The following is a 142,849-nucleotide window of genomic DNA, read 5'->3' as shown; positions in this document are numbered from 1 at the left end:
GAACCATAAGACTGGAAACCACTATCTTCAGAAATCGACAGCTTTCAGTATGAGACAAAAATCCACCAACATCCATTCAGTCCAACATATATTTAACACAGGGGATTGATTTTCTCCTGTGAAAAAGACCCACACCTTGCATTTTTCAGAAGCCAACAGGAATTCTGAACAAAAAGTCCCAGGCTAAAACTTTTCAGATCACATTTGCTGCTTCTCTATATGAATTACTGAATTTCACTTAACTTCCTATTCACATGTAAGATTTACACACAGCTCATATTCTAGGGGGAAAAGGAAAAATGCCAGTTCTGAAAATTTCTAAAGGTCCTTTTCTCTGGCAATAGGAATTGAAGGAGAACAGACAACACCTTGCCTTTTCAGGCAACAGGAGAGTAAACTAGCATATTTACTTTTATAATTTTAAATCTGTACCAGATTAAATCATACAGCACTCAAAGTCACCACTCACTTCTCTTCTCTGGGGTCACAACCTTCTTAGTAGGATCTGTTGCAATAGTTCCAGGGTTAATTAATGATTTTGCACTAAAAGAGGGTAGATTCTGACTAGATATAGGGAAGAAATCTTTCACAATGATCATGATGAAACAATGGCACAGGCTTCCCAGAGAGGTGGTGGATGCCCCATCCCTGGAGACATTCAGGGTCAGTTTGGATGGATCTGAGCAATCTGATCTAGGGGAAGAGGTCCCTGCTGTTGGACTGGATGGACTTTGAAGGTCCCTTACTAACCAAAACCTTCTAGAATAACACTTTTGTAGAAAGGTGGAGAAACTGCAGATTTTTAGACAGATTAAAAAGCAGACTTGGATTCCTTCAATAACTGCTCTTTCTCCTCCATTTCCCTAATGATCTTACATCCCTCCAGCCACAAAGAGAATGTTCATGTGAGGATTCCCCAGGGTATAGGATATATTTTTAGTTTAGTGACAAACATTTTTGCAAAATTGTTCTTTTTTTCTCAAAGGGTAAAAGGTCAGGGATTAATTACTTTGACTGCTGCATTGGACCCTTATGGTTACATTTTCAAAGCTATGCTTGTGTTGGCAACATAAATCCTGTTATTGTTACAGGATTAGTGTGCAAAACTCTCCAAATGCAGCTTTGAAAATGGAGCCAAGGAATATCATTTGTTTGTACTTTCTGGAATTAATGTAGGCTCTGATTATTGGCCAGTCATTCAACAGCACTGTTGTATGTGCATCTTCTGATGTTCTGTCTCTAAATACTCACTCAGACTTGTCTGGATTTCTTTAGTAGTTGGATATTATCAAATAAAAGAAATGACAAGATATCAGTTACAACCTGCCTCTTCATTTGCCAGTGATAAATACACTTTGTCTTGACTCTGCTAATACTATTCCTTGGCTTTTCCTTTTTTTTAATGTCTCTTAAGAATAAAGAAAAAAGTGAAAATAATTAGTATCATGATTTTTTTTATTTAGTTCCACTAGAAACTTCAAGCCTATGCTGCAGTGATGGAATAAATATGGTACTGACATTGCCAATTCCCCAGTTCCTTGAGTCTGATTAAACTTTTTCTGCTGTTCTGAAGTAAAACAGGTTTTGTATCTTGTTACATTATACCATTGCTTCACGTAAGAACCAGTTTTCTCCTTCTGTTACTGTGCAGCATCTATTGCAATCATAGTAATTTCAAACTATAAATGCTTAAAATTTTGCTATGCCTGTGCTATCAACTTTTAAATGAGAACAAGTTTTCTAACCATGGTTTTAACCATTGAAATCATTAATAATGGTCTTGACATGAAAATAGAGGAAAAGATTTTTTTCTTATAAAAGAGAGAACATCTAGTTTCTGTAGGTGGATTACACTGAGGCACAACGTGCACTGCCTCTCCAGCACTACTCAAGCAGCTCCAGACATGCCTGGTGATGCATCACCAGACTCCTGGCACACTCTGAGGAAGCCTAGAAATTGGTACCACAGAAGCAGGCATTTTCAGGTTTCTAATTTCGGCCTTAAGTGCCCTTATTTTGCATATGTCACACTACAGGCTCATACACTTACCTTGATTCGGTTTTTATTCCTGACATTGTCATTCTTTTTTCCTGTTTACACAATAAAGTAGGAAGCTGGATGCTGTTGCTATTCCCTGCATCAGCAGGGTGAGAGGGACTCATTAGGAGAGTAATTCTGTTCCCTGTGGTGAATCCTTCTTCTGAATTGCCCTCTGGGTGGTAGAAATCTCTTCCTCCTAACAATTTTGGAGTGTTCTAGGAAGGCTAATCAACCAGCACAGGCACTTGCCTTGAAGTGCCTTGAATGAGGCTGTAAGAGAAGCACCCACATTACTAAATAACACCATCCTTGCATGGGTCAAAGAGTAATATCTGTCTTTTATAAAAAGAGGGAAATTGTGGTAGTTGTTTTATCAGTTATTGGCATGCTCACATCTAATACAGAGCTGACATGCAGTCAATATAAGAACACATTTATCCCATGAACCACATTTCAACTATTTCAGGAATAAATCTTTCACTTGACCTTTGCTTTCATCTTCAGCTTTTGTAAAAATTTTTTAGGATTTAAACATAATCCAGCTAGAAAGAACAGAGCTTATTTCTGCAGTAAGTAATGATAATTTCTCTTGCGTTGGTGTGGTACAAATACAGACAGCATTCAAAAATCTTACAGCCACTTGTGTAATAAAGTTCTTTTTCAGTGTGATTTAACATCAAATAGTTTTAAAGAACCCATTTACAAAATTTGAATTTCAAATGCTCATTTCACTGTCAAAAATGTTGCATTATGTTCAGACAGCTGAACTATAAATCCTCCTAATTTTTAAACTGTACTGGCCAAAGAACTCTGTCATTCACTAGATAAAGATAGTGACTACTTCATTTAAAATGAATCCTAGGAGATGACATGCTGTGGAGGGAATATTTTTGAGTGTGCCTGAGCCAGAAATAGTTACCTAAAGGAAATAGCATTGAGAGGTAGTAGATATTAAAGAGGGAAAATGCCTGCATGATGATGACTGTAGGAGATGGCCATTCAGGATTTCCACAAAACAATATTTCTTACATAGTCTTGGCTACAATCCAAGACTTTATATATATGTGTATATATATATATATATATGTATATATAAAAAATGCACAGCCCGTCCTGGGCTACATAATTTAAAACATAAATTTAAAATTCTTACATATATTAATCCAACAGCTGTGGGCCACTTACTGTGAGAGTCCACTGTTATATGTTAGAGGAAATAATATTATTTACAATATTATATTGTTTATTTTATTATTTTACAGTATTATTGTTTAAATATCTTTGTCTTGCAATGTATAGAAAAATGATGGTGTAAATCAGGATCTTATGTCTCATTTGGCAAGAAACAGACATTTTTACAGGTTTTAATTCTCTGAGGACAAAGTAATAACTCAGTTCCAATTTTTGCACATGCCTGTTACACACAATATTTAAAAAAAATCAATGGGAATGTTCACATGAATAGATTTTAGGCATATTCATAAAATTGGAAGAACTATGGCCTTAATATGTACATGGATTAAAGTAGTTCTACAACCAAGTCAAGGAGAACAGTCTGTAGTGACTACACGTGTAGGGTACACAAACACCTATCTGCACGTGAGTTATCACTTCTAAAAGCAACTTAATTCACAACAGCAAGACGGAGGGAATGGTATGAGATGTTCTCCCAGTGCATGGCTAAGGCAGGAACAAAAAGCTGAGTTCAAATACAGCCTGGAAACAAGTGGAAAATGCTTTCAGTTATATTTTGGCTTTATCCAGAACAGCTCTGCTGACATTCAGAATGCACCCACAAATTTGAAGGTATGGGCTGCCTCCCATCAGTTGTTCAGATGCATTTCAGCCCAGAATGCAGCAATCAGGTCAAGAGAAGTTTAGAATTTATTACAGAGAAGATTGCTGCTGTGGGACACCTCTGGCATCAAGCCCTGAGCACAGCCCCCTGTAACTGCTGCTCTACACAACCTCCATTGTTCTCTCAGGTTTCACAGCTGCAAAGGTTGCTTCCTCTTCCAGAAGGCAAGAGCTCTCCTGCAGCTCTCCTCCCTGCAAAGCTGCACAGCAGCTCCACGACAGGAAGGATTTTGCTCTTCCTGTCTCGTTTTGGGGAGGGAGGGGTGCTGGCCTTGCTCATATCACCCTGCCCAGACCCAATTAACTTGGCTTGAATAGCCCAGCGGGTCTCAGGTGGCCAGGACTTGATAAGGCATTTCCTCTCCCTGTGCTGGTCTGGATAAAAGTTATTCAAAGGACACACCTTCTAAGTGATATAACTTTTATTTATTCAAAAAACAACTTCTGCCTTATAGATAAGAGTCTGAAGATAGGCCAAGAATATATGAATTGAATATTTTAAAGTCTTGTTTAACTGACTGCATTTCTCAGAGACACCCTTGTTGGTTCCTAACAGGAGCCTTTACCTAACAATTTCCTTTCCTCGAGGATAAACATGTTTCCTAAACTCTTTAGTACCTTGATCCCTTTCTACATTGGAATTCCCCTGTGTCCCCCAGCAGGAATCACCTGCAATTCCCAGCTGATGACAGTCTGGATGGCAGGGTATTTATGACATAAGAAAAAAAAAACAGTTTAAACAAATCTCTGGCGTTTAAAAAGGAACCTATCCATGCTTAAGATTGCAGGGCTGGTGTCTCAACACCCTGCTATGGCATAGTGCCATCTCGTGGGCTACAGCTGCTCCTGGCAGAAAGCAGAGGAGACATGGATGATGGAAAGGGAGATGGAGACAGAACAGGTGTTCCAGGAAAGAAACCATACCCCTTTTCATCTGCTCTGCTCCCGATGTAACAGAGCATTCAAAGCAACCTACAGGCATCTGATTACATCATTACCATTGCATACATTTATCCTTGAGCGCCTTTGTGTATTTTCAAGCAACATGGATGTGAAATTGGGGTGCGACCACTGGAGAAATCTCAGACATAAAACATGTGAAGAGTATGCCCAAAACCTGAAGTTTAATCATGAGTAACTCTAAACAACAAACACAGTAAAAAGAAGCCTGTTGCAGCAGCCCTCTTGTTAAGAGGGCAGAAATGAGCCCAGACACAGACTCCTTGTTTATCACAGCATGAAAAGGGCCCTGGTTTATTCCTCTTTACAGCTCAGCCATCCTGACTCCAACCATTCCCTGACTCTGCCTGCAGCAAGCTCCTGCTGGAGGTTTCCCCTGCAGCCTCTGACTGCTGCTTATTTCCTGCTGAACTCTGACTGCAGGGATTGGTGTGCAGACTGTGACTGCAGCTTTTACCCAGCTAGACTGTGACTGCAGGGATTGGTGTGCAGACCCTGACTGCAGCTTTTACCCAGCTAGACTGTGACTGCAGGGATTGGTTTGCAGACTGTGACTGCAGCTTTTACCCAGCTAGACTGTGACTGCAGGTTCCAACAACAGGCTATGACTGCACACCCAGAGTGACTTCACAGCAGTAATTCTCTCTCCCCACGATCCTTCTTTTTCATGATTCTCTCATTCCCTCTTCCTCAAAGTTCCTCCATGATTTCCCCCTCACAGCTCACCCACTCCCTTTTATCACATTGATCTTTACTGGCTACAGCTGTGACCCATCAGGGGTGAGGCTGTATTGGGTCATTCACACTGCTCTTCCTGATCACAATCAAGGTCACCTGTATTCCCTTCCCCTACAACACCCTTCCAAAATAAAAAAGATCTGAGATTAATATAGTCCTTCTATATAATTACTATAATCTCTTACTGTTTGTGCACAATTGTTCATATTTAATGCAGTTAAAAATAATTTGTTTACCCACAAAACATCTATGTAAACTAGTGTCATGGGTTGGCACTGGCCAGATGTTAATGCACCCATGAATATATGTTTTTTCTCTAACAACTCCTGTGGGATGTGATCAGGAACAGAGCAGAGCAGGCTTAAATCTTGAAAACAAAAAAAAAACCCACCAAAACTTTATTAATTACATAAGAACAGGGACAGAAATACTCTTAAACACACACAGAGGCAGAAATAAAAACTTCTTAGAACATTTCTTCTCCCAGTTTCTACCTCCCCACCCATCACTCTTCACAGACCAACCTTTGGGTTTTAGATCAAACAATCACCACTCAAAACCAAACTAATCTTCAGTTCAGCAAGGGAGAGAGGAGTCTCTCTGGCACCACAGACTGTTCTCCAGAACACACAGGTTTACTCCTTATGTGTTCCCATGTCACCCGTGGCACCGCCCAGAGAGGTCTGCCAGGGTGACTCTCTCTTTTTCCTATGTCCAGCGCTCTCACCGCTGTATCATAGGCCAAAACTGCATACAGGGCTTTTTAAGGATGCTGCATGCCGAGCTCTCCCCTTTTTACCCAGGGGCCGGGGTTCCAGGAGCAGGTCTGCCCTGAGGGCAGAGGGCGCCACCTCACCCTCCCCCTCTTTTTTCTGCTCGCTCCATTCTTCAAGTGCCAGTCACTGTAGCAAGAGCAAGGGCAGCTGTATCCACCCAAAAATGCAGTTTATGTTCAAAAGAGACTTAAGTTCAGTCCATGGCTGACATTATGCAAGAGAAGTCCAGCTCAAAAGGCTACTCCTCTCATTCTTCCATCGGGTTCCTTCCAATCATGCTTTATCCTCTCAGTCCCAGGCCGCTTCCCTCTCTCCGAAACCACCAGTCATGAGAATCAATGTCTAAGAAAAGTTTCTTTCTACCAAGCAAGGGTTAACAGTTTTTTCTCGGCAGGGTGCTGCAGGCTCAGGCACTCCCAGGCTCCGCAAACCCCCACGTGGCTGGGCACCTTCTCCCGGAGTTTGGGGGGAAGAGGGGGTGAGCACACACAGAAGGCACTTCCACAGTTTTCCACCCCTCCATCCTGGACGGAGCAGTTCAGTTCCAGTCCTGTCCCTTCTCTTCTCCCCCCCGGGGCTCAGGCTTACCTGAGCCGACCACGTGTTTCCCCTCCCCCACCCAGCCTCGTGGCTGGGCAGGTGAAGGAAGCCTGAGACATCTCTCTGCTGAAACCGGGATCTGAAAAGAGGCCGAACCCCCCAGACTCCTGCTTTTAACTCTTTGTGTCCTCAGAGGCATGTCCAAACCTCCGAGTGACCAATCCAGGTGCCAGCAGAAAAGCTGATTACTGATTGGACTGCCTACATCCCCCTGGAAAAAATTCACCTCCCCCCCAACCACGACAACTAGGTACCAGAAAAACTTGGATTTTTTTTTTTTTTGATTTCACAGATTTTGTGGCCTGAGAAAGACAATATATCGTTGGTTTGTTTCTGATGAAGTGATGTCCAAATGACCCTATTCCACTCCAGTGGGAAGTGAAACAATTTTGATTTATAACGATTTAAGTTCACAAACTTTCATTGGAAATGTAATCTGACATGCTTCTGAATTACCACTCTGGTTGTGCACAGATATTATTTTGTCAGTACAGGATGCTTTTAATTACTATACTTCCCAAAATAAATGCATCCCTCATCAGCAACTAAACAACTAAAACAACACCCAATCTGAATTTAACCTTTTATAATAAAGTAATAAAATATTATCCAGATTAAGAACTACCTTGTTTTCTTAGGTAGATCACAATTTCCTTCCCTGCTTTGCTTTTTTTTTTTTTTTGGTTCTGACATGAGTTGAAACTCTTTTGCTACAGGAAATGTATCTGCCTTGGTTAGATGAGGATTTGGCAGCAAACTCTGCACTGCTATGGTCTGTCAGATGACACCAGGGCTTAAAACTTTTCACATTCCTTTAGTTACACACTGTAGCACAGCTCTTTTCAACTTCTCACACCTGAATTTCTAAAAGGCCTTGGGTTTGCTTTCTGCCTGATGCTGAATGAGCACAAAACTGGCACTTTATTTAGTGGGGAAAACTCAGTTGTTTTTAGAGTAGAAAAAAATTATCCTGGCTTACTTCCATCACTGATGCATGTGTTAAAATAAAATTTACTTTCTTGAGAGGTGCCCACAGTCCCCATAAAATGCAGGAAATTTAGGCATTCAAACCAGCAAGCTTAACAGACTGACACCCAGGCTACCAGTAAAAGATGCCTCAAAAAAAAAAGAAAAAAAAAGGAAAAAAAAAAGGAGTGGATCTAATATACACCCCCCAGCATGAGTTAGGAGCTCACCCTTATCCAGCAGTCTTAGCTACTGGCTCTCCTCCAGAACAGCTATGTCCCATTAGCCTCTCCTCATTAAAAAAACAAAAAAAACCAAAAAAAAAACCCAAAAAAAAAAAAAAAAAAAAAAAAAAAACCAAAAAAAAACCACCACCACCAACAACAACCAACCAAAAAAAAAAACCACAACCACAAACAAACAAAAACCAGGACAGAAAATTCACACTGTTTCCCAGTTTGCAATACTTAGTAACTTTGCTTTTGTTTGAATTCCTGCTCTGAATTAATTGAAGCCTCGATTTTTGCTCTGTCATGGTTGATGTGAATGAATTACCTGTTTCTTAGGATACATCATCAATGTTTTTTCCTCTCCCTTTGGTTCCAAATATAGAGAACAAGAGATTCAGATCCTCAGCTCCAGGAAAAAGCCCTGACTAGCATATTCTGGGGAGACACATAGAAAAACTTGACACTTATTTTTCCTATTGCTCTTTTGCACTGATGGATCTAGAGCCAGTTGTCATTAAAAAAAAACCAAAATCACACAAACAAAACAAACAAAATGCAAAAAACCCCACCGATAAATCCACTGACCTTCATGTAGTATTTCCAAGCTTCCTTAATCTGTGAGTATGACATTATTTCAAGCTGGTTTGTGAACATCTTTTATAAATAAACCATTTAATTTCTGACAAACATACAGACTTGAGAAAGTTGTTTTCTCTTTTTTTAAGAATGGAAAGACTTGCCTGTCAAACTCAATAAGATTTTAAATTGCTAATCCACTCTTGGAACCTATAGCTGACACTGACAGAATGTTTTATGATGTGATCTCTCACACCTACTTCCAGCTAAGGTTAATAAAGTCCTCACCTCCCCTTTGGCCTCCAGATCTTATTCCAGCAGGAAATCACACCTTAAAGTAACTGATCCTGCCAAATACTTCATCCGTTTCCACTAAGAGGGAAAGTGGAAGGCATGTTCCATCATAGATCGTGCCAAATGTGTTGAAGTGAAAGAGGAAAAAAAAATGAGATGTGTTCATATTGTTCATCTACACCTGTATCTTCTAATGCTATAATGAATATCCTTTATTTTTAGATAATACACATGTAAGAAGTTGGTCTTATCTGAAGTTTTCAGGAGTTTCAATATGTTTATTCCTGTATTACTGCAGCCAAATTCCATTAAGACCTATATTTTAAAATATCATCCTAATACATATGATGAAATACTTTACACAGATAAATTTCTGGGCATTACTGCTCAGTACAGTACAGTGCAAAGTGCATTACTCTGAAATACACCTAATTCCAGAAATATTAACCTAATTATTATAGTGGGTTTAAAAAGCCATGTAGTGGAGGAAAAAAAAGGCCAAATTGGAGAAAGATTATACAACAGATGAGTGAAAGTTGTTGAGGGCTCTCTTCTCATCAGGCCAGACCCAGTGAGAGGACTGTATTCAATGCCGTGTGGGACTGCCAATTTCAAGCATGGGATGAGAATGCAGCCATGTGCTCAGTCACAGTTTTGCATTATCTGGAAAGCAACATCAAACCTGTGTTTTGTAGGCTTTTTTTCCTTTTTCAACCAGTAACATTGCCCAGATATAATTAATTTCTTGTTCTACTCTGTGAGTTATTATTCTAGATTTCCAAGGGGAAAGAAGTGGGATTTTTCTCTACAGGGTTGCTCTAAGAAAACACCTGCATTTAGAGTAAGAAATTTTACAGAGCTATGAGATATTGTCCAGGGTGCAAGTGGAAATATTAAGAGTTATATCCCATCCATGACTGAAATTAATGTATTTAAAATTTCTGTTTCACTTTTGCACATATGGAATATGTTAAATATAATTCTCAATGCCTGTAGACTTCCTTAAAGCCTGAGATAAATTTACTGTTAGAAGAAAGTGCTGTGTAGTCACACAGAAGTCATTACTTTTAGTCTTATTCCACATTTTAGCCTGAAATCTAGGGAGCATTTTTGTTACCACCACAGAGGATCTGACATGAAGAAAGCATCTCAAATTGTAATCTCATAACCTCTAACTGACTTCTATGCACACCTGAAAATCACAGCTGAGTCATAGTACCCAGATTTTTTTCAGGGCAACATATTTTAGTGACAATTTAGAAAACATAAACATAATTTAGTAACAAAATTAGAAAATATTTGCTAGTTTCATAGAACTTCAGAAAGGATAGGAAAAGATAGGGCAAAGAATAATCACGTCTTACCAATGACAGTTGTCCATAGGTAATTTTTCAGATTTGAGATAAGAACACATTATGGGATTTTGATAGATTAATGTGTTATTTCGAATAAGTACTGGCAGATAAGACACAATTTGGCTGTTCCACGAAGGTAATTCTGCCTGAGGAGTCTTCACTGTTCCACAGATTTCCCCCCACAATGAAATGTTAGATGTTTTGATTGGCTTTTGATCCAAGAAGAAATTTGGGGTTGGTCTAGACCTTCAACCTCTGAAACAAATGATGCTGTTCACATGCTTAAAGCTCCTTCAGACCAGCTACATGAAATATTGCATATTTTCCTTCAATGCGATCACAACTGATTTCTGACGATTACTATGAAGCACAATGTGAAAAATAGATATTTCTATAGACATAAAGTTATTATTTGCTGTGACTGAATTTAAGCCTGATATCTTTGGCTCATACACAGGACATGTGTTACTTTGTCTTTTCCATTCAGACCACAACTCTTCCTGCTCTGACTTAGAAGCAAATACAGTTGGGCATTGTCACATAGATTCTGCCTACAGGTTTCAGAGTAATCTGCAGGATAATTTGCAAAATATATAATTTTTTATTACTGAAGCCTATGGATAATTTTTCAAAAAAATTTAGTCTGTTTTGTTTTGGTTTTTTTCTGATTGTCACTGACTGAGATTATTTTTCCTTGGTTACCATTGATTTTACAGAAATCTTAAATTCTTTGACTTTAAAATTATTTTCTGTTGCATTGCCATGAAAATAGATTATGCTATTATTCTTTTGTATATAATATATTCTAATTATCTTCCTCATTTGCATGCTTAAACCTGTAGTGTACTAACATTTGTTCTGTTTTCATACTCCAGTTTCTATACCAACAGTGTTTTAAAGTCCAAGACTGTTCTTTGTAATATCCAATTACAACCGCCTTAGAGCCAGGAACTGAAGTACTTTATATTTAATAGGTTCAGAATTCCTGTTTGAGCTCCATCCATGAAACAAAAGTGTACACATGTGTTTGTGACCATGACAGAACAAGAGATCCTGTGAATTTTTAGTGTTCGCTTTAGTGTCTAAGTTCTCTGGTAATTACCATTGGCTTTCTCTTGGTCTTTATAAAGGAGCCTTGCTTCACAGGGTATGGAAAAGCAGCAAACACAAGCAGGACACTAAATTCATCTCCGGGCTCTGCTGACATCAGAAACCACTCAATCTTTGCTCAAGAGACTCTTCATGTATTTATAACCCTGTCATTTGCAGTTTCTTTCCATTTACTCTCTACATGGGTGACCTACCAAACGTATGCACAGCAGCCAGTATGCATCCCTTACTCACTGACTGCGAGCTGCCTGATGTCAGCACCCACACTCCAGTCAGGCTTGAAAATACCCTGGACAAAAATATTTACCATGGAGCAAAAATGAGAGGAGCTGCCTTCTAAAATCCAGAGAAACAAATCTATTGGAGAGAGAGCCTGACAAGATACAAGACTTCAAAGATGAGAAGAACATTTGGGGTTTGCACAGACACTGATGGTTTTCTTAATTATTTCCCTCGCTTATGTAAAAACAGAATGATGTTTTAATCTTATCCAGAGAAGAATCCATTAGTATTCATATTGAATAAAATGTTGTTTTTAAATGAGTTTGACAGAACAGTTTCTCTTAACTTGTTTCAAAGTAAGCTAGGCCTTAGAGCAGGAATAAATCAAATGCCACTGGACCTTTTTTGTAGTCTGTTAGGAATAAGATTTTTCTAGATTGTTCACTATACCAAAACACTCTTTAGTTAAAATGATCCCACTCCCATTTCATTGCAGCCAGCTCTTCTGCTTCAAAGTTAGTTTAGTTCCTTTGGTTTCTGCTTGTACCCTCTTTGACACAAAGTTGCCCACAAAAAAGATGATTAAAGGGAACCCAAAAGTCCTCCAGCTTTGTTAAGAGATTAATTCAAGGGAAGGCCAGGAGCCAGCAGCTGCAGCACCATGCAGGAGCAAGCTTCCAAACTGAAATAATTAACAACTGGTTTATGACTGTGTTATGCTGTCTCTTCAGTCTGTGCTTCATTCATAAATAGATGGACAGGGAATATTCTTGAAGAATTTTTTTCAAAATTAATTTCTAACCTCATAACCAAATAGTAACTGGACAAATCTCTGTGAAAATACAATTGAAACAAATATCTGGATGTAAGTGTAAGGAATACAGAACAAACATCATAAACCCTGAATAGACTTAAAAGTTGTTTCAGAATTTGAAAAATTTTGTAATGACATTTGACAATCCTTATTAAATTGGCCACTATTGTGCACAGGAAAAGATTTAAAAGATTAGGACTGCTTGGTTTAGAAAAAGAGGAAAGAAAATCTGGCCTCAGAAATATAAACATCATATTTTATTTTTATTCATAAGGCAAGAACAAATGGACAATCATAATCATGACAAACTAACATAAGCCTGTAAGCTTTGGGCTGACCTGTAAACTCACTTCTGTGATCATTATTTTCTCTGAAAAGCTTCTAATTTTGTTTATTCTTTCCTTCTGCATTTTTCCACTTTGTAGTAAAAACAAACACAATAGTGAAGCCTTTTCATTCAGCAAGAACATATTAATGAGAAGTATGCCAAAAGCAGAAATTTTAATAATTAATTTGTGTTCACTCTGGAAAAGGAGGTTGCCTACAAACCCCAGAAAACTGCTCCTCCTTGTTTGCAGTTGTTGTGAAAGGGCAAAATTGAGGTAGGCAGTGGATCTCATGACTTCTGGAACTGCTGGAGAGCTTTGAAAGAGAAACTGGATTTTTCCTTTTGCTAGAAAGAGTACACATTTTTCCACACTGATGTCTCTGTAACAACCAATCATCTGAGGTCAGGATTAAGGGTGTACTACAAAACCCGCTAAACTGCAAGGAAAATCCATGGGCTCAGTAAATTTTGTGAACTCTCATAGGAAGAGTTTGGTATGCAGGTGCTTATTAATCTTGTTTTGTTTAGCTAAATAACTATGGCTTATTTGAAAATAATATTCTAAATCTGTAAATTCCACAGATTTACTTGCAACCTCCCCACTGAGGGGGTTTATTGATCAGCTCCATCACAGAACATGGTAAAATGCAGGCCCTGCATTTACAGAAGAATACTGCAATATTAATATTCCTCAGACAGAAAGAATGGAAGTTGTCAGAGTTCAAAAGTGGGCTCTGCTATGGCCTCAAGAAGAGCTGTAATACCTTTTGAGTTCTCTTCCCATCTCCAGTAAAGAGCTCAGAATAAATCAGAAATACATCATGTTATCCCTTGTCTTCTAGAGGAAAATTGTTCCCTATATATTTAATGGAACAAATACAACTGAAACAATATACTGGACACCTTTGGAAAGATTTGAAGCTGTTGTAATGTAATGTACTGAGGAGCTGAGTCTTTTTGGTTCTTGTAAATGAGATATTCATAATTAACACCTGAAAAAAAAAAGCCCAACAGTGGCAAATGCAAATAAAATAAAATAACCAACTGATACTCTGGTTGTAAGAAAGGATAGGACAAAGGTATTATTATAATGACAGTTTTTGAGGCCTGATCAAGCACACAGTATTAAAATAAACACCCAGCTCTAAGGAAACCTACGTTATACTCCAACTAGAAATATGCTGAAATTCACAGCTTACAGAGAAAGGAAAACTCATTCAGTGGTTCTGTGTTACTCAGCTCTTTACCCTTACAGAGGAAAGTGAATCCCTAAGATATCAGCCAACTCTGTAAAGCAGGAGCCATACAAAACCTGCTGGAATGGGGTTGAGATGAGCTGAATACTTTCTGCATTCATTTTCTACAGATACCTTATTTTAACTCAAATCTCATGGAGCCTAAATATAGGACTCACTCTCAGGTGTGGGAAGTTCTTAGGTTACCAAATAAGGTATAAATTTAAGATGGTCCTGAATAAAAACAAAAAATAAATCCAAACCTGAAAGCAGAATTTCTGTAGCAGAAAAGACTGAGTTGCATTATATCCTCAAAACATTCTCTATTTCTATAATAATCACTGCAGCAGGAAAGAATTGTGATATTCTAACTTTTAACTCTATTACTAAATCCAGACCTGTTGTTGAAGACAAGCTGCTGGAGTTTACAACCACAGCAACCTCAGCAGTGGCCATTTTAGATTGAAAATAATGAAGATCTGAAATGTGCAAAACCCTGGAAAGGATTATAAAGGCAACTGTTGTACCACAGCATGCAGTATTTATTATACAGTTATTTCACCATGCACAAAGTAACTCAGACACACTTCTGAAACTTTCTAGGGTAAAATTTATTCATGTAGATAGAAAAAATAAAGCATTTTTAAAAAAACTAGATTCAGGCTGGTGTTACAAAAGGCATTCTCTATTTATGCCTCCCCAGCCTATGCACTAACTGAAGCAGGGCACCCCAGGCAAATTATAGGCTATCATGTAATTGTACACTGTATCATAATGTATTCACTCTAGAAGGCAAAATTAAAGATACATTTACTTTCATGGGAGGAAAAAAGCCAGTAATGATGGTGAACACTTTAGAAGACTGTGTTTGCTAAGAACAGAGAATTAAAAGGCTTTTAGCAAATGGACTTTTTCTAACTGGTAGAAGTATTCCATTGATATTCTCCACACTTACAACCCCAACTGTGGTAGCAATAATGGAAGTGATGTTAGAATTAGGGTTCAAGGCACTGAGGCTCAAATTGCTGTCATCATCAAGGGGAAATGCTGCAACTAATCACAGATTCTCAAACAGTCAGTTGGCCTGATTTAGTCTGATGACCCATCAAGACTGGATATTGAACTTAAGCAGGATTTTCTGGACATAGTTTGTGTATAAATTCTTAACATGACTTCTGGAACACCCTATTCAGATCTTGTCCTCTTTACATTCCAATTTTTAATTACTTTTTGTACTAACTTATGCCATTTGACAAAAAACATATTGAATAATCAAAAGGTGTAACTTCATGGAGGTTTGCTTTAGTATAAACCTAAGCATGAGATCTAAGAGGACAACTCACAAGAACTAGTATTCACAATGTCCCCAGCTGTCTCAGGTTCCCAATGAAAATAAGCTAAAACTTTCTACTCAGCAGGTTTCTGTTCCTTGTTCTAGTAGGTAATTGATTTAAATGCTAATAAATAATAATACACTTTCATCTTTTTCCTGTTGCTGGAATAACAAATCAACTCCCCATATTATTCAAAGGATACTTTACAGGTATGTATCTACTTACCAGCAAAGGCTGGGACTGTTCCAATTCTACATTTCAGTTCATGATTATTTCCAGTAGTAGCATCAACTACACGTCTTAATAAACTAAATTGTACAAAATTGGCATTTACCCTTGAAAATATGCAATTCCCGTGTGCAGCCACTGGATGGACTTAGGGAACCAGTGAAACCTTTTGACTGTAGACAAGATGCACAATTAAGTGAGCAACTGGCAAGTAATTTCCCTTCTGGCCAGAGAAGCTTTCTGCAAAAGAGGGTTTGAGCCTAAAAAGCAAGGTCCAAGCAGGAAATTTAGCTTTTTCTTTTCAATTGAGTATTTGTTTTTCAATACATTCGGTTTAAGAACAACTAAGGTGTCAAAATGAACCAGAGTGATAAGAAAATTGGTTGTAGAACATACAGGTCAGTTCCAAATGTGATTATTTGGCATTAAAGTTTTAGGGTAAAAGAACTAAAAACTGAAAAGAAGCTAGGAGGTTTTTGATAGCTCAGTTTGCAAACAGAAGATCATAGTTATTTAAAATACTGCCTAATTTTTAAAATTTATGCTACTTTAAAATGCTCATGTTCTTTAAGAATAAGCTAGAACAGTATTTACTTTAGCTCCCTTACCATTTTCAGGAATAGGAATCTACTACTCTGCATAGTAAGTGTAAAACAAGCCCTGTATCAAGAGTATGGTCATCCATGAATATAAAAACTTTATTTCCTTTTTTTACTGCAGGTATTAAAATTACTCCTGAGTATTTTGTGTGTATTATATTTAACTGTACTACAATTAATTTAATGCACTTTTCTAGAGCAGTTACTATATCAGTGTATTACAACAGTGATAAAATACAAACGTGATTCCATTCACTGTGTTCTGTTGTGCAGGTAAGAGCAGTAGTAGGTATCAGCTGTAGCAGGAAAACTCAGTAAATTCACCTCCAAGGAGCAAATGGGGTTGCTGTGGGGAGAACTAAGTGAAGCTGGGGAATGAAAGTATAAATGTATGAGCTCAGGAGATGAAGAGCTGTTGCACAAACCTCCCCATACCTGCAGTTCTCAGTCTGGGCAGTGACAATGACAAGCATGGCCCCTTCACTCCCTCTCTGCAGACACACTCAGCTACAGGATCTGAAAGGGGATTATGCAGTTTTGTCATTTTGTCTGTCTGCCCTCACCCTATTCATCCTGAACAATTTAGAGTGGCACAAATCTAACTCCACATGCCTGGATTTCTTTTGTCTTTGTGGTGTGAAGGTCCTATACAGAGAGTGTGCAGTGAGTGAATGTCCTCTGACTCTTTAATTGCATGGGACAGTCTTACTGGGTACCTACTATAGCCAGCATGAATGAGAGACAGTGAGAAAAAAGCTTGGGCAAGGCAGGCTGGGTCAGGCTCAGTGCTGCTGTCTATTGCTTTCAGTCCTCTTCTGGAACCAGGCATGAAAGGGGAATGCAGACATTTGTCAACAACCCCCTCCCAGCCTAATTAATTTCTTCACTGGGTGTAACAGCAACTCTGTGGATAATAAAACACCTGCAGAGAAATCTCTCTGGATCTCACTGGTGTTGCTGCTTTTTACATATTCTTTAAATTCCTGTTATTTTTTAGAAAACAGGGCCCAAAGAAACTAACTGAGCAGCCACATTTAAAGTTATGTGTGCACTTTAACACCATTCTAAGTCAGGACCTGATATCCACGAATTAATTGCCTACAATGATCAGACAAATCATGGAACAGGATGGAATGACACCTCTTATGCTTAAAATAATCATGGTGCCCATCACTGGACACAAAATGCATGCAGTGTGTCCCTGGCATGCCAGGACTCCTGAATGCCATATGCTGGCCTGACCTCAGATGGGGGAATACCATCTGGCATAAAAGCCCCACAGTTGGCACTGCAGACTGCAGGCTCCAGGCTCCTCTCTCTCCCATCCCACTTCTCACCCTACTCCTCTTGACAATTACAGAAACAGCAATCCTGCAGGAATGAAGTCAGGCTACAGGAATATTGAATGCCTGAGTCAGATACTAGGAATGGGGCTGGAAATTCCAGAGCAGCTTGATATATTTCATCACCTAAAAGCAAAATTGTGACAAATCAGGTTCTTCTGTACCACTCACTAGGCAATGAGATCCCTTCCCTGTTTTCCCTGCCACACACAGTGGCATGTCACAGGTATGCACTTCCCTGCTACAATCTTCCCAGGAAAAATCATCCCTCAGCCAGGAATGCTTTCCCCTGTGAAGCCCCTGAGCACAACTTGCTATTCTTGGCTTGTTCTGACCTCCTTTAATTTCTTGACCTTGTTCTGGAACTAGGTGTTGGTCCACTTTTAACCACACCAGACCAACCAAGCAGCAACCTTCCCATACAGGTGTTGATTTGGAAAGCCTTTGCTAAGCTGCTCCACTGGGAACCTTCCACCATACAGAGATTAGGTCACAGACTTCCTTCCAGGGCAGGTGGCACCAGGAGCTGCCAGCTCCAAGCTAGGACAGTGAACTGGGTGGGGCAGCATTCAAATATGACAGGGAGATGTAGACAGAGCCTATGGAATTAGTGGTATCACTAATCTAGCCACCTACATAAGCAGATCAAGTGAATCATCTGCCTTACTGGTTTATCAAGCCTCCGGCACACACATGATACTGGGTATATAATGGGGAACTGGCTCACATGAATTAGATTTTTAAAGTGCTTCTAAATTACATGTTACAATTCAAGTTGCTTAGACACACAAGCTCAGTTTGGGAGTCGTCCTCCTTCAGACTGAAAATCACAGCATGAACCACTGAATACCAAATTGTTTATTCCCATGAACAGAATATTTGTCTAAAATTCCAAAACCAAAGAATTGCAGAATAATCTCATTATTCTACTACTATGACAATTTTTTTCAATCTACTCCAGTTAGGAAATATGTGGTAAGTACCTATACCTATAATGCTGCTTTTATGTAGAGTTCAGTCAGGCAATTAGCTGTTAGGTTCACAAATGACAAAGCTGATGCAAAGCTCAGAATCTTTTTACTGACAGATTGTCTGGTAAATTGGTTTATTTGTGTTGGATGCGCCACTAAAATTGTTCAAATTAGTAACCAATCAGTCCCTGTTACTGTACACCTGAAAGTGTAATAGCAAACCTGTCCTGTTACAGCCAAGTGACAAATATCAGAAGAACAAATGACAAAGATCAGTTGCCAAGGCTGTCTGGTTTTTCTGTGCTGAGGCCTGTGGATTCCCACCTGTTCTGTGCAATGCCACTGCGTATATTAAGTCACAGCACAGGCTAAGCACAGCTTGGAACACTGCAAGTGTGGATGACATATGACATTCAATATGAATTCCTCTCAATTAACATTGTGTGCTTTCTTTGACACACACAAAAAAATTAGTAGCATATTCTTAAAATTTAGAGATTTGGCTTCGATTTCTCTTTGGCTGTTTGTGTGTGCCATTGTGAGGAAATAAAGAGATAACAGTGCTCACAGTGCTCAAACAGACATTTGAAATGTCTAAACCTCATGCCAAATTATTTTTTGAAAATCCAAAGTGCTTACATACACTCATGCTGATAGGTATTTCTTATCTCCTGACATTTCAGATTAGCTTTTTAAAGGTACAAAGGCTACCAGACATGTTTCTGTGTTCTGTAACACATTTCTACACAGTTCAGACTTTAATCTCTTACACCACACACACATATAGGCTTTTCTCACTGAAAGCAAATTCCCACGCAAATGTGAAGGAAAAAGAAGAAATATGAAAGGAAAAATAATAATTTGCAACTCCTGAAAAACAGATGAAAAAAACTGATAAACCTTCTATCCTGGAGAACAGCTCCTTTTATTTATGCATAATCAAATTCCAAAGGCAGTTGATCGGATTTGTCTCCCCTCTATCAAATGCGTACCCAGAGCTGACCAATTTAGTTCATAGGCACAACAAAGCAATCCCAATCCAGGGTAACCCTACCCTTATTTTGCTGTTCCTCAGTGACTCCTTGTCCTATGTCCTTGCCATCCATGCCTGACTTTGACTCTCACTGCTTTACAATGAGGTACGTCTTTTTATGAATTGGTTCTTTATTTAAACTCGTGAAAATCAGGTGTGGAAATGTGTCACACAGTGTATTTCCCTTAGAAATGAAAGTCTCACAGTGCATGCTGATGTGCAGATTGCATGCTGTAAATCCACCCTCATTAGCCAGCCAATCCAACCCTACTACGGGAATGGATTCCTTGCAAAGGAGTGGGCAGGACAATGCAAGGTACTAATTTCATGTACCAATATGCATTGGTATGTGCCCATATGAATTCTAATTTCATGTACCAGGATGCATTTCCTTTTCTGCTATTCAGAGCCTCTGGATGAGCTCAGAGCTAATGACGACTCTGAAAATCAGTGGAATGTTTATAGGTACATTTGAGACAAATATTGATGGAAATGGAGGTCACAATAACATAGGGAAAATGTATATTCAAGTGTATGGTAATTAAAGAGGAATAAAGTGGTTTAGCATAAATTGTAAAACTCAGTACAAAGAGAACAGAGAAGTGTACTGTGACCTTTTTTTGTAAGATGCTGTTCTTGCATTAAGTGACTTCTAAATATAGCAGCATTCTGTAGCCAGACTACTTAGATAAACTGGAGTGGCAATGCTATTTCATCTAAAAATAGAGAAACACTTCTCCCTCAAAATACCTAGAGCCTGTACCTGTGGTCTCACAGGCAGCTGAAGGCAGTCTGTTTGCAGAGTCATGGAAAGCAGCTGTCCTGTCCTGTCCTCCATCTCTGTTTATAATGATCTGCCCATGGTGATAACACTCCAGTTTACAAAATGGTATTAAGCCTTGGTCAGAGGCAGGAAATTTGGCCTAATTTCTTCCTTGGCCAAATGCAGTTAAACACAAACCTCTCTGAGGTGTGCTCTGATCATCAGGCTAACATCTGCTCTTGGATGAGGGCTGGAGCAAAGGGGATGGTCAGGCACTGGTAGTACTTGAAGTTGTGCTACCTGAATTGAAAACAGGATTCCAAGCTCATTGGGAAAGATGGAAAGCATGACACTAATCCTTTAATGTAAAAAGAAACAAAGAAGGAACTTATCCTCATGACATGATGCCCAACTGTAGGCATGGGAAACACAGCTCTACAGATGAACAAGGGGAAAAAAAAGATTTAGCTTTCTTACATGTGAGCTGCTAATAACTGTCAACTAAAATCAAAACAAAAATCCCAACCCAAACCACAGATTTGTCCCTTAAAATTTTAAGTCTGGGGGGTTTCATACATCCAGGTGGAACCTGCATGTTTATTATTAATTTAATTTGCTTTATCAAGTGTTATATTATTTATTTAATTTACTTCACATCCATTTACTTTATCGACACTGCAGTTCCTACTGCAAGGCAGCACTCGTACAGAAGCCCCAGTTTCCACCTCTGCAAAGTTATGTGAATAATGATGAACAATGATAGGTATTTCTAAAATGTAGCATATATTGTTATCCACACAAATAGGATTTGTTACCCAGTGCACCATCCAATAATTACACACTCGAAAGAGACATTGATTATTTATTTCAGAGTTGCACAAGCCTGGGTGCTCAGTGGTATTCCACAAATAAGGCACACCAACTACCAAAACTCTTTCACAATTTACACATTTTAGCAAACAAGGGGATTAGTGTTCATTGGTTACGAGGAACATAGTTCTCTTATTAATTAGTATTCTATCTTCTACTGGTTAATGATTCTCTCACTTCTAATGCTAATTAGTCTGCATGCTCAGTCTTTCTCTTTCTTTGAGTCCGTGTGTTCCTTGTATTGGTGGTCTATGAGATGGTGGCCACAGATCTACCCCTACCAGAATTTCCTTTGACCCAGTTGGAGCTGATTACAGCACAATTGCTCAGTTGGATTTATTAGTTCCTTCCTTATTTTGGGGGTTCTGCCAAATCCTCGTAACCCCTAAATTCTGCATTCTTTGTGTCCTTCCTCCCAGGCTTGGTTAACCTCCCCCTAAGCTGAGATCACTGAAGCATGTCCAAGCCCTAAACCTTAACAAGGCAATTCTACAACAGGTAATTTGTCTTTCTAACACCTGGACATCACTTAGATCTTGTTAGCTGCTACCTGCTTCACAGATTAAATCTTCTTTCTTGCTGTTTAGGCTTGATGGTATACAAAGATCAAACATATAAGAACACCCTTTCTTAAGGAAATTTTATACATTCCACATTTTGCAACTATCAGCTGTCAGACTTTTTGAAAAGGTACAGACATCGCCATTCCTATTTTTGGCTTCCTCTTCCCTGAATTGTACAAAAGAGTAATGAGGCTACAGAGCAATTTCTACTTTTTTCCCTTCCTTTGGGCTGCAATGATTGCCTTTCATTTTCAAGATGCTTCCAATTGTTAATACCTAGGGAAAGAGAATTGCTGTTACAAAGATTGTAAACAAGGAGACTGCTTGAAACCCTGTTTCGTGGGCCTTATGACATTTTTCCAAAGACATCATGCACAGAACTTTCATCCTGACCCTCAAAAGCAGTCAAAGCCACCTGAAGACTCTCAGATTGGACTGTCCTGTTAAACCAGTATCGCTGCTGCCCTTCACCAAAGAGCTTTTTCATGAGCTGACATTCAGTCAGCTGAATTTTCAGTCCAAAGACCTGCCATGTCCTCCCATATTCACAGGAGCTCTCACACCAAGGCAGAACATCTCACTTAGATGAACTCCCAAGTGCAATTCAACACAGAGGATACAGAAGGAAAGAGCAAGTATTAGCCACAAACTCTGCTGGCCCCCAGCAAGACAATCACAAACTGCCCATTCTAGTTGAAGTCTCAGAGCTTTGTTTGCTTTTCTTCTGGATCATGAAGAGCAGTTGCAATATGTTATTTCTAATCCATTTTCAGGGCATGGAGTAGGAAGGTATTTAAACAGGGAGACAAGGCTGTATGAGCTGCTCTTTGAAGCTGGCTATAAAAAAGGAGTTGCAGCTGCCATAATAAAGTAACACTTGTATTCCTACCTGTAAAATGTCTGGAATTCAGTCTAATTTGAACTTTGCAGAATGTCTGCATATGTGGGTCAGTTCACAAGGCAGGACACTGAAAGTTGTTTGCTGTATCTGAGAGATGTATTACAGATCAAAGAGAAAGAAATAGAATGTTCAGGTGGCTGCTGGTGGCTGGGAAGTGCTGGCTGAGAGGGTATTAGTGAGTGACACTGCAGCACCTCAGAACACAAGGAAGTGTTTTCTAAAATAATCTGTTTTAAGCTGGGCAGGAGGAAGGAAAGGGAACTGTTTGCTTTTCAATCTGCTGCTCTTGCAAGGATCTCATTCTGCTTGTTCACTTTTAACTGTGATCTACTTCAGAGTAGAGAAAGAGTAAATATAATCAGCTATAGATGGGACTCCTGCAGCTCAGAAACCTGCAATTGCCTGCAGCACAGCTAAAGGCAGAGAAAATTTAGCTGAGATGTGAGATTTTATGATTGCATTAGCAAATATCGAAGTGCCACTGAAGACACAGGCTACATAAATGGGCTGGAATGGAACTATTCACAGCTGATTGCAGGAGCAGCAGAGGGGAGGAGCACAGGTACAAATTACAGCAAACCCAGCTCTGCTGATGCATGGAGGGCTGTAGCCTTGCCAGGGCAGCAGGTGATTATTCCCCTTCCCCACCCCATTTTGTACAGGGGGAGAAACAGATCGTAGGTATCCACGATGGCATACCTCCAGCTGGGCTTCTTTAAATTCAAACTATGTCTGATAGCAAAATTAGAACTCCTGATTTTTCATAGGCAAGTATAATTTTTAAATGTTCTTGCACTGAACAATGCTTTTACAAAAAAAAAATATTTTTTTAATATGAAATCAAAGAAGAGTATGAAAGGGTGCCATAATGAAGCATTTAATCTAAGAACTCTAGTTGTGCTTCATTTTCCAAGATTAATTATCAAAAACTTCTAGGATCCTGATAGAAGAAACAAAACTCTTTTTTTTAATACTAGATCAAAATTTCTTTCTTAATAATTCTTTTCCTTAAAAGAAGAGTGTTTTTTTTTTCTTCTTCTCATATGCGCAGCCTTTAATTAGTCCGTTAGACAAAAGCAGTATTAGCTAGACTCTGTCACAATTACCCACATTTGGTAGCTAATTACTCCTTGAATAGTCTTAAGGCTACCAGCAATTTTAGTACAATTGGCAGCCTGGGGCCCCCAGGAGCTGTTCCAGCAGCCAAGAATAGCTGGAACAAGGGGGCGGGCCAGCCGTGACCCTTTCTCCTCAGTCACAACCTAACATATCCACTATGCCAAAGGCAAGAGTAACACAGAAATGAAAATATTCCCAAGTGGTTAAATGTGCTCTCTTTATAGCCTTTTTAAACTAATGGAGTGGCATAAAGGGACTACGGGGAAATAGAAAATAGGACCTTTTAAATGCTACAGCATTGGCAGGACTACTAATGATTTTTCAATTTTGCAATGTTCCATTAAAACAACAGTACTAAACACTTATATGGGATCAAATTCTGACACGAGACTTTTATTCTAGAGCAATTTTATTCACTGATGCCTCATATGGCAACAATTTACATCATTGCAATATGGGTGTCAAGACAATTAAAAATGCTGACTTGATTTAGTAACATTTCATATGCATTTTACACAGGTAGAAATGACTTCACAAGGGACACAGCAATGTCTGTGATTTCAGTAAAATTATTCCTGCTGTACACTTGTGTGACATCAGTGGAAGACTAAAATTAACATAAAAATTTAAATGAGGACCTCAGTTTTAAATACACTGCTAATTCAGATTCTGTTCCACAACTGTGAAGAGCATTGCTCTGCAAATTCAGCAGCAGTGTGCTTGTAAAGAGCCAGGAATTCCTTTTTAAAAAACTTTGCAGAATTATGAGGCATCCCTTTCCACTTCATTCTTTAAATTTAACCTTTAGTTTACTGCTGTTGATGAGCAAATTGTTATGAGTACATGGATGTGGCAGCATTGCAGAGGCTAAGTAAGATGGACACAAGAGCAATAGCTCAGCTCAGCTGTCAGCAGCATCAGGGCTGTAAGTTTGGGGAGACATTGCCTTTGGCAGCAGGATTGACTTAAGGTACTTCCAACAAATGTTCCTTCCTTGCTGCCTGTCCTGTTCTCTCAAGGGCCATATGACTTTTATCAACACAGCTGTCTGTAAGGCTGTCCTGTGAATCAGGCACAGGGAACTTAACAGGTATTAGAGAATTCTTTTTTTTAAAAAAATAGCATTGTTAGTCAGTTTAACCTGAATCAGCCTCATGATTCAGTTCCCAAACATAAACACATACAGCTGTGTTGGCACAGCTGAAAGGGTTTCAGGAACAAGAAGCTGGCAGCTGACCTGGGTCCTGGCAATGCCTGGGAAAGGGCTGCTGCTGGCAAAAGCATGCATGGAACAACACATTCACTGCTGTCCCTCTTGGCACTGCTCACCTGCATGTGCACAGGCTGCTTACAGGGCTGTGGTCACACCTTGAAGTACTGCAAGAAGTTGAGGCAGCAGTAATACTCTACCAGTGTTTGTGAGGGAATTTTCCTGCCTTTCTGGGAGCAGACCAGGGGTTGGAGAAACACCATTTTCTTAACATGTGACCAGCCAAAGGGAAAACAAAATAAGTCATATCAAATTTGGGTTCCACCAAAGTGCAAACCTTGACCCTTTTGACTACTCTTAGCAAAAGGTGCTCCTTAGCTCAGCTGCTCAGTGGGAGTTATACTAAAACCTTGCCCAAAGCACTGCTCAAAATCCTCTCTGGTTTTAAAATCCAGAAGGATTCCCTAGATAACTCTATGGTGTCCTGACTTGAGATTTCCTGCCAGTTGTGTTCAACAACTGAACATCAGAATCCAAGACCTGAAGAACAGACAATTGCAGCAGATTTTGAAGAGATAAAATTACTTCCTAAAATGATCTTGGTTATAGATTGCATAGTAGGATAGATGGATTGTAGGACAGACAGAACAGCTACTGTGGAAAAAAAAACAAAAACAAAATAAAGGCAGTCCAACACTGGAGCAGGTTGTCCAAAGGTGTCTCTTGACTCTCCATCCTTCAGAACTCTGCAGGACAATGCCCCATTGAATCTGCTCTCAAATGGCCCTGCTCTGGTCTGAGATTGACTAAGTGACCTCCAGGATCCTTTTGAATTAAATTATTCTGCAGTTCTGCCACCAAGGAATGCTATGTGCATGACTGATGAGGCTCTAAGGATTTCAACAAGGTAATAGCTCAGGGACAATCCCAAAAAGCTGTCGAATAAAGCAAAGCCTCAGTCTATCCTTTTTATCACTCATCCATTTCCTCAGTCTCTTAAGGTCACCAAAAAAGCCCCTTATTTTTAACTCCCTAGGTAAGCACTTGACAATGCACGTGGTTTGGCGAAGCTCAGAGTTTAGAAGCAATACCAGAAAGGTGAAGAGTTCTGTTCAATTTCAGTTTTAATAGTAGCAAAGGTTTTGATCTTAGGTTTTGAGCCTCTTTCCTGATGATGATGATCACGTCTTTTCCTACCTCTTATTTCAAATGCTTTTGAAATTAAGGCAATGCCAGTAGCTCTGACACTGCTAGTAGCTGCATCAGAGCAGTGAGGGAAACAGCAGCTCGTTTGTAGCACAGGAGATGCTCTCACTCTTTCTTAGGATCTCTTATAAGAGTACAGAGCTTATGGGAAACCTTGACATTAGGGAAGATAAAGTGCAATTCATGAAGCACTGAGAAGGATAAGGATAGGTAAAAGGCCTTAACTTATCTTCCAAAACAAAAAAAAAGAAGTAAAATACATACTTTATTTATAAGAACATAATACTTATATTTATAAGAACAGTATAATTATTTTCTGTAAGGCTAGAAGACCTTAAGAGACCTACCCAGGAAATCAGAATGTGGTTTTGCCTTGCATTAGAGCCTTTCCAAGCACTTTTTCTTTGGGGGAATTCCTTTTCTATTATCTATGGGCAAAACTTAAGTTAGGTGTGTCATTATCATTGCTGTGCAGTGAGATCTAAGTGCCCTGGGAGTTAACAGCATAGCAATTATAATACTTGCATATAATTATAAATTGTGTAAAATGCCTCTGTGCACTTTGCCTCACTAGTGCAATGTGAGAGCTTTGGGGTTTTTAGAGATTTGTATCTAAAAAAGGCTAATTAGGCCTATACAAAACCTGTACATGACATGTTAAGAGCATCAAACTGCAGAATTAAAATAAATACTGTACGTACACAACATCACATATACACCAGTATCTTATAATGGTAAGAGAAATGGCTCTTAATAAATTCTTCTACAGTGCATCTTACAGCCAGAGTATTTCTTTGACAGAAGACCAGACAGCAATAGAGATGTTGGGAAGAAGGGAAACAGGAAGGTGGATGAACACAGGGATACACCCATTCCTGAGAAATCAAGTCTCTGCATACCAAAAATCCCTTGGTATACTCCTCAGTCACATCCCACTAACTATTCTCTCCCATATTGTCCATGTCCAAAATGGAAGAGTAAACCCTCAAATACTTTGAGGTATTTTTAAAATATCCTGCGTATTTTGAATTCTGATAAAGGCCCAGCATGTGTGAATTTTCCTTCTGGATATCGTCACATCTATTGCTCTAATGTGATGTTGCACCAGGGCCTGTGACCAAGCTCAATTCACAAGTGGCATCAAAAACTTTGAATTCTAGTCGTCCCTGTACTTTTTGTGGGAGTTCTAGGCACTCTCTCAATATCCTGGTACTTTTGCCTTTTCTGTGCAAAGAACAAGAAGACTTAGGAGTTCAGCACAGCATTTATGGGACAGGCACAGAAGAGGCAGAGGAAAATTCTGACTCCTAGAATGTGATGTTACACAAATTTGCCACTATTTTACAAAATGCACCAGGAGAAATCACATGCATGGGTTTGTTTTTTTTCTCCCGTGATTCTGATTCCCAGCTGGTTTACCCTAAATTAACAGGCCCTATCATTCAAGGAGATTGGATCCTCTAGGAGTATCTTGGCCAGCCATACCAAATAATCTTCAGCAGTTCCTTTCCTTTAGGATTTGTGGTCAGTCCTGAGACTGAGCATCCACAGCAGCCTGTCTAAGAGAGTGGCTCTGCAAGGCCTGATGGATCCATTCCATCCCCAGTGCACTGGAATCACAAACAGCACAGCAGGTGTTTCTCTTGCAGGTAGAAGTCAAATATTTAAATCCCTTTTTGGGTTAAGTATCCTCATATGCAGAAAATTGCTCTGTATCATCAGACCTCATCTTGGTATATTTCATCAACTATCGTCTAGAAGTGTTTTCTGTTGATGAGCTTTTTGCAAAATTCAGCTCCAAAGCATGTTTTAAGTTCTTGTATATCTTTAGTACTTGCATATAATGTAAAGTGATTGCAGCTAAAACAGCACTGCTGGTGCAGACTACATTGGAATGGTCTGGAGTCCAACCTGTGTCTGGAGTGAGGGACGGGAGGGCTTTGTAGGAGCTGAACAATGGTGCACTGCCAGGAGCCCAGGTCATCCCTCCACAGGAAACTGGGTTAAAAATACCAATCTCTCAGTACAATCTGGTCCCATTTGGAAAACAAACACAAGCTTTTAAGAGGTAACAGTGGTACAAGTAGTAGTAATGGAAGGATGCTAAAGATGCTTTAGTTGCACCAAGACTGATTTTGCAAAGTTCACCAGAATGTATGCAGGGAGGTAAAAGGGTTCTTCAGCTTCTAAAAGGTAACTTCTGCATCCTCCCACAGTGCTAGCTTAACAGAACAGCAGCTCTGCAAAATCAGACCTGCATAATAGGAATTCTTGTTTAATTGGGGTGTGCAATGTTTACATTAGATGGGTATGTTATTTATTGATCACCAATTCCAATTTGTAGGGGTCTTGTACCTGTAGAAGTTTAATTAGCATCACTCTCTCAGTTAGGAGGATGATTTTGTTAACACTGTTACACCAGCACCATTGGTATAGATGTAGCCACACCAGAACAAATCTGACACACAGCCCCCAGTGCATGCTGTACCTTTCAAGTGTTCTTGTATCCATATGAGTGCATCTACTTCAGGCAATCTTTTCCTGCTGGGATGGAGGTACAGGTGTGCTCTTACCTCACGTTTGTCAGGGGTAATACTCCTTTCAGTTTATTCCACGCTGCCATCATACCCTTTTGCCAGGTCTGCTCTAAGTTCCCAGATCTGTTTGATTTCATAGACTCTGTAGTTTGGAGGAAAACAAAAAAAATCAGTGGCAGTGCCAGCTGTCATAATCCCTGCTATTCTTCAATTCAATCAGTTCCATAGGCTGGTCTAGCAAGCACCCAAAAAATTGCTGCTCCAGCCCCATAAAGGCTGCAGCACAGGTGCAGGCAGAGACAGGTAGCCAAGGTGGCCTGAACAGTGCTAAGCAGTGCTGTCATTGAATGCTGCATTGCAGTCAGTCACCATCCCTGGCCAAAGACTGACACTGGTGCAGTGACGAAAATAAGTTAATAAATTCTAATGAAATTTAAATGAAAATTAACAAAACCCCAATGACAGTCTTACAGGACCTCAGCCAATTCTATATCAAAACTGGTAAAACCCACATACACTTCCTGATGGATTTGGCCCTCCAGCTTAGGAGATCTCAAAAATCATTGGTTCACACCATAATGTTCTGGTTTCCATCTTCACTTCCCACAACTATTGTCATGACAATTCAGCTTCAGAATGAAATGCCAAGGATTCAAAATATGACACAGAAGCTATATATTTAAAAGATGAAACACAGTGGGACACACAAAATCAAATCCTTTTTCTGTCACAATATGGGCCCAAACCTAACCAAATAATTTCCAGAATTATGTTTCTAACTATCACCGAGACTCCTTTTTTTTTCCCACCTCATTATTTACATTTACACGAGTACACTCAAGATTTCTATGCAAATCATATTCTGGAACATTTCTGTACTTGCCTAAGGTGTAAAATATAATGTGAATTTGTGATTTCCCCCTTCTTTCCCTCTGAGGAAAAAATTGTCAGTCTATTTACAGCTAATCAGGTATAGACATGAAACAGATTTTTCTAAGGTCTGTGCAGGGTTTATAGCATGTTAGGGTGGTGGGCTATCATTCTATGTGATTGTAAATAGCTTGAAGAAATAATTTTGTCCCAGGAGAGGTCCTATCAGATGAGATACTGTCTGTTTGTACCACTCTAACTTTGTGCTGGATCAGGCATAATTTATCCAGCTCAATTGCCAGAAAGCTGGCATAAACCCTGAATAAACAATGTAACATATGCTCTAGCTCATTTGGTAAAAATGCAGTCGTGTGCTCACACCAATACAGATCAAACTTCCCATATTCACAAATTTTATATGACTTACTGCAGAACCACAGCTTTAAATTGTTTCATTTTCTTCTACATATTAATTGAGTTTTAATTACTTTATGATGGGCACAAATAAAGAATACAGTTATTTGAAAAGATATTTGAAATTTCCCTGACAAATACTGTTTGGCATGAGTCTACTGTACCATAATCTTCAAGTAGGGAAAAACATGATCTCCAAAGAGTACCAATGTCCCTCTCATAACACTGGTGTACATGACTTTGTACCTTTATGGTCTGTACAGGAATTACCTAGAACAAGGTAAAGCAGGCTGTAACATCCCTCTGCAATGAAGATGTTGGACTGGCAGGGTATCTGCACCACTGGAGACAAACTCATGTGTACTTGTGGGCTACTTCTCACCTCTTTGCAGCCATTAACAGCACTGGAATAGAGGAAACAGGTTACTCTGACTTCCAGTAGCTCATAGTCCTGCACAGGCTTTATGCTGTCTGATCTCTCCTATACACCTCTGCATAGCTGAATCAATTTTCACCACAAATTACTACAAGTACCTGGTTGCTGCTACCATTGGAGGAAGAGTTTAGGCTCTGAGATTACTTCTGCAAGTCTGCATCAAACACAGGTTTTAACAGCAAAGTTCCCAAATCCTTATCTGTGTTAGAGACAACCTCTCTGACTCTCTCCAGGCTGTTTCTGTCTAATGCACGTCCAGCTTCCAGCTCTAATAATCTGATTGCTAAATTACAGTATTGCATTGCTTCTTTGGAACATGGATTTATCACTCAGTTTCAGCCTAGTCCTGGTCATTACTCAGAATCAAAAGGAAGACATAGAGGTACAGAGATACCAGATGGATATACACACACTAAACCTGCTTTTCCAGTGTCTTGTGTTTTATTTAGTCACACACAGGCCTGCTAGGTGAGTGCAGAACACGGGACAAGGGCTCCTGTGTTAATGTCTTAGTATTATTTACTTACTTGCAGAAAGGTTTTAATAACCAATGATTTGCAAGATCTCTAGTGTACCTCACCTGTGAATTAGAAACTCAGAATCCAGCCTCGGATATTCTCAGACTAATGTGTACAGTCAAGAAAAAAAACCACAAAAATTATGTTCTTCTTTCCAGTTGTCCTTCAGATCTTTAAATACTTAATGTATTTATTATATGCACTATAATTACACTCCTCTCATCACAGGATCTAGATTACTCCCCAAAGGATATGGCTGGCTCTTCTCAAATAAGGCTTGTCTTCATCAACTACCACAGAGAGTACTTCCCCCCAAAAAAAGTTGGGCCTAATTTTTCCTCCGAAAAGTTTTAACACCAGAAGAAATATGAGTCCAGTTCTGAATGTCTTGAGGAATTTGATCACACCTATGTCAAAACCACTATTTTCCAATGTCAAGTACTGAAAGGACAAAGTGGAACCTTGTTCAGAACCAGCGGCATTGCTTGCAGTGGATTAGCAGTTGTTAACATACTTCATCTACCTTCTCCTGACATTATTTTAGAAGCAAGTGCCAGACAATGTGGGACCTGCAGAGAAAAACCAGCTATTGTTCTCTGCCACGGGTTTGGCAGGCAGGACACTTCCTTTTATGCTATCAACAGTTTACACTCGTTTGTAGCCTGCTTCATTTTGCACCTTCACTTGAGAAACTGAAAGTGAAGACTCTGACAAGGTGTGGATCTTTTGCTAAACCTTTTGCTAGGAGCTGGTTTGAGCTGACTCACACTTTTGGGAAGCATCCATGCCTTTGAAAACAAATCAGAAAGACTAAAATTAGAAAGACCATGTGTATTCAAATGAGGCCATTTTAGGGAGCAGTTTATTGCTGATAGATAGGGTGCTTTGGTGCTAGAAAAATGGTTTGGAACCACCATGCCTGTATGTTATGAGGCTTTACAGAGGCCTGTGGTGCTTATTCTTTAACAAGCTTTCGGTTAGGTGTCCATAAATTTCAGCTTTATAGTGCCAGAATCATTGTAAGGTTTCCACAGGGCTGATTGCTTTTTTAGATGACATGTCAAATTAAACATAAATCTTGATGTGTGCTTTTCTGTGAGCAAAGGATGCTGTTACAGCTCATCTTACAGGTCGGCTGCTTTATTCATCTTCAAAACTTCTGAAAATGGCATGATGGCCTTTTCTTTATGATTAAGTGAACAAGAATGTCTAAACAAACAACTTCATCAATATTAAAAACATATAAAAGGAAATGTTTAAGAGCAAGGCCATCAAACCTTCTGTCAGCTAACAAAACCCTGGTTTTAACTACCTAGCAGAGTTTGGCAGACCAAAGCTAAAGTGAAATGTGTGAAAATAAACTCTATAAAATGCACTGTCATAACTTTTATGTGCTACACTATACAAGTTATTGCTCGGGGACCTTGTAATTAGTCTTTACAGAATTTGTAGCTGCACATAAACTTTAGATACTGGAAAGTCTTTTTTGTCCTTCTAGCAAGTGCCCTCTTCCCTCATTTTTCATGCCATTGTCAGAATTTCTTATCCTTTGCTCCTGTGGTACCTGCTGCAAGTCTGGATTTTGGTGTTCCTCTTGTGCACCTCCACAGCAATGTCACTGGGAATGAGATACCGTTCCCTGCTACCTGTAGCAGTGGCTTTGCTCAGCCTCCTTACTGGCCCTTCCATCCTCTGAGCACCTGCAAAATTGGATAAAGAGGATTTGTTGATCTGAGATTACAAAAAAAGAATGTTGTCAAGCTTCTCTCTGATAAAGGTCCCAGTTTACAAACTGTAACACAAAGGCTGTGCTGTCTAAGAAATGAAAAGGTGTGGTGTTCTAGTACAGGAATGTGTTCAGCCAGTGAGAAGGTTTTGTAGACTCTGGTGACATTACCATGTACCAGTAAATGTAAGTCTTAATAACAGAAATTATCCAGCAAAATTCACCTTATTAATCAAACCAATCAAAAATCTGGCTGTGCAATAATTTCATAGGTAGTATTTATTAGAAAGTGGCAAAGGCTACTGATGAGCTGTTGATGTGAATGATCCTACCTGATAAACAAAATCTGACTGTATTCAACTTCCTCGCCTCTCCTCATCAAAATAGAAAAATACAAAGGGCAAACCCTGAAATAAACATGGACTTTGCCACAGAGGACTTCAGTAATTTACTCCTTGCTATGACTGCTTGCCAAAGAACAGGAGGTGCACGGTGCAGTTTTCACATACAGCCCTCCCAAAAAGGAGAAGGAAAAAAAAAATACAAGGACAGACTGACTTTTGGTGACTTAGAACCCCGACACGCTTTGTCCAGTGAAGAGGTCTAATTATCATGACAACTCTATCTCAATCTGTTTGCCTTAACGTGTGAATGATGCAGTTCTAGATTATGACAGCACACTAAAGAAAAGGCATCTAATTGTATGAATGGTGCCTATTTAAAATTTATAGGTCACTACTGTGACACATTTACGCTTGGCTGTGGATTTACCTTTCTCCCTTATCGAGGGGGACTTTGGGATGGAAGAGAGGCCATAAAAGTGTGTAAGCTGCTCGAACGGCTTTTGCCCTTTACAGAAGCCAATCTCTCCAGGAAAAACCAACATTGGAACAGATAGGGCTGAAAAAATGGATGTTGGCATGAGACACGGGTTCCTTCACTTTGATCCTACAAAACAGTATGCACATGTAAACACCACGGCATTTTACAAGGATAATCCCGAGAGTTAAAATGAAAAATGCAGTTTATAAAAACTAAGAAATAACAGCTGGGTTTTTTACCAATGAAAAACTGAGCCCCAGACCAATAAGTCTGAAGAATATTAACTCTCTCCTAGCCTAAACCAGCACAGTGGGCCAATACAAATTTTGGTATGTGACTGTTCATACCATATTTTCAAAAATTTTAATGAAATTCCTGAATAATTCAGCTGTCCTTCATTATAAGACATGATATTAAACGATTTTTCATAAGTCTACATGTAGAACTTAAAATAAATATGAAATAAATATGTGCAAAGGAATTCAGGCAGGTACTATTTTGAAACAAAACATCGAGCATTGCATTGATCTCGTCAATGTTTCCAAGCTGTATCAGCTTAAAACAAAATTGTCAGTGCATCCCATACATTAAGCTTGGTTTAAAAATACCCCAGATCAATGGAGCAGATTGATTGTTCTGTGACTCCAAATTTAGTCAGAAATCCCTACACTCCTCCACACACAGCTCACTCCTAACCTACCCTGAACACAGCCCGTCCTTGCACAGTAAGAGACACCTCTTCAGCTTCCAAACCAATGGAAAATAGGCTCAGCCATCAGAGGGGTTGGCATCAGAGTCCAATTTCTGTTCGTAAAGCTGTGCTCTCCTTGTGCTTTTCCCTGAGCTGTGCTCTTTCCAGAGGCTGTAATAAGCAATGTTTGAAAAGAAAAAGTGACCAGCATCACTCTGAGTCAAGGCATTCCTTGACTCCTAATGGATAAGTTATCCAGAAGAGGAGGAAGCAGAACAAGGTGAGACTGCTGTGAATACAGTGATGAGTTATTGACTTTCTAGGTGTTCTCCAAATTTTCTCAAGAGAAAAAAACCCTACAAAATTAAATAATTACTCAGGAACAACTGAAGCTATAACATCTGTAATTAGAAACTTTCAATATATTTTTTCAGGTTTACTAAGCACTTTATGGGAAACTCATATGTAAATATTATCACTACTTTGTTTGCTCTTCAGATCAAAAGCATGTGAATGAACTAGCTGTGCATGGATTTCAGAATTTGAAACATTCTGAGGGTTTTTTCCCCACAGATAACCCGCAGTGCCCAACTTTCACTCCTTTAATCATATTGCTGCAATTACTCCCCTGACACTGCAATTATATTCATTAGCTATACCTGGACTTCCCAATCACAGATGAGGATCTATGACAGCTGCCTGTCAATTAGATCAAAATAAGATTTGTTCACACCTAAATAACCACTGAGAAGCACAGGTAAAGAACAGCAGAAGCAGCACAGTAATGCTGAGAGACTTTGGGAGACCATTTATTTGTTGTGTAACTCTTCAAGTGTACAGGGACAGACGTTTTGTCTGGGCAAACCAGTCAGGCAAGGAAGAAACGCTGGAAAAAGCTGCAGTGGAGAAACTGTGTTTTCTGGGATTTCTTTGGCAGGTCAAGCTACCAGCACAAAGTAACAAAATTTGACAGGTTTGGCAATAGTCTAATCCAGATTTATTTAGTATTTCTTTACTTTCTAGTGTTTAAATTCTTTCAAGTACAACTCTTCTAAACGTGGTCTTTTAAATTATTTCATGTCCTTAGGGCAGGTTCCTGAAACTCCTCTTGGTTTCCAGCTCTTATCTGGGGACCATAAATAGCCACCATGGCTCACAGAACTAAGCCAAGGTGTCCCAGCCAAGCCCAGGCAGCAATATAATCTCTTAAGAAGGCACCCAGAACAGAAGAAATGAAGATTAAAAGGAACGGTTGGAGTGGCCACATCGATTTCTTAAAGTATTTCTGCCAGGATTTACCACTCTACCACATTCATGCAGTGGGAAACCACAGGTTTTCAAAGAAAAATGCAGAATGTTTCAGCCACTCTGGATGAATCTAGAGGCAGGATCTTTCTCGATGGGTAAAAGTACTTCAGACATCTCTTTCCAGCTGTTTTTGTTTTCTGAACCCATCTTTGAAATACAGAGGAAGTTAACAGAATGTTTTAAGATGATGTGGAAAAATCTGTATTAAACTCAAGAGGGAAGGAAACCCAGAGATAAGACTGCGACTGTCTTTTTCTGCTCTGCACCATAGCTGTGCCCAGACAATTTAAACATGTTATAATTCTGTAATAAAAACTGTTGTTAACCACAATCAAGCTGTGACTTGTTCAGATAAAAGGACTTACTTAATAGTGTTTACTTACACATATATTAAATAGAGCCTGCTGGGTTAAGGAGAATAGTGATAAGTATTTTAATTGCAGGTCTCTAACTAGCAAGAACTTTATCCTGTTTCCTCACAGAGGTAGTCATTACTGAACCGGCTCAGAGGGCAGAAGATTAAACACCTGATCATTACTTAGGGTGTTGAAAACTCGGGGCTCCATGAAAATGCCAAGTATCCTTAATGTTATTTCCCACTGGGTTTAGTCCCTCGCACTGTCTTCCCAGCTTTGTGAAAACATTTGAGTTTTCCAAGCGAGTTACATGATTGTGAATTACTCCTCAAGCTGGTACTAGGCAGGGATCCTTCACGTGGAGTAACCGCGTTTCCCAAACCCTGTGCCACATTCCAGCCGCAGGGAGAGTTGCTGAGCCAGGCTTCCATTCCCTGAGCCCTCTAACACATCCATCGAGTGGTTCTTCTGTATCACCCCATGAGACGGTCAGTGCTGCTGGGGAACACGATCTCAAAGGGCTTAATTCTGCTTCCAGGTCTTTGCCTTCTCTGCAGGTGTCCTCCTACTGAGACATCTACAAGCACCATCCCTCCCCTCGGAAATAATAAAACCTTTAAGAAGTCTTTCTCCTCACGCAACTGAGCAGACTCACTCCCGAGTAGCACAGGTAGTACGTAACGAGGTATCCGGGATCCATCTACGTGCTGCCAGTGATACATTTCACGGCACGGGAGGTGATCCTAGTGCATCAGCCCTCCTTTGGCAAGCACCCCGTTTTCTGACAGCCCAAAATGGAAGAGTACGTTCACCCTAAGCAGCGAAGCGCACCAAGCAGCCCCTTGAGCCGCCTCCGCCTCACACACCGGCCCTGTGTCACCCGAGCGGGCAGCGCCGGCGCCCCAGGGCCCTGCGCAGGCAGACGTGTCGCTCACTGAGCAGCTGCCGGGCAGGCGCTGCACGACGTGGCCGCACCGCGGTGGCCAAACACCGCCGGCCTTCGGCCCCTCGCCGGTGGCGGGGACAGGCGCCTCCCGCGCTGGCTGCCCGCGCCCCCGGCCCCGCGGGGCTGACGCGGCGCCCTCAGACCCTCCTGCCGCTCCCACCTCTGCCGTGAGGCGGCGGCGCCAGCGACCCCCGCGCGCCGCTCCCGCCAACGCCACCTGGGCGCGCGGGAGGGGCGGGGGGGGAAGGCAGAGGGGAGGGGGCGGTGCGCGCGCACGCGCGCTGGGGGCCGCGGCGCCTCTCGCGCGAGCGGCGCGCGCGCGCCGTTGGGCTCGGCGCGGGGCGTGCCCGCGTCCCGATTCGCCGGCGGGGCGCGAGCCGGGCGGGGGCGGGGCCGTCTCGGGCCGGCGGCCAATGGGGAGCGGGAGGGGCGGCGGGCGGGGGCGTGGCCGCGGCCGGGCGTGTCCCGGGCGGGCGCGCGCTGTCCGGGCAGCGATGGCGGACGATGGGCAGGGGCGGCTCAGGACTGAGGGCGGCCGGGCGGGCGGCGCGGTCGTGGCGGGCGGCGAGATACTGCTGGGCGTGGGGCTGCTGGCCCTGGCGCTGCTGGCGGCCTACCGCCTGTACCTGCGCTGGGGAACGCGGAGCGGGCCGGGGGGCGCGGCCCGGCAGGGCGAGGCCGCCGCGCTGCCGCGCATGAAGCGCCGGGATTTCTCCCTGGAGCAGCTGCGCGAGTTCGACGGCGCTCGCAACCCTCGCATCCTCCTGGCTGTCAACGGCAAAGTCTTCGACGTGACCAAAGGCAGCAAGTTCTACGGGCCCGGTGAGACGGCGGGGGGATGGGGGCAGTCCCGGCCTGGGACCCGGCGGCGGTGTTACACTGGTGATGCTCGGCGGCTCTGGCGTCTCCTCAGGCAGCCTCATTAGCCCAGATGCCTTGATTTGGATGTGCCGTGGTTAATTCTATTTTTTTTCCCCTTCTGTCTCTCCTAGTAGGTTTCCCAAGCGCAGCTGAGCAGTGCTTTCTTCGCTGTAGCGCTTACGGCTCAGGAGAGGAAAACAACCAGCTGGTTATTTATTGAGGTGTAAATGCCATCTTGAGTGTGACTTTCAGTCAGGATAGAGAGATAGGCAAGGAGAGCTCAGGGACTAGTGTGTTGCCACTGTTGGGAAGAGTGCAAGAATGAAGCCAGTCTCTTAGACAGACAGACAGCACTGCTCTTCGGAGAGAAAATGTGTATTTCAGAGGTTCAGAAAATCAAGCTTCAAAGAAATGTTCTGTACACTGTGAAACTGCAGCATATTTTCTCATGATAAACAGCATTTTTAATAATGGGGTGGGTAAACTTTACTGGTGAGCACTGTGTTCACGAGTGATGCCAAAGGAAATGAGGTTTATGACTGCTGGTAATTTTCTTCTTTAAACAATGGTGGTTTGGAAAACTTGCTCTAATCAAACTATGCAGGGGTTTCCATAGGAGGCATGACAGTCTTCCTTGTGAGAGGGGTGGAAGGGAGAGAGGATACTTCCCACCCCCAGGAAATAGTTCAAGTTAAATAATCATTTATTATTATTTAATAATTGAGGTTACAAAAAGAAAAACACAAAGCTGGCATGTTACAAGACTTTGGTTCTTGGCGGGGAAGGAACAGGCAGTTCTATGGTGGAACTGGGCTAGAATTTTGTAACTGCTTTATGCTCAAAGTTTGTGATACCAGCTGCAGAAACTGCTGTAATTGAATTGCTTTTTTGGCTGGGAACTGTAAAAGTTCACAGTGGAATCCAAAGTACCTTGCCATGCTTTATGTTGTTTATTAACCAGTAAAGCTGAGAAAATGCAGCCTGGTGAGCTGCAGCTTTCATGACACTTAATCAGGCTAGTTCTTTTGTCTCTCTTATTTAGGGGTTTTTAAACTGAGACCTGTGTGCTGGCATAAAATGCAGGTAACAAACATGCTGCATGAAACTTAAAATACCAGTAAGCTGAGAGTGCTCTGTGAAATAATACTGAACCATGATGTAAACATTCACTTTCTCCCTTTTGTGTATCAAACTTCAGTTCAGTGTTAGGCTCTCCTCTCCAGATACCATCAGTAATTCACACTGTCAACCTTTGGAGGCCTGTTATAGTGAGGAAGCTAAAACTTCATGTTCTAGGACATCAATCTGCTTTTTGATAACTGGTAGCAGCTGGTTTCCTTAAAAGCAGTGCTTTTAGACTTCAGTTGAGAGGGACAAAGGAGTTTTTATTTTTTTGTCCCTGTAGTGAAAGATTGCCTTTTTCTAACAGAAGTGACATCGTTTTTGTCTGTCAGACCTGTAACTTGGGATGTTGCATGGAGAGCTCAAGCAGTGCATCATCAGCTCTGTGTTCTCTGCCAAACATGATGAGTTTTGGATCGTGCTGACGTGGTTTCCCTTTTTGGATACATATCAGAGAGTTTTTTCTTGCAACTGTTTTGTGGCTGAAAAGAAAAATACTAGTAAGTAGTTTGCAGGCCTTAAAAAACCTTAGAAGAGTTCAGGTGGAAAAGTCTCCTTCAGGTGGTTGAGATCTCTGCAGAAGAGCTTCAGCCAGAGTAGCCAGATGTCCACAGCAGTTCTCATGGAAATTTTATATCTCACAGCTGGAGCGTGACAAGGGAAGTGCAAAGCATACCAACAAAGCGTGGCCAGATTTTAACAGAAGAAAGAGCTAAGGACAGTGCCTTTGCTGATATTGCAGGCTCTGACTGAGCCTTTAGTAGTTCATTGAGGTACTGATGTGCAGAGTGAGTGCCTCAGCATTGAAGGCATTGGAGAGCAGTGGCTGAGGGCTCACTCTCAGTCTTCAGCAAGTCTGTTGGGCTGGGTTAGTGTTGAATAATGTGGCTGCCTCAGGTGGCTTCTCACATCTTCATGGTAAGCTGTGTTTTTCCTCCTTCAGTGGAGTTTGGATACCAAGGTGTTCCTTTTTCTTCTACATATAGCAGAAAGTTTAAAATGCACAAAATTGTAACCTAGTCCAGATTTTTGTCCAACAATTGAGTTTCCATTAAAGTTTCCTCCAAAGTTCTGATTAATTCAAAGTTCTCCTGGTTTTAACTTTCTGTCCAGCAAATCCTGTTACACAGTGGTCCATTTCATTGAAGACCCCTTTACATACATACAGTTAAGGTATTTTTAAATAATGCTAGTGTTGGAGCCATCCTTTCAAGCAGCCATGGCTGAAAACTTCATTTTCTCAAACATTTCATCCAACTGTTTCCCTCTTTTTTTGTTTGTTTTTCTCATGTTGTCTTCTTTAAGCCTTCCACAGTTTATCTCACTGGTACCTCTTAATGTATTTTAGCTAAGAGTAGAAGGCTACACTGCACATGTAACAGTCTGTGCCTCCAAAAACCACTTTGCTTACATTGAACTCTTAATTTAAAACTTTACTTGCCAAATTGTTTTCCCAAAATGCTGCTCTGTCTTGCAAATACACCATCTGTTTCAAGACTTCACTTAGATGTATTCAATTCCACTTTTGCTTGTGCCCAGGTGAGTAAGTGACCTAGAATGCTTTGGCTGATTATTAAATCTAATTAATTGCCTTTCCCTTTATCATCCACAAACTCCAAAAGAAATAAAGTAAACAATTAGGGGTTCACTATTAAAAATACCATATAACCAGACTGTCAAAGAACCACTACTAGGACGATTTCCCATCTGTAACCACATCTCATGACTTAGGGTATAGTCATTAATACCTCCTGTGTGTGCTGTGTTGGTTTTATATCTTACAATGACAGCTTTTTACTTTTCATCTATTGTAACATTGAACTTTGTGTGTTTGTTTGCATCAAGATTTCTGGTTGTATATTTGTCAGTAGAAGAGCATTGTAAGAGTTAGTGTACTTTATGTCAGCAAATCTTAATATTTAGCAGTTAAATTTGCATGCCAAGGTAGTGATGTAAACAGGTTTTGATTAATGTAAATACTTTGTGCATGTATGAAAAATATGCGTCTTTGAGCATGACAAAGCAAGATTACGTGCAATCCTGAGTATGCAACTGGTCACGTCACTTCTTGGTTCTTAATGTTTCATGATCTTAAAAAAATCAATTTTGACTTCCTTTCACTGCAGTATGTTGTCACTGTCAACTCATTCCTCATTCCACTTGTCTTTCGCAATGTCATGAAGATTTCTGATTTTCCAAGTTTGCCAATAATAGATTAGATAATAGTTCCTTCCACAAAAAATATTCCATTATAGTTCATTTTCCATGAAGGGAAAACTGCCTTTATTTCATTGTAATAAACAACCGTCACTTTTTCCAATAATTTGTATAATAATGATCTGATGCTGTTAGACTTTCTTTGGAATTGAATGCCATAAATTTCCCTGTTGACCACATGGCAGTGGTGCTTTTCCATATGTCCTTTCCAAAGGTATGGTTAGAGTGAAATTTTGCTGGAGGGACTCTACATATGTAGTGTTTGGAGAATACTGTTAAGGGTGGCCTTATCTGAAGAGCACAACAGGCTGAGGAGTCACAGATGAGTGCAGAGGATAAGACTGGGGTGAAGAAATGTTTTCTGTAGAGTGTGAAAGGTCCTCTCAGTGGTTCTGATGTTTGGTTGTCTATGTGGTGGTGGAAGTGTCTCTCACCCTGGGATTCAGCTTTTCAGTGAAATAGCATTTCAGGATAAAGAAATGGAGTTCCAGCCAGAAGCAGTAAAACTAGAAGGTGTATACACATACAGTGGTGAGAGATTGTTTCCATACCTCTGGTTAAAGGGAGTAGTGCCTGTCCTACAGGGTAGAGGTTGTTCTGAGCCTCCAGACCATGATCGTGGAGAGCAGTAAAGTGTTTTTGTGCAGGAAGGTCAGCACTCTGTCTTCTCCTCTGCTTCTGCTCTGTGTGTCTGTCAGCTCTCTTTCTTGTCTTTTAAGTTTCTTTTTCCCTTTTTCACAACCTCAGTATATTCCTTAAAACTTGAACAACTGTGTGTTTCCTAAGAGGTCTGTGTAAATTCCTAGTTCCTATTTAAACCAATCGTGTTCCAGTCACAGAATTGATTAAGCTGGAAAAAACCTCTGAGACCATTGAATCACCTGACATTTGAGAGGCCTGACCAAGCAGGTGGGCTCAAAGCAAGCTGTATGAAATGTGATTGTGACATCATTGTTAGTGACATGTTCAGTCCAATACACAGCAGCATCGCCCTCATTGAATGAAAATACCTGGCCAGCATTGCTTGTCTTACTAGGAAATAAACTGGTGGTCAGGGCATTTCTCCCTAAACCAAGATGTGGACTCTGGGTCCTTCTCAAGAATGCAGCTATCTTCAGAAAGCTCCTTGCTGCTGGCCTACAGGCTCTCTTACCAGTGCTAGTTGTCTGCCCCTTTAGTTGAAATTGGGTCATTGATTCTTGCACTTTTTTTTTCTCGGAGTTAAAAAACAAATAAGCAGAAGAGAGAATGAGACTGTGGCCTTGTGCATGAGGAATCGGGTGTAGACCCGTTTCTGGGCAGTTCCCATCTTAGCATGTAGGCTTCACATCTGTAGAGTTCCCATTTAGCATGTGGATTGGGCTCCTAACAACACATACTTGCCATGCAAGTTGTAACTTAAAATTGACCCACATCTTCCCTCTCATGTAAATCTGGAGCAGTGAAGTTAAAATCATGTCACCTTGAATTCCTGGTGATAAATGTTATCAGAAACCTTCTGCTTTCAAGCTACATCTCCAAATGGCTTAGTCTAACGTTCACCTTTTTCATTCTCTCATGAAAGATGCAACACTGAACAAATACGTGCCAGGATTTAGATAGAAAATTTAAAATAGCCAGTGAAGGTTTCACTTCAGTTTGGAGTGAAGAAAGTAGGCAATGTGATAGAATAATGCAGTTGTTAATAATTTTGTAGCCTGTCTCTCTTAGCCCTAACTCACATGAAAAGGGAGATGAGTCCTTATTCTTGTCTGCAGATTAACAAGTGTTGTCCATGAGTATCTAAACTTCAGACAAAACTGGGGTTTATTTCCAGGAGCTATATGGAGCCCAGAGATGCATATTTGGTGATTGCTTTGAAGTGCTTTTTGAGTACTTGAAGAAACCAAAGCTGCTGGTTTAAAACTCAACCTTGTTAACCTGTGTGGCTTCTTTAGAGGAGTCACATGGACCTTGTGATAACAAATACAATTCTTAGCTCAGCTATCACTTCATTAGCTATAAAGTCCACAAGTGGCTATCTGTGGTGTATTCCCCTGCTGCCCATTGGAGCCATCCAAAGTTCAGTGTACAACGTTCACCTTCACTGCTGGTGTTGGAGCAATAGTCTGGGCTGTTCACAGAGCTGCCACCAGACTGAAAGGGTCAGGGAGCCTCTTTGGATATATTCTGAAGCTGGATAGATTTTGCTTGGGGAACTGTTGGCCAAACTGGCTGCAAATTGAAACGTGTGCTGTTCTAAGATCCAGTTGACCCTGTTTTGGAGGAAGTGACTAGAAGCAGTGCTTCCAGATAAAAACTTCATGGTTCAAAATTTCTATTATGTTGCTTTAGGTAGAATAGATTTTTCCTTGTCTGCAAAGAGAAATTAAGTCTTCATTAGAGAACCAAAACAGCGCTAGGAGATGCAGAAATCTTGAATGCATTTTTCTGGTCTGAAGAGACTTTGACTTTACCAATTCTCAAGGTACCCAGTTTATTGTGCACAAAGACAAATGTCAGGCTGAACAAGATGTCAAATTCATGAAGGCTGCTAAATCCTTGACTGGATTCTGAGAGCAGGTGAAGCTCTGGAGGTGGTGGGTAGCAACGTTTTGCCTGTGTTGTAGCTTAGAGGAGGGTATACCTCATACAAGCTGACTTGTAAGGTAGATGAGGACTTTACACAGGGAAATGCAGTGTATGAATGTGGAGGTATACATGTGGAGATAGGCAGGCAAATATGTGGGCTTGATCGCTGGTCTCAGGGCTAAAATAAACAAAGCCTCTGAAACAGAGTTCTTCAAATGTAAAAGCCCTGATGGGAAAAAAGCATTCTTCAAGGAACAGCTTTCCTTTATGGGACACTGGTACCTCCATATAACCAAGTAACATGGAGCAGATGTGGTTTAATTAATTTTGACACCTTCCTGACTCCTGTTGTTGTACTCTGCCAAATAGGAGTGGGAGGAGATTTTTTTAAGATATATTTGACTGTGAAATAGCTAATTTGGGGATACAGCAAAAAAAATACCACTGAAATTTTGTGATATGGTCTCAGAAACTTGCTTTGGTTTACGTACCTGTGCTACAGGCAGCTCTTCCTGCCCTCTCTTCAGCATGTCTGTCATGTCATGCTGCAATCAATTATTTACAGCAGGAGCCAGGCTAAATAGGTGGGCAGACAAAAGGAAAGGAAAGAAGCACTGTGGGTAGGGCTTGCAAAGTAAATTGCATCAGGCCATGAAAGAACTCTGTGGGAGTGTGTCTAGGATTGCACTGATGTCTCTGCCTCAATCGTGTTCCTGAAAGAGATTTTCTCTTCTGGGATTATATGTGCTGGCACCTTCCTGGACACTTCTCCAAGTGCAGTGAAATCTGATATGCAAAATAGCTTTTTCAGACTGTTGCACCAGTTTTTAATATAAAAATGAGTCACAGCTAGGGCTTAGAGCAGAACCCCAGGCCTGTATGTTTTGTATGAATATAAAATATTGTAGTTAAACTCTGTGTAGAAGCACCTGAGTGGAAGCTTTACATCTTGAAGTAGATTGCTCATACTGAGATCTCTGAACTTCTGCTTTAGGAACCAAGGTGAAGCCAAGCTTGCACCATTTACTAATAATCACAATTCAATATTTACCTTTTCATATAGGATTAAAGAATAGAACACAGTTCTGAGTTACAATTGCAGAGCTGGAATTTAAAATGCTGTCTACTGAGTCCAAAGGTTGGTTTTTACAAGTTAGCATTCCACTGAGTGCTTGGACCTGGCTCGATGATTCCTCTGTGACTTCTGAATACTTGTGTAATAAACATTCTGGAATGTTAGTTCAAATTCAGTTTTAGGAAAGAACAAAGTTATTGGTGTAACAGCGTTTGAGATGACAAGATACTTGCAGAAGTTCTGCAGCCATTAATCTTACTGCAAGCTGATGTATTCTAAAAGTTTTCATGCTTTCAATTGTGTTATTGAGATTTCAGAATGTTCAGTGCTTGATACAGATAAATATAATATCATTCTCTTTTTAATATAAATAATTGGAATCAAGCTGGTGGACCAAGAGGTGGCATCTCAACAGGTGCTGTGAAACTCCATAAACCATGAAGTGCAGGGTGGAAGGGAAAGGGAGCAGGGTGCTACTCTCTGATTAGCCAGAGTTTGGAAAACACCTTGTGCAAATAGTAGGACTGATGAACACATTTGCTTGAAACCTTCAAAAAAAGGAAATGCTGGGGACAGAATACTGTTGATGGGGTCATTAAGTAACAATTTCTAATTGCTTTTAAGGATTTACTAATTGTGGTGTTTGTAAGAGCTGTTTATAGCTCCCATGTTCTTCATTGGGAACATCAAAAACGAGATCCCTTGGATGATTGCTGTTCTGCTTGAAGCAGGAGTTTTTGCTGAAGAAGCTGTTGTGTTGCAGATGGTGGTCATTGCTCCTGTTAGCCTGTCCTGTAGAAGAGACTGAGCATGCAGAGTGCATTGGTATAGGATTGATTTCAGTCTCTAAATCCTGCTTTTCAAATCAATACCTAATTCAGGATGCAGATAGGAAAGGTGACTTTGTTTCCCTGAAGTACTGTTCCTGCAGTCCCTGATCCCAGAGGTAGTTCTGTGAATGCTGCTCTTGGAGCTAAATACCTGAAAGGATGAGCACAGAGATGCTGTTCATCATTATGGTCAGCCTGGTACAGTGCAGACTTCCAGCTGACAGTTCTTTCTCTGATATCTGCTTCTTGTGGAATTGTGCTTTGGGATCACTTGGTTTATTTCCAGAGAGACGAGGGAATTGTCTTGGGCACACAGGACAACCTTCTGCTCTCGGGTTTGACTGTAAGCAGCTCACAATGCCAAGCACTGGGGTGGAGAGACAGCACCAGTCCTGGTGAGGATGTAGTTTCTTCTAACCCATATGGTACTCGGGTTCCCAGCTTCAGGAGTTGTCCCTGCTGCATTCAGCCTGTGTCTCACCCTGGAGGCAATGCCTGGAAGGAGCAGATAGGTGTGGTGGGAGGAACCGGCCTTTGGAAGGATTCCCCATGGCTCGTCCTGCTGCAGAAGAGGTCTGAGGTGCTCCAGCAGGCAGTAGAGGGGGTGAAGGACAGTGTGTGGCCACTTGCTTGCGTTCATTCTTGCCCCTGGGTGCTGCTTTTCTTCAGGCTGACGGCCACTGTGGAGAGGTAAGCCAGAGGAGGGTCCTGGCCCGCTCACCACCGAGCAGCCTTGGGTATCCCCGTGGTGCTGGGCTGCTGCATTAGTGCAGAAACTTTTAAAGTGTGGGCTTCTTTGGGTTTTCTTTGGTATTGGTTTGGGTTTTTTAATTGATCTGAATTGAAGGGATTTGGTTTTAGGTCAAGAAAATGTAAGAAACAATATACTTCAAGTTCTTTCAGTTAATTAAAATTTGGGAAATCCAGTTACCAACCTTACCCTGCAAATTGTTGGTTCACAGATCATCCATTTCTCTTGGTGATAATATTTATTTCACAGTCATTGCTCAAAATTTTATTGGGATATTTGGGCTGCTTTGCATTGGTCAAAAAGCACAGAGGAAGCAGTTGCTTTATATTCCTAATGTGACAATTTGTGCTGTTTTCAAGAGCATTACAGGCTAAGGGTATAGGGGATCTGCTGCCCAAAATAAGTGAGATGATTTCCTCAGAAGTAAGAAATGTCACAAAAGATGTAGAAAGTTCTTGTGATTTTGTAAGTGAATTGAAATCATTAATTAGCCCTCTTAAGTTCTATTTATTTATAATAATGGATTTCTAATTAAGATGTCTATGCAGTTTGCTTCTGTTCATACCCGACTTGTAAATATTCAATGTGTTGCTTAATAGAAGTGTATTTCTTTTGAATTCCAGCCTCTGGTCCCTTTGGAATTTGCATCAACTGGCTTGCATCAACTGACAGGGATTTTTCCAGATATCTCTTCAAAGCTATTTTCCTGGTTCTGCTTCTCTCAGCAGACTTTATCTCCTAGTGATATTAAAGATTGAATTGCAGTGCTGTTGAATGTCAAACAGCCATGGCATTGAAACTGCTGCTGTTCCCATCACTGCAGAAATTTAATGTATGGCTTTGGCAGACTGTGTAAAGAACTGAGATTTGGTCACCATAAACAAAGACGTGAAAGTGTCAATTTTGTCTTTTTATTTTCAGAGGGTCCGTATGGAATATTTGCTGGCAGAGATGCCTCCAGGGGACTAGCAACTTTCTGTCTAGATAAAGATGCACTCAGAGATGAATATGATGACCTATCGGACTTAAATGCTGTACAGATGGAAAGTGTAAGAGAGTGGGAAATGCAATTTAAAGGTAAATTCTCAAATTATCAGCTTAAGGAAATGCTTTTAATAAAAATGACTGATTTGGGCTTGGGGAAGCTTTTAAAGAGGTGTTGACATATTATCACAGAATGTGCTGAGTCTGAAGGGACCTCCAAGGATCATCAAGTTCAACTCCTGGCCCTGCACAGAACCATCCCCAAAAATCCCACCCTGTGCCTGAGAGCATTGTCCAAACACTGCCTGAGCTCTGTGAGGCTGGTGCTGTGACCCTGGGGAGCCTGTGCCAGTGCCCGAGCACCCTGTGGGTGAAGAACCCTTCTCTGATACCCAACCTGACCCTCCCCTGGCACAGCCTGGGGCTTGTGTCACTGCTCACCACGGTGAAGTGTCTGCCCCTCCTCATCCCCTCATAAGGGAGGTGTGGACTGCAGCCAGGTCCCCCCTAATGTGTGTGCAATGTAACTTTGCACAGACCAGGGATTTCAGGCCTTTCTTCCACAGAGGCTTTTACTATGTGTCACTATAGCTTTTTAAATCTTTTCATTTTATACAAGAAAACTGTTCTCTTAGCTCTTTGGCACAGAATTTCACTCCCAAATCTCCTCAGCCTAGCTGGTGGAACTCCCGCTCGAGGTTGTTGGCTTTGAATGCCATAAAATTATCATCAGGACTAAGAGTTGTTTTAACATAAAGGGTTGAATGAGTTTGTGTTGAAGTAATTTCTGACAAATATGGAATTACGCCTCTGGAGGGAGGGGGAATCATTTCTCACACTAATTGAAATCAAAACAGGCTGAAGGATTGAAGAGCAGCAGTTTTTAGCCCTTGGGTGATAAATCTTGCCTGATCAGCTGGAGTAGAATAGAAACAAAGTACTCACAGTTAGAGAAAGTAATGGTAGAAAGATTGCTTTAGGAGGCTGAGCTTGCTGCTAAATTACCATCCATTTCAGTGATTGAGATTTAGAACTGTAGTGTGTAGGAGAAAAAGTGAATTTGCAGTAGTATGGGCTAGCAAGCAAATGCAGCTGTATTTAATTGTAATGGAATCATAAATCTCTTTCAGAAAAGTATGACTACGTAGGTAGACTCCTAAAACCAGGGGAAGAACCATCAGAATACACAGATGAGGAAGATACCAAGGATCACACTAAACAGGAATGAACTTTGTAAACAACCAAAGTCAGGGGCCTTCGGAACTGCAACCTCTTATTCCCCATCACAGAATGTCCTGCATCTTTGGGTACAGTTCATCTGCTGCGAAAAAACATTCAACAGGTTTTGTACAAGGAAAATAATATACTCACAAATGAAGATTTGAATACTAGACATTCTTTGTGCTGCCAAATTTTTTGTTGCAGTTTATTTGTAATGTCTGGTTAGGCTTCGTTAGTGAAGAGGGGCCAGGGATTTAAAGGCAAAAATGCTATTCCTTTTTATCAGTAAGCTGAAGCCTACAACTAGTGTACCTTACAAGCTCTCTAAAAGACGTGAGTCTTCAAGCTCAGAGGAAGGTTTGAATCTTGTTTCGTGTGTGTCTTCTCCTTCAGCATTAAAAGAAAGATGTACTCATCCACATCAGCATCAGTAGGTTAGACTACTGAAGCCGGTGTTAAAAATGTGAATTTCCAATTTTGTTTTGTATGTGGGTGTTAGTAGCCCGGCAGAATACTTCAGTTCTCTAAGAGAAGTCCACGTAGATTAGGATGGGGATAAAATTCATCCTTTTCTCCAAAGGACTGGGTAAAAAAGTTTCTTCTACAACAACTGTTATCTGAAGCCTGCCCCTCCCCCTTTTTCCCATCCTCTAAATCAAATCAAATATTAATTGTGCCTTATTTCGCTTACATAGACTTGAATTGTTTTAAGGGACAGCCCCCAAATTGCGGTTTCATAGTCACTACAAGCAGCAGTGAGGCTGAATCGGAATGTTCTGTTGACTGGAAAACCTTGATGTCATTCTGTGTATAGAATGTAAAAGAGGAGTACTCAGTGTTACTGCCATATGTTAATACTCCATATACTTAAATTAGCATTGTGATGGCCAAATGCATACTCCCGTGCTTCTTTTTAATGAATTACAAACACACAAAAGAAGTCTCCCTTCCTCCTCTTCCAGAAGCTGCCTAACTTTTGGGAGCAGAGCCTTCACAGCCCATAGAGGGAAGGGGCGTCGCGCGCGTGTGTCTGTGTGTGTGTCTGTCTGAATGCAAGACTGGGGAGGGATTGTTTCTGCAGATATTGTAAATACGAGTACCATTTTAATAAAGCATGTACAATACCACACGTGCTGTCAGACTCTGTCTAGAGCTGCTAAGCAGAGATGGAATATGAAATTTAATACTGCTCTTTGTCCTGGTGGGGTTATTTTCCCTTTCAAGTCCCAGCTTTTGAGGAATCTCAAAGACTTACTCAGGTAACTGTATTTAAGAGACTAAACCTATGCTGGTGAATTTATGATGGGAGGGAAAAAGTGATATAAATGAAGCATTTCAGTAACTAAGTGCAACACAGAGTATAAGGAATGTGTCACATGGCATTAACAGGACAAGAATGGCAGCCTCCTGGTTTATGTTTGTGAGTTCACCTGTGTTAAATCTACAGTAACAATTTATATATATACATTGAATTGAACTGTAAACTCTGAAATTCCAGGGATGACTACTTTTTTATTCCTGTTCGACTGAAAGAGATTCATATTGATGTAAATGAAACAAATAAACAAAACCTCCTCTGTGGAGTTGTGTGTAACTCACATGTGCTAGAAGGCAGGATGAACTCTCTTTTCTTTCATCTCCAGCCTTGAAAATGAATTGTTTTGGCATGCAAGAAGTGACAGAAATGGAGCTGTTTCTTCACTGAAATTGTGTTTGCAGGCTCCTGCAGAGGCTGGACTCTCCTGGGAGGTGTTAATTCAGTAAGCAGTGGCTTCTGCTTGAGTCACGTCCTTATAAGCTGAGCAGTGGTGCAGTGTCCAGGCTTGGACTGAGTGCCTGCTAATCATCTAACCCTGCTGAAATGCTGGGCATGCTGCTGTAACTAACCACACAAATATGTGCTTTAGATGGAGCAGTGGGAACCAACAGGGTAAATAAAAGCCTCCCTGCATAGGACAGGGGCTGGGAGTAATTAAACACCAGTTCTGTATCTGGATGCTTCACTAGGGATTTTTTTTCCTTTAGGTTAGTGTCACTGTAAAAGGTTTTACACTACATTTACAGTATGCCTTTCACTTTTAGCTATTGCACAGCTGTTGCACCTCATCATGGCAACCCAGCTGGCCTAGCTATGGAACAAGAAAAGGCAGCTTGCCCAACTATCCCTTAGGACAGTTGCAGAAGTTGTTTGTCCCTAGGCTTCCACATGAAAATACACGTATGTGTTACAGCTTCTACTGTCCAGAGTCGTAGCTGGCAGTTCTTGACACTTGCTGAGAGTTCCTCTGCTCTTTACTCAGTGCAGCTGTTGCTATTGCACAGTCTGGCACAGCTGCTCCTCATGCTCGTATCTCCTTCTGGACTAATTTCCTACTGGTGAAAGAAAGGTAACTTGAAGGAGGAGTAGTTTTATATCTGCTGTGACTTACCAGCCCAAATGCAGTCTGTTCCTTCCCCTTGCTATCAGGAAGGCAGTGAAGGTTAATCACACTGAAGTTAGGTGTAGTTGTGTTGCTGGGGTTTTAAAATTGCTTCAGAAGGACAATGCTTAAAATTTAACTTTCAGGATTAGCTGAACAACAAGAGGGGTAAAGGGTGAGTTTTGCTTTGAGCACCTTAATGGTAACTATGAAGAACACAAAATCTGTACCATGGCAGCAGAACATTGCATAAACTTAATCTCCATGAAGATTAAGTTCATCTCTAGTGGATTTAAATTAACCTCATCCATCTACATACAAAGTCACTAGTGATCGAACACTCACAACCTAAAAAAAAAAGTGCTTTAAAGCACACTGTAGCTTTCATGTTTGTAAAAAGTTGGCACACAGCATAATTTAGAATAACATGAGATCCATCCAAACTTCAGTGCAATTATAAGAATTTGATGGAGGCGTTCAACCTTGGAACATTTGTGTCAATCACTTGGTCAGAATTCACTGTTAGGTAAAATGACAGGCACGTTGATACTGTGGTGAATTTTGTTTAAGCAACATGAGGGTCTTGATGGAAGAATGTCTCATCTTCAGAAACAAAATACACTTCCAGTTTAATGTATGATTTGTTTTCCTAGGCCAGACTTGGTGTTAAATTAGGTTGTCATCATTTGTTTTGACACTTCTGCCTCATTTTGTACACCACTTCCCAAAAATGCTTCACTTTGGCAGGAGATATATTTTCAAACCTCTTTGGCTTATTAAAAAAAGCACCATGTTACTTGATCTGAACATTTTGAATTTCCAGTAGGACTACAGAATTATCTCACATGCTTGTACTTGCTTATATCTTTTTATCAAACTAGATCTACTTTTCCTTGACTAAGGCTTAAATTTTCTATCATTCAGAGTTGGACACAGCACATAAAATCAGTTTGGCACTCTGCTGTGGATGGTGTTTCACTATCTCAGTTCTGAGCTATTTCCTAACTTACTTTTCTTCCTGCAAAATCAGTTTGATTTTACTGTCTTTGCTGTAAAGGGCAGGGAGGAGTTAAACATTTCATAGGCTTTGTTTGAGTCTTTTTGAGAATATTCTGTTTGACAATACAGTAAGAGTTGGTGGGGTTCTGTTTCTTCTAGGAAGAGGTACTATTCCTCCATATGGAACAGTACAAGAGATTTGGCTATTTATTCCTTTAATGTGAGTAATAATGTAACTCTGGCCTTGCCCACTTGCTTACAGATGGAAAGCAAATCCTTCTCCTGGCTTCTAATTTATGGTTACAGGTGAATGTTTCTTAAGAGGTGCTCACAGGTGGGGTTGAAGCTTGCTGTGACAGAACCTGTGTGCCAGGGCTGGCTGAAATGCAGGTGAAGGTTTACCTGAAATCCCAAAAGCACAGAGGCTGAAGAGAGCAGAGGAGAAAGCTCTTGAGGTGACAGATGGAGCCTGGTGGAGCTGTGGGATTTGTCAGGAAGAGATCTTCAGCCACTCTTAAGTGTCCTCTCAGCCTGGAGCCACGGGAATGTCATTTGTCACCTCAGCAGTGCCTGGAGCAGGGGCTGCAGCATGGAGGCTGCCAAGAATACAAACTCTTTTCCATCCATTTCTAGTGCTTTATCTCCCACAGAAATCCAAACCCCTGTTCAAACACAGAGGCCACTGCTGCTCGGGGTTGGAGAACATTACCTGGTCCCCAACAGAACAAGAGCCAGCTTCAGTCTTCCACTTTAAAATGCTGTTAGAATCCAGGCTTTTGAGCATGACAAAAATCTGGGTTTAGGCAGGGTAATGTGTCGAGGCGTTTGTGCAGTTATTTGTCAACAGAAGAAATAAAGACAAACCTAGAAATTCTTCAGCAAACACGGGAAATTTTTAGACAAGGTCTAAGACTTGCAAAGTCACAGAGCACTCTTAGAACACCACCAGGCTTAAGACAGGGTTGAGGTTGGAATAAATGGACCTGCAAGGCCTGGGAAGGGATGTTGGATACACAGCCCTGCATGTTCAGAGTGCTGCCCCTGCACCAGGGCCCAGCAGTTACTGAGAGCTGATGAACCACTCAAAGCCAGGCAGTGAAACAGCAGCAGTGCAAGGATTGTTTTTCCACTGCCTGCACGGGAAGAGAGGGAAGATTCAACCCTGTGGGAAGTGAAAGGGGCATTCCTGAGAGGCACCCAGAGCTGTGGATGGACTTTGGGGGTGTTTTTGTCCAGCTCACAAAAGGGACACATTGAGCAGGGCCAGCAGGTGAAGTATTCACTCTCCTTGCCTTGCCCTATGTTTATCATTCACCTGTCACATTTTCGACCAATACCTGATCATATGAAAAATAAATCAGTATTATTCTTCTGAAGAAATCTGGCTTGCATTCCAAGAAGCACTTCCACCTTTACAGGCTGGGTTTCCCCAACACCTCAATGCAGCAGAAATTCCCATGCAAATCTACAGCCTTACATTCTTTCAAGTTCTTTTTCTTCACACTTTTGGGGGGGAAAAAAACTTGATATACAAACACCATTAGGGTTTTTTGTTGTTTTTATAAAATTTTTCAAGATATCACAAAATTACACACACTAAAAGCTGAATCTGCACATTTTCCAATGAAAAAATTGAAATATCTTAAATTTATTACTTGTATATACAATTTCAATCCAAATTTACATTCGCATCATTTTCATGGGTAGCAAAAGGCATGGATCAAACACAGGATTGAGATGTGTCACTTCAGCATATTTATAGGATATTTACTTCAAATCTTGGTATGCATTATTTAAATTTATTTAGAACAGGCCACTGACAAAAGGCTGGATTTTGTGCTGAAATGGTATCAACTGTGGGGAAAGTCACTGCTACCATCCACTCCTTTCAGTGCAAACATTATCATTTGTTTCAGTGAGATTCACAGGACAATGACTGAAAAATTAACAAATTCATTATAACCTCTGAGAGCTTTTAAAGCTCCATCCATGGCTGTGCAGTCAGTTTAAGGCATCTGTGCTAGACATCACTTCAGAACTTTAAAAGTTAACTGAAGTAACTCTGCAGTTAACTAACAAAAAAGCTGGAATTCCTCTCACCTACCCCTGGAAGAGAAGTTACTCACTTGGTTGTTCTTGAGTCTTTAAAAAGAAAGTACTGAAGTTAGTAAGACATGACAGGTTATAAACATCCCCCCCTTTCAGCTACAAAAATGGATTTCTGTTTGAATAACTTACATTCAGTGAAATTGTCTTTAGACCTGTTTGAAATCATTTAGGCTTAGCGAGCACAATTTAAGCAGAACTTCATTCAGATATTGCAAAACAAAGCAAATAAAAATTAAAATTTACAAGGAATACTTCGTTTCCCTCCAAACTAATTATTACTTGAAATATGGAGAAAAAAAAATTCAAAATTATGCCTCTCTTGCTAGACTTCATAATTGTAAGAGAATTCAAATGAAGACACCTCTCAAGCCCAGAGCATTAACAGTTGGCTATTTTAACAATCTGCACAAACTGTAGATACTGAATGTTAATTTAAGACACTATGAAACCAAAAGCTCAATTTTCCCCTGTAGTTTTCTGTTGCTTGGTTTAATTAAAGAATCAGCACTGAAGGAAATATCTGCAAAACTATCCCAGTTATGTCCACTCAAACTCCATACTTAATAAAATACTAACTATGGAGACCCTGAAAATAATAGAAACTATATCTTTAAATAGAATCCAGAAATGCAATTTCATATACAGCTGCATGTTCTCGAGTGTGCTTTTGCAGAAAAACATAATTCTGGATAATTAGCTCCGACAGCAAACCAGTCACATAGATCCTTCCTTTCCATTTCATATTCTACATATAATGTCATCTTTTTTGCTTTGGTGAAATCCAAGTAACAGGGCAATATGGGTAAGGAAAGCACAGTAAATAACACGGGTATATATCATACCTTCTTTAAGAAATCTGAGCTGAAATGTAAGGCATCCCTCGAAGTATTTTTTGCATATGCAAGGAATGCAGTTCTTTGTAAACAAAAGCTTGAGGAAAGCAATACTGAAGCCAAAGAATCTTCCCTAGGATCCTTCCAATGATCCCATAACCAAGAGCAACTCTCCTAGGACAAGTGTTTGGAACTACATCCTGTGAAAAAGAGAATCCCGTCCTTTCTCCTTCCACACATTTTTAATCACGTGGTAGAGGCTGCCTCGCCTTGAAGATCTCCAGATTAGGGGAGTGATGCCAGCGTTGCTTCTCGAGGGTACGAGCTCATCCCAAGTCTATTTTTCTGGGACATCACTTTCTATGGATTTTGTGGCAGCATTGCTGCAGGAAACGCTGCCCAGTGCCCGGGACTGGCAGGCAGCAGCAGCTTTGGAAGGGCTTTTGGAGGAGTTGCACTGATGTCTGCGGTGTCCTGAGTCCTCCCCTGCTCTCCTCCTGCCGGATTCTTCACCAATAGGAGGCTGAAAATAAACATGGGCAACCTGTTAGGTGGTTTTGCCTCTCCACAAACTTGTAGGACTGAAAGGATTTTATCAGAATTTTTATCCCTAGAATTTATCAGGCTGCCTTCTGATGAAATCAAGTCCTGCTCTCAGATTAGCCTGCAGTGAAAATATTAGTACACCAAATGTGACTTAAAATAGGCATTGAAACTCACATCCACCCTGAAGTCCTCCAGTCTCTTAAACTGACTCAGGTATTCTTGCAGTTTGGGGTCAACAGCTGGAGTCTTGTGCTGAGAGTATTTTAGGTAAGCCCAAAATTTTTCCAGTCCATACAGCTGACCTAGTTACAGAAAAAGATAATTTTACTGCTTTACAAGGGTCAAATGTAATTATAAACTTAATTATTCACTGGTAACTATTAAAGAGAACTGCAGATAAAAAGAATATAAATAAAAGCTGTTCTTGGTTAGTTAACAAGTCAGTGTCAAGGAATTGGGATAATCTTCAATTGATGTTACCAGTGTGAGCAGCGACAGGCCTGTGATAATTACCAGCTTCATAGTCCCTCTTTGTTTCCTGTTGGAAATCCTCGAATATTTCTTTCCTGAATTTCTTTTCCAGGCCATAGCTGTAAAATCTGAACAAGCATTCCAAGCCGTACCTGGAACAGAACAGAGAGGCACAAAAATCCACCTTGTCTCTTTGGCTCAGAGAAATAGAGGGGGGAAACTGAGTGGAAGGAAGGGAATTCTATCCAAAAACTGAAGGGCAGTGATGATTTCCTTTGTGGTCATTTTTTCTGGTATTTTTGTAAGACAAGAACCAGTTTGAACAAGTAAAATGAGGTTAGGAATGCCTTCACCTACAGAGGGAAGAATCCAAGGAGTGTTAGTACAGAACTGACTCGTCATGGTCAACAAGTTACAGGATTTTGTAGAGTTCAGAACTCATTACAGATCAGGAAATGCTGCACAGTCAGCTATTCATCTGCAAAGCACAATTATAGACTGATTTTTGCTATTAAACTAACTTACACACGCTGCTATTTTAAACACCTACAAAAAAGTCAAAGGCAGTACTAAAAATGTTCACTGCAGATGGGTGTAAACTTCACAGTCATTAAAAGGAATGGTAAGGCCCCAGGAAAAAATACCTGTAGTGTTCTTTTGCATCCTCTAGAGCAAGCTGTTTGAATTCTTCATACATTTTCCTGTTGAAGTGATCTCTCAGAAAAAAGGACCAGAAGCGAAAAAGTGTGTTCATTTCTTGGGACTGGCCAATTCCCAACCGTTTCCTCTCTGGAAGAAAAAAAAGTAAGAGAAGAACAAAACCACTATTTTAATTTTTCACCAGAATATTTTAAAGTGCCTTGCCTTTAGTAAAAAAACACACCAGATCTTCTGGTAACTTCCATTCAATTTTGAGGGTGATTTTTTTGGCGAGGAATGTAAAGTTAAATGGAAAGCAGAGTTCCTAAAACAGAGGCACCAAATAAATTTTGCTTGCCTTTCCCAAGAAGAAGTAGGGATGAGGAACAATGGGAAGAAAACTGGTATCAGACAACACCTGGAAGCTTCTAAAAAGTTTAGGAAGTGCCTGGAGCAGCTCACCTGTTAAACACCTCCGCCGGTATTTGTGGTACACCTGCTGAGTAAAGCCATTCTCCTTTAACAGTTCGTGAGATGGGTGCTGGAATTTGGGAAGAGAATTTGGAGTACAGCCATAACCTGCCAGTGGAGCTCCTTCTGAAGGTGAGGCATTGGAACTGCTGGAGAAAAAAACCAACAAATTTCTGCCCTGTAAACAGAGCTTTTCTGCAGAATCCATTTTCACCCACCCTGACCTAGGCAAGGGCTGAAGTATGGTCACAGGTTTGGGTGCACCTCAAGAAAATCAGATTTTGTGCTAATATGTCAAAAATAAAACTGTTTTGGACAATGATAATTCAACATTACTGTCCTGCTTGATTTTAAATGATCAGTGGAGTTAACATCAGTGCCTCAGGTCCATTACTGCTGCTGTATCATGGAGCAAACAACACTGTGAGCACCAATCTGCCTAACTTGTTTCCAGACAGCTCTGTAGTCCAGATTTTTGTCTTTCTTGCTCATTGTTTCTTTCTTCCATTGTATTTATAAATTGCCTTTTATAGCCTGCTTCTCCATTAGTAGTGAGAACTACCTGCAAATAAATTTGGAGTAAGAGCAACAACATTTACCTCACAGAGGAAGTTCTTGGCCTGTGGTCTCTGGAATCCATCACCCAACCAACGTGGCATTCTAAGGGAGGATTGGTACTGTGGCGTGTTTTTCTTTTCCTTGGAGTCTAAGAGAGTAAATAAAGGATTTGTTTTCCTAATTTGACTTCACTTACCCTCTCCCTTTTAAAACAGAGGTCTAAAGGTTTTCTATTCTGTTATCTAACAAGTTATAAAGTCACAAGACCACAGTTTCATAATCTGAAGATTAGTGTTATGTAACTAATCAAAAATCTTCAGCACTGCACTTCTTTTAGTAAGGACTTTCAAGGAAGACGACTCAAACAGCATTTGATAGAATTAAAAAAGTGAATACAGTAAATATTTTGGAGTTAAGCATTAGGAGTACAAGCATTTTGCCTTTTAATTCTTGTTAAACTGTATGCACAAACATGAGGGGGGTTTTGCTGGTTTTTTTTTTTTTTTTTTTCTTTTAATATGCTTTTCCATTTACCTTTACATCAAAGGATCGTGCTTCTTTAACAACAGGGTAGAACCTGGGTGTTTTGTTGGGATCCTGGAGCCTTGGGGTGCGAGGTGTCCGTGGGATGAAGGCGGGGTGGGAACGGGGGGAATCCGGGACCGCTGCTGGCAGCGACCGAGCCACTCCTGCTGCTGCAGGGACTGCAGGACCTGGGACATTGCAGGCCAGCTCCTCTGCTAGAGGTGGAGGCAGAAAGGAGAAAGGGAGGTGTTTCACTGAGCTGCTTTAGAGATGCTATTAGCATGTAACCCAGTAAATGTTAACAGTACCAGAAATACCACACAAGGCAAGATTTCGACGTGGTGACTGCTCAGTAATGGTAAGATACAAGTAGTAAATTCTTCTAATCTCATTTCCTTCCATTCCTGTAGCCCATAAAAAATGCTGGTTTCTATAAAATGTTTCACAGCTTCAGTTTAACTTTACACATTGTAAATTCCAAGTCACACAAAGAGCACCTGGTGCTGGTGGAAAGTGACAACAAGGCAGAACAAGTGCCAGCTTCTTGTCATTCAACAGAAACCACGCTACCCAGGAACAGTTGACAGTTTGAAAAATCAGCAAAGAAAAAGCTCCCTCAGACTGCTGACTGAACCAAACTTAAACTACTGCACAGGCAGAGAGAGTCAAAACACCCATAGAGCTCTTCTTTCATACTTACCTTTCTGTAACCCTGGAGGTCTTGGAGGAACTTCTTGAGTTGGATCAGCAGTTTCTGGTGCAAGAGTAACAAATTCATCCTTATTAATGAGGTTTAGCTTCTTGAAGTTCTCAATCTCTTGCTGAATTAGAGAGAGGAAATTGTAAATGCAAAGCAGAGTAATAGACACCATCCTGAGAAACAGATGCATTTCATGAAGAGAAAATAAGCCAGAACTGACACACAAGTACCCACACACCTGTCTCAGGTGGGACATGTGCATGCTGTGTGTGAAAAATCTCATGGAGTCATTGTCAAGTCCATAACAACAACAAAGGAAATATTCTCTCTTGTAGTTTGCTATTTCTCACTGCCCTCTTCCTGTTTTCTTGGCCCATTCTAATCCATATTCTAAATTCTACCTTTATTTCTTGCTCTTATTCTCAACAGCCATTTCCACCTTTGTCATTTTGCTTTTGTACACACTGGCTCCATTTGTCCATGAAGCTCCTTCCCCTCTCTGTGCACAGATGAAGCCCCTGTCCTGCACCACTCAGTGTTTAGGTGACTTCATTCTAAATAGTGTTCTAACAAACTACAGGGCAAACAGAACATTAATATAAAACTACTTCAAAATGACTGTATTGCTTCCCTCTCATCATCTCATCTCTGACACGTACCCCCTTCCTCTCTGGGCAGGGGTTTGTTATGAAACAAACTACTCATGGAAAACTTGAACCATCTCCAAAATGTTACAAAAAATATTCATGCAGTGTTTTTGGCCAAGTCTGTGACACTAAAAACTTGGGTTTGCTTTCAGCTGTAAAGACAATTCAGCAGATCTGCAAATTATTGCCACTTTCCTGTAGCATTTTACAACTACACAGCAGAAGGCTGAAACTGATTTGGAAACTGTTTGGACAGGCATGGTTTTCAAGTAAAAATTAAAGAGAATTACCTTCATCATGGCATCATTTTCACTCTGATCCAGCCACAAATCCTGTTCGTAGTAGTACAAGCCATCATTAATGACTTTAGCAAGTTCTGATGTAATTTTTGCTCGGCACACTCGGTTGCCAGCGCGGTCTCCACAAGGAGGTTTTTTCACATATGGTGGTGTCTGTGTTACAATTAAAATCTTGTTCACATCCTGATCATCAATTTCATAATCAGAATCGCTATCTGACCAATCAGTAAACTTATTCTTCTGACACTGATTTTGTTCCATCTCCTCATCAAACAAAAATTCAAGTTCTTCCTGTTCTTGTTCCTCTGGAGGTGGGGGTGGCTGGTGTTGATCTGCTGTTTGATCAGGTACAGGAACAGTCTCCTAAGTTGGAAAAGGTTTTATATTTGAATTGGATAATGATTTTCCAAACTTCATTGCATTCTCAAGCATCACACATGTTAAGATGTTTAAACCTTGGTTTCCAGTGTAACCTCAAAGTTGGTTTTGCATCTGTTTATTTAAACATAACAAAGGGGTTTGATTTTACCTTTAGCTTGACAGTGGATGCACGATGCCTCCTCTTCACTTCTATCCAAGGTTCAGAGTCCAAATCAGGCAAACTTGTAGACAGTCCTTTAGACATTGTCTGAAAATTATTTGACTCAGTGTTTTCCTTTGGACTCAGCGGGCTTCCCACTCTTGGAGAACTTGGTGCAGACTCTAGCAATAGAAAACACTAGTTCAGTTCCTGTTATGGATTGCTTTGATTCTATTTTGCTTGTTTTTCTACCTCTCTGGATAAACATAATGCTGCTCAAAGAATTTTTCATTTTTAAGAGACAGCTTTTCACAGTTCACTCAACATTACAGAATAAAAACAATTCTAAGAATTTATTTCCATGGAAAGTTTCTTCACAGCCTGTGAGACATTACATGTTGTTGGGGAGGAAAAAAAAGGAGCAGCATCATTAGGATGGTGTTTTCTCTGTGTCATTCTCTAGCTCTGTGGATGGGTGCCTAACTCCATCTTCATTCTTCCCATTCAATTTCAGCCAGCATTTTAGGAAAAGATTCCCTTGCCAAGGCTTGTCAGCAAACAAATGCATCTCCCTATTAAAAGTGTGAATGAGTTTCCCATCCAAAACAAGGATGCCCCAAATAAAGAGCAAATTTTCAGCTGCCACAAAAATGAAGCAGATTTTAGGACTAGTTTAAAATTACTATTACTAATTCCACAGGACTGTAGTCCACCATTCAATATTCTGGAGAATGGCCACAGCCATAACACACAAGAGACATTTTCATCTACTTCACATCAGCCACGTGACTTGGCAAGTGAAAGGCTGGCAGGCACAGCAGCTGAATAAACCATTACCAAAAGTACAACTTCTATTATGAAATCAGTATCAGGAGGCAAATTTCCTAAGCTAGACAGACAGCCCTAAACTTATGTTTCTGTAGAATAAATCCTTTACCAGTATGTGAGCCAAAAGTTTGGCCTGGTATGAATTCCGGACAATTGATGAGCTGAGAAAAGTCAGTTGGAGGCAGGTTGCATGGAGGAGGACCTGGAATTGGCCACTTCTCTGGATCAACCCTTTTTCTTAGTTTCTGATCCACAGTTTCAACTTCTGTGCTGTCCTTTAGGGCCTGTGTGACAAGCATATTATAACATTAAAAACTATCAGAAAAAAAAAAAAGAAAAAAAAAGAAACAACTTGGTCACTTATAGCATCTTTACAGAACTCTTGAAATTACAAACAGAAATTTTTCTTAACTTCACAGTTCTGAGGCTAGGGAAGCACAGAATTAAGCAAACAACTTTTCAAATGCCCCCTTTGAATGATTTTACCTCCAAAATGAGGGCAGCGTTCGTAGTGAGGGCTTGCATCCGACGGAAACTGGCGATCAGCGACACCGGCAAAAATCCTTGTTGGTCCATCTTCCTCCTCAGAAAGAAGTCCCTCTCCAAATTTTCTGTGCTGAAATAATACTCACTGCAAAACAAAACACACAAACCTGAGCTTATTCTACAGTTAAAGAAAATGCTAAAGCAGCAACCTAGATTCCTTGTTAAAGTCTTCCATTAAAAAACCAGAGTGTTTTGACATCAACCAAACCATTCTTCAGCAGAAGACCCAGAGAGCAGCAAGCATGCTCGACAGGTTAAGACAGATTTATGACTCAGTACAGCACAGAGGGGTAAAAATCAAAGCCTTGTTACACCTGCACCACCAAAAACTGCGCTCCAGTTTTCCTTCAGCCACCCCCTCCCTCCTTACTTGCATGGACAGAAGGGAACAACATTGTCTTGGCCCCCATGGAGATGAAGGACAAGCACTGCTTACAGTCAGAGCATAAATTATGTCCCACACAGCAGTGCCAGTTCATCCTGAACTGCATTTTTATTGTCCCAGCTTGCAGTGCATTGCAAGGATCCTATCTGAGTGCTGAGGCACAGTTATGTACCCTGAATCACCAAGCATGCTTGTGGGAAGAGAAGGAAACAAAACCAGTGATGTTGCATTTGGTGTGAAACTGCACCAGAAAGGCACAACAGTTCATGGAGGAAAAAAGTCTGAAAGGACAGATGATGGTGAAGGACAAGGACATTTCAGGAATCTGGTAATACCACAGAGACAAGGGACAAACAGCAGGAAGACAAATTTTCAACAATGAAGCTGCTCTAGGAAATAATCCGGGTGTCAAGAGGTTTTATACTTAGTGAAGACAAAAAGTAAGGAATCAAATCATGAGCTGTCACGCAGAGCAATGGAATAAGAAAATGTCCTATGAAAAAGAATGGAAAAGCCTCTCAATTTACATGGCTGAAATCTAGGTCTTGCTTAGAGCTTACACATCATACCATGACTGTGCACAGTGCATCCAAGGAACACTAACTCCTCACATTCAAAAAAAACACAGGTAGGGAAAGACTTAATGGAAAGCAGAATTCTATGACAAAAATAGAGGTAGTGCAAAAAGAAAATGAGAGGGTATTAAAATGCGAAGGAAAAAAGCTGCACGTGCAAATGTAAATGAAGATCATTCTACTTTCAACAAAGAATTAAACAAGTCTCTCCACTGAAGCTGAGATCAAGGCCAAAGTCTCCAAGAGCAGGGCACTCTGATGCCATCACTGACCCAAACAGCACCTTGACACCATTTCTTTCTCTAATTTTTTGTAGCTGAAGAAATTCAAAGCAAAAGCTGGCTCTGTGAAACACAGGGAATCACACACAGAATACTCTGAGCTGGGAGGGACCCACAAGGGTCCTGGAGCCCAACTCCCAAGGGAATGGCCCATGCAGGGATCGACCCTGAGCCCTCGGCAGTGTCAGCACTGTGCCCTGACCAACACTCGGCCCCAAGACAGAATGATTTAAACTCTCAATGCTGGACAAGACAGGACAAATGGAGACATTGCCATTAAATCAAAGCAAACAGAGAAGAGAACAAGACTTTTGGAGAACTAAGCTCTTACTCAGAGCCAGGTGTGATCAGTGAAGCAACTGGGCACGAAGAGGTAGTTTCTCTCAAGAATATCCTGTCTACTGTTCTGAGCTGTTCCTTTTCCCCTCCCAGTGTGGAAGATAAGCAAGCACAAATGCCAGACACCAACATTTTACTAGTGTTACCTTTACAGTCATACAGTAAAGGTAAAATCCTGTAACGGTTCAGCTAGTTAAAAATTCCACAAGCAGAAATGGACAATGACTGAACTTGACTCAAACTGCCTCACTTGATGTCCATCACTCTAGAAAAAGGAATGTGAAAGACTATTAATGATAAATGAAGACAGTGCACAAGTTTGCTCCAAGTAGAGGGACAAACCTAAACACACACACCCCCTTCAGCTTTTCCCTTCTTCCTTTTCCTCAGAGTCCCTTTCCTTATTCTTGAATTGATATTCCAACTTTTATTTGTTTATTTTCTAAAGCAAGAGGACTTCTTAAATAGAGTTCTGCTGCTTCTTGCAGAATGAGGAGCTGCTAAGCACTGAAACTTTTCAGGCTGACAGCTTCAGCCTGTGGTTAAAAACATGGAAGATTTTTTTTATGGAATACAAATATTACTGTCTTGTACATCGAGCTGGTTCTTGGGACAAGCATGAATTGCTTGATAGCAATGTGTTTCTTCCTGTAATTACACACCAACTCAGTTGGACAGTGCCTAGGATTTTTCTCTATTAAACAGGTATTTTTAAAATTAAACAGGTATATTTAAAAGGTAAACTTTTAAAATGTGTTCATCCACTAGGATTCAGTCTCACTTCTTTAATATACCCTGATTTATCTTGGACTCCAATAGAAATGCTGAGACATAACAATTTTGTGTATCTTTATTCTGTATATAATTCCTTCTTTGGCGTAGTCACTTTAATGTTACAGCTAAATTATGAAAGGCAGACAAAGCCACCCCAATTTAGAGGCTAATAATAGGTAACTGATGAATAAAGTCTGTTTCCCATCATTATTAATATCATAAAAGAAGGGAATAAATAAAAAACACCTTTTTTTTTTTTTCTGGCTAGGGAGAATAAAACTAGTGAAGTTCTGTTCTAAATCTGCTCAGGAATCTCCCTCTCATGGAAAGCAAACTCCACAACCAAGTGCTTTAGGAGCTCACACCAGGCCAGCATCCAGTGGCTGTGGTTACCCAGCCACGCCAAGCCTGCTACCAACACCTGCCAGGCTCTCAGTGCCAAAGGGGAGTGCAAATATACCCAGAGGTCAGATGTGAGCAGGGACAGTTTTCTGACAGTTTTCTGACATTTTTCTCAGCAGAGGGGGACATTGTCATGTCCTACCTTAGCAGGTCTGGATTCTACACTGCATGCCCAGAAATCTGGCCAAGAGTGGAGTGGCTGTGCTGCTCCCCCACTTGTGTGAAGGCCGATTCCTGACATGGGGGTACATGTCCACTGTCAGGTCTCATAGGGGCCTGGCAGCAAGAGCAAAAAAAGACTGCAATAGAAGTTTTGAAGTTGATAGCCACATGTCAGATACTTTCTGCCCTTTAAAGAGGCTTTTCTCTTCCTTTTTGCGTCAACTGTAACAAAAGAAGCGAGAATAAAATAAGCAAGTTGCTGTAGGGAACACGAGGGCAATCAAAAACCACCACAGAGGCATCGCAGAGAAATGCAAGTACAGAGGATGAAATATCTGCCAGTGGTGGAAACTGTCTCTTTAAAATGAACTAGTGCTTTCCAGGCCCTTTTTGACTTGTCTCCTGGTGACAATCAGTCTTCCAGATGGTTTCTCATTGCCTAATGGTATACACGAGAAAGTCAACATTTCAGATTATTGAAAAATCAAGTCTCATTGCAAAACTACCCTCTCTCTCTCTCAGTTACATGCTTCAGGTGAAACACACTGAAAACATCAAACTAGCAGGACTTCTCAAAGTGAAATTGAGAGCAAATAGGGGAAACACCACCCAAGAAGAGCTTTACAGGCAAACAGAACAACAGTACTCAAAAGCACAAGCTCAGAGACATCCATATCTCAATTACATGACAACATAAAGAGGGCTGTGTACCATCAATAAAGCAATTCTACGAGTTAGAGCCAGACTACAGCACAAGATGCAGAAAGAGCTTCCTTAAAATTTCTCCCCCATTACTCAAGTTTTTCCACCCCACCAGTGAATAAATTCGAGCTGACACTAGTAATGGTCAAAGTTAATTAAAAAAGTTAAGCTGCCCCATCTCCAACTTGACAGGGATAATAAGGATTCAACACTGTTTGAAATGAGTTATTTCATCTTAACTAGATCTCTGAAAATATTTATACATTCAGCAATTTACTTACATTTGGTGTTTTATGTATTCCTTGAGAAGTGCTTCATCCACAGAGTACATCTGCACCCCTGTTCCATCACCATAGTAATAAATCACACCAGGGTTCAGCTCAGGCTGAAATACTTGGTCAATTCCTTCACCATACAGCTCTTGATAACCAACTGAATAGTCAAAGTTCACTTCAACATAAAAAAGAACATAAAACAACATTAGAAAATGAAAAGAACAACATTATAACCACAGTTTTAAAGTTTTTTGCCAAGGATCAGTTTCTTTGCGTACTGCTGGGGTTTCCTCTGCCTCGTCCTCTTCCTCTGCTTCTCCCTCTTCCTCTGCCTCTGTGGAGCCCTCGGGCGCTGCCTCCCTCGCTCCTCACGCTGCACACCTCGTCGTGGTCGTCCCTCTTCTCTCTGTCACGACGCCAGTCTTGGAGAGAAAAAGACAACACAAAATACCTGCAGCCACCTGCAGTGAACCACCCTGGGGCCTGCGGGTCCCCTGAGGCACCGCTAAGGCACCCAGAGCTCCCAGCCCGAGCCCAGGCGAGGCACAGATGGGTCAGAGCTGGGCTGCAGGAGAGGAACAGGAAAGGTCTGCCAGCCCTGCCAGGGGTGATTCAGGCAGGAGGGGTCGGCAGCAGGAGGTGATTGATGGACTGGCAGAAAAATCCCAAATGCTTCTGGAGCAACTGGGCACCCCGGTGCCAGCTCAGAGGTCACACACCTATGATCAGCTCAGGGCAGGAAGGAATGACCACGGCAGCTCAGCCTCCTCCTGTGGACAACTCCCACCCCTGCTGGAGTGAGACAGGAATCCCAGAAATGCAGAATGGTTTGGGTTGGAAGGACTCTTAAAGGGCATCCAGTTCCACCCTGTCATGGGCAGGGCCACCTTCCACTAGACCAGATTGCTCAGAGCTTCATTCAACCTGCCCTTGAACACTTCCAGGGATGGGGCATCCACAGTTTGTCAGGGTAACGTGTGTCAGGGCCCCATCACCCTAACAGTAATTTTTTTTTCCAAATATCTAATCTAAACCTACTTGCTTTCATTTTAAAACCATTCCCCCTTGTCCTGTCATTCCATGCCCTTTTAAATAGTCTCTCTCCACCTTGTAGTCTCCCTTCAGGTAATGAAGGCCACAATTAGGCCACCCCAAAGCCTTTGCTCTTTCAGGCCAAACAAACTCAGTTCTCCCAGCCTATCCTCACAGGAGAGGTGCTCCATCCCTCTGCTTATCCTCTGGACTCACTCCAGCAGCTCCCAGTCCCTCCTGTGCTGTGACCCCAGAGCTGACACAGCCCTGCAGGTGGCTCTCAGCAGAGCAGAGGGGCAGAATCCCCTCCCTGCCCTGCTGCCCACGGGGCTCTGGTGCAGCCCAGGACACGTTTGGCTCTCTGGGCTGGCAGTGCCATGGCCAGGGTATGCCCAGCCTCTCCTCCACCAGCACCCCCAGGTCCTTCTGGGCAGGGCTGCTCCATCTGCTCATCCCCAGCCTGGCTGTCCCCAGGAACTGCCCTCATCCAGGGCAGCACCAGCACTTGGTCTTGTTAAATTCATGAGGTTCCCATGGGCCAATTCCCGAGCTTGCCCAGGTCCCCCTGGGTGGCACCCTGTCCTTCAGGCATGTCAACTGCAGCTCCCTGTCCCCAGCTTGGGGTCATCTGCAAACATGCTGAGGGTGCACTCGAGCCCTGTGCCCAGCCCTTGACAGATCCCACAAACAGATCTCCCTGGAATGTCCCTCCTGTCCCTGGCAGCAGCTGCCAGCCTGACTCTGCCACTGAACAGGACTGGCCAAAGAAGTCCCCAGGGACCTTGGCTTCACCCAGCCCAAAACTCAGGGACAGTGGAATTCCCACCTCACTCATGAGAGGAATTGTGTGAGAGAGGCTTTCCTTTTCTTTCTCTTTTCCTAACACTGGCAGAGACTTCCATGTTCAGTCAGTCACCTTTGCTGAAAGTCCCCCAAAGTTGTTATTGGATAGTCCCTCAGGTGCCAGGGAGACCACTCTGCCACAGGAATGCCCTGGGGGACACAGCCCCTACTGGACCAAACTGAGAGCTGCTGAATTTAACAAGGGACTGACTAAAGATATGTATGAAAAATTGTATTAAAAATCTTGGTTCAGTAACGATTTTTAGTGAACATTACAACCACATGTGTATGCTCGTATACTCAAGTCCTATCAAATAAGACTCTGAATTTACAGAGAATAAAATCTGTAGGTGTGTGGTTTTCAGTCATTTGACCATCCAAAGAAAAAACTGCTGAAGGAAGTGATAGCTGGTAAAAATCCTCCCTGCACCCCTACCCATCCTTCTGACATCCAGATCAAACTCTTACATCCATGTTCCTAAAACAACTTCATAAATTCCACATCAGCAGCAACCAGTACTCATTATAATGAGCAAACATTCAAACTGTGAATGTATATTGCAATTTTAAAACTTAAACCAACTTTCACTCAGCCTGAGATTTCTGCCACCTAACCAGCTGTGTTCACAACACCTGAGGACCAGAAGCAGCACCACTTGTGGTGTTAGTGCAGCTTTTTGCTCAGCAGTGCTGAGAAATAGGTCAGGGAGCTGAGGGAATGGCTCCAGCTCACAGGAAAAAACAACATCAGTAGAAATGCCAAAGCAGAGTTCAAAGTGTAGCTCCACAAGCAACTGCTCTGGTAGCAACAAGCTGTGGGAGCAGCAGCAGAGCAGGACTGAGTAGACACCTTCTGAGGGTTTTCCCAAGCTTTCTGCATGGTAAAATTGCAGGACAAAGCTGTGTAGGGTGCCATGAAGAGGAATACACCTGCTGTGGTCACTGGAAATGTGAACACCAGGCATTACCCACCACAGGCAGAGCTACATTTCAACATAAAATACCAGCTCAAGTGATTGTACACTTCATTTGCCACCAACAGCAAGACCCAGAGACTGAGCACCACTTACTTCTTGCCTCATTCCTTCTGTTGTTGTGAGGGATTAACTTGTTTGTTTCCAGCACAAATCTGGAGCTCGCTCGACAGCCTGCTCTGTCTTGACTCTCTGACCTCACGTCGTCCAAGTGAAGCGGCACCCATTTCTGCTTGTTGCCTTGAAAAGTTAATGTATTACTCTTAATTATACTAATATTTGAGGTTTCTGCTCCTGAAAAGACTCTGTAGAGTTTTCCTTGTAAAATTAGCAGCAGTTAATTTTAAATTTTAAAAAGCGGGAGAAGCTTAACATTGAAATTTTAATATATTACAAATTATTAAATAATAAATGCAGTAAACAAGAATTCCTGAAACTGAAATGCAACCTCACCTAAGCTTCAAATATAAGAAAAAAGGGCAAACATTTTATTTAATGGCTTTTTAGATACTCCATGATCAAGAATTTACAGCTATGTCAGTGCTAATTACAGACAGTAAATTCCTTGCTATATAATTTCACAACTCATATATGAAGCTTTGAGGTAAAAAAAGAAGTATAAAATTAACCACCACAATAAAGATTTCAATCACAAATCATACAAATTGTCCTGAGAATTTAGCTGTGGTACTGTACTTTCACCTGAAGATATTCAAAGTTCAATCACATGCATCAAAAATTACTAGCAAAGCTTTATTTTCTTTTATTTGCAAGCTGGTCTAAAGTATCCACTAACAATTCCTTTAACTAGAATATTGATTGGTATTGTGGCCTCCATTCTTTTGTAGCTAAGAAATACAAGCAAGTACATAAAATGTCTTGTACTGAGGGGGAAAAGAAAACCACATTTTATCTGGGGAATGCTTTCCTTTAGATTTCCACTTAGACAGAAAAAAATTTAAAAAGAAAAATGTGGTATAGGTTTTTCAAATATATATATGGGAAGATTAATAAATCTGAACAGAAAAGCTCTTTAGGATCTGGAAAAACACCAGCAGGGAAGCAAGACAAAAAGGCAGCTGATCTTGAAACTCTTTCTGCTGTTTCTCCAGCCTATTCCAAGCTCCTGACCAAATGAGGTACAGGTTTGCTTCCCATCTTTGTGTAACAGATTGGATCAAAAGGAAGCAAATAACCTGGCTTAGTTTTCAAATGCTCACTGCAATGTGCAAGCTAATAGGAGAGCATGGAAATGGAAGTGCTGGTGTGCATGCAGTAACACACACACACATATATTAAATTAAATTAACACAGTGGAAGGGAAACAAAGATACCAGAGACAGCAATGGCTTGGACAACCATGACAAAACCTTCCAGAAACTGTCAGAGCTCCAATGACCATCAACAGGGCACGAGCTGCTTTTCCCCTAGAATTCCTCCCTGACTGAACACCCCAAACCCTGAGGGAGGCAGCCTGGCTGTGGCTTCCCTGCACACAGAATCTGTGCTGTCCTCACCCAGCAAGCGCAAACCATGACAAGTTTCACTGAGCCACTCAGCTGGAATGGATGCAGCTGTACCAACAGTGCTTTACTGCACTGCACACAGGGCCTAAACTCACCTTTTTTCCTCTGGTTATTAGTTTGAGCTTCATCTTCACTAGTGTTATCTGCTGGACCATCTGGCTTGGCCTCCGGGTTGTCCTTGATTCCATTATTGCTTTTTTGGTCAGATTTCTCCTCCTTTTCTCTTCTATTTGTTGGCTTCTTACTATGACTTACAGCCTTGCACTGTAAGAGACACAGGTAATTATTTCTGGCAGTACAGCTGCTGATAGCAGGAGGTGCACATTTCCTTTAGCTATTAAAATTCCTTTGTTATTACCTGTTCTCAGCCTCTTCAACAGGGTGAACTTTAAGAACTGCCTTGTTTTGCAAAGTCTCTTTTTGAATAGTTTTATTTTCTGCTAACATGGCAAGAGCATAAGATGAATTTTTAGATTAAGAAAATTTGGGGGTTTTAACAGAAGATGTAAAATGGCAGTGTGCAAATTTATTTGATAGGAAGGAAAGAAATATTCTCACTAGTATCTACTGTTCAGACCTATTGCCTTTAAAAAGCTGGGCTCAGAGAATACTGTGAGGGAGGGAGGGGATTGTGCCCCACTCTGGTGAGACCCCACTTGCAGTGCTGCCTCCAGCTCTGGGGTCACCAACATGAAAATCTGAACCTGCTGGAGACTCCAGGGGAGACCAGGGATGATGAGAGAGCTGAAAGACCTGACCAGTGAAGACAAGCTGAGAGCTGGGTTTGGTCAGCCTGGAGAAAAGAAGGCTCCAGGGAGACCTGATTATGGCCTTTCAATGCTTAAAGGGCAATTACAAAATGGGGACAGACTTTATAGCAGGGCCTGTAGCAATAGGCCAAGGGGGAATGGCTTTAAAATAGACGTTTTTCAAATAAGAAAGAAATCTGTCATGATGAGAGTGGTGAAACAGTGGCACAGGTTGCCCAGAGAGGTGGTTGGATGTCCCTGGGACACATTCCAGGCCATGCTGGATGAAGCTCACCTGATCTAGTGGAAGATGTTCCTTCCACTTGGGCTGGGGGGCTGGACTAGAAGACCTTCAAAGGTCCCTTCCAACCCAAATCATTCTGTGATCAGATAGAATTTCTACCTGCAAAATGGGAAGTTTTGCAGATATTTCTGCTAAAGAGAAAGACTTTCCCTATATTGTGGAGACAGCTTTGAACCTGCTGGAATACATTCAGTAGATACTGCAGTACTGTGCTATAATTAATTTGAACACAAAGCCTTCCCCTAGACAAATAAACGAAGTTTAACTACAACCCAAATGTTATTTTGTTTTACAGACACTACATGAATTTGGACACTTCCAGTTATAACATACACATTGTTGGACCCAAGTGTTGTGGTTTCCCTGACCAAGGACACAGTGAAAGCACCACAGGGATGCTGCTGCAGAGCTGCAGCACAGTGAAATGGCACCTCAGCATTTGCAATAATCTGTGCTCTCCTCCTGTTTTAAATAGCATCAGAGAGGTCTGAAATACAATTATGCACTTATCACTGGAGATAAAGAGAAAGGAAGATAATTTGACAGAATCGATGTTAACTTAAAACCCAGAAGGGGAAAAATGTATCTGAGGAATGAGATAACTAAGAATAACTAAATTGTGTTCAGATAATGGGCACAAAGCTCTCTGAGCCACAAGAGAGGGCAGCATGTTCAAACTCCAAAGGCCTTCTCATCTGTGCACAAACAGATGAAAACAGCAGAAAAGGTAAATGAAACTTTTTAAATAATGGAGTTAAAAAATAAGGCACTATTTAATGCACACATCCGTGGATCATCACACCACTAATGAATTCCAGTACTGATGTAGACAGTAAAGCACACACCAATATCCTGAATTACTGACAAAACTGAAACCCTACAACACCCAAAGCACATTCTGGGGGGACAGCATTAAACAGATAAGCCAACATGGTTAAAAATAACAATCCTGAGGATTACAAAGGACACTTACTTCATTGTTTGCTATTTCGCTCGGGGTCGGCCAGCTTGCGATATCGCCCAAATCATCGGCCTGCAAAGGTGACAAACAGTTTATATTCCCTCCTTGATTTAGCCCTTTTTAACCAGGAAAGATGTCAGTCATGGCTCAGAGAGCCAGACTACCCTTTGGAGCAGAGCTGTTAAAAGCAGCAATTTTTAAAAAACCAAGACATACAACAGAAAACACAAAATTTTTGAAAGAGTTTTGAGCTCACATCAAGCGACTGTCAGATTAAATGTTGTCTTACACATATGTGATTAAAAAGCATCTACTGCTCAAGGCTTCTAGGTTTTGGAAAACAGCTGGTTTATTAACAGCTGGACAGCTATTAAGCATCCCAGAAAGGGGTAGCTGTACAAAATTTTAGGAACTTAGTATTTCAATAAGAGGACTCGTTGTCTCCTGTTGTCGTAATGGGGATTTTCTGCACATAAAGGACACTCATCACATAAGATGCAAAGAGGATTTCCAAAACCAATCTAGCATCACTTGTGCTCAAGTGACGCTGTTTCTTTGCAGCCCCTTCACAGTTTCATGCAATCCCAGTGATTTTTTAAACAAAAATGCATTTGTCTATCCCTCAGGCCTACACCAATTTAGCAACTCTCCTAATTTTAATTTCCTTTTTTTTTTTTTTTTTTTAATTTGTCCCTGTCTTCAAAATTGTCTATTACCAACACTTCTGGTTGGAACTCCAAAATACCTTCTATCTTTTTATTAAGGCAGTATCAGCTATTTATCATACTGAATATTTACAGGTAAAAATACAAACCTTGCTGCTTTTTCTTGTCCTGGGTTTTCCTGCTTTTATCACTTTAGTGGAATTTTGTAGTTCTGAAAAGGAAGAAAAAGATTTTCAAGTGAAGAAAAAGGCTGCACTTTAAATGAGTAAGGCAGACGTGTGTTAACAACACCACCATGCTCTAACTCCACCAAAGCGTTTCTGAGGGCTTGATATCAAAGTCAATGAACTTTTTTTAGTTAATAAAGTCACTAATAGTACATGACACTGAAAACTCACATTCATAATAAGTGTAAATCCTCTTGCAAACCAGGTGTATAAGATGCTGCCTTACTCTGTGTTTAAGCATTTTTTTCAACTAAGGTCAAGGCTATGTCAAAATGCTGGTATTTTAACCTAACAAGTGGCAAAAAACCCCCCTCATATACATTTAATAAGTTCTCCTATTAAAAGCTAAACTTATAAGGTGGAATTTGTGAAATCTATAACTAAGCAATAAAAAAAAAGCCATAAGAACAATTATATATTCCCAAATTCCTAGTTATTTTCTTTTATAAGTAATTACTCAGATGCCAAATAGAGTTTAGCCATAGTACAGCTCAAAATCAAGCCAAAGAAAAAACAAAACAAACAAACAAAAAAGGGAAATATGAAAAGGGAAAAATACAACTTAGTTAAAGCCTAAACATTATAATAATGATCCCATCTGACCTCCTGAACAAGAGGAAAGCATCTCTTAATTTCTCCTGTTAAGCCCTGCTTCTCCCAGTGCCTTTCTTCCCATACAGATGGGAGTCACAACCATTCCTTGAAACTTCTTATTCAGTGTTTTATTACAAGACAAGTTGAAACACCGAACGTGTCTGAAATCACAAGTGGATTATTTTATAAGGGGATAACATCACCTCCTCAGCCCTTATCTCTTTCACATCCAGTGACTAATCTCCCTTATCAGGGCTCCACACTGGGAACCCCACCCTTGTGCCCCAGTGACTCTGGAAAGCCTCTGTCTGCTTCCTGGAACACACAGCAAAAAAATACAAAGTTGATGTTAGAAGCACCAACTAATGCTTACTCCACATTCCAGTCTAGATTTTAATATCATTTATAGCCACAGAAATAATGAGTTTGATGTACATGCTTTACACAACTTGGACATGTCAGCAGACACAAATCCAGTGAATCCTGAGCAGCATTTGCCTGCAGGTATTTGCCTCTCCTACAGATCTGCTATTTAAAACAAAGACATCTCAATGAACTTCAGACTGAGAGCTTTAAGAAACACACAGTGACCGTGTAACCCTAATTTTCACTTGCCACTCAGTAGTAAACTAATTGCCCTTTTACAAAACAAGACAAACGACTGCAAGGGTGGAGCAGCAAACAAATTTGTAATTCTCTCCAAGAGAACTGCCAATTACCCGTGCAGGTAAACTGAGTGGCTGTAAACACACACCTCTCTCTGTCCAATTACCTGAGTGAAGCCTGAGTGAAGCCCTTTTTCCATCTCACAGCACTTTTCCTTCAATTGCTGCTGCAGGACTGCTCTGCCAGCGCTGCTCTGTGTGTCAGCAGGGCGTAGCGCGGCGCTCAGAGGCGCACGGCTCATTGTTGCTGCACTGCCTTAGTCATGGGATGTAATTTATTCCAGGCAGCAGGAGAGGCAGAATCGAGCAGAATGAGACCCAACTCGTTTTAAGGAATCTCTCTTATCTGAATGGAGTACTCCAAGACTTGGAAGATGCATTTGGAAGCTAAACAAAAAGGAAATGTTAGGCGACGCACCTCCTGGTGGATGATGCCCTTTTGGAACTCAAAGGGCTCGAGATCTCATCTCACCCTGTGCTTCCCTACCCGGCAACACCTCCACAAAGCTCCTCATCCTCCCAAAGAGCCACGCTCAAAACCAAATTTAACAGGTCCTTCCTGGCTGCCTTTCTGGGGCTTATCACGTGGGAGCTGGCTTCAGTGTGAAGCATGAAAGGGAAGATAAAGGGGAAGGAAAAACAAGAGGGAGGGTGGGAGAGTAGGAGAACACAACATGAGATCACCGAAAGGTTTCACCCAGGTCACACCTGCTCTGCTGTCATGAACAGGCCTCCAGCCACTATTCAGGCAAAACACGTGTTCAGATCAAAGCCCTTTGCCTAACATCACCTGGGCTCGGTTTTAACATCCCATAACAGTGTTGGGTACCCCAAAATGACATCTTTATTTTCAGCATAACTCAACAAGGCCTCCCAAATAAACTATTTCACCTGTTAATTCCAACACAACTGCATTAAAATGGTTTATTCCATGGTATGCTACAAGGAACTTGTTCATTAGTGGCATGCTGTGTCAATAAAAGAATTCACTGATCTTCAATGATTTTACTCACTGGGTTTCAGAGTTTTGAGGGTGTGGGAGAGATAAATAATGTATGAATTTAAACTGCCTCAAGGATGAGGCAGTTTAATTGCCAATGATCATCTTTCAATCACTGAACTCCATGCAGTCGAGATGGCACTCACACGAAAACAGAAATCAGCCTCCAAAACCATCTTTATTGTGATCCTTCCACCTCTCCTAACAGACCCTATCCTAACAGGAGGTGCTTCCTGCAGAAGGACAAGGCTGTACAAACACGCCATGTGCAACATGTCAGGATAAATGGAGCAACAGGTCTGAAAAATGAAAGATGAATTTTAGAACCACTGAAACTGCAGCAATCCTCTGGGACAGTGGCAGCAGAGAGGGAGAAGCAGAGTGGATGGCTGAGGAGCAAAGTTTGTACATAAGGTCTCTCACCAAAACACCCCTGATCACAATCACAACAGGGTCACAAGACAATAGGATCACAAGTAACAGGACTTCAGAAAGAATGGTGTGAAGCTCTGCAAATAGTCAGTAAGTAATTTTTTCTGATGGAAAGGGAGGGATGATACTGCCATGATACTGCCAAATTCTTCTGAAAGCAAAGTCTATTAATATAGGTGGAATGCATTCTAATTTTTGATACGAACACTGTTTATCCTAAGAGGCTTTCTAGACATTATTCAGGTTTTATTTTTACTTGGACTGCACGTGTGTCCCCTTTTGTGAAGGAACAGCATCACATAAATAACAGAAGTGCATCAGGGAGCAGATAAAATCACCCAATCACCCAGCTCTTCAAAACTTAATTGGAGCCTCTGTGTTGAACTTGTACCATATTTTCCTTTCAATGCTCAGTTTGAAACTTGACAGTATATTCCATTTTTAAACAAGGTAAGCTATGCTTAGATCTCTTGTTTTAACAGATGATGTATTGCAAATGTAACAAAAGTTATTCCTTGGGGAATATCATTATTTTAAATCCAGAGCACGGACTTAGAGCAGAGATTCTGCAAAACAATAAAAAATAATCCTAATTAGTATCCTAACATTCTGCTCTACAAGAGTTCTAGCATTTTATTGCAAAAACTGCATTAGATTGTCAATCTCCATGCTATTTGAACAATTAACCAAGGCAGTGATGTATGACACCTGCACCTTTCCACCTATTTATGTTCAAAACCCATCAATTTTTCAATATAACAAGCAGTGTGGGGGGGGAAATCCACAATACATAACTGATTCACCATGATGCTATTTATTTTCCTTATATTTAATTTCTCAGTTCATTGTTTTCTTAGCTTCTTCATAGAAAACTGCAACCTGTGCCTCAGTTTCTACCAAAGTTTTCATGGTTAAATAAAGCACATGCTCTATAAACCCACAGAGAGGTGGGTTTCAGTTTCACAGCAGGTCTCCAGTTTAGAAACAAAAACCCCAGACAAAAAACAACCATATTGTTATGCACAGTATAAAAACCAACACATGCTGTTATGCACAACTAAAATACAGGCAGCAGCTTTGTAAGGATAACAAATCCTTTTAATCCCTTTAGGGTTGGGGAAATTGTCAATGCTGAAACTTCTAATAATGCTTTGAATAATTTTAGACTATGCTATTAAAACACTCCATGAATTCATAAGAAGTAACGAGAACACCTGTCTTAAATACACCCAAAAATCTGATAATCAGAACATTTATGAATTTACTCATCTAAAGTTTGCTAGTCCTAGCACTACAGTGCATCTTCACTAAACTGTACCTTTATAACCTGTTTTGCTACCAGACTAAAGCAAATTGATTTACACAACAGCACCACAGTGAAATGGTTCTGCTATCAAAATTCCAAACAGATCAAATGTGTTCTTTGATGCCCAGAAATAAACACAATAAGCACAAAATAAAAGAATGAAGTGTACACTTATTTTAATTAGCTACGTCATTCAAGCACATTCTGGTAGGCAAACCCACTTCAATCACTTCAGCAGCACAAGGATTTTGCTTCACTGACTATTTTCATGAATTTCATGAACAATTTTTAATAATTATGTAATAAATCATCAGAGACCCACCCCATCAGCTATACAAATCACAGAAAGACTTGAGAATTTGTCATTCAGATTCCCTTTTCTGCAACCTCACAAAAAGGGCAGTGCCAAAGGTTTCATCAGACGAAGAGATGGGGGAACTTTTGAAATCAAATTATTTCAACCACTCGATTCTTGGCAAATTATTTATGTGGAGGATGGGAAACTCACAGTTTCAACCTAAAGAAGTGAGGACTTACTGCCATACATTGGCTTGGCACATCACACAAGCACCCTGCATCCCTTGGCAGCCTCTGCTAAGGATCACTCCCTCTGACCCCAACCACCAGGATCAGAATCATGGAATCACTAAGGCTGGAAAAGACCTCCAAAATCACTGAGTCCAACCTCTGACCAAACACCACCTTGTCAGCTAAGCCCTGGCACTGAGTGATTTCTTGAACCCCTCCAGGGACTGACACTCCACACCTCCCTGGGCAGTGTGTTTCAAAGCTTAACCACACTCACAGGGAAACAATATTCATATTTAAAAATGAACCAGAGAGAGGCCTATTAATTTCACAAGCAATTTTATACCTGATACGAGCCTTCCCCCACAAGTTGAAAGCAGATGAGGATGTAAAAGTAGCTTCTGAAGTAATTCTGAAGTTGTTCTGCTTAAAGGCAAAGTTTAACAAAATGCTTGGTCAGAAACACTGAACTGTGGTAACAAACACACCATGAAAAGTTCAGATCTGTTTGCACTGGGTGTTTGATTTACTGTAATGACTAAAACCTGCTAAGGTATCTGAAATATAAAATATAATCAGTTGTGGTAACAACATTTGGACTGAATTCTTCTGCCAAAATTTTACATTTTCTCAGTAGTATCAGGTGACATTAACAGTTTGTTTCAGTACCAAGAGCCAGGTGTGCCTCTATCACAAACCAACCCCATGATAAATTGAAAGTCCAAAGATGACAGGCTGCAGCCAATTTTCTCAAGTCTGTAACTATCACTGAACATACCGTAGGTGCACGTCTCAGGAAACTTTTAACAAATTACGCCAGGATCAACAAGTCTAACAGGATCCAGTCCCTGCTTTGATGTGAGATGCTTTTACATTTTATTATCCTCTTTACGGACAGTTCTACATTCCATCCCAGTAGTATTTCTGCTCATCCACTTATTATTTCACATGACTAATTTCCATACTACAACATTCATAAGGGCCTAGTGTGACAGATTTTGCTTTGCCAACGTGCAATTAATTTCTTCAAAATACATCCCTTGTTGCGGGTGGAGGCACACGGCAATTTCTTCCTTCAAACAGCCAGGAAGGATCAGCTGCTCTGCCCTTTACAAGGTAAGGATGGTGGCTTCTTCAGGTGCTTCTGGTGGTGGCCAAACCAAAACACACACCTTGCTGTGTGTTCTTCACCAGTGCCACTGCCAGCAGCACTGACTCCCTTATTTGCTCAGTTATACACCTGGCCACTGAAAATTACATTCTAGTACAACCCCTCAGCTTAATTATTAATTCCATGAATGGTAAGCACAATTTCTTTCTCTCCAAAATCATGAAACGAAGCAGACAATGCTCACAGTGTATGAATGCACTGCTTCCTGCCTCCTCCTTCCTTCAACAACTATTTGTGTGCTTTATCTTTGCTGGAAAAGCAAACTTCACAGAGGTGAAGCACACAAGGTGCTAAGGTGACAAAAGCAGCTTTCCCAGCGCTCCTGATGCAGCACTGCTGCTATTCCTGCCACAGCAGGGCAAAGCAGTGACAAGTCCCCTTTCATGCCTGAAGCAGACCACAAGCTGCTGCCCAGCCAGGCGGATTTTGGAAGCTGGGCACAAACAGGTACTTAGGAGCGCGTCAGTACACATCAACAAAACAGTCCAGATAATAAAGATGGGCATGGATGCTGCCAGAAGTTCTGCTCTTCGGCCAAGGAGAGATTTTGCGGTCTGGAATGTGGTCTCCGTTTGTGTGACCTGTATGCTTGAAACTGTAAATTACAGATTTCTTTTTGTCAAGGAAGCACATTTTAATTCAAGGATAAAAGTGACTGTGAGATCACAAAAAAGGTTTGTCAGGTGCCCTCGGGAGCAAGTGCTGAGATTGAAATTCTCGGGAAGCACTGGTTGAAGTATTTATTTTGAGGTCAGCAGTTTACTCGCAGCCAAGAACAATACTCCAAGAAGCTACAAACTTCTAGGAACTCTTTGCTAGCCTAAGCAGAAAACCTGGCGATTTCAAGTTAGGTCCTTGACGACCAGCTTTGTAAAGCCATACAAAGCCCGTTCAGTCAGTGCGGTGCCTATAAAGCAGCTTTATCGTACATGTAGTGATTTAAGGCCAGGAAATTACCCCGTGGCTACTCTCCCTCCCATCTCTTCCTATGTAAACACACCATATCCCAACAGCGAGCGAACTGTCTGCTCCTGTCAGTGCTTAGAGCCTCCGCAACCCATTCTGGAAACCAGACCCAAGTAACGGAGCGTTCCGAGGGCCTCGCTACAGAATTAACCAAAACCGAGCTGCGGCAAAGCGGCACTTCCAAAGGAGGCTAAACCAGACGAGTGGGCGAGCAGCCCACTCTGCGAGCGCCAGGGGCCGGCCGGAGGTCACCGCCGGGCCGGGCAAGCCCCGGGCCCCGCGGCCAGCCCGGCGCTGCTGTCCCCGGCCGCGTCCCCCGCCCGGAGCGCTCCCTCCCGTGCCCATGTATGTCAAAGCCAGCGCGCCCGGCCCGCTCCCGCCGCGCACGGGCCCGGCTCCGCGGCCGCCGGCAAACACGCGCTTTTCCTTCCTAAAAAAAGAAAAAACAAAACCAAAAAAACCCAAACCAAAACCACTGCGATGCCACCAAGGCGCCGCGCACACGCTCCCGGCCCCGCACCTGGTTCCTGCGGTCCGAGGCGCCCGTCCGGCCCCGCGGGCGGGGAAGGGCTGTCCCGCCGGGCTCTGCGCCGCGTCCACGCGTTCTCCTTGGGCGCCGGGGCTTCCCTGCTCCGGCCGCCCTCCTCCGCCGCCTCCTCCCCGCGGGGCGAGCCGGGCTCGGGCTGCCGGGGCTCCTGGGCCGCCCCCCAGCCCCGCCGCTCCGACACTTGCGCCGCGGACATGCCCGGCCGTGCGCCCGCCGGAGGGGCCGCAGCCGGGGCGGCCGAGGCGAGGAGCCCGCGGCGGGGGAAGGGGAACCCGCCTCCTCCTCTCCTCGCCGCCCCGCCCCGGAGCTGCTGCCAGCGTCCCCCGGCCGGGCCGAGCGCCGCCGGCTCCCCGCTGCCCTGCGGCCGCTCGCTACCGAGCCAGGGACTGCGCCAGGGACAGCGACAGGCACCGCGACCCGCCGGGGCCGCCGCCGCCTGCGGAGGGACGGGCGGCGCTCCGGGCGCGCTGCCTGGGCCGGCCCGGCCCCGCCCGGCCGGGGGAGGGACGCGGGGCTCTCCCGTGCGCCGTGACCTCACGCGGCCGGGAGCCTTTCCAGGCCCTTTCGGACATTTCGGGCTGCAGGCCGCGCCCGCACCTGCGCGGCGCTCCGGAGATGTGAGCGGGAGCAGGAGCGCGTCCCGCTGGTGCCGAGGGGACTCCCCGGGGCCCAGCCTGGAGAAAGTGTCCGACAGGCGCATCAGAACACGCTTGAGGTCCCAGCAGCGAGGGAATCCCGTGTGGTTTAATCGTTCCAACAGACAGGTACCTCTGCCGTCACAACATCTCTCCTCTGCCAGAAATCCCCCAGAAAAATCACCTCACGTGCACCCATTCCACACTCACCACGCTCCTGCCTCTGCATTATCCCACAGGAATATGGTCACGGGATGAGGAAAGCCACCACAGCACATTGATCACTCCTTTCCCTCCTTCCCAGCTCCTGGTGCTCCCACAATTCTCCTTGATTACACCTCAAGACACCTGCACCTCTCCCATTTCATTTATCTCTCAGCTGTGTTTTACTACCTTTGTTACAAAAAGTCTTCCAAAAAATAACACCAACACTTCTTTAATGAACTGAGCAAATTCCCAAATAGGCTTCTATAAAGCTAGTCAAATATTTTTGAAGTAGTGTCACAAATAAACAAATTTCCTGGGGTTTGCAGCAGTAAAATGTGTTCTGTTGGGAGTAATGGTGTTCTATGCTCTAATGAGATCATGTAGATCTCATTAGAGATCACCCCTTCACCAGAAAAAAAAAAATCCACCACAAATCAACCAAAAACTCAACAAATTCCCACCACAGCTGGCACTTCAGGCACTGAAACCTTTTTAGGATTATTCTGGAACTGTGTGTGCAGTAGTAGCAGATCAGACCACCTGGTGGAAGTCCAAGCCTACCTCAAAGCAAACCCCAGGTGCCTGCTGCCTTGTTCAAGATATTGGGAAATAAATGACCTGCTGTGGTAAAGGCTTGAGATTAAAACATCTGCTACAATTGTTATGTGACAAGGAGCAAACCACATATATGTGTTAATGCACATTCCTGTAATTGCAGATTTCAGCTCCAAACATTAGAGAAATTTTCTTAAATAGAGAAAAATATCATTCCTGCTGCTAAACATTTTTTGTACTGAAAGTGAAACGTGTTTTCTTTTAAAATTTATCTCAAGAAAGACTACAAAAGGTAGAATTATTAAAATGACATAGCAAATCTTCAAACCCTTAGAGGCATTTTTCTTGGATACCCAGAAATTCGATTTTTTGGATGCCATTCATTTACTAATCAAGAATGTGCTGATTGCACACATTCCTGAAAAAAGGAGAATCAGTCACACTAAAACAATTTCCATTTCTTTTATCTGGTCTCCCAGACTCAGATGTTAAGCAGAGGTTAGGGTGATATGAAAATAAAGAGGCCCTACCTATGTCATAGGTAAGAGGGGGATTAACCTCTTGTTTCCTCTTTTTCCCATACAAGTATTAGAAGATAAGGAAGCAGAGGAGCAGGCCAGCTGGGACTTCAGGAATCCTACAGTGCAGGAACCTAAACAGAGCAGGAAAAAGGCAGGAAACTAATTAAGAGCTAATTATATGGGGGAAAAAAAAGCACTGAAGTTGATCAGTTACGTGGCACTTGAGAATTTTTGTCCATATTTGCTTTGCTCACTCTGTGGGATGGAGCTTCCTGCAGACTTTGTTGGATGGACAGGGACTGAAGAGGATACAAAAAGCTTTTTACAGTTGCTAGGACCCATCCTTCACATTTTGCCCACTTGTATCATCCTCCTTGTTACTTTCTAGCAGTGCGAGTCAGACTTGCTTGGCAAAACTCCTTCCTTGGGGAACACAGTATTTAAAATGTTTGGAAAAGAGGCTGATTCACACCAAATGAAACCAAGAGAATAACAATTCTTATTTATGTTGTAATGCTCATGTTTTATCTTGTGTGGAAGCATCCAAGCCTACCAAGGAACACTGTAAATTCCAGGATTGCATGGAATGGCAGCATTTTACTCATGTAGGGTAAAAATTCAGGAGGAATGACATGGTTACAGAGCACCCCAAAGCTCCTTTCCATACCGTGTAACTTATCATTGCTGCCAAGCTGGCAGAGAACCTGACAGCCTGAGATAAAGAAACTTCCCTGCCCAACCAACAGCAATTCAGATCAACATTAAAAAAAAAAGAACCAAAAAACAATAAGGAGAAATTAACAAAAATACCTGCCTCAAAGTGTTAGCAGCTGTCAAGCAAAATAGTATTCCAAGGATCCAAGGATTTTCACTTTTCTACTCTTTAGAGAGTATCTCCATTACAGGCATTTGACATTCCAGTAAGAAGTAAAAAAAAAAAGCAGCAAGACTCCATTCCTTCATATAGTGTTTCCTTTCTGCAGACTTTCCGGAGTAATAAAACACAAGTGATCTATCCTTGCTTTAAAAAAAAAAAAAAATCCTGAGTGGTTCCTTTTGAGTTGTTTGGGGGGTTTTATTTGCCTTGGGGAAAAATTAGAAAACGCTCCATCTGACAATTATTAGATGCCTCCTGCACAGGCAAGTGTAAAACTGGAATCACAGTGGTATCTTAATTAGCTGATACAAGCTTGTTTTCTTTACTGGGTTTCTAGGCATGTAGAAAAACATCAAAGCAGCACCAGTGTTTGTTGTGTGGAGCTTTTATCGTGTCCTGTAGATTACCTGCTCTCCTCGTGCTACAGCTCTGGTAGGAACAGAAGGGATTACAGGATGACAGTGGGATGCATTTTGAACACCTGTTAACAAGAAAGGAAAAAAAAAACCCTTTGCACCTAAATGTTTTTAGGGCTTTTATTGAAAAAATTTAAAACCAAAAAATTACCAAGGCCAGTTTTACAATAAATTTAAGACATACAGAATGGTTTACTTGCTACATGGAAGAAACCTTATTACAATATTTCTCTCATGCAACTCCTGGATTAAAACCACATTCTCATTTAACATCAAAATGGATTATTTATACTTTTTTAGGATTTAACCTGAAAATATGATTTAAAAAGTCAATTTTACAAGGGTTAAAAACACGTACGCAAGAAGATTCCCCCTTCACAGACCAGCTCCCTATGTCTGATAACTGGCAGAAATAGACCACTGAGCTCATTTTTCCTTTTTTTGTTGTTCTAACCTGAGAAATTCCTTAAATAATGCTTACTGGGCTTTCACATTTGGCAACACGACTTCAGCTACAGAGCAAAGTGTGAGTCCTTATTCTTGTCAGAAACCAGTCTTTCACTGCTTGTCCCAAAAGACACCCTCAGAACCAGGAGTACCATTTGTCCCAAAAGACACTGTCACAGCAGGAGTGGCATTAGCCTAAAGCTCCTCCTGTGCCCTTTTGGTAAGTCAAACCTTGTTAGTAATACCATCAGGACAGTAACCTCAGGATGCAGAGTTCCCATCAGTTGTGTAATTCCCAGTATTGTGCGCTTTGAAAATATTTACTTTGGCATGTTATACTTTGTAGCATAGTTGATTTTTTTTGTGCTTACTCCTGGCCTTTACAAAATCTGTCTTTTCTCTCTTGCATTTATTCAAGCCCTTTCCCTTGCCACCAGTTATCTCCCTTTCTCATAGCTGCAACAGAAGCAGGACACAAAGCACACAATTGCATTTAAAATGTGAGAGCTACAAAAGCTGCTGAACAGCAGACAGTGCTCTGGTAAAGCACTCTTAATTAATGAATATGCTTGTAAACCCTGTGAATCTTTTAGTACACTAGTCAAGATTTAAATTTGTAAACTTACTAATATTTAATTTCAAATACTCCAAATATTTGGTGTTTAAATGTGCTGGTCTCTTCACACTTGCTCCTCATATACAAAACAAATACTGTCCAAAGAAATGATATGAAACCACTTGAAAGAAGCAATTTAACTCCCAACAGATTAGAACCTCTTCTGATATTCAGTAAATTTGTACGTTACATCATTTGGGTTATTCAAAATTGTTGCTCTTCAGTTTTATCTGAATACGCCTGACTTTCAAATGAGCCATGATTTCTTCACAGTTATTAGTGCTGTCTACGTGACTAAAATTCAAGAGAATATTTAAGCTGAGCTTTGTTTGCTCCCTACTCTGCCTACTGAAAACCTTTACAGTAACCACGGAGATCGAAAGTGCTTGACTGGGAAGGTGCAGATGTCACACATCCTGAGAAATAGACAGAATTTTCTGTTTGTTTCAGAGTTATCATGGTCGTGACTGTACTAAATACTGAAGAGTTTTGGTTTTCAACTTCACTGCAAGTAGCTTTTAAAAGAATGTTATAGGAGATTACCACAAAAAAAAAAGTGGAGAAATACCCACACAGTTAGTACATGACAACCTTTTATTCTACTGTAATTTGTTGGCATTTTTGATCCCAGTAGAGGAAACAACAGACTTTGGATTTTCTTAAATGTGTTCAAAATCCAAGCTTCTTTATTTTCCATCCAATTAAAGAAGACAAGGGTTGAAAAATAAGGAACAAACCTAACTGTTTCAATAACCTTTAGTCTCACGTATCTTTTAAATTATACAGTGCAAGTGTATTTTGCATTTCAGTGCTGAGTGCACTTCAGAAAGGACATCTGTTGAAGTATTTCCAACAGGTCTTTATAGCACCATATAATCTGCTGTCAGTTTAACTGCTTAGAATCAGCCAGTGCTTAGAAAGTAGAGTGATGATATTTCTATTTCATCTATCATTCCAGAAAAAGAAAAGAAATCTGTAAGCTTATGTTATGCAACTGAATTAATGTAAACAATTAATTACCAGACACTTGATTTTCACCTATTCCAGTTTTGTGAACCTGGTTGATGAACTGCTACATGATCCTTCTGCAATGGCACGGTTTAATTCAGTGGCAGGAAAACTTCACCGATGTAATGAATGAAAACGTCTTTCTCTCACTTTTCCTCCAATTGTCAAAGTCTCTCTTTGCAAGATGTGGTGCTGAGCCTTCTGTCAAGGCTCACTTTCAGTTCATAACTGGAGAGAAAGGCAGTGACAAACACAAGAGGCTGAGTGCTGGCCAAGCCACGGTACAACACAGTAGGAACAGCAAGGCCATGAGGAAGCAAGAGGTAACTGAGGTATCTGAAACAAACCAAAGCTACACTGAACACAAGAGAGCAGCTTAGCCCCCACTGCACATTTGACATTCTTCCAATACTTGATTGGTCTGTTTTCTACTGACACACGATTCCAAATTTATTCAGAATTGAAGCAACACACAGTCTGATTAGGCATGAAGTACATGAACCATTCATGCACTGACAGATGCTGCTGTTGTTTTCTCACAGGTAACGCTGGAGCAGCTGTGTCAGAATGGCACTGGGTTGAAATGAGAGCAATGCTGGTACTTTACCACTTCTGGTAATTGTTACCTACAACAGTCAGTGACCATCTGCTCAACACTACGAGAGGCTTGTTTTCCAAACATGAGTTCCAGTAAGCTGAATTACAAATGAGATCAGTCTGAATGCATTAGAAAGATCACATGGTGTATTTCTGGAGGAAGCGGTCAAATGCGTCGTAAATCGCTTGTCTGAAACAAGGAAAAGAGAAGAGAATTTGTATAATTTGGGAAAGGACAGATACAAGTGGCAGCTTTCCATATATTTACAAATACATCTACAAAGCTATCATCACAATTCCAAAACAGTATTCAACACAAATGTGGTATCAGGTGGTATTTTCCCCTTCCTTTATTTCTGGGATCTCTCACTTCAATCTAGTAATATATTTATGTTTCAGGAATGAGTGGAATTATTTTCTAACTTTAATGCAAGTTGCAAGGAAATGTAGTTGGATAAGGAGTTTTCTACTCAAACACAGCAGAGACGTGCGTAGCTTGAAATTTTTGAGCAACTATCATAAAAGTAAGGCTGAAGTTTTAAATAGCAGTAAACTACTGGTCAGCATACATTGACCTGATACAGTGATATTCTTTTTGTTGTTGCTTAGACTTAACCTAAATGGTGTGCATAATCTTCCTAATTCCTTGCTTTTAATTTTAAAATTAAGAGCACAAGTACTTAACTTTTTTAAAACTACAGAATTGCATTCATAAAACTGATTTACATAACTGTCTTTAGAGAATCAACTCCGAATATTACTACAGCATGAATTTATGAAAGTACTACTTATTCACAGTCAAGCTTTCATTTTGATTAAATCTAAAATTGAATTTTAAACTTTTCTGTTCACCTCACCTGAAGAGTCCTTGTTTGAAGAGGTAGGCACTGACATGACCTCCATCCAGATACCTGATTTCACAGCCGGGCCAGATCTCCTGGAGGCTGCGCACGCCGGCGCGGGGAATGTACGCATCCTCCTTGGCTTGTACTACTATGATTAAACTTGGGTCAACCGGAACTAAAGGAAAACAAAGCAAAACTGAATTTGTCTGTGGTCAGAAACAGAAACACAACAGCTGAGATTTCTGTCACCAAAATGCTATTTTCACAAAAAATTAAAATATTCGAAGCTTTAATAAAATTACATGTTCCAAAGTCTCCAGCAGAATTTATCTGGTTTTTGATGTTACAGCAGTGAAGCCTTCAGTGGAAAAACAAACTAACTTTTACCCTTCCCACCCCTAGAGCAGAAATTCCTTAAAGACTTGTGAAGTTGACAGGAGAATTCTGTTTCCTCTTATCAACAAAACTCTATAGCGTTCATGTCAGTTCTTTGAGATCCCTTTTTATTGGCAAAAACAACTATGAAATTCAACAGAGTAGAAGTTTCATATTTTTTTTCCTCTCAAGGAGGAAAAAAGACAACTTTTCATACAAGAGGTCAGAAAGAATAGCCTATGTTCACTTTCTTTTCTGTTTCCTACATGGTTTACTTGCAACATAAAAATCCCAACATATTGTTATACATATTTATTACTCATAACCAGAACTGCACCAATCAGATTACTAGCAGGAATAACACCAGTATGATGTTGAGAAAAATAGCACCAAAATTATGTTGAACACAGAACATTTCTCCCTTCAACAAGAAAATATGTGATACGTTAAAGGGTGACCAGCCAAGATGTCTGGCAGTGGAGTGCCACAAATAATTTAAACCCTTCTTTCTTTCTTACTAAATGATATCTAGAGAATATGCAACACTAAGATAAATTCAGCTCTTCCATTCAATTTTCCATGAAATCTGAGCATTAGGCAGATTTTCTGAAGCTCCCATCTGGCCTCACTCCAAGGATACCCTGGCAGGGGATGCAAAATCTCCCAGAGAATGTCGAGACCTGGGAGAGTATGGACACAATGGACTCCATCTCTTTGACAAGTGCCTCAGGATCACAGATCCCTTTAAGTTCCAAGAGAGGTCAGTGCTTAGCTAAGTGATACCTGGGTAAGTCTAGATAAACAAGAAAGTCTGTACATAGAATAAAACTTGCAGGGCTTTTTCTGTTTACTGAAATAACTTTAAAAGCTTTAAGGAAAGCACTTCACTGGTGCTCATCACAAAACATCTCTGGCTAGCAGTGAAAGAATCTACACTAGTGTAGATTCCTTTTATAGTGTATTTCCTTTTATTTAACATTTATTTAAATTTAAACACTTGTAGCAATGGAGTACTGAATGCTGGAATTAAGAAATGATGTGGCACGGGGGCTCAGTATCAAGAAAGCTTTGACACTAAAAGACAACTCTGAAGTCAGAGCACGTTGTAGGAGGTGCCTTCAGCAGGTTCATGCACAGCCAAACCACGAGCTGCCACAAAAGGAATTCTGAGCCCTTTAAGGCGGCTCTAGGGAGCGATCACTTGTTTGTGCTGCTGGAGAGGGTTTGTCCCGAACGCCGAGGAACGCTGCACTGCAGCTCCCCCTACATGCTATGCTCTTCTGGGAAACGTGTTCACAGCCTGCACCAGCCCAGAAGGACCCCAGAATGGTTTTACTGGCAACAGTAAAAGCTGTTCAAGCTTGGTGCTCAGCTAGGCAGGCTGCTTTCTATCTGAAGTCAGTGTGAGATTTCTGCTTTAAAAACCTTATTAGCAGATTAATTAACATTAAGTTGACCTAGGTATTAACATCACACAGGTGTTTTCTTCCATTAGATAATACAAATTTGCACTCATATCTGAAACCCTAACTCATCTCTGAAAAAAGCCACAGCAAGGCAGAGGAGAAAAATGCACAAAGATACTGAGAGGTAAATTTTTAATTAACTTTGTCATTAGTTGGCCATCAAGAAGGAACAGAAAAACAATTAGGAAATGGAGTAGTATACAGACACTACAGAATAATGCTCACAGTATTTCCATATTTCAGCAAAGGGGCCAGCAGATTTACACTTGGAGAATGAAGAAAATACCTTTCCCTCCACTGTATTTTATTCAGCTTTCCAAAGTGCATGTTGAAACAGAGATACATACCTGGGAAGTTAGCCACGTGGGTACATTCATCCATTACCCCCTTCATGAACATTAAGGATTCTCTCTGTAAAGTGTCACTCCTTCTCCTTGTATTTATCCTGTGTCCTTGTGGGCTGGTTAAGTTTTTATTGCTGCTGCTACTGGTGGAAAAGGTTTGATTTATGCACTGCATTTTAGGAGCATCTTGCATGAAGAGTCTTTCTGAAGAGGCACTTAGAGCACTTCTGTTTGTGGCAAAGCTGTGAAGAGATTCCTTGGATACAGTGTCATGCAAGGACTCAAAGCTGAATATTCTGGAAGTCACATCCATGTTGGCCAGACTGTCCACACTGTCAGGGAAGTTCTTCACAAAGTCTTGTCCCATCTTGAAAGAATCCGTCTAAACAAAGACAACAATTAAGGGTTTCTCCCTTCAACCAGTTGGTTAATTTTATTTTTAAGATGAACTCATAATAATAATAATAAAAAAATTAAAAAGACAGTACCAGCACTACTCACTTCTATTTTCAGCTTGCAGGTCATTCAACTAAATCCTGATCATCATAACATCTTGATAATTTCATTCTACCTTTCTGTCAATTTAAAGAAATGAAGGAGGTACTTACAAATACAGAAGCCTGTGATTCTTTCTATAGTAAACTCTGAATTTGTAATTACAGTCATCTAAGCTTAAATGACCTAATTATAATAATAATAGTAACAGAAAAATGAACATATGTGACCAGGCCTAATGTTATGTTTAGGACTGAAGAACTGACAGTCTCTAAATACTGGGGAGATCACAAGCTGAACATCTTGAAAAATCTTTCCTCTTTTCATTTTGTCTCTTCATTAGTGTTGCTGGAATGTATTTGACTGAAAAATGGCAAGCACTTAAGTAACAACTATCTGCACCCCAGCTCCTCTTCTCCTGCTGTGAGGTATTAGAAAAAGAACTATCACAAAGGAAAGAATCTGGGGGGGGGAAAAGGCATTTATCACAATTTTGATTGAATACATTTTATGTTGTAGATTACACTAAGTGTGATCAAAAGGAAAACTTGTAGCAAGGACTACACTTTAAACTCATTATACAACCAAAATATTAATTTTGTTTCTCAGTTTTTTCTTCAAAGACTAAATTTATCAAAGCATAAAGAAAAAACATGCCAGTATGTTCTAACTAACAATTGTCTACTTTTAGTAGAAGTAAAAAGAAGTTGCATTATTTGCTAGATTTGCACATGTAAATATTAGCAGGTAAGTAAAATAAACCAGACTTACTCCACAATATTCAAGCATTTGAATGATTTCTTCTTCATACACAGTTTGTGTAAAATACTGTTTCTCCAGCTCTCTCCAGTTCACTGCCTTACTCAGCACACCCTGAGATGATGAACAAAAGCATTCAGTACACAAGTAAAACCCGTTCTAAAATAATGATACACGAGGGAAATGGACCTGTTCCTCTCCTGATTTTTTCAGTGGAATTCTGTTCCCAGCCAGCCTCAGAATTATTCCAATCAAAACACAAGCACAGATTATAACACAGGACATGGAATCCCACCTCCCTTGGGGCCAGCCCAAATCTTTTAATTTACATTTCTGATCATAATCTAATATATTAACAAAAAATGTATTTTGTAATTTGTTAATTACCGTAGTGAAGACTGCAGAGGCTGTTGACCAGGAAAGACAAGGAATCAATGGCAATGGTTTAGGCCAGTTTGTCACTGCCAGTGAAGCCATCTAGAATCAAAGTTACTTGTTACACATTTTTATATTGAATTCACAAGATGGTAAAAAGAATTCTCTCATCTTCAGTTTCTTTGTTTACATGGTATTTATGAAATATGTGGTGCCAAAGAGTTAAGGACTGTGGCAGCTGGATATACTTTCATCTATTTACAAGTTACTGTCTCGTCTCCAGTGATTTTTTTAAAAATAAACATTGCTCTGGAAAGGACTCATCTCAAGGCTGAATGGGATTTGGTTATAAGAATTTCCAATGGAATATTTACTAAATAGTCCAATAATTACAATTACAATTCAATAATTTTATTTGTAATCCATTGATTATCATTATAATTATAAAAACTAACACAAGCTCTTAGTTATTTAAAGTCATTATAAAAAAACTTCTATAAAGCTTTCCACCAAGCTCTTGCAAGTTTATTTCAAGGCAAAACAAAGGCAACCTATGAGAACGACTATTTAAAATTCCATACTTTCAAAATCTGTACACAGGAAACAAAACTTGAAGAAGTAATTCAACATGTTAAACACACTCTTTTTCTGTCCTTTAAGTTTGAATTATTACTTTTGCATCAGTTCTCAAACTACATTTTTGTGACTATTCTGTTTATCCCAGAAAAAGCCAGAGCAAGTAAATTCCATGTATAGAAGTTCCCTATATGATATGTCCTTGACAAGTTTATTTTATTAATATGAAACACCTCATGCCTGTTCTAGATGTTCTAATGAGTGGAGTTACGCAACTGAACTATAATTCTATTCTAATTATTTTTATTAATACAGTTACAAGAACATCACACATCTATGTTCTGATTCTCTCCAGTAGTAGAAGTCTCTCCCCTTTAGTAGAACTGAATCAATGCTTACAACCTTCCATTGTAAAACACATTGTGTAGAGGATCAACATCAAATATCCCTTATTTCACAGAAGTTTCTGATTCAGCAGGGTGATGTTGATGTAAACCAAAGATGCTCTGTGCATTTACGACATTTACAGTAATAAAACTGTGCTTCAGGGGAATATTTTCCTTTTGGGAAACACTACCATTACCACCATTATTTACTGAGCCCCTATCAAACAGAGAAAGGGACATTGTTTCAATAAGCTTTGCACTTGTGTCTCACAGGGCTGTGCTAATCTGCAGAGACACAAGCAGTAACACTTTAACTGTGTGTTAGCCTTTCAAGCACCTTAGTGACACACTGCTGGTTTGGTTTGGGCACGCACAGTGTCACACAGAAAATGTTATCCACCTCACCACAGAAATCTCTGATCAGTACCTATCATCACTGACACCAGGAGTCACCTCAATTACAACATGCCCACAAACAGGGGGTATTGCACACAATGCATTAAAACACAAAGGTTTAAGCAAGAAGAAAGGAGGAAAAGAGGGAGAATTAGCAATCGATCAGCGCAGACTTTTTTTCAGCAAACATTTCTGCCCCCCACCCTTGTGGAAAAAAAACAATTATGTGAGAAGTTTACATTCTTATTAAGCCTGCTGGGAGATGGCTGACAAAGGGCTCTATGATTTGTCAGTACATATTAAGGATTATACTAATTCAGCACCACAGAACATGAGAATTGCCAACAATTTGTTTCTCATGACTCCAAGTGTTTATTTTAAAGCACTTCTGAGATCAACACTGTAAAACAAATTATTTTCGTATGCTACATGATCAAATGAGAAGTTAAAACAAAAATTACTGAACAGGAGATATGAAAGCTTACATGTCCTCCCATGGATATTCCAGTCATCCCTAGGGGTCCATAGCCTTCTCTCTCTAGCCAGTGCAAAAGAGCTGCCGATTCTAGAATTAGAGCTCCTCCCATCACAAACAGGTCCGAGACATTTTTTAAACATGACCGTCTTTTCTCCCCAGAAAAGGAAAATAGAGGGTTTATTTTCTAAGATTAGACTCTGACAGTTCTTATCACTCTATACATACTTTTATAAACAGCTTCATCACAATCCCAGAGAATTTTGGAGTTGAGCTCCTGTTGATTAACAGGAGGAAAAAGCAAGCCCAGATTTTCTGGCACTTGTAATCTTACATCCAAATGAGGACTAAAAATAGGCACCTGCCTATGCTTTTAATGTAATATCACTGACAGCTTGGTCTTTTGGAAACGATTACCTACATTAGCATCTCATTAGTAGCAACATTCTGTCCTGTGAAGTTGTAACAGATATTTTAGAAATAGAATCAAAGCGATACAGTCCTAGGCATACACTAGCTCGTTTGCAGAAACAAGTATATTTTTTTCTTATTTACCTGTTTTACATCATTGAAAAATTGCACACAACATTTGAAGAGCAATCAGTATGTCAGCTTTGGAAGCACTCATCAGTGTCACTGTAAGACTGAAACTGTAAAGTGGGAAGTTTGTCACAGTATTGAGAAATTCAGGCACTGTACTACAAAGCACTAAAACACAGAAGACATACAAAAAAAATAGAAATCTATTTGGCTGAGCCATCAGAGGGACTCTAAAAATAACAGACCTCTAATCTGGGGAGGGGGACTGAGTATTTCCAGTACCACACCAGGTTACAAAGGGCTCCTGGCCTCTCCTGCCAGCATGCCACTGTCACATTTGTGACACTCTGAAGCACAAGGACAAAGCTCACTGTGAAGTTACACAGAAATGGACATTGTTGCTGCAGAGCAGCATTTACAGCCTAATGTAATCCTTTCCTACAGCTTCACGAAATTCCTCAGCCTCTGCAGCTCCTGTATTTACTGAACACTGTCCCCTGTTTCACTGGTGCTGTGTAACTACTGGAGAGTGACAATCACCTGTTCGGGTATTAGACTGAGGACCCCCCACCTTGAAACGCTCCTGACTCACTGGACAACTGAGAACAGAGTAATTTAATTTATTTTTCTGCATCAGATTACTCATAAGTGGAAATTAACCTACCAATGGATGTACTCCAGCACAGCTTTCTTCTGTCACTTTCCTACAATCTTATAAAAAACACCTTCTCTGTGTCTTCTAGTCATGTTAAATGTCTAAGTTAGGAATAAAAAGCATTAAAACACCAACTCATATTTGGACTTGCAGAAATATTGGGAGACTAAAATCTTTGCCTCAAACACATATCCTGTTGAATTCTGATAATATGTCTGTGATTTGGAAAATATAAAAAGTAAAAAACCAAGACTGCCTAACTAGGCTTCCAAATTCCAATTTAAGGAACTGACTGAAGAAACAAATCTTGTAAAATACTGAATATTGCAGAGCGTCCTGACTAAATCAACACGAGATTTATTCATATGCCTGTACATCCTTAAAAGATCTTGAAAAGGTAAAATCCTAGCAATCATAATAGAAATACGCTATCTGAGCAATGATTATTGAGAGCTGACTGAAATGTAACAGCAACACTTGTACACACAGTTGTGAGTCAGGAAAATAAAATGGCCCTGCCTTGTACTCACACAAGGTGTTTGCATCCCACTCCATACTGCAAGTTCATCTTGTGCAAACTTCCCTGCTCCCTGAGATCTCCTAACACAACACCCAAAGCAGTTTAGCCAAGAGCAGACAATTTCACACTGGCAGGTTACAAGTGGTTTTTGAAAGGGTTTTTTCTTAACAAGCTATCAAAGTTCAGACAACTTTTGGCTCGAAAAAGAAAAAAAGAGAAGCGGTATTTTAAAAATACAGTACCCATAAATGTAACAGGAATACTTACACTTGATCCTTAGGTTTTCTACAGCCATGTAAAAGACTTTAGTTAAAGAAAGTAAAAAAGGCTTTATCAAAATTGGTCATTAAAAAAATAGATAAAATAAATAATATGCATAAATAGCATGAATTAATTGAAAATTGGAATTTAAATTCTCAGTGTTTAACTGTCACTAAATTAAATTCAATCTATTTCAATGATGCAGTTTGCAACATGTTACTGTTGTCAGGTAGGGAAAAAGTGTAAGCTGAGCTCCTATTTAATGAAACAGAATAATAATATTCCACAAGATAGAACAAAACTTAATTGTTTTTTAAAAAACCCACCCAAAACTGAAGTGGTAACAGCAAGCTTCTCAGAAGTTATCTGAGGTACCACAGAATTGTGTGTCACATAATGGTCATCATTTCTTTGCTTCTACCCACTGGGTACCAAAAAGTTGGTATTTTATGAGTGTGGTAACTCTTCCACCTTCCAGAGAGGGCATTAGGAATAACTCCAGTGTTTTCCACAAAAGGATATAGTAAGGATTTTCTAGCAGCAGGGAAGCCATACAGGCTTCTTTGATCATTGGCCGCGCCATTAATGTGCGTCTCCTCCAGAAGTGCTAAGGACAAGGTGTACAAACAACATAGGTAAGACCAAATGTGATGAGTGAGTTTCTCAATAACAATCAGTTTTACATTTTACACACTCACATGGTCTCCAGTGCCTGCTAAATGAATGCACACAGGTCTGTGCTTGCCATTCCATCTTCTGGGTATGATGAACTGAAATCTGTAAGACATGAACACCTATTTTAGCAGAGTATGAATATCTATTAACGAGCTGCATCAAGAGAAATTAATTTTAAAAAAACCAAAACCAAAACCAAAACAACATAAGTATTTGTAACCCACACAGGCAAACTGCCAGCAATTCAGCAACATCATTTTTCATGAACACATTCAGCAAACAAAGAATCTGAAAGTAGGACAGAAGAAAGGCCAAACAAGAAAAGGAGCCAAGATGAAAGATCATGTTCCTAAAAAAGACTACTACCTCATCATCACAATTTAAACTTTGCAGAGTGGAGAAATGCAACTTCAGATAAAGAGCAGCCTAAACAAGCATGTCCAGCTCTCCTAGGCATCATTGCTATTTTTCTCCTGAAGGCACAACAGCTGAAATTGAAGATTAAGATGAGCAATAAATTAAAAAAAATCAAAACCCCAACATACAAACCATGAAATTATTCTATACACCCAGTATCAATCAATCAATGTCTTCTTCTGCTACTTATTTACAGTCTAAATTACTGAAGAAAAAATCCCTTCTGAGCCACCACTATTTTCTCCACAAGATGGAGCACTGTTACCTACAAGAGTGTCACACTTCAGGAAATACATTCACACCATCTCGAGGGAAATTTTTATAGCTTTTCAAAACTGTAACAATTGTCATAACTTGGCTACAAAGCACAAGAGAACATAGATAAGGAAACAATGAGCAGATTGTAATTTCCAGTATGGCACTAATTAGCTTGAGAACATTAACAGTTTCTTTCTCTAACCAGTACAGAGGTGGAACAGAACTGATTTCTGGATTATCAACCTTTTCCTCACATTCCTTAATGTTACATGCTTAACATATAAAAACACCAACCAGTATTACTGACTAAATTTACAACATCACCATCAACTTGAGCTGGCAAGCTTTTATGTTTATGTGATTAAACAAACCAAATCTGGGGAAAAAGAATTCATCATTACAGTTCAGCTCAAAACTAAAAGCAAACAGAAATCATGCTCCCTTTGCAAACCCACTCCTCATCTGCAAAGAGGGGTTACTGTGAAACCAGCACTGCTAGGGAGCCTCCAGCTTTCTGTGAGAATACTTGTTTTGTTTTGTGTGTGTGTGCATGCTTTTGTTTTTAATTATTTTGGTTTTGTTTGGGGCTTTTTGTTGCTGTTGAGTTTTTGTTTTGTTTTGGTTGTTTGTTTGGTTTTTGGTTTTTGTTTTATTTTGTTTGCCAAGTAAGAAAAGAACCAGATTCTCTGGCTACAATAAAATAAGCTTACTACTTTATCACACACACAGAGTTTTGGTATTAAATGGAAATAGAAAGCTCCTTCAAATAAAATATAATATGCTTTGATATAAAAAGCTTCTCCTGCTACATATAAAACGATAACTACTATTCTTCATTTCCAGCATCCCTCTCATTTGGAAAAAAACAAAGAATTCAAAAAACTCAGGGTATTCCACAGCTTTGTGCAATATGATTTCTAAACTAAAAAAACAACAAAACCAAAAAACCACCAAACCAAAAAAGTAATACTTTGCTAGCAGATTTTTTTTAAAACATAGGTTGCACTATCACATGAATAAGATTTTACAGATTGTTTGCATTACAATCAATTACACAATAAAACTACGTACAGACCAATATTTCTCTGCAGCAGTAATTTCAGAAATACCTCTTGGTTTTTCTTACCTTGCCACAAGAGATTCGACTGGCAGGATACCTGGGACACAATGGGCTAAGGGGGAAATGAAGTGCCCCTCAAGGATTTTACAGTCTGATTGCCCCTCAACCTGCAGAAAGGACAATAGCAATAAAGATTATGGCAGTCTTTAACTTGCTCTGAAAGCAAATCTCTTAAAGTAGAATTTGTTATAGGACAAAAAATTTGCTTAAAAAAACCCCAAAGCTGAGGCCTGCTCCTAAAAACAGGGATACATGTTATCAACAGGGTCAAATCAAGTTTTTTTCAACTTTGCTTTTATTAAATAACCTTTTCCAGGAACAAAAAAAAAAAAAAAGGCATAATGCTGTCCCATTTTAAATACATTCAGTAACACAGTCTAGGTTTTGAACACTTTTTGAGTTTTAACATTTGACATCTCACTGCCCAATTATTGCACTACCAGGAAAAAAAGAAAAAATCAGTGCCTGTACAGGCACTGCTTTAGTCTCTATTTCATCCCATTCTCTTCTACTAGCCTATAAAAATAGCCTGCTGTTAAATATCAAGTTATTTCACCTTTATATAGCCTTAGGAAAATAAATGTAGTTAAATCACATCATATCACATCATCTCTTGCTTTTAAATACCTTGTCAATGAACACTGGGTAATCTCTCGAAACCAGCGTCTGGCATTTCTCCCTGTTGCCAATAATCTTTCTGAATTCAAATATTCTGTTGAAAGGAAACAAGTAGAGAAGATTCAACTTTTAATCTAAAAAAAAGGAGAGACATATTTATATAAAATTTCAGGAGCTAAAGTAAGCCACAAACAAATACCAGTTAAGAAACCAGCTTTGCATTTACAGATTAATGAGGCTACCATAGAGTAGGTAGCTACCAAAGGATGCTTTTAATTTAAAAAAAAGTCTCAGGTACCTTGCTGGGGAACAGAAAGCTAAGAGGAAAATCTGGTTGTTTTCTTCTGCTACTTAAATGGGCTGCAGAGCCACACATAAATGAGAAAGGAGAAAAGCATAAGTGAGAAAAAAAAAAACCCTCTTCTCAGAGGTGTATAGTGAGAGGACGAGATTACTGAAGGACATGAACACTGAAGAGGCAACAGTGGGGTGCTGCAGTGTAAGAAACCCCTCCTGGAACAAAGTGAAAAATTGCTTTCACAGTTAAGCAAGTTATGGAAAAATAGCCCAGAAAAATTATAAATGATCTTTATCCTCAAGGGATGAAGTACCTTCTAAGTGAATGAAGTGCCCAGTGACTTGAAATGAAGTCAGCTGTGTTTTGAACAGGGATCTTGACTTGAGGCCCTCAAATTGGCCCCTTCAACCTTAAATGCTCTATAACTTGCTCATTCCTATGCTCGTAAATACACACTTTACCTGACAAGCTAGAACAGTTTTGAGTGAAAAGTACAGAGGAATGACCTGTTCACCTCCCCAACACCACAGAAAACCCAAAGAAAGAAAAAAATGCAGTTTACCACCACATAAAAAATAGCTCTATTTTATAACCTTTGCTTTTCTTATAGAAAACAGCAAGTGCATTAAGTATTTCTGAGAAAGTAAGGGTCAAGATGTGAGATGCGAGTGTGGAGGGTAAGCTAAACAGAGATGTTTAGTTTAACTATAGATTTTCTAATACTGCATTTATTATTTTTTCTAAAGTTAGGTGGATACTGTTGGCTAAATCTTGCCTCTGCTGAAGAATTTTAACCCTTGCTCATGAGTTGGGGACAAAGAAGATATTAGCATTCATCACATCAAGGGCGTGCACACGAAATTTCAGATTAGGCAGAGTAGTCTGTCAGTCAATCTTGGATAATGCCTGAAGTATAAATATTTTAATAACTTAATAATGGAGCTTCACAGTGATGAGCTAACAAACAAAAATCAAACCCCTCCTCCCACGAACCAGTGTGAGGAGGCAGAAGGAGGTATTCTTCCTTCTTCATCCAGGTGAAGCCAGGCTGGGGAACAGCTCATCTTCATCCCAGTCAGGAGCACCACAGGGAACAAAACTTTCTTCCCCTCTGCAGACCAGCAAGCTTGCCTCCTGCTTCCCCCACCACTTTTGATCAGGTGGGAGAGGGTTTTTCCCCTGACTGAAGAAGGAGGAGCTGTAGCTATCAGTTATCACCAGCAGCACTCCCTCACTGCCCTTTGGTGAGGCTGTGATCACCCTGCAGAGCCCAGGCAAGCCCTGCACTGGTGAGCAGCAGCAGCAGCAGCCAGAGGCTCCCTGTACAGACACCCCTTGGACTGGGGGGATGGAGAGGGGACACTGAAACTCCCCTGTACCTCACAAGAACCCAAAGGTCTTTAAAGAGAGGGATTTGATAACATTAAATATCCCATTTTGGATACACACACGGGATATGTTACACACAGATACATGGATACACACAGAAATGCTGCAATCAAAACAAACCCCACTGGTTCTGGTTATTCCAGCCAAAGCAAACATTCTCATTTTGCAGGAAACCCTACTACTCAAGAGAAAAAATCAACTGAAGACAGACAAAGTAATCCAAGTGCCATTTCCAGATCAATCCTTCACGTGGACGTAAAAAAACCCAACAACCAAACTTCCATGAAACTCCACTGCTATCCAGTGCACAAAATTTTATTTCAGTAGTTTTCAAAGTTTTCTTTATTGATTTCCATATACATAAGAGTGAACTTATTAAATGCAGGTTTACCCTCTCCTATTTAAATACTGCACAGTGCAGAATATATATACTGTCACTTCATTTTTATACTTAAGGAATACAAATGCTCAACTTCCAGGTGTTCATCTCAACAGTAACTAATAAAAATAATCAAATGCTTAAAAATTAAGAGGTACTTCCATTTTTTCTTATTTCAAGACATCTAAAAAGAAAGAGTTTACTACTTTGAGGTGTGAGAGAAACTTCTGATTAAATCTTACACTTTTAAAACTAATTAACAAGTTACAGAAAGATAGCAAGAGCCACTTTAATGTTAAACAGAAACAACTCTTCTGCAGAAATTCATCAAGTTTTGTTTTGGAAGAAAACACTTCCAGAAATGCTGTTTGAAGTATGTCATCAGATAAATGTAAGTAAAAATATAGTTGGACACAAAGACATTCTCTCAAGAAGAGCCTCTTTGAATAGAACAAAAATTGCAAATCCTTTAAAGACTTTTTTTAAATCCAGTTACTCCCTTGGTATAGAAACCTGATTTCTTGAACAGAGCCAACTAAAACACTTTTGGTATTTTAAATACAGAATAGCAATTAGTGTTGCTACTTCAAGGGTTGGTTTTTTTCCTTTAATGTAATGTATCATTTATGCTGTTACTTTTTAACCAGTCACCTTTTCAGATCCTCTGGCTTTCCCCATCCTCTGATGAAAAGCTTAGTGAGGAAAAGCTTTCGGTACAGGACATCTAATTTACTCACACCCATTAGCAGCACGATGTCATCTAGGGAAAAAGCAGAGGTGAAAACAAGGCAGTTAAAGTCTACAGGAGTGGCAGATTCATTGATTGTAACACAAGGTGGTTTCTTATTCTGCTTTCTGCATTAAGGAAAAGCCAGCTAATGTATTCCAAGTTAACCTGACTATTTAGGTCAACTCTTTTCATTTTGAACACAATATAAAGGCAGTTGATACAACAGGCAGGAATTTAAAATGCTAATTAAAACCAGATATTCATTACACCACTGATGACAAGCCAGCTGAAGAGGCTCATCAGGACTACATCACAACTACATCTTCAACCAGTCCTAACTGTACTTTACTTGAAGTGATTAAACAGAGATTAGCACTGATCTCTGTCCTCTCAACAGAGCTACGATGGCAAAACTCTTCTGTCAGTGTGGGCTGTCATAACCACACCTCAGAATGGAAGCTTGAAACAACGCTTGGCTTTACATCACTGGAAGACTTCATCTTCTTAATGGAGAGAAAGTAGGAGGGAAAGGATGTAGTTCCAGTCACTGCTGCAGAGAAAGCTTATTTTTGTAATCTTGCTTTCACTGGTGCGTTAAACACACATTTTAATCCTCATTTTATCCATTCCTTTCCAATTCTGCTATTTCTTATGGTTTTCAACACGATGCTCCTCCCACTCCTTTCTGGGAAGAAATCACACCCTCAAAATCCTTGCCAGGATCATTTCTCTTTCCACAAATACACCAGATCAAATACAGCTAAATCTAATGAGATTTTAGGCAAGCTGAGTATTATTTGCAAAGCAATACTTACTGAAGTGAACAGGGAGCCACTGCTGAGCTCTTCCAATGAGGAAGAAAAAAAAAATCCAAACACTACTAAAAAGGAGAATTTAAATCTGGTTTCTTGGTCAGTGGAATACAGGTTACTCAAGTAAAAATAGACTCCAGGATCTGTGTACACCTAAGAAAACAACAGATTTAATAATTAAACACTTGGATAATAAGTTCACTTCAGGTATTTCCAGATCCCTCTATACTAAATGTACTCAAATAATCTCATCACACTCCAAAATAGTGTGATTTGACTTATGGGGTCTCTGATTTTTTTTTCATCCTTATGCACTTATTCTGCCACACACCAATATTTTAAAAATAAACTTGTTTGACTATAACAAGTCAAAATTGTGGGCAGATTAACAAAAACACCCTTCCGCACTTGTAGAAAGACAATATTTAATAATCAATATACAGAAAAAAAGGAGAACTCTTTAAGACCTAGAATAAATGACTATCAAAACAGAAATTGCAGCCACTTAAATTTTAGAACAAGCATGCTAGAAAGCCACAACGGCTCTAGGATGGTTCAATCATTACAGGGTAAAAATAAATACACAAAATGAACCGAAAGTCATAGTGCAGACGCTTTGTTTTAAAAACATGAAGATGTAGATTTTGCTTTGAGTCTAAAGTCTGGCCTGACAAGCTCTCTGCTGCACCAAGGGAGTGCCAAAACAACTTTCTAGGCAAGTACATTATATTTAAATGTAATATTGATTGAGGCAAAAGCATTGTCTCATCCTCTCTTCTGCTTCATTGACGGAATGGAGACTCTGAAGTAACTCAGGGTATTTCAATTAATCAGAACCAAGATAAAAGCACTACTGGAAAGAGTAGAGGAAACACTAAATCAAATCTAAAAAATATTCTTAATATGTGAAGTATGCTGCATAGAACTTCTCAGAAATATCATTGAGATAAAAAATTTGGGAGGATGGCCCCTACTGCATCTCTGTAACAAAAGGGCAGGACATGCTTCAGTCACTGCCCATCCACGCCTACATGGCAAGACAGTTACAAACACTTCTACTGCAAGGAAAGGCAAATCCAGCAGCTGGGAGCTAAAGTTTTATAACTTCACATTAACAGGAGTATTTCAGCAGCAAGGATTTGAAATGGGTGAAAGAATCAGGACAGGCAGTTTCAGAATGGAACTCGACTTCCTCCCCTTGACAGCACACACGCCACAGCCCGATCCCAGTGAGCCAGGTCAGCTGGAGGCAGTGACCTGATAACGATGCTGAGGAGGCAGGATCGGAGTTATGAATCCTGAATGAATATATCGGTAACAAGCTTTACATAACAGGATCTGTGAATGGAAACTGCAGTGGATACAAAAGCACACTAAGAAACATAGGAATAGACACATCAATTCATCCAAATCCAACATATAAAAGGTCAGCTGTTGCTTTCTACCCCTGCAAACAGCTCCAGTTACAAGAAAAACACCCCTGGAAAGTACACGAGGACCTCACTCAAGGCCCATTGTAGTTCCTATTCTATACATGGATGTGAGCAGCCAACCTGAAAAAAACACGGAGGCTCTGTTTGAGAAGGCGGAGTTATCTACTTCCCTACCTTCCCTCTCTATTTAAAAAAAAACCTCTCTTGCAATTAACGCCAGGTCCTTCCCTCATAGAACAAATGACTGCTTAAAAATCAAAGAAATCACAAAGAAGTCATGTCAAGGCAGACAGGAGCCCCACTAAACGGGATGGACACACAGGAGCCAGCGGATAAACAACGGGGCCTAAAGCAGGGTTGCGAGCAGCTCCCTGCGAGCCTGACCCGAGCACTCGCAGGGGGCAGGTGCGACCCCTGATCCCAAATCTCTGCCATTCCCCCCTCCAAGCCCGCCCGGGCGGGGCCGGCGCTGCCCCAGCGTCCCCGGGCAGGGGCGGCGGGAGGCAGGACACGGCCACCTCGGCTCCTCCGCCCCCCTCAGCTTCCCCCGGGGCGGGAAATGCCGTGAGGGGGAGCCGCTCCGACAGCTCCTGCCCTCAGCGGGAGCCGCTCCGGCACCGCCACCGCCGCTCCCCGGGCGGGCGGCACGGCCACCCCCCGCCCCGGCCCGCGAAGGTCACCCGCTGCTCACCCAAAGCGCTGCCGGTGCTGAGGCACCACATGGGAGGGCGGGAGCGGGAAGCGGAGGAAGAAGAGGAGGAGGAGGAGGAAGGGAGGGCGAAGGGCGGGACAGGACGGGGCAGGAGGGGACGGGACGGGACGCGCCTCACGCGCGCGGGCCTGGCGAGCGCGCGTGCGCGCGCTGGGCACTCGGGCGCGGGGCGGGCGCGCGCGGGAGCGGCCGGCCCCGCCCCGCCCCGCCGCGCGCGTGCCCCGCCCCTCCCAGCCCCGCCCCTCCGCGCCCCTCGCGCCGCTCGGCCCCTGCCGGCAGCGCCCCCTAGCGGCGGACAGGCGGCGCGCCTGAGGCGGGCGCGGGCGGGGCCCGGCGCTGCGGGGCCATGGCGGCCGCGGGCTCCGCTCCGGAGGCGCGTCCCGAAGGGCAGGAGCCCCTGCTGGGGGCCGCGGGGGCCGCGGCGGATGAGGACGACGAGGAGGAGAGCAGGTAGGGGCTGCTTCCGCTGTGAGGCGGCGCCAGGAGGTGGGGCGCCGCGGCCGCGGGTGACCTGAGGAGCCGCCCGTGGGTGCCGGGTCCTTGCCCGCCCCGCACGGGGAGCAGGCAGAGCCTGAGGGCGCTGCCCGGCCGGAGTCCGGCCCGAGCCGCCCCCCGGTGCTCCGGAGCTCGCAGCCCGTGTCCCGGACAGTCCGGGCCCGGCGGCGGGAGCGGGCCGGGGGCTGCTTCCCTCCGCAGGAAAACACAAACCCACTGGCTTGGGAAGTTCCTGAAAAACGCCGGACAGGATTCGTGTGGGGCAGAGGTCTGGGTGTTAAGTAGCAGCCTTCAGGTGTGGGCAGCTGTTCGTCGCTTGAGGTTTTTCCCCACTTCTGACATCAGAACAAGTGTCTTGAAGTTAAAATCGCAGATATGCCTAAGTCTAAGTACGGCTTACACGAACAGCGTTTATAAACTATGTTTAGGCATCTATATATCTATAACCTGAGTTTACATGGTCTGAATAGACGTTACTTTGTAACTTAGTTTGTAACTTCTATTTTTTTTTTTTTGAGCCCTTGCAATCTACAGCAGTATCTTTTACACACAACTTTTACACTGTATATTGCTATTTTCTCATCATAAGAACAGACTGCCTGTAGCTTTTAGTCAAGAGTTGTTCAGGTTTGTTCTTTTAAAGTTACAGCTCCTTTTAAAGTTACAGCTGTGAGGAAATGCCTGGGGTTTTATTGGTTTAACACCCACTTTTTAAATCTTTAATATGATCTATGATTCTCCAAAGTCTGTACAAAGAGTTTGCAAAAGTGAAGACCTCCCTAGATCAAAATCTCTCTGTGACACTTGCTGTGTGATTGCATTTCTGTTATTTTGTTTGATTTGTCAATCTAGTATTTTTCCAGCGAAAAATAAATTCTTTTCAGTCTTTGCTGAGCGGAAATCCACTCCTGCTTAACAAGTTACACAATTGTATTGAGGGGTTGGTGAAAAATGTTTTCAGTGTCATGTGGGAGCAACTAGAAAAGGATTTGATGATTTATTTCTCTCACTTTTTGTTTTAAAACCAGGGATGTTGTGGAAACACAGGAACATTATAAGAGCAGATGGCGATCCATCTGGATCATGTACCTGACAATGTTTCTCAGTAGTGTAGGTGAGTAAATACATGTGGAATTCAATGTTACTACTTTAATTAATATACTTGGGTTTGAAAATGACAGGGCTTTCCAAATTCCAACTGCAGAGCTTCTTTAATGCTGCTATTCTAACCTCAGAAAAGGTGCATTGTTTGATCCTTCAGAAGAGAATATATGAATCTAGCAAATCAAACAGAAAGTTACATCTCATGAGATAAGTAATAAAACTGGTTTTACACAAAATGATGTATTGCATAAGCCTGTGGTTTATGACTCCTTAATAGTTTGGAAGTGGCAGAAGGTAAGGGTGTAGCTCAGAACTGAGCAAAACAAAGGTTGCACTTTTATCATCCAGAGTGAGACTTCTAGGGAATGAAAACAGAAGTAAAGTGGTGTTCTTAGGAGGTAAAATCTTTATGGGAATGCAGCTGTCTATTTCAAAATATGTATCAAAACTTGTTTTCTCCTACTGGACTTTGCATCTCCATTGCAGGACAATTTGAAATTTTATTGCTAAATAACTCCCCCCTGAAGCAAGAATGCTGTTGATTTTTGACCTGTAATGATTTTCTCTGGGCCTAGAAATTATCTTGAGGTTGATAGGATACTTCAGTAACTTCTTGGTGGTTTTTTTTTTTGTTTGTTTTTTGGTGGTTTTTTGTTTGTTTGTTTTATGAATTAAAATCTCTTGATCTTTTGAAAATAGTTCCTCCTGACAGGAGGAATTAGCACTCATTAAAAAAGCAGGAAGTTCACAGGTTTATACTATAATACATTTAGAGGCAGAAGAATGGACTTGTAATATAACTGTTTCAGGAAAGAAAATAACTGATAAAAATGGCAAATAAAATAACTTCAGTTTTTACTGTGTTACAGGTTTCTCAATTGTAATTATGTCTGTATGGCCATATCTCCAAAAGGTTTGTAAATATGTTTTTTTAAAAAATAATTAAGAACTGAAAATTCCTGCTCAGAAAGCAGGTGATATAAAACCTGGCATTTTATTTAGGAAGAGAAGAAATAGAGGGAGATGTGTGGCTTTAAGAGACTTTTGTTCCGCCATCCACTTAGGCAGCTTTTATTGTTTCTTGCAAAGTCTGTCAGGTTTTCTTCCTGAATTGATAAAGATACATAATATCTTATAAAAAAAATAATCCAGAAATGTTTGGTTTTCCAATGTCATGATTTCTTGGAGAGGGAATCAATAGAAGTCTTGTTATTAAAATACAGTAGACAAGACCTGTCTGTGTTAAAAGAAAAAAAAAAAGAGGAAACTGGAGGTAGAAATTGCTCTGTGTCACATTGTTGCACATAGATCTTGATATTCCTAACAGGGAATTGCAATTGTTCCTGTATAGTGATTTTAGTTTCTTTGGGGGTTTTTCACCTCTTAGTTCTGATCTCAAAAGCAGCACAAAAGTCTCTGAAACTTCAATTTAATCTGTGCTAGGATTTTAGTGCTCTGGAACTGCAGGAGGCAGTTTCAAATGCAAATTTGGAAGAATATAACCTGGGCAGAGACCTAGAGGTGGCACTGAAAGTGAGGCTGATGCTGAATTCTTGCAGAAGACAACAAAATGCATAACCAGCCTTGCAAATCAGGCCAGATTCAGGCATGAGCAGAGACAATGGAAGTGACTCCTTGCCCCTGGCATGGCAAGTGCCTGCCATGCTGCTGAGGTGCTGTCTGTAGCCCAGAACACAGCTGTACAAAAACTCCTGGAGTTTGCTGCAACTGAGCCATCCCCAGGCTTGGAAGCAAAGCAGATTTTGTTGGCTTGGTGCATTGCTGGAGAGAGCGAGCCAAGGTTTATTACCCCAGACAAAGCATTGCAGCACAGGGTCCTTGGTGTGCCAGGTCCTCGTTCTAACAGGCTGTTACTGGTGAGATAAAACACTGCCACAGAACTGACTGCTGTGTCCCTGCAGATTGACCCGACAGCGGATGCGAGTTTCTTGGGCTGGATTATAGCTTCATACAGCATTGGCCAAATGGTGGCCTCTCCCCTCTTTGGCCTGTGGTCCAACTACAGGCCCAGGAGAGAACCTCTGCTCATTTCCACTGCTATTTCAGTGGCTGCTAATTGTCTCTATGCCTACGTCCACGTGCCCCGTTCCCACAACAAGTACTACATGCTGACTGCCCGTGCTCTCGTGGGCTTTGGAGCAGGTAAAAACAGCAGAATTTACATTTCTGGGGATTATTACATTCTGTGTCCCGTGTAAGATGGTTAACGTTATGTTTTAATACCACATTTACCAATATGTGAATGGTAACTTAATATTTAACAAAGCAAAGGGTTGGCCCATAGTGGTTTGAAACAAAATTGTGTAATTGTGCTGTTGTGTAAAAATACTGGAGGGAGTGCTGGCCTTTATTATCTTGCAAAATAAGAAACAAACCCCTAAATTAATGTCACTCAACAGTTTAACAATATGAACTTGATGTTTACATGAGCACTTGCTTGGTTTTGGGTTTTTTGAAGGAAATGTGGCTGTGGTTCGATCGTATATTGCGGGTGCCACTTCTCTGACGGAAAGAACCAGTGCCATGGCCAATACCAGTGCCTGCCAAGCAGTTGGTTTCATATTAGGGCCAGGTAAAGCAAAATCTTCCTTCCTCACTTCTCTTATTAGGTTGGAATTAGGCATTGGAAGTAGGAATCCTCAGCAGCTGCATGCAAGGGATTTTCAGGCATAGTTTGTCAATCATATGACAATTGAATAAATGGAGTCCACTCATCAATACTTCTGTAAGACAATATAGGGGAAACATTCTTATCAATTGCTCTGCACCAATTTAAAATTTAATTTAACTCCCCCTGCTCCCTCCTGCATCTTTTCTCTCTAGTTTGCCCTTAGCACAAGGAATAGTCCAATCCCAGGACCAAGCTTTTCCTTGTAGGAGCAAAAGGAAAAAAAGAGTAAATCGTCTGTCTGCCAAGAAAATTAGCCATTGGTACACTCAGAATTCAGTTCTACAAGTGTCATTATGCTGTTTGTATTGTTGATTTTATGTAATCAAGTACTTCCTGGCTAGCTGAGATCCCACTGGTGTCCATTTTGTTTGTTTAGAGTAGGATTTTCAAAATGAAAAAGATTTGACAGGTATAATGCATAAATTTTATTTGGCAATTAGAACAACTTTTCTTATGTGTTCTAATATTTTTAATGGTTCTCAAGATTTTCACAGTACATTGATGTTTTTAAGTTTTTCAGACATGTTTTACACTTATTGGAGAAGAAGGAGTAACGTGGAAATTCCTTTGTCTTCAGCTGAATATGTACACAACACCAGTTTTATTTGGAGCTCTCTTAGGAGTTATTAATATCATTCTCATTTTTGCCATATTCAGGTAATTAACTAAAAAAAAACCTTGTAAGTACCCTACCTTGTTTTTGCGGGTGACTTTTAGCAAATAATATGCTGCTCAGCAGGAGTAATAAACCTGAAATCCAGAGTGCTAAAACTGTGAGTTGTTATTTATTTTTCAGTGTTTCTACCTTCTTTAATACCTGTATTTTTCTGATGCTCATAAATAAATCTTGATTATAGTTAGAATGTAAACTGATTTAAAGAGTTAAAGATATTAGACTAATAATCTTGAGATAAATTTAGTATTGGTAGTTGCTTTCCATGTGTTTTCTCCAAGGAGAAATAAGGTTGGCTCATCTGTAGGGATCTCAAGAGTCTGTGTCTTTCCTTTAAGGTTCTCAGGGGGGATTTTTATTCATTATCCCTTTGGTGCATATTATATATGGATATATGATATTCTCCCACTAGAACATTTCCTTTCTTGAATAGGTTGCTGTTCACTGCAGTCAGGTGTCAGCTTTGTAGATGATGTTTAATAGAGCTGCAAATAATTATCATATAAATGATATCATTTACAATTATTTTAATAAAAACTTGACTCAATAGCAGATCAAATAAATATGTGTCTTAATGAAAAAATTCTGAATTTCTAGGGAGCATCGAGTGGATGACACGGGACGGCAGTACAAAAATATCAATTCTGATGGAGAAGGTACCAGTGTCTCCTTGAAAACTTACTCTGTGATTATAATTTTGAAGTACTCTCTTATTACATAGAAGCATTTAGAAGTATTCTAAAGTCTGATGCACTGTGAAGTTGATGTAGAAAATAGGCTGCATCTCTCCCTAGCTGGTGCAGAAATTGCTTCATTTGTCCTGTTGTGTCCATAGTGCTGTCTGGTAACAAAGCAGGAAAAAAATAAGTTGTATGGATCCTTCCATATTTTCACCCTGAGAATTCTGCTGGGTAATTTTGACCTTTGAAGAGGATCTTTTGGTTTCCATTGTTCAGATATTTCAAGAAGTTTATTTGTTTTGCTGTCACTCAGGACTCACTGCGAAAACAGACTGTGTAACCAGTTTGGAAGTAATTTTCTCTAATTGTCAGCAGAATTGAAAGTTCAGCAACTCTATTTTGAAGTAAAAACTTTACACTTTGACTGTCGAAGTATAACTGCCTAGCTGCCCACCAGCTTGCATGCTGAATACTTAGAAGATTAAATCGTTAGTTTGTAATTTTTGATGGTGTAAGAAAAAGCTCACTGTGAGTTCAGGTAACTCTTCTGTGTTGCTGCAGGAAGTGATGTTCTGGATCAGAACACAGAAGGAAGTATTGACCACGTTGCTGTGGTAGCACTCAACATTCTCTTCTTTGTCATCTTGTTTGTGTTTGCTGTCTTTGAAACGTAAGTTTGTCTATTTTCTCTCAAATATTCACACATGTACAGTAATTACACTGGGGGTGCATGGAGAAGTTTTTCTGTTCCACTCATCTTCCTAAGTTCCTAAGTGGAGGTCCAAAACCAGAGGCAATCAAATTGATGTGCACTGATACAGAGTAATGAATTAAAGGCCAGTAATAACTAAAGATATGTACAGTTTGTGGTATAGAAAACATCAGTGTAAAAGCTTTTGAATGAAGGCAAATTCATATGCTCAAATTTCAAAGCATTAAAAAAAAGCTTAACTTGGGCTGCCTGAAATCTTCACAGAAAACATGTTTTCAGTTGAATATCTTGTTCTATATTTTTTGTTTTAGTTTTGTGTGATTTCTTAGTATGATTCTGATTATCTCTAAAAACTTCAGTGCACCTCTTATTTCAGTAATGATTAAAACCATTGTTTGATAGAGTTAATGCAGTTGTATTCTGAAATACACTGTTTTATATGACTGCCTTTTTTTTAGCCTAAAGAGGTAAGTTATTCACTCCCAAATTTTCTGTGTATAAGAAAGAAGTAAAAGATAACATCATTATCTCAGGCTCAAGTGTACTTCATTTTTTTGACTTAAAAAATACTTTGAGAATTTAAGATTTATTCTGCAAGTTTTTTGAGTTCTAATGTAGTTACAACTTGTTTTACAATACTGCTCTGTCATAAGTTGCATTATTTTTAGAAAATTGAGGTTTTAGAGACTGCTTGGTTGCTAAAAGTTAAACAGTATTAAAAGTTTATTATGTTTGTTCTCACAAGGTCTGATTTTTTTCTGGCTGTATTACCCTGGCTTGGCTTTCAATCCATCATTTTTTCATGAACTATCAGAAATAGATTAAAGATTCTTCAGAGTATGGTTGGTGTTTGGGATGATACATGCATGGACACTAATGTATGAAAGAAGCTTTTCCTGATGACTGTATTTCTGTTCTGTCATTCCAGGATAGCTACTCCACTGACCATGGATATGTATTCCTGGACCAGGAAAGAAGCTGTTTTTTATAATGGAATAATCCTTAGCGCCATTGGCATTGAATCAGTTATTGTTTTCATGGTGGTTAAAACACTGTCCAAAAAGTGAGTTTGGGGGATTCTGTTACTTATGTTGGCTAAATGTGAGGAGCTTTATGGCAAAGCCAAATCTCTTATACAAGTCTTTTACTTGGTAATGAGTCTGGGTTTACTATGACAATTAAATACTTTCAGTTTTGGCACAGCTTTGGTGTTGTGGTTGTTCTTTATTCCGTTAACATAATCCTCTTAGTTGATCTTAGTTACCTTTGAATCACAAGAAGAGCTGGGTTTAAGTTACTGGGAATTTGTAACGTTTCTTGCTGGTGTTTTGGTCAGATGTCATTTCGACAAACGAATGGGCTATGTCATTGGCAGCTACCTAAATTTTATATTAATTAAATTATACATGATACATTAATTAAATGATAAATAATTAAATGATAAATGATACATTAATTAAATGATAAATTTCATTGTTTGGTAGGACTGGTGAGCGTGCCATACTCCATGCAGGCTTACTGATTGTCTTGGTTGGATTCTTTATCTTACTGCCCTGGGGGAAGAAACTTCCAAATATCCAGTGGCAAGGTATAGTTCAAGTCTTACTAGACCACCTTTGTAGTGTTCTTTTGAAAGCCTTTTATTGCACTGTTTGTTCTTGGTGATAACGAATACTTTATTTTCACAGAAATAAAGAACACCTCCATTCCCAGAACAGCCCCCAGTGAAATGTTAGCGCCTTTCTGGAGCTTGCCAGAGCTGCAGCTGCCGTCCAACCACACAGCAGAGCCCGTGGGCTGCCCTGTCACACAGTCCTGGTGCCTCAACACTCCCATGATCTACCTGGCCCAGTACATCAGCTCTGATGTGCTCATAGGGCTGGGCTATCCTGTTTGTAATGTCATGTCCTACACTTTATACTCCAAAGTCCTAGGACCAAAGCCTCAGGTAAGCACCAGCCCTAAATGTTTATTTCGTTTGCTCTGCAAGACTTGCATGTTCTTTATTAGAATGGGAATATTTAACTATTTATTAGTTAAAATTTCTTTTGTCATCAGCCAAGTAATAGTGTGTTTTTAAGCAGGGCAGAACTTTGCAGGAGCTCCAATCTTTTTTAAAATCCAAGGCAAGTCTCTAGGAGAATTAAAAAGCAAGGCTGATGCTATTTATGCAAATCTTACAACTAAATTTCATGACTGTTCTGGCAGAGTCCTTTTTGTAACTACCAATTACATATGTGGAATACCAGTATGGAATAATGTCCCTTAGTAAGTTTATTATAAAAAAACTACAAATGCGACTAGACCTCCAATATGGGCCTTTTTTAGTAGTGAAACCCCTATAGCAAACTTACATTATTGCTTAACAAAAAAAAATTATTCCCCTTTTGCCCATTTCTTTCATGTTATATTTTGGTGAAAGAGGCTTCATGCTTTGAACCAGAAGGTGTTGTTTTGTTAGAAAGCAGTAGAGTACTTATGAGTGGAGCCTTGGAATTAAATCTTGGAGAGGCTGAGCAGCACTCTTGCAAACAAAGTAATCAGTGTCTTAATGAGCTAAGAAAGATAAGTGGTTGTTTAAATACTTCTAAATTTTCTAGTTAGGCTAATGGGTTGGGATTAATGGCAAGCTAAATAATGCCTGTATCACTTACATAAGCTTTTTTGATCTGCAGGGTGTCTACATGGGATGGTTGACAGCCTCTGGAAGTGGAGCACGGATCCTTGGGCCCGTTTTTGTGAGCCAAATCTACACTCACCTGGGGCCACGCTGGGCATTCAGCTTGATCTGTGGAGTAGTTGTAGTCTCTCTCTTACTCTTGGAGATAGTATACAAGAGACTAATTGCATTTTCTGTCAGATATGGGAGGATGCAGGAGGAGAATTGTTAAATACGTATTTAAAAAAAACCCCAAACGGTAAAACCAAGCAGAAGTAATACTTAGATTATTGCTGCTTTTGAACGAGGAGTACCTAAGCACTGACCTTGCTGGCTGTGTGCTAACAACTGTACACCTGTACTTACACATTGACAGAACACTTAACTTGGTCATACCCCAACACCTGGTTACCCCTGCTGCATTTTGGGGTTTGTGTCCTGCTTTTCTAGCAGCAGAGGAAGGAATGTGATGGGTTAGAGCAATACAATGGCACATTTGAAGTGTGTACAGTTTATATGATGTACATGTGCACTGAGGGCAGCTGTGAAGGTCATAGGTTATGTGCATCCTTTCCAGAAAGAAATTGATTCTTGATTCTGTGAATCGGGATTAGTAACTCTTTTGTAACTACAAGATTAGTTGAGCTGCATGCACTTTGTATGGAGACACCACTACCTGAGCAAACCTTCTGATGCTGGGTTTGTTGGCTTGCAAGCACTGGTTAATACAGGCCATGGTTCTGGGACCTGGCACATCTCCTCCAGGATTCCAAATGACAGGTGACACAAGCACAGAGGAAGGTAGGTGCCTCCCACACAGGTAGCTGATGTGAGATTTTGGTCTTCAAGTTGACCAAGAGCCATTGAAAATCAGTTTCAGTAGCTGTTACTTGAACTCCAGTGACCCAAAGTTGCAATTTTTCCTCTACTGTTTTGCTGAACGCCTTTTTGTAGCAAGAAGGATAACCGTGAAAATGAAATATGCACAGCTTTTCTTGACTACAAGAAAAACACTCTAAGCACAATAGTTTATACTTTTGTGCTTGGTGAGAGTGAATGCACTGTGCTGAGCAGTGGTGGTTAATCAAGTGAAAGGAGAAAACTGGCTCCTGGGCATTCACTGTTATCTGCAGAGTTCTATTTTTTCTGATATTAGGGTACAAGAAACAGGAATTTACACTGTTTTAGTCATTCAGACTTTATTTTAAAAAGTGGGACTGTAATTTTCCTTCATAATGGGGCCTAAGCTCAGCTGTACGGGTTTGTTTTGCTGTTTTAATGCTACTGGGAAAAAAACCTCTGGAGTAATCCAGTATGAGAATTGTGGCTGCTGTCTAACGTCTCTACTATTTGAATTTAATAAATGTAATTATGTATTCAAACACTAAGAGACTACTGAATTAAAACATGATTTTTTCAATACTCGCTGAAGGGGATACAGAAGTTTTATTCCTGTTACAGTCACAAAATGTTGTGAAAAAGGCCTTCACTTTTACAAGCTAATTCATAGTAAGTGCTAGTTGTATATTGTTCCTGATGTTCCAGGTGCTAAATTCTTTATTTGCAACCCAATTTCCTTGATTTGTACATGCCAAAGCAACCAAAGTTCTGTCTTTTAAACAGCAGCTGAACAAGGAGAACTGGCTTGAATCAGTTGAGCTGAGCTGTGCTTGCACACAGCCAGCACCAGCTCCTCTGGAACTCTTCATCCTCCCCCCTCCAGCACTGCTTTGGATCCCACTCCATCTAAGATCTTTTCCTGCCTGATAAGGAAGTCATAGAGTGTTTAAGTACAGATACAAGCACAGTCAGGAGTGTTAGCACACTTGAAATGCTTAGGAGAAAAGCTACTGTTAATGCTACTTCAGTATTACTCAATGTGTAAAACAAGGTAAAACCACCCAAAGTTATTAACTTTTCTCCTTTAGCCATTACTTCAGCGTGAAACAAATAAATAGATCCAGACAATTACCACTGCATTTATTTTTTTTTTGTATAACATGCTTGTGCAGGGAAATTTTAAGCTGCTGCTACAAAAAATAAAAACAGTTATAAAACATATACATATTTACATATATTACTTGTAAGACATAAAAATATAAGTTATTTACAAATACTTGAACAGCACAGATGCATTTTCCTTGATTGTTGGCACTGAGTAAGCAGTGGACTAAGAAAAAAAAAATACAGCAGATTCAGATTATCTCCAAAGACTTAACACAGTCAAGAAGTAAGTTCCTCAAAGTTTTGCTTGAGCGAGTTTATCCATCACTTTAATGAAAAGTATGTTTTGTATGATACTTCATACACAATTTGCTACACATAAAGAGAGTAACCTTCCCCCTTCCTAACTTTTTTACCAGATTTTGGAAGAATCTCTGCATAAGCTGAGTAAGATCAGTCACTCTGCTGGGAAGTCAGTGAGTGAGATTTTATTAAGCTCTTGTGCCGTGACAGCCAGTTTCCTCTCATCAGTGAGGGCCAGCTGGATTGGTAAACATTACAAGAATAGAAGACAGACAGTGCAGCTTCTCTTTGATGTATTCTGGCAACTTATCATCTTCTCCATACCTAGAGTGGCAAAGCAGCACAGAAAAATTGAGATGCTTAAATAATTTGTTTTATTTCATGACAATATCGTTCTTTCAAAACACTACTTTCCTCAACCTCGCTGTTTTTAATAGTATGCAAGAATAGTGGCTGTACTCTGGAGACCAGGTAGATGCACTCCCAGCTTGTTTTATTCCTTTGCTATCCAGAGTTCAATCAGCTATGGGTGCTTCTCTTGATTTAATAAGCTTACATAAGATAAGCAACTGTGAAGTGATGGCAACACTAAGGTTTAAAATTTCCAAACCCAAATCAATAGCAGCCATGAAGTTACCTGATGTACAATAGCCTTGCACTGAGTTCTCTGGATGTTTTAAAGGCAGGAACAGGCTTACCTGGTTGTCTGGCCCTCTGGAGAAGTGTAAGTGATGGAAGAGACACCTGCTTGGGCTACCAGCTGGGATCCATCATTGAACTGAACCCATACTGCTCCACTGGTCAGCTGATGAGACAAGTTACATCGTGGTTTGAGCATGTGAAATACAAAATTACAAACTTAGAACTTTTCTAATAATGGAAACTGAAAGCTTTTCAAAATTGCTGAAGGGACTTAGGTATTTTGGTCAGTCTTTCAAAGATAAAGATTGCATGGCTGTTACTTTGGAGGAAGTAGTCTCATGCTGACTTCCTCAGGTTTCACATGCTTGGTTTTAGTTATCCTTGTCAATGTTAGATAAAACAACAATTATCTTTAGCTTAACCACTCCTAAAGAAATTTTATGAAGGGTCAAACACTAAAAAGGGGCCCATTTGTGAGAGTTCACAGCTATACACATGTTAAAGTTTATATCTATCAAGAGAACTTTCTCCTGTTAGAACAGGAAGCTGACTTTATCTGGATTGCCAAGAACAAGGCTTTAAACCTAAAGTTTATCCAACAGAAATGCAGAGGGAAAATGGCTTTGCAAGGAAACATCTTTTCCTGTTGTAGAGGAAGATGCATTTCTCTTGTACAGATCTGGTACATATCTATTAAATCTTTCTCATGACACCTTTGCATCTGTGTTAGTGGACAGAGAAGTTAAACAGTTTCAGTTTTTTACTAGAGTCAAATTTAAAAGACAAAGGACACTGAAATAGGCAATAATAGCCACAGGAGAGCTGTGGTAACTGAGATACTGAACTATTATTTTGGTTTCTTCCAGTTATGTAGGTCACCATGGTTTTTATCTAAGATACTTATTTAAAAGGGTCTTTCTGCATACAAATTTTAGACTTACACTGTAGTGCACAACTGAATGGTTCCTCACAAATCAAGTTTAAAGTTCATGACTTAAAAATACTTATCTCAAATTAGTAGGAAAAAAGGAATAGGCATGCCTCCTTTATTAATTTCTCACCTGAGAAGCCCAACCAACATTTTTCACAAAAACAGATTTGACAAGCTGGGCTGAATTTGGACTGCATTCAGTTTGATGAACAGGGGAGCACGTCTGTTCAACAGTGTTAGTCAGAAACGTAGGCTTTTCATAGGGCACCACCTGAAACCCAGAGATGCACAGAATTAACACAATTAACAGCCTTGGCATTAATCCTCCTGATGAGCTGGAGTGGTCAATTGCCACCTGTTCATGTATACAGGCAGATTTAGCCTCTATGCTTCATTTAACAGCATTACAGCATAAAAACCCCACAGGGACACAACTTTTTGTTGTCACTTCACTTCAGCCAGGTGGAAATGGTCAGACTCTGTACTAGGGGCATGAACTATACAATCAAACAGATGCAGATCCAACAAATGTATGTGACAGATATTCAACAAAGCTCACAACACAAACTTAGTGTGCCAGGACCAGAGTATAATTCAGTCAGCTGAGGAAGTTTTATCAGGAACCAAAGCTGAGTGGGCCTTTTAAACAAGCCAGATGAAATTGCTCACAAAGCCTTATTGGCTACATGTATATTCTCACTTACCTTTGTTTTATATCACACTAACACTTGATTATTTCAGAACAACATCAAGAGCCAATACCCTTTGTGACACCATTTATTAGACAGTACTGAGGTCACATCAGAGCTCTCAAACTGAAGACTGCTGTCTAACACGAGTAAGCAGTTTTCAAACTATCTTCCAAGAAGGCATTCATGGTAAAGTTTTGAGAATGTTCTGATTTTTCAGCTCTTAAGTCCAGATATCAAAAATTAGTTGAAATGTAAGTTAACATTTCTAGTCAGTATGCTCACAAATGGCTAATAAAAGCCTATGCCTATACAAATGCAATTTCATTAATGCAAGTAAAACAGCAATATGGGAGACTGGTACATCCTTGTGTACTTACAGGAGCGCAGTCTGGAGTCTGAACTGGAGTAAAACTGGCAGCTTTATTTCTATCCAATGCCACAATTTCATTTGAATAGTTTGTCTTGTCCAACAGTGGAGGTGCTACAGCCTGCGGTGATTCAGTATTACCAGGTTTTCTGGAAAAACAGTGAGAAAAACAGGGAAAAGGTCTGTCCAAATGGGATTAAAGAAAAAAGTGAGGAGATATAGCTCTTCCTTCATTTTACCATGGACCCTCCAAAGCATCTGATGGCAGGAGTCTTGCAGAACTGTTTTTCAGTTCAAATACATAAGTATTCAATAAATATTCAATAAATACATAAATATTCAAATACATCAGTATTTTGAAATGAAAGCTATTACCTTCCAACAATTATTGGAAAAAATGGAGCACTTCCACTCCTTTTCTCTTCTTCCAAAACAGCACATTCCAGTGCAAGGCATATACGATGTCCCTGAAATGAGGAGTTTAAAAAAGTTTGAAATTGAGACTTGCATAACTATTTCATACACGTTTAGTGTGGCAAGTGAGCCCACACAAGAATATTTCAACAGTACTGAATTTTTCAAGTTGTACAAAGCAGCTTCATCTGTTGTGTTTAATCCTTTCACCAGACAGGCAAACCTGCTTTAGACACTAGTAAGAATTTCCTCTCTGTCTCACTTGTGAGGGATTGGAACCATTAGCTCTACTCTGATATTTGCTCTTCCAAAAAAAACCATCCCCCCTACTTAACAGTGTAATGAAAAGCATGGAAAGCAACACAGGAAACACATTTGTGAAAGGGAAGAGGAATTTTCAGGAAGTTGCTTTGGACTGGAAAAGGTCTCTGTAAAACGCCTTACCTCATTTGCATGATCCATATAAACCTGGATTTCCTTCTTCAACCCTGCTTCGCTTTCTCCTTTCAAAGTGAAGGATTTCCCTGACTTCTCAATCACACGAGTTATACCAGCTGTCTTATGGATCTTTGCTCCTGCAAGAAAATGTGAACACTCTCAGTGTGAGCTGTATAAAATAACAGTTAACCAAGGAAGGCTTGGAGTAGGGACATGCCTCTTACTAAGCAGGTTAACTACCAAAGGTAGATGTAAAGAAGAGCTCATGAATAAAAGCTAAGCATAATTTAAGTAACACTTTTGCAACATGTACTTCCTGAAGAAGATATCAGTAAGGAATTAAAGAATCAATTAATCTATAAGTGCTAGAATAAAGGCAGAGTGTCCAAAAAACTGCTTATAGCGCATTATTTTCTGTAAACTGGAGTGGTGCTTGTTAGGTGTTAGGCAGTATTTTAGAGCAGCCCTAAAATCATGATTTACCTATTTGCATAACTGCAAAAATGAATACATACCATCATAAAAACAAATTTCAACATCTGCAGGGGGTGAATTTTCCATCAACATGCACTTGGCATATCTTGTATAAAACGTCACTTTGGGGGTTTTTGTTCTCACCAACTGCACAAACTTAGCTGCATACTGGTATTTTTTCCAGTACTTTTCTAAAAAAGAAAATTTAAAAAAAAAAATTTAGAATTTAGAAGATTAAACACTGTGCACCAGCTTGAAGAGAAGTAATTTTAATTATGTATTTGATAGCTGAAGGTTGTGAGTAATATTTAAGTACTTGACAGGTATGTTTAAAGAAACTGACTTATTTCTACCAACAGCTCCTAGTGTGAATGAGGAAAAGCTTACAAGAGCTTTAATTTTAGTACACTACATTGTAAAGGGGAGACTCCTTAAAGCTTCCATATAAAAGGAACCAAAACCTGTGGGTTACACTTCCTTGTGAAGTTTCAAAACATTTTCCAGTTAAACTGTAGTTTGAATCTAATTCTGAAAGGAGTTTTACTTCAGAGTTATGTGAAAAGTAATAGATAAAAGCTATAACTTTGCAAGATTCACTTAAAATATCATATTAATCATCATAATTTTAAAATAAATTTCAGGTTACCTGGTAAGTTGTCAAAATTATATGTGCAGATGCCTTCAGGAGGAGCAGGAGGTCTGTCATCAAGAAGGAAACCTCTTCCTTCATTTGGATGGTAAACTGCAATCTGCAACAAGGGAACAAAAATTGTGTGTAGTGGCAACTTACTACAGCACTCTGCTGTAAGTTTTATCAGGTATGGAAATAACTCACATTTTAATTAATTACTGAGATTTACCATGAAACTCTATTCTTCTAAGTAATTATTTAACAGCAGCACTTTTTCACCAATACTTCACCTATTCCAAAAGTCAAGTCCAATTTTTCTCTGAAATAATTGCTTGCTCCCTGTATTTATATGGCTTTATTATGGAGGAACGAAGTTTACAGCTGTGCATATACAAACAGTGGATTTCAAAAGAAATAATCCCTCCAAAAGAAAACACAGCTCTGAATGAACTCTAAGCACTTTATACACCAGTAAAGAAATCACAAATATACTCACCACATTTCCATCACAAGATATTCTGAGAACTTCTTTCACAAGTTCCTGTGAGCGGTGTTCTTTCAGAAACTCCATACACACTTCCCCAGTATCCAGAATGCTCACCTAAATTATATTAAATATAAAGTTAAACAAAAATTTGCTTTCTGCAAAAGGTAAGATACCACTTTTCTCCCACAAATTCTTTAATAAATGCTTTTCTTTTTCCTTAAGTGCACTTCAAACTGATAAATGCTTCTTACAGTAACTTTTGTGATTAATACTATTTTTTAAAAGAGAGCACTTCAAGGTGATTGAAGGGTATCAGTCTGGTAACTGAGGGTGAGGTTTCTTAAGTGACAAATCAAACACAGACACTCTATTAGTCTGCTCTATTATGCTTTAAGTATTCTGTATATAAAAACTAAGATGCCTTATTAATACTATTTTAAATTAAATTACTCTAGATTAAGTTTCCTAAAAACATGTTTCTATTTTAGCAAGTGATTTTTAAGAGACAGTCACACTATGTTAAGCCCTTCAATTGCTCCCATTTTCAGAACTGATACTTACCACTGCATTTTTGGTTTTTTGCCTGATGGGTTTGAGCCTGAGAGCAGTGAGAGGTGACACAACACTTCGCAGAGTGGGTTTCTGGTGTGCTGGTGGCTCTTGGCCCCAAGTTTGGTTTTGTTCTGGAGCTGACCAAAGGCCACAGGTAGGAGATGGCTGAATTTTCTCGTTTTTGCAGAGAACTCCAGGGATGCATTTCTTTGGGTTTCTCTGGTTTAAAGAATGTGGACAGTCACCAGATCCATGGTGATTCCTTATGTCTTTTAAGGTGTTCCATGCATTTCTTGGTGCGTCCTGCTGCACATCCAGGTGGTACCGAAAACCTCCACATGCATTACTCTTGCCAGTCAGGTCTGCAGCTGGTCTCAGAGGAACTGAAAGCACCAAAGGGACATTGGAGACTCAAAGAGTCATAGCCAGAAGGAGAAAAAAATCTAGTACAGCTTTAAAAGCTTTATAAAGGATTGTCTTGGACTTTATTCTTCTCTTATTTAAGAGAAGAATGGGATTTCTTTAATCATCAGGCCCTTTAGTATCCTTAATACCAGTGCTAGCAAAGTTCCAGTGCTACTTAAAATAAGCTGTTCCTACATTTCAGTTAGGATGGTCTTCAGTTTTTAGACATCAAATAATTTTTAAGAATAATTCACAATCAAAATACTAAGACTTCAAATAGATTCTTACACATGAATTAGTTTAATTTGTTGAAAACCAGCTTATTTACCATTGAGATAACCACTAGTAGCAAATTTCATATAAGTTCCAGTCTATCTAACTAGTGTTTTACCATCTACCAGAGATTTTAGTACTCAAAATGTTAAATGCATACTCCAAATCCCTTGTTTTATTTTTAAAATTCTTGTGTTTATTTCTTTTAGACACCTGTTTTTATATTTAACCTTCCTATAACTCCTTCCCTAGTTTTGATATTTAAGCCCTTGATCAACTTTCACCTCACCCACATCATTACTGTGCTCCTTCTGCTGTGTGGCTGAACAGTTGAGAAGGGACCAAAAATTAAATAGGATTATTCAGACCATATGTCCTCTGATTCCAATTCCCTGTAGACAGGAAGGGAAGGAGTCCAGTAATATCAAACTAAAAAGGCCAGAATGGATTTATGGTTTATTCTGATGATTAAATTACATTATTTGCAAATGATGTAATATGATGCACAACAAAGAACACCTCCTTCCCTTCTGTGTCTTTCTCCTTTCCTCCCCCCATCCTTCTGCAGCCTTATTATCTTTCTCATTCAGGTCCCATCTTCTCTTATTTAGTTGTATTTGCACAAATAAATGACAGAGCTTTCAAGTCACCTGCTGGTATTTTGTCCTATATTTACACTGAGACATTTACACAACTGAGTGGTTATGTCAGGGTCTAAAATTCTGGTTTCCTCTTTGGTTTTGTTTATTTGTTTTTAAACTAAAATGGTAGTAGAAAATAAGCTTGTTTTAGGAAACTATGTATTCCAATTCAATGTACAAAGAAATTAAAAGAAATAGAAAATCCCACTGAAACTATTACAAGTCACAACTCGAGTGCAAAAACACACAAGTGATGAGTAACACACCATTTGTCTGCATGCTTCCAAGCCACTGCTGCATCGTCTCAGCCTGGGACTTCTGCTCTAACAAACCAACCTGAGGCTTCACTGGGCACACATAATTTGAGCTACAAAATAAAAGTTACACACATAATCAAGATTGCAGCAAAGACTCACAACAAAAGTTACAATGCTACGGCTGTAGAAATCACAACACTTAAAACGTTTAGGAAATGCAGGTGGCACTTTGTAGCTCTAGGCAGCATAGAACATGCTCCTTTCTCATGGGGTAAAGAATAGGAAAATAAAATATTTTCCAAATGGAATGAAAAGTTCTGATAATGCTGCCAGCAGAAGCTGTTCTGACCTCCACCTCTTAATTCACAGCCTTGGAGAAGACACAGTGATGACATGACACCTTTGACCCCGTGTATCTCACTCAGCATAACAAACACACAGCTGAAAGATGCCCATCCTGCCACCCAAAATAATCTGAATTTCTAGAAAATACAGCCAATCCCAAAAATGATAAAGATTTTTTACCAGCTTTTTAGATGATGATATATATGTAGCCACAGGTGAACTCAAGATATAATCCACGTGTTGAAGGATAAAGAATACACACAAAACCAGTTACTGCAGAGTCACTGATCTGTTGTAAATTGACACTAAGCTCCTGTGAGGTTTTCTATCTCACAGGATATAGCCTGAACCTGTTTGCACTTTCTTGTAATGATGATGAGTACATCACCATTGGCAAGGGCTCACCTATCACCAAAACCACCTCAAACCCACAGAATTGAAACCATCTAAATCAAGTCTAAGGACCTTGCATTCAAGATGCTGTGTAAGCCAACTACTGGTGTAAGAGGCTTTCCTATGATCAACTATGTCAAAAAAGTTGCAACCATTAAGTTAATCCCCACACTCACATTGATATTCTCTCATGTTTACATTCTGCATGGCTTTATGAAGTTATGGGGGAACAAAAGTAAGCACTACAGTAACATTTGCATGAAGTTTTGATTCATTAAACATTTCTCAAACTAGAAACAATGCACATGGCCTCTGAACTTTGCTTATGTCAAACACTTGAGAACAGTCACGAAAAACTTCTTATTCCATTTACTTTTTTATGGGGAAAAGTGCTTGTTTGTCTTTTCCTTGGTCTGATTTGCAAAGAGAAAATATAGGAAATTATGCCAATTCTTAATGTGGAGAGAAATGCAGGAATTAAGATATGGAAGTCCTTATATTAAAACAGAAGACGTTTCTTTTGATATTCTGCTCATGGAAAGCCTATAGAAAGAAGGCAAGATTTGCACAAAGAAGCTATAAATAAGTACAGAACTCAATTTCAGATAATTATCTATGATTGAAACTTTCCTTTTCTGGTACAACACCTTTATAATCTATTACCTAATCTTTACTAAATTTTTGTTTTATCCTCTCTAAGCATAAGGAAAAAGTCTCCTCAAGAGATCAGCAAGTAAAAATGTTGATAATTGCACTTTGAATGCCTTCTTCCCTCTTTTTTTTCCTCTGTATCTTCTACAAAGAACAATTAGCAAGGCTCTCTACTACAATTACTGTGGAAAAAGAAATAATCAACTTGCTGCAAGTGGAAAGAAGACAATAATAGAGCTCTAAATTTCATCTGAATAAAAAACTGATTCTTACTGTGGTTGATCTTTTACAGGTGGAGATATCTGCTCTTCAAAAGAACCAGAAGTACTAGAAGTCTTCTCCTTAAATATTTCTCCTATATCAGCGTAGCTGTTGGCAGGTGAGAAGTATTCTGTGTTTTCCCTTGTTCCTATTTTAGGCTTGGAAAGCACTTCCATGGAGTGACATCGCTCCCCGATGCTGGCTATGCCCTGAGCCTGGCTGGGGGATGTGCCAGACCTGTCTGAGGAGTGGGCTCTCCGGAGGTAGCGCGAATGTGGCCTCTCCTCACCAGGCTGGGGGCTTCTTCCCCTGCCACTTCGGCCAATTTCCTTTCCCTGAATTCCCCACTGTGGGAAAGAACCACTTCCGTCTGCCGATGAATTACTACTGGAATTCTTGTTTATAGGAAAAAAAGTAATTTTATTTGGGAGTGGCTGCCCAACTAACAGCTTCTTCTTTTCCTTCAAGCAACTGCTGGTACTGATGCTGGAAGAGCCCGTGAAGGTTGTAGAGATGGTGGCATTTCCACTGTCCATGGAATCTTCTGAGGTTCCCAAATCTCTGCTGCGTGCAGAGCTACCCCTGGACATAAAAGGGTGATCCAGCACCGAGGAAAGACTCAGGCGGTCAGCGGGGTTTTTGCGCAGCAGCCTGTGAATGAGGTCCTGCGCCTCTCTCGACAAGAAGGCTGGCATTTCATAATCTGCCAGCACCACTTTATTCAGCGTGTTCCTGACCGTGTCCGTGTCAAAGGGCGGCTTTCCAATGAGCAGGGTGTAGAACATGCAGCCCAGGGACCACACATCGGACTCCAGCCCGTGCGGGCTGCGCGTGGCGATCTCCGGAGAGATGTAATTGGGAGTTCCACACATGGTGTAATGCTTCTCGTGAGGCATCTTCAGCTGCGTGGCCAGCCCAAAATCAGCAATCTTGACGTTCATGTTACTGGTGAGTAGGATATTGGAGAGGGTGAGGTCCCGGTGCAGGATTCCATGGGAATGGAGGTACAGCATCCCCGTGATGATCTGGTGCAGGAAGTGTCGCGCTGTCAAAGCAAAACCACATGGGGATTGGAAATCGTAGCTCTGAAGATAACTCAGCTTTAAGCCTGCTTTTTGTCTTGCTTCTATGTTTTTCTTATTTTTAATAAAAAGAATGTTACAATGCTGCTTAGGTGTCAGACTAGTGAAATCAGAATTAACTTTCTGCTTTCTACTTTAAGTAAAATGGCACAGCTTTGTTCTAAGTTCATGAAAACCTATGGAACGTCGGAAACAGGACTGGGAATATTTTCAATTGGCTCAAACTTTCTAAAATTAGGATCTTAACATTAAAGCTAAGTTGCTCATCACTTTCGGAAACAGATACAAATTAAACAAATGAAGCCTGTATAAGCACTATCCCATTAATCCAGTCCTGTGGCCTGGGACCCAAAAAATCCCTATCTGTAACAGTATAATGGAATTAAATTAGGAACTGATAGAGAAGTAGGTAAGCTGGAAGAACTGAGCAAGAGGCAAGCCTGGAGGCAGTAAAGGCAGAAGTTGCCAGTTTTCCTGTTCTTCTTTCCTCTTCTCAGTCTTGACCTGCATTTCAACACAATTCTAATTACAAAGATAAGCTCTACCTTCTATCTGTCTCTGCCTTCTAAAATCACCATCTTTTTATACTCCAAATAGCACAAACAGAAACAAATGTATATAGAAATACATGTGAATATATGCACAATAATAATTAATCTCTAGATTATCACTTACACAAGATTTTAAGGTATAGAAACTGTGACGGCAGCTTTAAATACTCTAAATATTTATTGAGTGAGCCAAAACATTAATGCAGAGGGGTACACAGACCAAAAAAAATCTCACCTTCATCTTCTGAAAAAGGTTTCTTTCTGTTCTTTATGTATCTGCTCATTTCACCGTTGTGACATATCTCAAGAATCAGGTATACGTAGTTGCTGTCTTCAAAATAGTTATAAAGCTGGAACATAAAACAAGGAAAAAATGAAATGCAATTTTGTAGACTATGCAGCAAGTCACATATTCAGCCCTGTCTACAAACCCCCAGCTCTTACCTCGAGTATAGATGGATGCTTTAGCTGACAATGTATTTTCACCTCGTTCTGAACCCTCTGTACCATTCCAACTTTGTGCATGGCTTTTTTGTCTATCTGTAAGTGGATCACAACAAAACTTAGGTGTTCAGTGCATATTTGCCTGACAATTTTTAAGTATAATCAAGTTTTTACATAGTTTAACTTAATGTACTTTTTTAATGAACAAGTACAATAGATAATTGGAGGAACACAACTGAAAGCAACCAAGTGTTAACATTATCAATACTAACATTTATTAATTTTTTTTTCTAAATACTTAAGCAGAGAAACTTAAATCTGATTTTGCTATGCAGATAGGCTAAACACAGTCAACACTAAAAAGCATTTCTATTAGTTACCATGTCTGTTTGGCTGAGGATCGAGTCACAATTTTAATATCACTTATATACAAACATTCAACTCAAACATCAGTGCCCAAGTGCATAACCCCAACCCGTTGCAACTTTGCGTTTGGTCTCCAGGGAGACGGATACTTCCTTGGCCGGCTGCCTTACCATTTTGATGGCCACTTCCAGGCCAGTTTTCAGGGATACTGCTCTGTAGACCCCAGCGAAGGAGCCCTTCCCCAGGAGGTTCCCCACCTTGAAATCCTGCAAGACGAACAAACCAGCCTCGTTAGCCTGGGGCTTTGTCACTCAGGCTCCGCAGCGCATCTCCCGATGCGGATGCTCCCACCAGAGGTGGGGAGCCCCGCACCCCCGAGCCCCGGGCGAACCCCGAGGCGGCCCGGGGGTACCTGGGGGGAGCTCTCCGGGGCACGGCGGCGGGGCCCGGCAGGGCCGCACAGCCACCCCCGCCGCATCCTCCTGCCGGCACCGCGCTGGCGCTGGCACTGCCCGGGGCGGCGCGGCAGGGCCGCCTTCCCGCCGCCTCTCCCGCCGCGGCTCCCGGGGCGCGGGATGCAGCCGCCGCAGCTGCCATGGCAGCGGCCGCCAACACGTGGGGACGGGGCGAAGGCGCGGGAGGAATCGCGCTCCCACCAACACCCGCCAGGAGCGGGACGAGCCCGCGCCGGCCCCTCCGCGCCCCGCGGCGGGAAGGGCTGCGCGCCGCACCTCTATCCTCTCGCCGATGCAGGTCGCCATGGCGCCGGCCGCTCTCCCTCGTGTCCCGCTACCGGTCGTGCCGAGGGTGTGGGCCGCGGTTGCCCATTAGGGCGCCCCGGGCCGCCCGCCCCGGCGCAGCGCCGCTCGCTCCCGGGCCCGGCGGCGGCCGCTCCGCGCCCCCCCCGCCGACATTTTGAAAAGTCGCGCCGTTACCCCCCGGCCCCGCCCCGCCCCGGGACGAGGCTGCGTCTGACGCAACGCGTCACGCAGCGGCGCGCGCGGCCCTCGCGGCAGGGCTCGGGGGGAGGAGCTGCCGCGCGTGCGCGGGGCGGGGCGTGGCCGGGCAGCCGTTACAGCGCGTGCGCTGTGAGGGGCGCGCGGTGCGAGCGCGAGTCGCCTCAGCCTGCGGTGCGGGAGTCCTGCAGTGTTGGGGGGTTACCCTGGAGATCATCGGGTCCCAAACCCCGCTGCCAGGGGCAGGGACACACCACTTAGATCAAGTTACTCGGGGTCTTACCCCCACCTGTTTTTGAATACTGCTCGTAGTGGGGCGTCTGCAGCCTCCCTGGGCAGCCTGTTCCGGAAAAAAATTCTTCCGAATATCGAACGTATATTTCCCCCCTCTCAATGTGTATCCAGTACTTCTTGTCCTATCACTGCAGTTCCTGATGAAGAGTCTCTCTCCCACGTCCTTATTGGCTCCCTTCAGATACGGGAAGGTTTTTGTGAGTTCTCCCTTCAGTCTTCTCCAGGATGAACAGCTCCAGCTTTCTCAGCCTGTCCTCACAGGGCAGGTGCTTCGCTCCTCATCAACCTTGTGCCCTCCTCTGGACTTGCTCCAGCAGTTGTGTGTCCTTGTGTTGGGGACACCAGAACTATGACCAGCACTCCAGGTGCGGTCACACCAGAGCAGAGGGAAAGAATCACCTCCTTTGGTCTGCTGGCCATGCTCCTTTGGGTGCAGCCCGGGATTTCCTTGTCTTTCTGGGCCGTGAGGGCTCACTGCCAGCTCCTGCTGCATTGTTTATCACTCATCACCCCCAAGTCTTTCTCTGCAGGGCCACTCTATCATTCCTCTGCCCAGCCTGTTGCTGTTCTGGGATTGCCACGGCCCAGGTGTAGGAGCTGGCACTTGGTTTTGTTGAATTCCATGAGGTTTGCCTCGGCCACACCCTCAGGTCTGTCAGGGTCCCTCAGGGCGGCATCGCTTCACTGCAGCGTGTGGGCTGCTCCACACAGCCTGCAGTTGACAGCAAATCTGCTGAGGGTGCGCTGATCCCATTGTCCACATCACCAACCAAGATGTTCAACTGTATTGACCCCAAGGACACTGCTTTCAGCTGTAAGTCATGGTTTTTTACAAACAAATTCCTCTTGGGTCTTTAACCTTTTTCAAAGGTACTGCAAGTCCCACTTCTGTTAGTGTGTTCCAGACTGATAGGAGCAATTCCTAATAGAAGTTGTGCTGGTTTTGTGGTGGTAATTGCTGTAATTAGCTTTTCTTTAAATTGTTTTCTTTGACAAGGAGGTGCAATGAGTGGCAGGCAAAACTGAGAGGCAAAGGCAGAGCAGCTGCTTGAATCCTTTTGTGGATTTAATTCCCAAGAACCTTGTTTAATTTTCTGAAAATGCTATTTCCAACTTCTTTTTTTCTGCTGAAATAATTTCTGAACTCTGAGTTTAAAGAAAAAGGCAAGTGAAGATAATCAGGAATGAACCTCATTCCATCATCTGTGCTTAGCGTGCTCCTCTTGACACAAATCTCTCTTTAACCTGAGGTGCTAACACTTTATTGGGCAGACCTCTGAGTCTGAATGTGACTTTAAAAGTATTGAGTATTGACTCTTTTGTAGCGTGTTTTATCTAAAATACAGGGTAAAAAAAATCCTGGAATCATGTATGGGGCTTCTCACATGTCCTTCAGCTCCTTCATTTAACTTTTATTTTGTCACCGTAGCAATTAGACCTGGTCTACAGCAGTTCCATGGCTGATGTGAAACAAAGCAACGAAGTTGAAACAAATCTATTTCTGTGGGAGATAGATGCCTTTGCTGGATGCCAGGTGTCATTGATGAATTTCCTTACTGTAGTTAAAGTGAATTTAAAACATGAGGGAACATCTGCAAGCTCCATTACCTCACCAGTTTGTTTACAGTCTTGTGCTTCTCTAGCTGTGTCTGCTCTATTAAAAAATTATATTCGTTTTTGGGCAAGCATGCCTTCAGGCAATATCTAGGCTCTATCCCTATAGTGAGCTGGTGGCAGTCCCTTGCACAGAGCAAATTTTCCCCAGTTCTGGGTAATACTTTTTTCCCCCCATTCCTTATTTTTCAACTGGTTGTTCAGTTGTGTTTTTATTTCTTTCTTGATGTTCAAGATGCAGCACTGTTTACACAAGCTGAAGCTGTGTCTTCCTCTTTTGTATGACAGGACTGTTCATGTAGCCACACAGTGAAGCAGATCAAGGGATTGGTTTGGGCTGGGGAAAAGGTTTTTATTTTTACTGGTTTCTATTTGTTTAGCCTCTGAATTATCCCACCTCATGAATATCTTGCATCTTTCTGTACCAGGGGAATGCTCCCAAAGTTATTTTCACTGCAGCAGGCATCCAGGATGCAAGGGGGAGGTGGAGTGATTTAGCATTTCACCTTCTCCAGTGTCTGCCAACCTGTGGCTGTAAACTCCCTACAACCTGCCAGCTTTCATTGTTGAAATAAAATACAGAGGTGGCTTGTAATCAAGCTGCACTTTCTCCTTCTTGCACTCCTTAATGGGTGTAAAATGAGTTGTGGCTAAGTGCTTGTGTCAATCGCTGAGAATCCTTACAGGTAAGCCAGGAGCTGTGGGAGTGATTAAACAGACCCGGTTTGTGGAGCTGTGGTCATTAACAGTCATCACTATTGAGTAACTAGGGTGGAAGATCAGTAAAAAGGAGATTTTTAATTGAATTTCAAGGCCAGATTATTTAGAGTGATGAAGCTGCTCCTCTCTGATTGTCCAGCCTGCAGCATGCAGTGAAATGATGCTTTCCAATGTCCCATTAAAAAGGAACTCGAATCGCTCTTCTCTTGTTGGGTTGCATTTGTGACTGCAGGGGTCAGCATCTGCTGTGAGCAGAGACGCCAACGATGTAACAAATCCTTTGCTAACTCTTTTTATCAGAGAGCACAGATACCTAATCTTGTTCTCCAGGCTTAAGCATTGAAAGAAATGCTGTCACAAAGTCTTCTTTAAAGAGTTTTAAGAGAGTAATAGGACTCCCTTAAAATAGGGCATGCAGACCTTCCTTCAACTTTATTGCATGACCAAAATGTGAAGATTTAGGACATACTTTATCAAGTGAAGAAGTCCACCTTTTTATCAAAATGAGTTGCTGGTATTAAATTAACACTTAGTGAGTGATGCTATTCTTTTAGTAGATATACTTTTCCTGGTACTTTTGAAGATCACATTTTACTTTTTCAATCCTGTTATACTGGCAGTTTGTAATAGTTTTCGTGACAGTTGCATTCAAATCCTTCCTTTGTTACAATTTTTCAAGTTTAGAAACATCTTCTCATAGCATAATTATGTTTTATTAATCCACACATGCATGACCCTTCAATGTGTGTTACTGGATTTTATTTCACCTGTTACTGAAATTCTGAGAGTCATCTGATTGATCATCTAGGATACCTAGCCCTCTGGTTTTATGATGCCTTCTAATTCTGTGTTGTTAATAAAGCCTGTTCTTGCAGCCCTCATGTTTTTATAACAGGGACATTGATTGACTTCTAAATTTCAAATGTTTTACACCTTTGATATAAAACAAATCTAAGCTTTCTCCATGCTTCAGTTCCAAAATCTTCATATCAAAGAATTGTATTTTTGCTGAACTGAGACATAAAGAATAGTTCTGTGATTTTTTTTTATAAACAGGGGGTTTTAGTAGTAATTTTGCTGATGTCCAGATTCCAAGTAGTGCCACCCCTCTCTGTCTCAGTGTATCTGTGACAGGGACTGTCATAGAGCTTCTCTTAAACTGCTGAACTCCTTTCTCACAGTGATGTTTCTGTTTCCAATCATACAAGAACACTTCACCCATATTTAAGTCTGTTTCTCTCTGTTCTGGACTTTTTACCCCACCCCAATGGAGTGTATGGACCCCAGTTTGGAATCCCCTACTTGATTTGACCCTGCTTTATTGATGGTAGTTCTAGTTTATTTTGTGTCACATCATCAACATGGTCTACAACCTTAACAACAAAATTCATTGAGTTAGGTTTTCTTCAGTAATTATTAAATTATATTTGTCATTTGGGACCCAAAGTTTTGCTTTTTGCCAGACATGTGACTAAAATATGCTCAAACCAAGAGAGAAATAAAGAAATATTTGAGTACCCTACTGCAGCTGCCATGTGCAGACAGTCAGACTACATGAAGAGAAGGAGGAGCACTGGTAGTGTGTTTACCTCTCTTTTTTTAAATTTTGCATAGCTGCTCTTACTTATGACTGCCTTAATATGTGAGGATGCTAGAAATAACACATTCAGCTCTAGCTCAGGTGAAGGGGAGAAAAGGAAATGATCCACATAATGCGTCATTTACTCATTTAAGACAATTAAGGCGTGGCACAGGAAGGTGTTGAAAGGATCCCCATCTGATTCTGCTTTGATATTTCAACTTTATATTCTAAATATGTGAATAAATGGTGCTTTGCCTTCCTTAAAGTCTGCTCAGGAGCTGACTGTGACAGGGCCTGTGTTTCAGTGGCACTGCAGCTGGGGCAGCACGGCAGGACAGGCACCCAGCAGTCCTGTGAGCCTGCCAGGGAGTGTCAGCAACCTGGGAGAATCAACTCCTCCTGTCAAGAACAATTTATTTTTAAAAACTGAACTTTGCAGTTACACAGTCACAAAACCTCAGGGGGGTATTTTCGTGCCTAACGCCACTGAAATGCATGTTTTGTTTTCCTATTTATCATGACCTCCCTGTGAAAGAGGAGCCCTTTCCAGGTACTGTTATGGATTGTTTTCTTCCATATTCTTCATTCTGGATGGTAATGCTACAAAACTTGGTCAGGGAAGGAGTGATTTACACAAACCAAAATGGAATCAAATCCAGATTATGTTTGCAGTGGGTTTGTTGTGTATTTTTGTTAATTTGCTTTTTTCAAGGGAAAGTATGTGATCATGGAGACTTGACAGCTTCTGTCTCTTTTTCACTGAATTGAATTCTGGGTTTCTACAAAAACTAAAATTTTATCTAATGAGAATTTCATTTGATTTTGTGCCCACCCACACAAATGCTTTTGGAGCTCACCTTTCAGCTTTGCTTTCAGAGATGAAAACCCCCTGCTCTTGTCACTTAGAATTCTCTGTCTGATAAAAACTTGAGTGGTGAAAAGCAAAATTTCTGTCAGTCACAATTCATTTCCAGGCACTGGTTTCAGTCTGGTATTTCAGCGGTTTGATCATGACTTTTGGAACGTACTTGCTGGATGTTTGCTGTTTACAGTGGTCTGCAGTCTTCATACCCTGCTTCTTAAGTTAAATGTAGTAATGTCATAATTGCAATAAGTACATCTTACAGATGAGTAAAAGGGGTTTCCACTCACATACTTTATCTTAAAAGGCACTGGGCCAAAATTTGTGAGAGCAAATCCTCTGTGTCTTGATTATGCTGAAGCTCGGAGTAAAACGAAGTAAAAGTTTTGCCTCTGACTATGCTCCATTAGGAACATATGACCTAGTCCTTATAGTTATTATCCACACCTTCACTGTCTGTAAATTTATTTTGTGCTCTAAGTTACAATCTAGCCAAATAATTTAGTGTTCTTCTATGACTCAGATGATAACCTGGGGAAAAAACCAAACCAAACAAAAAATGCTTATTTTTTTTGCTTATGCAAGGCCCATTCCACCTCAGACTTAATCTGAGCTGAATTCAGCCTAAAAAATGAGGAGACTGCAGAATCAGTTTATTGCCAATGCATTTTATTCATGTCAAGGCTTCGGTCTACTATTTCTCTCCATCTTGAGCATCACAATATCCAGAGGTGATGCTGGTCTCCAGTTTATCCTGAGGTGGAATTTTACCTGTTTGTCTTCTGCTCTGTAAACCTTTCCATCTGTTTTCTTTGCCTTTTCCCTTGGCAGCTGAGTGCCACAGTCACTGGAAATGCAGCCCTGCAGATAGGCATGGGCTGAGGTGAACACTCAGTGTGGTTTGGTGTCTGAGGATTCTCTGGTGTGTTGTTTTTATGCTTGCCTGATGCCAGCATTGTTTCCACCTTCCTAAAAGTTTATTTAGGTGTTGGCTGGAGTTTTCCTCGGTCTCCCTTGATGAATATTCAATTGCCAGCAGTGGGTGTAGCTGCCAGTGTTGACAGCTAGTCAGACTTGCAAAGGTGGACTGCTCCCTCAGGCACAACTCCCGTGTTAATGGCGTTTCTGAGCCATACAGAGCTTTGCAACAGTCATGAGAGTAATTGCTGTCTTATATTTTAATCCTTTTTCTAATTAGCATTTGTTCTTATATATGTTTTCAGAACTCAGGGATTAGCATTTGCCTGTACCCTGAGCTCACTGTGAGCACATGAAACTTGCCTGTATTCCTCAGAAAGCAAAAAGACCTCTGAATAAAAAAGAAGTGGATTTTGAATGGCACATTAATGCCTCTGTGCAGGAAGACACAGTAAGAAACAGTTTTGATATTAAATAAATGGAGCATTCATATCTCAACAGTCTTTTAGAGTTAAAAACCCACACCTTACTGAGTACAGATCTTCTTTTAAGACATCCTGGGTAAAAAGATTGAGTTAATCTGCCTTGGTAGAACTGTTTATTCATTCTTCTGTCAGAAGAGAATGAATGGATTTACTCTGTCTTTATTCTTCACACAGGCAGCAAAGGAGGAGTCATACATACGTGTCACATGCAGCACAGTATGAGGTGTATTTGTTTGTACTGTGAATATACAGGATTATTGACTCAGCCATCCAGCATTACCTTGTGTCACACGAGGTGTAGAAGCTTTGTTGTGGGAATGAACAAGCTGAAGGGACCATTCTGTAATCCTGGGATCCCAGACAGCCTGTGACATTCATGGAGCTGCTGGCTATAACCTCAGCTTCCACTTCCTCTAAAATAAGAGGGGCTTAGGAAAAGAGAATAAGTTTTCTGTCAATTTTAGCAACAGGGCCAATCACTAACTAAATGAATGTGCTTACTTCCCATCATCTTGGCTGAAAATAAATTTGAAGTGCCTGCTTAGACCATACAACTCCTCTGAAGCAATCACAGGACAGCATTTTCCAAGGGCAGAAACTGCAATGGACTATTCTCAGCTCTAAACATAAGCGGCTGTAGTTCCATTGAAATTACAGAAGTTGTATAGCTTTGTACAAAGGTGCAATTTGATTCCTGGGTTGGGATTTAAATTTTTCAAAAGCAGGGATGTTGTATTTCTTCTGTGACATTTGCAGCTCAATACTGGACAGCCTTGCTCATACTGAATAGGAAGAAAAATCAGAATAATGGGGTTTTTCCCCCCCAGTGAAAGTCACATTTGGTTTGGTTGTTTATTTGTTTGTTTTCCTTCTGCATGTCGCAGTCTCAGAAATAGTTTAATGGTTTCACATCTGTGTAGTTTCTCTTCCAACCATCGTGCCTGGTTTTGCTGGAGCCTCAGGCTGGGCCTGTGTTTGAGGATTAAGGAGCCTGTGTTGAGCTTTGTGCTGCTGTGGCTGCACCAGGACTCAGACAAGGCACTTTCACCGGACAGGGGTATATTTGCAGTGTGCCTGAACTTTGGAGGTACATGAAGCAGTGTTCAAAGCTTAGCTTTGAAATCCTCTCTTAAGCAAAAGCCTATGCTCAGCTTTAATTACTGAGCTCTTAGTTCTCCTCCCTGACATCCTCTCCTACCAGGGAGACCAGACTGGTTTTCTTGAGAACTTTCCATGGCATGTTTATTGCTTAAGTCTAACTAACAGCAGCATAGCTACAGTGCACTACAGTCTCTGTTTTCACTTGCAGTAGCCCAGGTTTTGACTGTGTTTTTTCTTGAACTTTCTCCACTTCAGATCCCTCATGTAGGTACTCAGGAGAATGACATTTCTCTCTTCAGCATGCTCAGAGGAAATATGAATTCAGCTGGCAGAGTCTTTGTGTTGAGACAGGCTGGGAGCTGAACAAATATCTTGAGACCTGGATCACTTTTGGTGCTTTGCCTCACTCAGGAAAGGGCTGCAGCTCTCATCTTGGTGAGTTCTCCAGAGGAAACGTGTTTCAGACAGAAAAACAAAACTGAAAACTTCTTCATCCTAGAACTCACTGTGCCACTGCTGTGCTGATCAAGAAAAAAGATGTGGAAAAAATTGTTTCCTCACCTCTCCTACTTCTTTTGTAGTGAAAGTCAATTTATTTCAGAGAAGGATTTTTTAATTTAAATCTATATCTTTGAGAAACAAGTCAAACTTGTTAGCCATGTGATTTAGTTTACTCGTCTGTAAAACTGACAACAGGTTTCAGCCTTAGCTGAGGAGTGTGGCTGGAGGGAAGTAATTTGTAATATAAGTCAGGAAAAAATAGCTTGTTGAAAGAATGATTGTTTCTGAGAAGCTGGTTATTAAATATAATCTGTTTTGAGTAAACTCCTTGGTGTGGCAGGTGGCTTTGTTGCAATGACTAACACATCTTTATGGACATTCCAACTTTGAACCCTCCTGTGAAGTGACTGGCCCTGCAGCAGTGGCCTGAAGTCTGTGCTACAGGAATCTTGTGTTGCTTGTGTTGATGCTGTCAAAGACAGGTGGGTGTTTTGTTTTTACTGATTGTGTTGGACTATAATGGCAGCATTTGGTAGCCCAGTGATACTTTACCATTATGCCAGCATAAGCTTTTCCCCCCTCAGATTGTTTGTCCATCTTAGTGACGTTAGAGGATTTGTAACTTTATGTGGTGTAGTTGAGCCTGTCTGCAGATACCAAGGGCGAGCTCAGTCAGTGATTTAGTACTGGAGGCAGGCTGACACCATGCTTGTGTAATGGAAACAATGAGCTCGTTGGAATGATTTGCTAATTTGGCTGGTGCCTCTGCTGTAGGTGTCTGTATTTGTTACTGTATGGAACACGGCCCCAAATTGTGCCCTTTTCCTGAGCAGGGCATGAACCACTGTTCAAGTTTTTCCAGTTGTCTTTTCTGTGATTCTTTTGACTGTACTGCACTTGTGAACACTAAATGATAGTTTCTAGTAGAGAAAACTTTCACAAGTCAAAATAAATTCCATGAAAAAGGATAGTCTCAGTATTTGACCTGTTTATTAAGAAGATACCTTGGTCTGGAATGATCATTAAATCCATCACACAGTGCAGAAACTCACATCAGTGAAAAGAATTCCTCACCCCAAAGTGACAATAGCATTATCACAGCACAGCTGAGGGAGTTTCAAACCAGTGCAGATACTCACAGGTTAGCACTTGCATAGTGTGCCCTTGTGAGTGATGTGCTGCCCTGCAAAGTGAGACAAACTGAAAACCCAAGGACAGATTTCTCTGTGTAGCAACATTTCTATTTGGATACTTAGAGCTAAACCCCAATTTAAATAAAAATCTATTCAGTATTTCCCTTTGCTATTCTGTTGGAAATCTTGATAGACTCCTTTTGAGGTAATTTTTGTAAATTTTTAGCTGTAACTAGCACTTAATGTTTGTGAACTTAATGTTACAGGTAAATACTTTTGAAAAAGCAACAGAGAGATAAGCTGGGTTGTTTATTCTTTTTAGCACTCAAAGCCAGCAAAGGTAATGCCAGTGACTTTTCTGAAATATCTGTGAGTTGGTTGTTCATCTTCACTTAATTAGAGCTTGCAAGAGCTGGTGTGATTATTTCTTCAGTGACTTTGCAAAGTACAGGTACACTCACTCATAAATAGAGTGAGTGATCTTTGGGTCTCATTTTCCATCTGCACTTTCTATGCCAAAATCACCATATAAGAGTATTTTGTCCTGCCATGATATTGCAGACAAGGCAGTGCAGGTAGATGATGGAGTAGGTGGAGAGTATTTACTGCAACAGGAGCATTTGAAAGGTGTGAAAAGAGTGAGTAAAATGGGAAAGGTTATTTTTGGTTGAGAAAGGAAACTTCTTGGGCCACATCTTCCTGTAGTGTTGTCAAGACAAATGTTTCCTGTTTTGTTTCGTCCTTTTATTTTCCAGGCAGGAGGAACTCAAAGCTCTGGCCTAGGATTTCTGTGCTGGTGTGTTGCCTTCCTGGTGGTGTTGGCTCCTTTCTGGGAATGAAGCATATTCTGCCCCTGCAGTAGATACTTTGTGACTTGAATGAATCACTTAATTTCACCATCCTTCAGAGGCATAAGTAGTAACCCACATTTACTTTTGTCTGTTCAGTGCTTATAAAATGTTCAGTTTTATTCCTGGAGTGTTCTCTCATGTGAGGATAAGGCTATTTGCTGAAGAACTTCACAAGTAAAATGCTCTTGACCAGTAGTGTTTAAATGCTGAATTTGCTGCAGAAGGTGTTAATTCCTTCTTTGCAATTGCAAGTGCTTCAGCACTACTGAAAATCTATTTAACCTTATAAAAGGAAGAGCACACTGATATTTGTAGGGAGAATGTAGGACAGACTTCAGCTGACAGAATAAAGAATAATATTTAGTTGCAGCCATGGCAATGATCACAGGGACACTCTTGTTAAAGAAGGTCTGTGACAAACAGTCCCTGGGAATAAATTGTTTTTATTCTGCCAGCAGCTCGTTTCTCCCTGAACCTGCACTGAACCAGCCCCTTGAGGCAGTGTTAGGATATTACAGTTCAGTATTCAGGCACAATTGGAAATCTAGGGCCTTGCAACGTATTTCAGTATTTTGATGGAAAGACCTTTAGCCTTACATCGTGGCTGTGTTTTTAATTCCTTGAGAGTTTTAGCTGGCTACCCTCAGCTGACAGCACCCGAGGGAATGGCTTGAAGCCGTGTCAGGGGAGGCTTAGGTTGGATAATAGCAAAAGGTTTTTCTCCCAGAGGGTGGCTGGGCACTGAAAGAGCTCCCCATGGAAGTGGCCACAGCACCACGCCTGACAGAGTTCAGGGAGCATTTGGACAGAGCTCTAGGGTGGGAATGCTGGGGTGTCCTATTCAGGGCCAGGAGTTGGACTTGGATGATCCTTGTGGGTCCCTTTCAACTCAGGATATTCTGTGATTCTTTCAACATTCACCTTCTTTTGCTAGAACAGTCCTTTTGCAGTGTGACAATGGGGTACCTTTCCTGGTGGTGAACATCCTTGCACAGCTGGTAAATCCTGGGGTGTGAAGGGGCTCAGTGAGAACTCTGAGGTGCCGAGACAGCAGAGTAGGTTAAGGGCAGCATTTCTCCTGTACTGATAAGGTATCAAATTGATTTTTACATATGCACTATATACATTCACATATAGACATGTGAATATATAGAGTTTTTTCAATAGGAAGGACCTTTCCCGACCCCTAAATCCCAAACCTGGCCTGTGAAATTAATATAGCTGAAATATTTTATTATTTATTGAGATCTAAGAATGCAAAGCCTGTAAGAAATGAGGACCTTTTAAAGTGTCCTGAGGAAGATGGATATAAAGATGTTGAATTGTGTCATTTTGGTGCATTTGTATGGGTTATGCAGAATTCTAGTCATTGCATCCTGGTGGAGGACAGGGATTCCTGTTACACTGTGAGCACATAGAAAAATTCCTGCAGGAATCCCACAGGTTGAGAAAAATTCCTGCAGGAATCCCACAGGTTGAGAAAAATTCCTGCAGGAATCCCACAGGTTGAGAAAAATTCCTGCAGGAATCCCACAGGTTGAGAAAAATTCCTGCAGGAATCCCACAGGTTGCTGCTTTCCAGCTGCACCTCTGCATCTGCTCAGAGAATCTACTGTGCCCAAAGCCATCGATTTATTTCCCCCAGCAGTTCAGGGCACAGGAAAACTACCTTGAACTTGGATGTTGCAGTAAGTCATTCATGAAAGATGAATTACTGGAAACTTGGGAATTTGTGCTCATCCAAACACAGAGATGTGATGGCAGCTGTGAAATAACTGCAGTTCCCCAGAGGCAAAGCAGTGCTGTGTTTGGGCTGCAGCAGCCTGGGACAGAGAAGGGTGAGAGAAGCCACAGCAGGACAGGTGAGGCACTAGAAACATCTTTATCTTACCTTTTGGACAAGCTGACATTGTATCAACCCACGACATCAGACAAAGCTGCTTTTAAGAACACTGATGCAAAAATGAGGTCTTGGGGGGTCATTTATGGTTCAAGTAGCAGTTTATATATTTATTATCATTATACACAACCTTGACAATCTATATTGCCATTCAAAAATAAATTGAAGTCTTGTCAATTTGCACATGATCTGTCACTACTAAGAATCCCATTTACATACATGGTAAACATTTTCCATACTTAAACACCGCTCTAAATTCTGACGCTCCCATCTCTTCCCCCCTCAACACGTGGAGATATGGTTATTGACTATGGAAAGAAACTTTTCCAACCACTGCAACATTCAGGGACTACCAGCTTTTCTCATCAGCTTAATTAAACTACTTCAACACTTGGTAGAGATGGCTGGTGGGTATAGCTCTTAACTGAACTTTTGGTTAAAATGATTCTTGATGGTTTTCATTGCTTGACAGATTTCCTTTTGTCCAAGTAAGAAGGAAACCAAGGTTTAACAGCTGTATCAAGCAAGTCACATCAAGCACATTCCTGGTTTAGTATCCTGCAGTGCCAACAGTCACATTTAGTTGTTTTCACTGTTATTTACATGTGTAGTAAGTGGTTGAAGTCTTCAAATCTCAACCACAGAGAATTAAGAATTCAGCTAGGAGTCAGCCACCACACACTTTCTGTAGCTACTAAGAGCTTGTGTTTATAGTCCAACTGTTATCTTGGGAGTTCAAAATTAAAATTTATGAGACAGTAACTCCTTTTGTTAAGCAACATGTTTTTTGCCACCTCTTTTGAGAGTTTCTGTCTCCTGATGCCTGAAAAAGAGGCAACAGAATATCCCTCCATCCAGTTAATAAACTCACAGCTAGTGGCAATCAATATAAGCATCCTTAGAGCAGGCAGACCTTGTGCCAGCCCACAACTCAAGTTCAGGCACCTGAGCTTCACTTGAGAAGGGCTCACACAGTGTGGATGGAAGTATTACAGTGTGATTACACAGCAGTGAAAAGTCCTGCTTTGAGGAATGAGGTTCATGATGGAACTGTTCAAGGGGAATTGAATTTAGCTTCTTGTCCTGCAGCAGCTGGGCAGGTCTTTGAACCAGCAAATGCAGCGTGTTTGCAACACTGCTTCATGTTTTGGATGCTAGCACTGGTTCACTGACCAGCATGGAAAACTGCAGCTCTGAGAAGTGCAGATTCCAAGTTTTGTTAAGGCTGTTAATTTTTCACATTGGTGTCAAAAAATAATTGGGAAGAAAAGCCTCCTGCCAGTTTCTTGCTTGTTTCCTGAAATTACACTTACATAATCCTCACAAGTAAACTCCCACTTAAATATGGAGTATTTGAGAACTGTTATTAGCAATCTGTCGGAGAGACTGGAGTTCAGCACACAGAAATACTGGAAAATATTACAGAATTTCAAATGTTGGAGAGACAAAGAAATCTCATCAACACGTGGATTGGATGTTTTATGTTAACAGCTTTTACTTGTCTGTGGAAGAACCAAAATCTCCGCCCCACACACCACACGGTGTCCAGAATGCTGGAGCTGCACCGCAGACACTGCACTGTCCCTCCCCCTCCCTCTGCCCGGAGCCTTGGGAGGCAGAGCAGGAACAGAGCTTGTGGAACAGAGCTTGTGGAACAGAGCTTGTGGAATAGAGCTTGTGGAACACAGCCTGGGTGGTTCCCAGCTGCCTCGGAGCACTCAGCACCCAGCTGCTCACTCCATGCTTTGCAAGCATGCCCCAAAAGCAGTATCTAAGCAGTGCAAGGACACTGCCAGAAGCTAGCAAGGGAGAGGAGTCTTCACTCAAATTCACACATACAAAATCAAAACCTTCTTTCAAAGTCCAGGGGTATTTTGTCATGAAGTAGCAGCTTCAAAAAAGAAGAGCATAAAACCCTAAGTGTTACAAATCTGTTTATGTAACATCTGAATGAAATTCAAAGAAACTCCTTGGAGTCTAAAGTACCGTAATAAAAAAAGTGGAAAGGAACTCATGGATCAGTTCTAAACTAAGCTTAGTTTAGTAATGAAAATTAAATTAATTTTGAAGTCATTTCTTGAGCAAGTCCACTAATGCTCCAGACAGGAGGGAATGCATCCTCTTTAAAAAGGAGGACACTCTTACTGGTAAAAAGAAACAATGTATTTATGCTGGTTTGTAACTAGATCTTCACATGAAACTTTAGAACCTGATTTACAAAACTTTTTAAACAAACTCTATGGCCTTTACCAAGAGAATGTTGCTTCCTTTTTTTCTTTTTGTGGGACAAGGGGAAGATTTTCAAATATTAGCAATTTATCTTGGCCTCAGCAGAAAGTTTCAAGTTTGACATAGCAACAAATACCTGCTGTTACAATATACAAGATGCAGAGGAGCAGACTACTGCTGGTTCCCTAACAAAGCTTTATGTTGCAAAGACAACCACAATTGTGCTGCCAGGGTAGGCAGAGGGAACTTGCTCATTGAGTCTGACACACAAAACTTCAGCTGTGCACAGTGTGCAAGTAGTTAAATCTATCCTGGTAAAATATCTTTGTAACAGGACACAGATTACATATGAGCAAGTCATATATTAATGTGAACCTCACTGTGGAAAGATCAACTCTGCTCTCCCAAACAGGATTCCTAACATGGATCTGAGAGCCAGCTTCTGTGCGCAGCATTCGTCTTCAGCAGGGATCTAAGGACAGACCAAATGCACAGCAAAAAACCCTCCCATTCTAATAAGAAAACCTGAATACAATTGTTTGTCTGAACCATATCTGCTTTTAAGCGTGCAGAATTATTCTAGCCTTTATCCTAAGCATTGCCTTGATCATTGTGATGTTGTATTAAGCATCTGATGGCCATGAGCAGAGGACACTGTTCTTGCACATGACCTTTTTGCTACTGCAGAGCTGACACTGGAGATTTCTGCAGTTTTGTGCTCTTCTGCCACAGGTACCAAGAAGTCTACCTAGACAAATTATTGTGCAGCTGGATTTCAGGAAGCCAGTACTTGAGAATGCTTCTCCTGACACTGCTGTGGTGAAAGTCATTAGGATATAAATGGTGTTAAAGCCTATGAGACCAAAGCCAGCTCAGCCTGAAAGGACAGCTGATGCTGCACTAGTCACCCCCTCAGTGCCAGAGGTGTGACTACCATGGCAGAACTGAAGGCTGAGGTTGCAGAGGAGCTGCAGAACAGCTCTCCTCAGGGTCACTCAGTTTTTGTTCAAGTTCATGTCAACTTACAGTGTCAGACCATCCACACTGTTGGCATGGAAGAGAACAGGAACAAGAGCAAAGTACATGCACCTCAGTCACTTGATGTCAGTCATGAAGATACAACTCCAGCACTTGAAATAGTCTAGCAGATTTATGTACAGCCATAAATGATGCTTCCTTTTTCTGAGAAGATACGGGAGAGTTGAATTCACCTCTCCCAGAGGTCATGAACTACTTTTTGTAGCATGAACAACGGTAGAAGATGAAGGGCACAGCTGAAGATAGAACGACTGCCAAAGTCAGAAACAAGACTGTGATTCTTCCCTTGTTTACAACAGCAACACCTCCTATGGGAGAACTGCTGCAGGAGTGCCTGCTTAACACCTGGATTTGTTTCTGGGACAGAGTCCAAGTCACTGAAGCATTACACTGCAACTTATTTTAGCTTCTTATGCTGGGTCAAGAAACCACTTTTCACAGAGTAGCCCATGCCCACTCTGGTAACAGAAGAATGGTTTGAAGTCAATAGTGACTGGCTTTAGCAAGTGCTGCAGTACCTCAGTACTGACAGAAGCATTTGGAATAGATCTGGGACATACACTGGACCTTGACAACGTTTAAGACGTAGCAAAGAAAACAGTGATTCTACTGTGTAATAGATTGTAGACACTTTCATTAGAGAGCTAAACAGCCAAACCTAAGTGGTAAGCTATGCAAGTTCATCAAGTAGATTCTATCTTTGGGTAATAATATCCAGTTTTTAACTCTTTTGTTTTGGTACTTGACCAAAAAATTTACATGCTGAGCATCAAGGCTTAAATAAGCTCTCAGCATTTCTTTCGAGTTTGCAACAAACAGCATTTAAGCAACCTCAGAATCAGGGTGGTGATACCCAGTTTGCACAGCACCATTTCTGTTGTTTCTCCTCCCCAGGATGAGATAAATCAGCATATAAATTGAATT

The 142,849-nt window shown here is 40.9% G+C and overlaps 5 protein-coding genes across 10 annotated transcripts; 2 read left to right on the top strand and 3 right to left on the bottom strand.

Moving 5' to 3' along the window:
• Nucleotides 1–37,304: 37,304 nt before the first annotated feature.
• PGRMC2 (progesterone receptor membrane component 2) lies at nt 37,305–49,625 on the top strand. Its single transcript, XM_063415123.1, has 3 exons — nt 37,305–37,688; nt 47,215–47,370; nt 48,408–49,625. The coding sequence occupies exons 1-3, from the start codon at nt 37,361–37,363 to the stop codon at nt 48,503–48,505; spliced, it is 582 nt and encodes a 193-aa protein (XP_063271193.1). The 5' UTR covers nt 37,305–37,360; the 3' UTR covers nt 48,506–49,625.
• A 3,815-nt stretch (nt 49,626–53,440) lies between these two features.
• On the bottom strand, nt 53,441–80,755 carry LARP1B (La ribonucleoprotein 1B). 3 transcript variants are annotated; one of them, XM_063415440.1, is made up of 19 exons: nt 79,968–80,755; nt 72,708–72,769; nt 71,906–71,965; nt 69,975–70,143; nt 68,450–68,593; nt 65,783–65,926; nt 65,511–65,679; nt 61,550–61,694; nt 61,173–61,347; nt 60,245–60,417; nt 59,707–60,078; nt 58,770–58,890; nt 58,079–58,284; nt 57,586–57,692; nt 56,978–57,135; nt 56,521–56,665; nt 55,919–56,028; nt 55,580–55,707; nt 53,441–55,382 (listed from the first exon to the last, which is right to left on the bottom strand). In XM_063415440.1, exons 1-19 carry the CDS (start codon nt 80,692–80,694, stop codon nt 55,197–55,199), a joined length of 3,501 nt encoding a protein of 1,166 aa, XP_063271510.1. In that variant the 5' UTR covers nt 80,695–80,755; the 3' UTR covers nt 53,441–55,196. The 3 variants fall into 3 exon arrangements, with proteins under 3 accessions (XP_063271510.1, XP_063271511.1, XP_063271512.1); XM_063415441.1 differs by having other exon boundaries at nt 58,079–58,281; XM_063415442.1 differs by having other exon boundaries at nt 56,978–57,132; nt 79,968–80,736.
• Nucleotides 80,756–83,311: 2,556 nt separating this feature from the next.
• ABHD18 (abhydrolase domain containing 18) lies at nt 83,312–103,291 on the bottom strand. 2 transcript variants are annotated; one of them, XM_063415444.1, is made up of 14 exons: nt 103,162–103,291; nt 101,041–101,190; nt 100,147–100,255; nt 97,439–97,523; nt 96,818–96,918; nt 95,040–95,118; nt 94,864–94,948; nt 94,348–94,375; nt 92,376–92,514; nt 90,545–90,634; nt 90,170–90,271; nt 88,907–89,285; nt 86,731–86,893; nt 83,312–86,063 (listed from the first exon to the last, which is right to left on the bottom strand). In XM_063415444.1, the coding sequence occupies exons 3-14, from the start codon at nt 100,236–100,238 to the stop codon at nt 86,012–86,014; spliced, it is 1,395 nt and encodes a 464-aa protein (XP_063271514.1). In that variant the 5' UTR covers nt 100,239–100,255; nt 101,041–101,190; nt 103,162–103,291; the 3' UTR covers nt 83,312–86,011. The 2 variants fall into 2 exon arrangements, with proteins under 2 accessions (XP_063271514.1, XP_063271513.1); XM_063415443.1 differs by lacking the exons at nt 94,348–94,375; nt 94,864–94,948; nt 95,040–95,118; ... (3 more) ...; nt 101,041–101,190; nt 103,162–103,291 and adding an exon at nt 92,921–94,328.
• A 184-nt stretch (nt 103,292–103,475) lies between these two features.
• Nucleotides 103,476–113,581, top strand: MFSD8 (major facilitator superfamily domain containing 8). Of its 2 annotated transcripts, none has more exons than XM_063415194.1 (12): nt 103,476–103,632; nt 104,706–104,791; nt 105,651–105,694; nt 106,704–106,944; nt 107,261–107,374; nt 107,986–108,130; nt 108,744–108,802; nt 109,388–109,496; nt 110,467–110,601; nt 111,023–111,126; nt 111,227–111,486; nt 112,214–113,581. In XM_063415194.1, exons 1-12 carry the CDS (start codon nt 103,529–103,531, stop codon nt 112,427–112,429), a joined length of 1,617 nt encoding a protein of 538 aa, XP_063271264.1. In that variant the 5' UTR covers nt 103,476–103,528; the 3' UTR covers nt 112,430–113,581. The 2 variants fall into 2 exon arrangements, with proteins under 2 accessions (XP_063271264.1, XP_063271265.1); XM_063415195.1 differs by lacking the exon at nt 103,476–103,632 and adding an exon at nt 104,176–104,304.
• Nucleotides 113,582–113,855: 274 nt separating this feature from the next.
• On the bottom strand, nt 113,856–126,663 carry PLK4 (polo like kinase 4). Of its 2 annotated transcripts, none has more exons than XM_063415192.1 (16): nt 126,473–126,663; nt 125,912–126,007; nt 125,376–125,471; nt 125,167–125,281; nt 123,311–124,343; nt 121,658–121,758; nt 120,082–120,455; nt 119,530–119,634; nt 119,049–119,151; nt 118,444–118,593; nt 117,935–118,065; nt 117,452–117,543; nt 117,087–117,225; nt 116,148–116,288; nt 115,143–115,249; nt 113,856–114,768 (listed from the first exon to the last, which is right to left on the bottom strand). In XM_063415192.1, exons 1-16 carry the CDS (start codon nt 126,500–126,502, stop codon nt 114,669–114,671), a joined length of 2,913 nt encoding a protein of 970 aa, XP_063271262.1. In that variant the 5' UTR covers nt 126,503–126,663; the 3' UTR covers nt 113,856–114,668. The 2 variants fall into 2 exon arrangements, with proteins under 2 accessions (XP_063271262.1, XP_063271263.1); XM_063415193.1 differs by lacking the exon at nt 126,473–126,663 and adding an exon at nt 126,154–126,385.
• Nucleotides 126,664–142,849: the final 16,186 nt, after the last annotated feature.

Source organism: Prinia subflava, chromosome 18 (assembly GCF_021018805.1).
Source record: "Prinia subflava isolate CZ2003 ecotype Zambia chromosome 18, Cam_Psub_1.2, whole genome shotgun sequence".
In the NCBI taxonomy this organism is placed as follows: domain Eukaryota; kingdom Metazoa; phylum Chordata; class Aves; order Passeriformes; family Cisticolidae; genus Prinia; species Prinia subflava.
This window is presented reverse-complemented; position numbering and strand designations above follow the sequence as displayed.

Excerpts from the sequence above, each read along its gene's own strand:
- PGRMC2 (XM_063415123.1), top strand. The coding sequence starts at position 37,361 with ATGGCGGACGATGGGCAGGGGCGGCTCAGGACTGAGGGCGGCCGGGCG. Across the intron at positions 37,689-47,214 it reads CAGCAAGTTCTACGGGCCCG|AGGGTCCGTATGGAATATTT; the intron begins GTGAGACGGCGG and ends TTTTATTTTCAG. Across the intron at positions 47,371-48,407 it reads GTGGGAAATGCAATTTAAAG|AAAAGTATGACTACGTAGGT; the intron begins GTAAATTCTCAA and ends AATCTCTTTCAG.
- LARP1B (XM_063415440.1), bottom strand. The coding sequence starts at position 80,694 with ATGCGCCTGTCGGACACTTTCTCCAGGCTGGGCCCCGGGGAGTCCCCT. Across the intron at positions 60,079-60,244 it reads CATCCACTGTCAAGCTAAAG|GAGACTGTTCCTGTACCTGA; the intron begins GTAAAATCAAAC and ends TTTCCAACTTAG. Across the intron at positions 58,891-59,706 it reads AAAATGATGCCATGATGAAG|CAAGAGATTGAGAACTTCAA; the intron begins GTAATTCTCTTT and ends TCTCTAATTCAG.
- ABHD18 (XM_063415444.1), bottom strand. The coding sequence starts at position 100,238 with ATGGGTGTGAGTAAATTAGATGTCCTGTACCGAAAGCTTTTCCTCACT. Across the intron at positions 97,524-100,146 it reads AAGCCAGAGGATCTGAAAAG|AATATTTGAATTCAGAAAGA; the intron begins GTGACTGGTTAA and ends TCCTTTCAACAG. Across the intron at positions 90,635-92,375 it reads GAATATCCATGGGAGGACAT|ATGGCTTCACTGGCAGTGAC; the intron begins GTAAGCTTTCAT and ends CTTTGATTCTAG.
- MFSD8 (XM_063415194.1), top strand. The coding sequence starts at position 103,529 with ATGGCGGCCGCGGGCTCCGCTCCGGAGGCGCGTCCCGAAGGGCAGGAG. Across the intron at positions 108,803-109,387 it reads TATCAATTCTGATGGAGAAG|GAAGTGATGTTCTGGATCAG; the intron begins GTACCAGTGTCT and ends GTGTTGCTGCAG. Across the intron at positions 109,497-110,466 it reads GTGTTTGCTGTCTTTGAAAC|GATAGCTACTCCACTGACCA; the intron begins GTAAGTTTGTCT and ends CTGTCATTCCAG.
- PLK4 (XM_063415193.1), bottom strand. The coding sequence starts at position 126,219 with ATGCGGCGGGGGTGGCTGTGCGGCCCTGCCGGGCCCCGCCGCCGTGCC. Across the intron at positions 125,282-125,375 it reads AGCATCCATCTATACTCGAG|CTTTATAACTATTTTGAAGA; the intron begins GTAAGAGCTGGG and ends TTTATGTTCCAG. Across the intron at positions 124,344-125,166 it reads ACCTTTTTCAGAAGATGAAG|CGCGACACTTCCTGCACCAG; the intron begins GTGAGATTTTTT and ends TTGCTTTGACAG.